At 38.0% G+C, this 144,179-nt stretch overlaps 1 protein-coding gene across 1 annotated transcript; it reads right to left on the reverse strand.

The window, feature by feature from the left end:
* Window positions 1-30,711: 30,711 nt before the first annotated feature.
* LOC136317472 (uncharacterized) lies at window positions 30,712-104,225 on the reverse strand. Its single transcript, XM_066250206.1, has 7 exons — window positions 104,081-104,225; window positions 101,664-101,769; window positions 87,481-87,672; window positions 83,875-83,965; window positions 39,061-39,140; window positions 37,930-38,068; window positions 30,712-32,141 (listed from the first exon to the last, which is right to left on the reverse strand). Exons 1-7 carry the CDS (start codon window positions 104,154-104,156, stop codon window positions 32,010-32,012), a joined length of 816 nt encoding a protein of 271 aa, XP_066106303.1. The 5' UTR covers window positions 104,157-104,225; the 3' UTR covers window positions 30,712-32,009.
* Window positions 104,226-144,179: the final 39,954 nt, after the last annotated feature.

Raw genomic sequence — 144,179 nt, forward strand, 5'->3', positions numbered from 1 at the left:
TACTCTTGTTTGTGTTTAAAAAATATTATAATAAAACTATTTAAATTAACATTGAGGGTACAGTTTTTCCCCTTTACATTAGCCTGTAATAAACAATACAGAATGATCCACAAAAAGTCTCTAGCCATGGCCAAATAGCTCAGTTGGTTAGAGCATTGTCCTGAAGCACAGAGGTTACCCGTTTGATCCCCAGTCAAGGAACATACAGGGAAACATCTATGTTCCCGTTTTTCTCTCTTGCTCATTCTCCCTTCCACTCTCTCTAAAAAAAAAAAAAGAAAAAATCAATTAATATATTTTTTTTTTTAAAAAAAAGATCTCAATACTATCCTGCATAAAAAGTATCAGCGCTTGATGGAAGGAATAGTTAATTCCAGATTTGAGATAGGAAATAAATCAGATGAGATTGTGTTGTGTTTTTATGTTATTGAGCAAGAAAACAATCAGACTAATGGGATCCTGTCAAAATATACAGAGCATCGAAACATAATACGAACTGCAAGTGATTGAAATACACTGAATATATTAAAAAAACAAAACCCCGAGTTTAAGAATATTGAAAGAAGGAAATAGTGAAAAAGCCACTCCACCAATCCCAAAGAAAACACTATTTGAAGCAAATAAGACCAACTCTTTATTCTGACAATTAACAATTAAAGGAACTCAGTATTTTATTCTGCTTTTCTTATCCAAACTATTTCAGGACTGCCAAATAGCTCTTATTTGATGAGAGCAAGTTCTTCTTTGCACAAGGGATGCAATTAATAACTGTAGAAAATATAGATAGAAACATAGAAAATCACAATTTTATAGCCTCTAAAGAAGCAAAAGATCTAGTAGTGATCATCAGCGGGTGAAATCGTAGATGTAAACTTTACGAAGGTTCTCAACCTGTCAACACCTGAACCTTCTACCAGTTTCTCGGCATCCTGACCAGTATTTGTTATTATCGCTATTTTTTACTTAAGCTCGTCTAATAGATGTGTAGTGCTATCTGAAGGTGGTGTTAATTTACATGTGTCTGATAGCTAATTATGTTGCATGTCTTTTCACATGTTTATTTGCCATAACCTCTCTTGCTAAGTGCTTGTTCAAGTTCTTCCCCCATCTTTTAATGTGATTGTCTCCTTACTGTTGAGTTTCAGAGTTTTAAAAATACATATTATAGATACAAGTCATTTATCAGATGTGTAACTAATAGATATGTTTGTACCCATCATCACCTGGTCTTTTTCTTTATGGTAGCCTCGGCAGAGCAAAAGTTTTCTATTTTTTTTTTTGTATTTTTCTGAAGCTGGAAACGGGGAGAGACAGTCAGACAGACTCCTGCATGCGCCCGACCGGGATCCACCAGGCACGCCCACCAGGGGCGACGTTCTTCCCACCAGGGGGCGATGCTAAGTTTTCTATTTTGATGCAATCCAATTTATCATTTTTTTTTCTTATATGGATTGTGCTTTGGTGTGGATTCTAATAATTATTTGCCTATGTTTAGCTCACAAACACGTTCTCCTATGTTTTCTTTCTAACAGGTTTATTATTTTAGACTTTATATTTACATCTTTGCACTACAGTATTTTGAGTTATTCTCTTTATAAAATGTGAGATTTAGGTTTGGTTCTTTTTTATACTTCTGGATGACGAGAGGTTCTAGCATTTGTTAAAAAAAATAAAAACTATCCTTTCTCTAATGAGATTTTGCACCTTTGTAAAAAGTCAAATGGTCATATTTATGATGTTTATGTGGGTCTATATCTGTGCTATTTATTAGGTTCCATAGGTCTGCGCGTATCTATCCCTTCAACAAAACCACACTGACTTGATTTCTTTAGCTTTTTAGCAAGTTCTGAAACTGGGTAGTGTGATTCTTTCAACATTTTTTTTTCCAGAATGGTGTTAGCTATTTTCATTTCTTTTAGTAGCACCTTGCCTATATTCATAAAAAATTCTACTGAAATTTTTATTGACATTGTATGAATTTATAGATCTCTGAAGAAAATGGATATATTTACTTATATGAATTATTTTGATTCATATACCACAGTATGTCTATTTATCTATGTGTTCTTAGATTATTTCATCAACATTTTGTAGTTTTTAACATTCAGAGTCTATACATATTTTGTTAAATTTATACCCAAGTATTTCATTTTTGAGGGGGACTATAGCAAATGTTTTTTTGGGGTTTTTTTTGTGTGGTTTTTTTTTTGTATTTTTCTGAAGCTGGAAACGGGGAGGCAGTCAGACAGACTCCCACATGCGCCCGACCGGGATCCACCCGGCACACCCACCAGGGGGCGATGCTCTGCCCATCCGAGGCGTCGCTCTGCTGCAACCAGAGCCATTCTAGCGCCTGAGGCAGAGGCCACAAAGCCATCCTCAGTGCCCGGGCCAACTTTGCTCCAATGGAGCCTTGGCTGCGGGAGGGCAAGAGAGAGACAGAGAGGAAGGAGAGGGGGAGGGGTGGAGAAGCAGATGGGTGCTTCTCCTGTGTGCCCTGGTCGGGAATTGAACCGGGGACTCCCACACGCCAGGCCAACGCTCTACCACTGAGCCAACCGGCCAGGGCCCAAATGTTTTGTTTATTAAATTTCTGTTTCTATTTGTTCTTTGTGTTTACTTTTAAAGAGTTTGATTCTAATATGTCTGGGCTTGGATTTTTTGGGGTTTATAGTGTTTGGGATCTACTCAGTTTCTATTTTTAATTATTATTAAGTTAGAGGTGGGGAAACAGAGACAGACTCCACATGCACCCCAACTGGGATCCACCCAGCAAGCCACCTACCAGACTATCCTCTGCCCATCAGCTGCTCCCTTACTTAGCAACTGAGCTGTTTTAGAGCCTGAGGCAAGGCCATGCAGCCATCCTCAGCGCCCAGGGCTAACTTTGCTGGAACCAATCAAGCCATGGCTGCGGGAGGGGAAGAGAGAGACAGAGAGAGACAGAGGGAGACAGAGGACGGGGGAGGGGTGGAGAAGCAGATGGTCACCTATCCTGTGTGCCCTGTTCAAGAATCGAACCTGGGCCTTCCACATGCTGGGCCGATACTCTACTGCTGAACCAATTGGCCAGGGCCTCAGCTTCTTTTCATTTGTGTATTTATATCAGATTATTTGCCAAATTTGTGGCATTTTCAGCCATTATTTCTTTGAACACTCTTTCAGCACCATTACCTTTCTCCAGTTCTTCTGAGACTTTGATTATATGAAGGTAAGATTTTTTTTTGGTATTTTTTCGAAGTGAGAAGCAGGGAGGCAGAGAAACAGACTCCCGCATGCGCCCGACTGGGATCCACCCTGCAAGCCCACAGGGGGTGATGCTCTGTCCATCTGATCATTGCTCTGATGTGATTGGAGCCATTCTAGTGCCTAAGGCAGAGGCCATGGAGCCCTCCTCAGCACCCGGGCCAACTTTGCTCCAGTGGAGCCTTGGCTGTGGGAAGGGAAGAGATAGAGAGAAAGGAGGGGGAATGTGTGGAGAAGCAGATGGGCACTTCTCCTGTGTGCCCTGGGCAGGAGGGATTTCCACATGCCAGGCGGACACTCTACCACTGAGCCAACTGCCCAGGGCCTTGAAGGTAAGACATTTTGATATTGTCTCACATGTCTCTAAGATTTTGTTTTTCCAATCTTTTTTATTTTTCTGGCTGCTAAGAGTTAATCATTTCTATTGGTCTAACTTCAAAGGTCACTGACTCCTTCCTTTGTCATTTCTATTCTTCTCTTGAAGCCAGAAAGGTTTAAAAGAGGTTTAAAAGATTGTTCATTTCTAAGATTTGCATTTGGTTCTTCCTGTATAGTCTGTTATTTTACTGATACTTTGTTTTACTTTTTATACAGAGACATAGTTTACATACTGTTTTTCTTGTGTACTCCTATTACAAAAGAAATTAATTTACTTTAAGATTAATAAATACACCATTGTTTTATAAAATGGAACATTAATTTCACTGGTAATTTATTTTAATATTTGATTCAGGAATGTTCTTGATTACATTTTTCCCATAGCTGGTTTAAAGTCCTCATCAGAAAATTCCAACACATTTGTCATCTCTCCATTAGCATCTGCTGGTTATTTCCCATGTTAAATGAAATTTTCATGCTTCTTCACGTGCTGAATAATTTGGATTGTGTCCTGTCCATGTTGAATAGTACAGTGAATCTCTAAGTCTTTTATTTTAATTTTTTAAAAATTATTTTTACAGGGACAGAGAGAGAGTCAGAGAGAGGGACAGATAGGGACAGACAGACAGGAACGGAGAGAGATGAGAAGCACCAATCATTAGGTTTTCGTTGCGACACTTTAGCTGCTCATCGATTTCCCTCTCACATGTGCCCCAACCGCGGGCCTTCAGCAGACCGAATAACCCCCCGCCCGAGCCAGCGACCCTGGGTCCAAGCTGGCGAGCCTTTGCTTAAACCAGATGAGCCCGCGCCCAAGCTGGCAACCCCAGGGCCCCAAACCTGGGTCCTCCGCATCCCAGTCTGAAGCTCCATCCACTGCGCCACTGGCCAGCCAGGCTAAGTCTTATTGATTTTTATTTTAACAGGTACTGAATTTGGTTAGGTCAAATGGATGGGGGGAAATGAGAGAGAGAGAAAATGTGCTTTTCTTTACTCCCTTTGAGCTTCAAGAATTCTGTTTTCCTCACCTCCAGCCAGAACTAGTGGAGTCTGTAGGGCTATCTCTGCCTCTCAGTGCTCACTTTTGGGTTTCAAGTTACATGGAGTTCAGGTCAGGGAATCCTGGAGAGGGAAGGAAACAAAGGTGAAAGTACCGCTACTTCAGTGGTACTTTGAGTTCTGGTTTTCTCTCCTGAGCCTCCTGCTGATGTTTACTTTTCAGAGTTCTCAAACAGCTTTCCATGCAGTCTGTTCAGATTTTGTACTTGAATTCAGTAGGAGGTAAAGAGAAGCGTATGTTTACTCAATCTTACCTGGAAGCAGAAGTTGCAAAGGAAACATATTAAATTGTTTGTAATTTATTTAAAAAATCATATTTAAAAAGCTTTTGAAACCAGAAGTGCAAAGAATGATCACCTATATCAAAAGCTCTTGACAAACAGTTTGAGTATGATAAGAGCAAATAATTGATCATTAGGGAAGACAATCTTGACCAAACAACATTTTGGAGAGTAGTAGGGACAAAAGCTTGGTTGGAATAAGTTCAAGACAGAATTGGCTGAGAAATGTAAATATAACGACTAGAAACAACTTGAATTAATTAGTTAAGGCTTTAGAGACCTGAGTCCCAAAGGCCTATCATTATTCATTCAGTCAAGCAGTCATTCACTCATTCATCCTCATATTCATTCCATAAAGATTTTTTTTTTTGTATTTTTCTGAAGCTGGAAACGGGGAGAGACAGTCAGACTCCTGCATGCGCCCGACCGGGGATCCACCCGGCACGCCCACCAGGGGCAACGCTCTGCCCACCAGGGGGCGATGCTCTGCCGCAACCAGAGCCACTCTAGCGCCTGGGGCAGAGGCCAAGGAGCCATCCCCAGCCCCCGGGCCATCTTTGCTCCAATGGAGCCTTGGCTGCGGGAGGGGAAGAGAGAGACAGAGAGGAAGGAGGGGGGGGGGATGGAGAAGCAGATGGGCGCTTCTCCTATGTGCCCTGGTCAGGAATCGAACCCGGGTCCCCTGCACGCCAGGCCGATGCTCTACCGCTGAGCCAACCGGCCAGGGCCAATAAAGATTTTTAACGAGATGTTTGTAGACACTGACAATAGAGATGTGAACAAGACAGTTTCTGCCCCCATGGAACTTGCATGCTTAGAAAGATCTATTTAAGCTACAGAAAGTGTGAACTCACATGAACCACTTACCACGTTAGGGACCATGGACAAATATTTTAAACTTTGTAAAATGGGAATTTAAAGGATTCTTTACGCAAAGCGTTGTGCACATTGGTGTGAGAATTAAAGTGATTGACCTTATAAACATAGTCCAATGCTTAGTACCTAGTAAAAACTCAATAAATATTAGCTATTTTTTTTAATTTTTTTTTATTTATTCATTTTAGAGAGGAGAGGGAGAGACAGAGAGGAGAGACAGAGAGAGAGAAGTGGGGGAGGAGCTGGAAGCATCAACTCCCATATGTGCCTTGACCAGGCAAGCCCAGGGTTTCGAACCGGCGACCTCAGCATTTCCAGGTCGACGCTTTATCCACTGCGCCACCACAGGTCAGGCCTAATATTAGCTATTTTTATTAACCTTATTATCATCTTACTAACAGAACAACTTGAATATGTCCCTTTCCTATAGTCTCTGCTGGAAATCTGAAATGCTTTACCCATGGCTGAATATTTGTGAGTAGCTGTACACTAACTTAACTTTTTTCTGTGTGCTTTAGAATTATTCAGTGGCATGCTGCTAAACAGTCTTAGTGAAGACTGAAACCTTGATGAATGGTGTTTTCTGATTTCTATGGCGTAAATACTCCCATCACGGGCAATTTTTAGCTACCAAATTTACATCATTGAATGTGGACTTGAAAAGAGATGTACCTGGTTGGCTCTCATATACCACTGAAATACCCTCCCTATTTCCTGAGCTTCTATAATGGGAATCCAACTCACTTCAAACCAAGTAAAATTTAAGCAACTTGTGACCATCAAAGTACTACTTGCTGTTATGTTACAACTACTTTGGAAAACACTTTGGTAGTGTCTACAAAAGCTGTACATGTACATATCCTGATACCTTTCAATTCCTCTCGTAAGTGTATACCCCTCAATAATTTATGCATAAGCACAACCAAAAAAAAACCCATGTACACATTTGTAGAAACATTAATTTGAAATACCCCAAACTGTAAACAAATGTTATGAAGTCATTCATTCATTCATCCATCCATCCATTCATTCATTCATTCATATTCTTTGAGGGCCTACTATGTGCCAGACACATTTCTACTGTATCTCTGCCTTCTTGGAACTTACATTCCTGTTGAGGAATACAGATAATAAACAAAACAACTTAAGTAATAAAAATTTTTACTTTGGGTGATGGGTATACAACACAATCAACAGTTCAAATACTATAAAATGTTTACCTGAAACCTACGTACTCTTATTGATCAATGTCATCCTGTTAAATTTAATTTTTTAAATTAAATTTAGCATGCAAATGTAGAAAGTGCTGTGAAGGAAAAGGAGTGAGTGCTCAGGTACAGCCCCTCTGAGGAAGTGACATTTAGGTTGAGACCTACCTAAAATTTGAGAAAATTTTAGTCAGAAAACTCGGGGTAGAAGCAACACTGGGGGTCAGGGGAAGCACACACAAAGTCCCTGAGTCCAGAAGAAAAATCCTTGTGTATTTAAAAAATTAAAAGAAGGCCAGTGTGATTGAGTCGTGGTAGGTGAATGGAAGAACAACGGAAGATGGAGTTAAAGGCAGGCAGAGCCCAGGTCATTCCGAGCCTTGTAATGAGTTTGGATTTTATTTCTCAACATAAGAAGTTGTTGAAAGATCCTATTGATTCTACCTTCTAAATATTATTTGTGTTCTCCATCCCTAGAGCTCAAACCATTTCTCATTATTTCAAAAGTTCCCTAACAGGTTTGTTAACTGGTTCTGTACCTTTCTTTCCATATAAGAGATCTTTTAAAAACACAAATAGACTCACTCTGCTCTCTATTTATTTATTTATTTTTCTCACAATTCCAGGCATTTTTCAGGCCCAGCCCCCAGATAGCTAGGCAAACCTGGCCTGCTCTTCTGCTGGGCCTTCTCTGAGTTTTTAAAAAATTTTAAACTTTACTCAATAGTTCCCTTTTATTCCACAAAATAAAGTTCAACTCCTTAATTAGTCCTGTAAAACGTAGTGTGCATCATGACTTTCGTGAGCTTTACACACTTTTGCCTTCTTCCATGAGAATATGCTAAAAATTATATTTTGCGACTGTGTGGGTAGAAAACTGATATAATTCAGACTGCATGCATTATTATGTATTTATTATTTCTTTTTCCTTCTGATTTTATTTTATTTTTGATATTTTAACAGCATTGTTTATTATTTCTGAATTCTATGAAACAAATAATTTTTACTTCATTATAGATTTTGTAAATGAAATTCACTGATTTAACTTTGACTAAATTGAAGGAATATGGATCAGTATCAAAATGAAATATGATGAAACAATGAAATATTTTAAAATATAACAAAAAGCCAACTGTTGCCAAATATTGTTAAGTATCTGACCAGTCTTAGCTTATCCAAAGGAAGTTATGTATTTTTTAAATTGAGGTATAGCTGACATACAATATCCTCTTAGTTTTAGGTGTTCATCATAGTGATTCAATATTTATGTACATTATGAAATGATGTCCATAAGTCTAGTTACTGTCACCATACAAAGTTATTACAATATTAGTGACAATACTACATATGCTGTACTTTACACCCTCATGACTTATTTACTTTACAACTGGAATTTTGTACCTCTCGGACTCCTTCACCTGTTTCGCCTGTGCACCAACTGCTACCCCTTCCGGTTTCCTGTATCTATGAGACTGTTTTCATTTTGTTTCTTCATCTCTTTTGTTCTATAGATTTCATGCATAAACTGAAGTCATACCGTACTTGTCTTTCTATGTCTGACATTTCACTTAGCATAATGCCTTCAAAGTTCATCTCTGTTGTTGCAAATGGCAAGATTTCAATTTTTTAATGGTATGTATATATACAGACATTTTATTTATTATCTATTATTTATTATGGACACTTTGATTGCTTCCATATCTTGGTTATTTTATATAATGCTGCAATGACCATAGGGCTGCTTATATCTGTTAAAATTAATGTTTTTGGTTTCATTGGGTAAATACCCAGGAGTAGAATTACTGTGTCATGTGGTAGTTTTACTTTAATTTTTTATTTCTATGTTTTAATTTTGAATTGTTTTCCATAGTGGCTGCACCATTTTACATTCCCACAAACAGTGTGCAAGGATTTTCTTTTCTTTACATCCTTGCCAACACTTGTTATTTTTTTGTCTTTCTGATAATAGCCATTTTGACAGGTGTGAGGTGATGTCTCATTGGGGCTTTTATTTGCTTTTCCCGATGATTTGCCATGTTGAACATCTTTTATTGTGCCTGATGACCATCTGTATGCCTTATTAGGAAAAATGTCTATTCAAGTTCTTCACCCATTTTTTAATTGGCATGTTAGTATTCTTGCTATTGAGTTTTGAATGTTTTTAAAAAATATATCTTGTATATTAACCCCTTATCAAACTATGATTTGCAAATATTATTTCCTATTTAGTAGGTTGCCTTTCATTTTGGCAATGGTTTCCCTAACTGTGCAAAAGCTTTTTAATTTGATGTGATCTCTTTTGTTTATTTTGGCTTTATTGCCCTTGACAGAAGAGACTAGTCAGAAAAATATTGCTCACAAGTATGTCAAAGAATTTATGGACTATGTTTTCTTATAGGAGTTTTATCATTTTAAGTCTTACATTTAACTCCTTAATTGATTTTGAATTTATTTTTGTATATGGTGTAACACAGCATTTACTTTTATTCTTTTGCATGTAGCTATTCAGTTTTCTCAACACCAATTATTGAAGAAGCTCTCTTTTCCCATATATATATATATATATATATATATATATATATATTCCTTTTTCATTGAATTCATTGGAATGACACTGGTTAACAAAATTATATAGGTTTCAGATGCACAATCACACAATATATCATCTGTATATTGTATTGTGTGTTCACCACCCCAAGTCAAGTCTCTGTCCATCACCATTTATCCCCCTTTACTATCCTCCACCTTCTCTCACTCACCCCCTGGAAGTTAATACATTGTTGTCGGTGTCCGTGAGTATATACTTTATTTTTTTTTTGATCAATGCCTCCATCTCCCTCATCATCCCCCTGACAAATATCAAGCTGCTTTCTATCTACAAATCTATCTCTATTTTGCTTGTTAGTTCATTTTGTTCATTAGATTACATATATGAGTAAAATCATATGATACTTGTCTTTCTCTGACTGGCTTATTCATTTAGAATAATACTTTTCAGATCCATCAATGCTGCCACAAAGGGTAAGATTTCCTTCCTTTTAATGGCTGAATAGTACTCCACTGTGTAAATGTACCACAGCTTTTTTATTCACTCATCTACCAATGGGCACATGGACTGTTTCTAGATCTTTGCTATTGTATATAATGCTGCAATGAACTTAGTTGTGCATACATTCTTTGGAATTAGTGTTTTAGGATTCTTCAGATAAATTCCCTGAATTGAATTTGTTGGTTAATAGGGCAGTTTCATTTTTAACGTTTTTGAGGGAACTCCATACTGTTTTCTACAGTGGCTGCACCATTCTTTATTCCCTCCAACAGTACAGAAGGGTTCCCTTTTCTCTGCATCCTCAACAACCCTTGTTTGTTGATTTATAATGATAGCAATTCTGACTGGTGTGAGGTGATATCTCATTGTAGCTTTACTTTGCATTTCTCTGATGATGAGTGACTTTGAGCATCTTTTCATATGTCTATTGGCCATCTGTATGGCCTCCTTGGAGAAGTGTCTATTCAGGTTCTTAGCCTATCTTTTAAATGAATTGTTTGTTTCTTTTTATGTTGTTATTATTGAGTTGTATAAGGTCTTTATAAATTTTGGATATTAATCCCTTATCAGATGTATTATTGGCAAACACATTCTCTGCTTTACTGAGTTGTCTTTTCATTTTACAGATACTTTCCTTTGAATGTTTATTTTGATGTATTCCTATTATTTTATTTTATTTTTTCCTTTTCTGAACACTACTCTCCATGTCTCAACAAACCAGGGAACCAGACACAGAGCACCTTGTTCTTCAGGAGATGTATCAACATTTTTATGGTTTTGAGATGACATTTAAGTCATTAATCCATTTTTTAAAGGTTTTATTTATTCATTTTAGAGAAGGGGGAGAGGGGAGGAGCAGGAAGCATCAACTCCCATATGTGCCTTGACTGGACAAGCCCAGGGTTTCAAACCGGCGACCTCAGCATTCCAGGTCGACGCTTTATCCACTGTGCCACCACAGGTCAGGCTCATTAATCCATTTTGAGTTTATTCTTGTGCATGGTGTTTCTAAGAAGTTGGGCTAGTTTCATTTTTTTTTTTTTTGCACACATCTGCCCAATTTTACTAACACCATTTATTGAATAAGCTATCTTTATTCCATTGTATTTTCTTACAACTTTTGTCAAATATTAATTGACTATATAGGCAGGTTTCTTTCTGAGTTCTCTATTTTGTTCCATTGATCTATATGCCAAGCTGTTCCTGTGTGTGCCCTGACTGGGGATCGAACTGGCAATCCCTGTGCTTTGCTACAATGCTCTAACCAACTGAGCTATGCAACCAGGGTGATACTTCGAATTTAGGGTTTTGTATTTCATATCTGTGAAAAAATAAATACCTTATCGTTATGTCTCCCAATTTCTGGTAATTTGTTATGGCAGTCGTAGGAAACTAACACAATTGTTAAGAGTATTGATATTAGAGTCAGATCTAGATTCAAGGCCTTTCTCAACTATTTAGGACTATGATCTTGGAGAAGTGACTGAAATTTTCGATATTTAAATTTCCTCATCTTTGAAATGTCAGCACAACCTTAAAAAAAACATTTAGCACAGTGCCTGACACATAGTAATCACTTACTAGCTTTTAGCCATTAGTGTTATTAAGAGAGGCGAAACTACAAAGGAAAGCAAGAAAAGCACTGGCATTAGTATATAATCTCTCTCTCTCTCTATCTCTTTCACAGTGTTATCATTTCCATAAAGAACAGCTCACTTTTGTTTTTTTGATCTGAAAGCAGTAGGCAGTATACTCCCATACTTCCCACTGTGATTTGTGCCTGCGTTTGTCTTCTACTTCCAGGGACATAAAAGTATATAATGCCTCCCCTCCTTCATTCCTACATTTAAGGATACATTATTTTCCTCTATATCTTGAATACATGGTCTTTCAATATTGACAGGGAAAATATCATAATGTTAACGTAGTGACAGATATATTATATCTTTTAAGCGAAGACTCTAGGCATTAAAATACCAGCCTATTACAGCTCCCAAAGCTATCCCATAATATTGGTAATGAGTTCACCAGTGGGTGGTAGTATTGCTGCAAGGAAGTCTGGGTAAAAAATTAATTTAATATATAGTATAATACTTTATTTTAATTATATGATTCAAAAATAGGTAATGTACCGGTAACTGTATTATAGCTGACTCTAAATCGATCTACCTAAACAGATATTCAACACTTAAAATTTGAGGTTCCCATCAAATATCATAATATATACACTAGTCCTGCGTTTGAAAAGTGAGCATGCTATTGCCAACTGTCAGCTTTCTTATTGTAAAAGGAAAATTCTGTGAATTGCAGGCTTCTGACAAACAGAGATTTTTTTCCCTCTCTCATTCAGGAACCATAACTGGACCTTTGTCTGACTTAACACAAAATGGAAAGACTGGTAAGCTTATCAAGACTTCAGATTTTCAAGAAATTTTGAAAAGGACAAAACGTTCTTGGATTTTTTTATATGTTAAGAGCTCCAGATTTTTCAAATCCATTTATAATGGCCTACTACGAAATTGAATGCATGACAATGTAAAGAGCGTGACAATGTAAAATATCTTGTAATGTATCTCAATAGAAAGTTATTGTTAAAGAAAATAGTTTTCATTCCAGAAATAAGATCTGGTGAGTTTTCAGGCTTTGCAGAACTCACTCAGGGCACAATGTTTAGGGAAGAATTTTCATTTGAATTTATCCCCAAGCTCTGACAAAGGTCATCTGCTCTGATGGTCATTGCCTAGAATGTCCCTTTCCTCTGCTGCTTTAGTCCATTACTTCAAATGGTCTGCTCCCACTTTTCTGTCTATACACTCAAGCCTACACGTATGTTGAAAACTATTCTGGGTGACCCTGAGCAAGAGGAATGTAGGAACTTCCTGCCTAGAAAGGTGTTTGCTTCTGTATCAATAGGCTCTTTGTTGCTGCTACCCTGTGCCTATCACTCAGATCCCATAATTAGATAGCAACGTTTTGTGGCCCTTGTTCTTGTTTGACCCAGAGAATTTATTCCCCCATCAGTAAGCCAGGGTTTCTGATCTGCTGCTTGTCCTCCTAACTCTGACCCACTGTCTGAACCTAGGCTCCTTATCTCAGCTCACCCTGCAGCATTTGTATGATGCAACATAAGCATAGCTACAGGAAAGCTGAGAGGTCCTCACCTTTAACCTCTTCATTTTACAGAAGAAGAAACAAAAAACTTGACCTCTCTTTTCTCTCTGGACCTGTCATATCTGTCTGTTTCTCTTTGTCTTAGCTGCCTTCCCTGAAATTCTCTTTTGTGCCTCAAAGTATTATCCCTCTTCCAGTTGAATAGAAATCTTAGCACAGCACACACCTAATCTTTCCAAGTCTCTAAATTACAAGTGTTACCAAACGTTGTGGACAAGGACATGGGATAATGCCCAAGATAAAATTTCTCTACTGTGACAGTATCTCAAACATGGTATGAAGGCACAGACCTTGAACATGTACTACCTAGAGCAAGAATAACTAAATATACAATGTAATTAAACATCTGTTAAGATAAAAGTTTAATAGTAAAAGAAAAATAGAAATTTCTTCTGAAACTGATTAAAAAGACTCCCAAAAAGGATGAAACTTCTTTCCTAAGAACAGCATGAGCAACTTTGCATAGAAAACATTGAAGTTGTATTCATTTCAGTGATAGCTAAAACAAGAACTATTGTGTGTAAACTTAAAAGTAACCTTAGAGTCTTCTAGTTAGAAAAGTAACACAAAGTTGAATCTTTTTTTTTTACAAGTTCACTAACAAATTCTTCCCTGTTATCCTCTTAAACTGTTGTTATCTGTGTTATTTCCTGTCTCTTTTAGTCACATGGAGCCAAGGATTTAAGGACTTATGATGGTTGCTTGACAGTGTCAAGAAGGCAAAGCAAAATCATTCCTGTGCCTAACAGGAAGCAATTAAAAAACAAATTGCCTTTGTCACTGTGAGATAGATGTTAAGAGTCAACAAAACAGACCTGATCATAATTTTATAATTGAGCAGTTAAATCAGGCAATCCAATTGGCATACATAAAAGGAATAGACAGCATTGGAAGTAAACCATTTGTGTGTGTGTGTGTGTGTGTGTGTGTGTGTGTTTGGAAAAGTCAACTAAGGAATGTGTAATCAAACATATACTGTAAGTTCAAATGTGATATTTGTTCCTTGTAGTTTGAGAACATGAAGGGTAAGTAATGTGCCAATGTCCCACAGCTAGTAAGTGGAGAAGCTGGGATTTTAATGCAGCAGGCTGACTACAGAATTATCTAGGCTGTTACCCACTGTGCTGCGTTATCTCCCATACACAAAGTATGCTTTTGATCAACCTGATCTTTTGTTGCTCTGACTCGAGAACTTAGAGTAAAGTTAACTGCCAATTTGGGAATGCTTCAATGTATATAAACAAACTCTATAAGCATCCAGATGATGTTTTTATGCCAGCCTCATCATGAATAAACCAACACTCAATACAATGTATATTAATTTTCTTTTCTTTTTTTCCTTTTAAGTGAGAGGAAGGGAGACAGAGACAGACTCCTGCATGTGCCCTGACTGGGATCCATTGGCAATCCCTGTCTGGGATCAATGCTCTGCCCATTTGGGGTTATGCTTGCAACTGAACTATTTTTAGCACCTCAGGCAGAGGCTTGAGGGAGCTATCCTCAGCGCCTGGGCCTACATGCTCAAATCAATTGAACCATGGCTCTGGGAGATGAAGAAAGAGAGAGGGGAGGGGAAGGTAAAGAGAAGCAGATGGTTGCTTCTCCTGTGTGCCCTGACCAGGAATCAAATACAGGACACCCACACACTGGGTTGATGCTCTACCAATGAGCCAGCAGGCCAGGGCCCACAATATATATTTCTGTTTAGACCTATAGGAGCTAACTAGAGCTTGATCCTATGCTGTATTAAATACCTACAGAAATCAGACTACCTAGAGTCTGGTCTTACATGATTCAGGATGATTAAAGAGAGCTTTCTACAACCAGAAGTCTGTTCCTGTTTTGAACTATGTGGCATTTTGTATAAAACTTGCACACATCCAAGAAATCTTTCAGGGCCAGCCTAATTTAGAAGCTTATGTTTCTTTTTTTGATGGTCAATTAAAAAAATAAAATTTCAAATTATGTTGACAATCAATATGATATTAGTTTCAGGTGTATGTAGAGCATAGGGATGATCCATTTATATAACTTACTAAGTGATGCCCCAATAAGTCTAGTACCCCTGGCACCATACATAGTTATTATAATGTTATTGACTCAGTTCCGTATGCTGTACTTGACATTTCCATAGCTATTTTGCAGCTACCAATTTGTACTTCTTAATCCCTTTACCTTTTTCATCCAGCCTCCCAAACCCTCGCATCTGTTAATCATCAGTTTGTTCTCTGTATCTATGACTGTTTCTGTTTGTTCATTTATATTGCTTTTTATATTACACATAGAAGTGAAATCATATGGTATTTATCTTTCTTTATCTGACTTCACTTAGCATAACACCCTCTAGGTATATCTATGCTGTTACAAATGGTAGGATTTCATTATTTTTATGGTCAAGTAATAGTCCACTGCATATATGTAGCACATATTCTTTATCCAAAATCTATTGGTGGACACTTAGTTAGCTTCCAAATCTTGGCTATTGGAAATAATACTGCAGTGAAATAGGGATGCATATACCTTTTTGGATTAGTGTTTTGAATTTTTCTTGGCCAAATACCTAAGAATGGGGTTCCTGGGTCATATGGTAGTTCTATTTTTAATTTTTTGAGAAACTTTCATACACTTTTTCATAGTAGCGGCACTAATTTGTAATCTCACCAAAAGTGCACAGGGGTTCCCTTTCTCCACACCCTCACCAACATTTGTCTGTTGATATATTGATAGTCATTCTGACAAGTATGTAGTGACATTTCACTGTGGTTTTAATTTGCATTTCTGTGATGATTAGTAATGGTGAGCATCTTTTCATGTCTATTGGTTCTCTGCCATGTGTCTATTCAGGTCCTCTACTCATTTTTAAATCAGACTGTTTTGTGTTTTTTTTCTTGTTAAGTTGGGTGAGATATTTAAATATTTTGGATATTAACCCCTTGTTATTGGCAAATATCTTCTCCCATTTAGCAAATTGCCTGTTCATGTTGTTGATGGTTTCCTTTGCTGTGCAAAAACTTTTTAGTTTGATGTAGTCTCATTTGTTTATCTTTTCTTTTCTTTCCCTTGTCTAAGGAGACATAGTGAAGAAAAAATATTACCAAGAGCAACATCAAAGAGTTTAATGCCTGTTTTTTCTTCTAATAGTTTCACGGTTTTACATCTTATATTTAAATCCTTAATCCATTTAAGTTTTTTTGTTATTAAGTGAGAGGTGGGAGGCATGGAGGCAGAAACAGACTCCCGCATGTGCCCTGACTGGGATCCACCTGGCAAGCCCCCTACCAAGTGATACTCTGCCCACCTGGGGCCCTTGCTCTATTGCTCAGAAACTGAGCTATTTCATCGCCTGAGGCGAGGCCATGGAGTCATCCTCAGTGCCTGGGGCCAAATTGCTCAAACCATTTGAGCTATGGCTGTGGGAGAGGATGAGTGAGAGAGAGAGACAAGGGGAAGAGGTGGAGAAACAGATGGTCACTTCCCCTGTGTGCCCTGGCCAGGAATTGAACCTGGGATTTCAATACACAGGGCCAACACTCTGCACCTGAGCCAACCAGCCAGGGCCAAAGTTTATTTTTGTGTATGTTGTAAAAATTTCATTTTTTTGAGTATACCTGTCCAGCTTTCTCAACGCCATTTTAAAAGAGACTGTATTGACCTCATTGTATTTTCTTAGGGAGAGCCATATTTTCCACAGAAGAAGCATCTGAATACCAGAGGCTTACTGTGATTAGGTTATGCAGATAGAGGAAGAATAAGTGTGACAGGCCATAAAAGAGAAACTAAAAGTCCAGTATGATGAGAGCAGAGAACAAGAGAGAATGGTGTGTAAGGGAACTAGAAAGAATATACTGTAGCAGTTCCAGACTTTGGGGTTAGGCTGACTGTATTTGGATCCTGGCTCTGATATTAATGGTGTGGCCGTGGGAAAGTTACTAAACTACTCAAAACCACAATTTCCTTATTTGTAAAATGGGAAAAATAGTATCACCTCATAGAGACTTTGTGAGGACCGCATAAGATAATGCATGTAAAATATTTTTCATTTACATCTTAGTACTTTATAAATATTACACATTAACACACACAAGATATACATATTGATAGGTGATAGATACATGTTATAGATAGATAAAAGGATAAGTATAATAAAAAGATAGATACAGAGACACAAACAGAGACCCTAGTTCTTGGAATCTTGGAGGGCCTTGTACATTATATTAAAGGGTATTTTTTATTTTTTCATTTTTAAAATTAATTTTAATTTATTGTGTTAACATGGATTCAAGCATCCCACTGAATACAACACCCTCCCCCATCCCTATTTTACTCACTTTACTCCCCTCCCCCAACTTCTGCCCCCCTTCCTTCTGGGACATACGGTCTGCTGTCTGTATCTCTGTGTTATGTATATATAATTTCACTAATCCCTTCACTTTCTAAGGCCCCGTCCCCTTATCCCCCTTCCCTCTGACAGCTCTCCCTCTGGTCCCTGTGACCTCACTTCTGCCTCTATTTTGTTCGCCAGTTCACATTGTTCCTTAGATTTCACATATAAGTGAGATCATATGATATTTGTCTTTCTCTGCCTGGCTTATTTCACTTAGCATAATAGTCTCCAGGTCCATCCATACCATTACAAAAGATAAGATTTCCTTCTTTTTTATGGCTGTGTAGTATTCCATTATGTATATGTACCACTGCTTTTTAATCCACTCATCCACTGATGGACACTCAGACTGTTTTTAGGTCTTGGCTATTGTAAACAATGCTGCAATAAACATGGGGGTGTATATCTTCTTTTGAATCCATGATTTGGTATTCTTAGGGTATATTCCTAATAGTAGGATAGCTGGGTTAAAAGGCAGTTGCATTTTTAATTTTTTGAGAAAACGCCATACTGTTTTCTACAGTGGCTGCACAAGTTTGCATTCCCACCAGCAGTGCAGGAGGATTCCCTTTTCTCCACATCCTGCCAGCACTTATTGTGCGTTGATTTGTTAATGAACTCCATTCTGACAGGTGTGAGGTAGTATCTTATTGTGGTTTTAATTTGCATTTCTCTGATGATTAGTGATGGCTGAACATCTTTTCATATGCCTATTGGTCATCTGAATGTCCTCTCTGGAGAAGTGTCTATTCAGTTCTTTAGCTCATTTTTAAATCGGATTGTTTACCTTCTTGGTGTTAAGTTTTAGAAGTTCTTTATAAATATTTGGTTATTAACTCCTTATCAGACATGCTGGCGAATATATTCTCCCATTGTGTGGGTTGTCTTTTTATTTTGTTCATATTGTCTTTAGCTGTGCAAAAGCTTTTTATTTTGATATAGTTCCACTTGTTTATTCTGTCCTTTATTTTCCTTGCCTGTGGAGATAAATCGGAAAAAATATTGCTGTGAGAGATGTCGGAGAGCTTACTGCCTATGTTTTCTTGCAAGATGTTTATGGTTTCATGACTTCCATTTAAGTCTTCTATCCATTTTGAGTTGATTTTTGTGAATGGTGTAGGTTGGTGATCTAGTTTCATTTTTTTTTGCATATATCTATCCAATTTTCCCAACACCATTTATTAAAGAAACTGTCTTTACTCCATTGTATGCTCTTAACTCCTTTGTCAAATATCAATTGACCATAAAGGTGTGGGTTTATTTCTGGGTTCTCTGTTCTGTTCCATTGATCTGTATGCCTGTTCTTATACCAGTACCAAGCTGTTTTGAGTGCAATGGCCTTGTAGTATAACATTATATCAGGAAGTGTGATACCTCCCACTTTATTCTTCATTTTCAAGATTGCTGAGGCTTTTCGTGTTCATTTTTGGTTCCGAATAAATTTTTGGAATATCTGTTCTATGTTGTTGAAGTATGCCATTGGTATTTTAATAGGAATTGCATTGAATTTATAGATTGTTTTGGGTAATATAGACATATTAATGATGTTTATTTTTTCTATCCATGAACACAGTATATGCTTCCACTTGTTTGTATCTTCCTTGATTTCTTTTATCAATGTTTTATAATTTTCTGAGAAGTCTGTCACTTCCTTGGTTAAATTTACTCCTAGGTACCTTATTTATTTGTTGTAATAGTGAATGGGATTGTTTCCTTAATTTCTCTTTCAGACGGTTTATTGTTGGTGTATAAAAATGCTACTGATTTCCGAATATTAATTTCTTATCCCGCCACCTTACCAAATTGATTTATCAGGTTTAGTAGTTTTTTTACTGAGACTTTAGGGTTTTCTAGGTACAATATCATGTTTTCAGCAAATAATAACAGTTTTACTTCTTTTCCAATGTGGATGCCTTTTTTTTCTTATTTTTATTAATTTTAATGCAGTGACATTGATAAATCAGGGTATATATATTCCGAGAAAACATCTCCAGATTATTTTGACATTTGATTATGTTGCATACCTCTCACCCAAAGTCAAATTGTCTTCCGTCACCTTCTAACTGGTTTTCTTTGTGCTCCTCCCTTCTTGCCACCCCCCCTCCTTCCTCGCCCCCTCCCCACCCCCCATCCTACTCCCTGTTACCATCACATTCTTGTCCATGTCTCTGAGTCTCATTTTTATGTCCCATCTATGTATGGGCTCATATAGTTCTTAGTTTTTTCTGATTTATTTATTTCACTCCGTATAATGTTATCAAGGTCCATCCATGTTATTGTAAATGATCCGATGTCATCATTTCTTATGGCTGAGTAGTATTTTATTTCTTCTTCTTGTCTGATTGTTGTGGCTAGGACTTCCTGAACTATGTTGAATAAGAGTGGTGAAAGGAGGCACCCCTGCCTTGTTCCTGATTTTAAGGGGATTGCTTTAAAATTTTGCACATTGAGTATGATGTTGGCTGTGGGTTTTTCATAGATAGCCTTTATCATGTTGAGGTATGTTCCCTGTATTCCCACTCTGCTGAGAGTTTTTATCATAAATGGGTACTGGATTTTATCAAATGCTTTTTCTGCATCTATTGATATGATCATGTGATTTTTGTCCTTCCTTTAGTTTATGTGATGAATCACATTGCTTGATTTGCAAATATTATACCAGCCTTGCCTCCCCAGAATAAATCACATTTTATCATGATGTATGATTTTTTTTTATGTATTGCTGGATCTGGTTTGCTAATATTTTGTTGAGAATTTTAGCATCTAAATTCATCAGGGATATTGGCCTATAATTTTCTTTCTTTGTAGTGTCTTTACTTGGTTTTGTTTTTGTTTTATTTTGTTTTTGTGACAGAGACAGACAGAGAGAGTGACAGATAGGAATAGACAGACTAGAAGGGAGAGAGATAAGAAGCAACAATTCTTTGTTGTGGCACCTTAGTTGTTCATTAATCAGTTTCTCAGATATGCCTTGACCAGGGGACTAAAGCGGACAGAGTGGCCCCTTGCTCAAGCCAACAACCTTGTGCTCAAGCACATGAGCCTTGCTCAAACCAGGTGAGTCTGTACTCATGCTGGCACCTTGGGGTTTCAAACCTGGGTCCTCCACATCCCAGTCTGAAGCTCTCTATACAGTGTGCCACTGCCTGATCAGGCTTTACCTGGTTTTGGAATGAGGATTATGCTTGCATCATAAAAGGAGTCTCGAAGTCTTCCTTCCTCTTGAATTTTTTGAAATATCTTGAGAAAGATAGGTGTTAGCTTTTTGAATATTTGGTAAAATTAACCTGTGAAGCCATCCAGACCAGGACTTTTGTTTGCTGGGAGTTTTTTTTTTTTTTTTTTGATAACTGTTTCAGTTTCATTTGTTGTAATTGGTCTGTTTAGGATATCTGATTCTTCCAGATTGAATTTTGGAAGATTATATGTTTCTAGAAATTTATCTTTTTTGCCTAGGTTGGCCAATTTTTTGGCATACAAATCTTCATTGGATTTTCTTATAATCTTTTGTATTTATGCAGTGTCAGTTGTTACTTCTCCACTTTCATTTCTAATTTTATTTATTTGAGTCCTCTTTTTAAGTTTTTTATAAACTTTTATTAATTTTAATGGGGTGACATCAATAAATCAGGGTACATATGTTCAAAGAAAACATCTCCAGGTTATCTTGTCATTCAATTATGTTGCATACCCATCACCCAAGTCAGATTGTCCTCCGTCACCTTCTATCTGGTTTTTATTGTGCCCCTCCCCTCCCCCTTTTCCTCTTCCTCCCTCACCTCCCCCCTAATGACCACACTCTTGTCCATGTCACTTAGTCTCCTTTTATGTCCCACCTATGTATGGAATCATGCAGTTCTTATTTTTTTCTGATTTACTTATGATATTTTCAAACAACAGCTCAGATTAAGGGCTTAATATCCAAAATATACAAAGAACTCATAAAACTCAACAACAAACAAACAAACATCCAATAAAAAAATGAGAAGAGGACATGAACAGACACTTCTCCCAGGAAGAAGTACAAATGGCCAACAGATATATGAAAAGATGCTCATCTTCATTAGTTATTAGAGAAATGCAAATCATATCTACAATGAGATACTGCCTCACACTTGTTAATTAGTTATTATCAACAAGACAGGTAATAGCAAGTGTTGGAGAGGCTGTGGAGAAAAAGGAACCCTCATTCACTGTTGGTGGGAATGTAAAGTAGTACAACCATTATGGAAGAAAGTATGGTGGTTCCTCAAAAAACTGAAAATAGAACTACCTTATGACCCAGCAATCCCTCTACTGGGTATATACCCTCTTTTTTTCTTGATGAGTCTGGATAAAGGTTCATCAATCTTGTTTACCTTTTCAAAGAACCAGTTCTTGTTTTCATTGATCTTCTGTATATTTTTTAGCCTCTATGCCATTTATTTTCACTCTGATCTTTATTATTTCCTTCCTTCTACTTCCTCTGGGCTTTATTTGTTGTTCTTTTTCTAGCTCTTTTAGATGCAGGGTTAACTTGTTATTTGAATTTTTCTTGCTTCTTAAGGTATGCCTGTAATGCTATGAACTTCCCTCTCAGGACTGCTTTTGCTGTGTTCCATAAAATTTGAATTATTATATGTTCATTTTCATTTGTTTCAAGGAAATTATTGATTTCTTTCTTGATCTCATTATTAATCCATTCATTATTTAATAACATGCTATTTAGCCTCCAAGTGTTTGAATATTTTTCAGTTTTTCTATTGTAGTTGATTTCTGGTTTCATGCCATTCTGATCAGAGAAGATGCTTGATATGATTTCAATCTTTTTAAATTTATTGAGATTTGTTTTATGTCCTAACATGTGGTCTATCCTAGAGAAAGAACCATGAGCACTTGAAAAAATGTGTATTCTGCTGCTTAGGGGGAAAGGTTCTGAAAATATCTATTAAATCTTGTTGATCTAGTGTGTCATTTAAAACCCACTTTTTCTATGTTAATTTTCTATCTGGAGGGTCTATCTATTGATATTAGTAGGGTATTAAATATCCTACTATTATAGTACTGCTGTTGATCTCACCCTTTATGTCCATCAAAATCTGCTTTATATATTTAGGTGCTCCTATATTAGGTGTGTAGATATTTATAACGGTTATGTCTTCCTGTTGCATTGCTCCTTTTATTATTATGTAGTGACCTTCTTTATCCCTTACTATAGCCTTTGTTTTAAATTCTATTCTGTCAGATAAAAGTATTGCTAACACAGCTTTTTTTTTTTTTTTCATTTCCATTTGCCTGAAATACTTTTTTCCATCCCTTTACTTTCAGTCTATGTGTACCTTTTGTTCTGAGGTGTGTCTCTTGTAGACAGCATATGTACAGGTCTTGTTTTCTTTTTTTTTTTTTTTTCTTTTTCTTTTTTTTTTTCATTTTTCTGAAGCTGGAAACAGGGAGAGACAGTCAGACAGACTCCCGCATGCGCCCGACCGGGATCCACCCGGCACGCCCACCATGGGGCGACGCTCTGCCCACCAGGGGGCGATGCTCTGCCCATCCTGGGCGTCGCCATGTTGCGACCAGAGCCACTCTAGCACCTGGGGCAGTGGCCAAGGAGCCATCCCCAGTGCCCGGGCCATCTTTGCTCCAATGGAGCCTTGGCTGCGGGAGGGGAAGAGAGAGACAGAGAGGAAAGCGCGGCGGAGGGGTGGAGAAGCAAATGGGCGCTTCTCCTGTGTGCCCTGGCCGGGAATCGAACCCGGGTCCTCCGCACGCTAGGCCGACGCTCTACCGCTGAGCCAACCGGCCAGGGCAGGTCTTGTTTTCTTACCCATGCAGCTACCCTATGTCTTTTGATTGGAGCATTTAATCCATTTACATTTAAGGTTATTATTGATATGTATTTGTTTATTGCCATTTTATTCTTTAACTCTACAATCCTCATTTTCTAGATTTGTTTTCTTTGCTCTTTTCACAGCAGGGCCCTTAACATTTCTTGCAGTACTGGTTTGGTTGTAATAAATATCTTGAGGGTATTTTTTGTTTGTTTGTTTCTTTGCTTGGGAAGATTTTTATTTCTCCTTCAGTTTTAAACGATAGCCTTGCCAGATAAAGAAATCTTGGTTGTAGGTTCTTCCTTTGCATCACTTTGAATATTTCTTGCCAATCCCTTCTGGCTTCAAGTGTTTCTGTTGGGAATTCAAATGTCATCCTTACTGGGGCTACTCTGTAGATAATTAACTGCTTTTCTCTTGTAGTTTTTAGTATTCTTTCTTTGTCTCTTAACTTTGGCACTTTAATTATGATGTGTCTTGTTGTAGGCCTCCTTGGGTTCCTCTCTAATGGGACTCTCTGTGTTTCTTGAACTTGTGTGACTTTTCTCTTAATCAATTTTGGGTAGTTTTCAGCTATGATTTCTACAAACAAGTTCTCTATCTCTTGTTCATTCTCTTCTCCTTCAGGAAATCCTATGATGTGGATGTTGTTTCTCTTCATGTTGTCACTGAGCTCTCTTAGAGTTTCCTCAGACATTTTGAGCCTCTTTTCTTTTTGCTGCTCTGCTTTGTGCTTTTGTTTATCTTGTCCTCTAAATCTCTGCTTCGATCCTCTGCTTCATCCAGCCTGCTGTTTATTCCTTCTAGTGCAGTCTTTATTTCTGATATTGTATTTGTCATTTCTGACTGGTTCTTTCTTATGATTTCAATGTCCTTTCTGATGCTTGCTATCTCTTTATTTAGGTGCTCATTATGTCCATTCATTGTTGCTCTAAGATCTTTGAGCATCCTAAAAATTATTGTTTTAAACTGCATCTTTTAGTTTGGTTACTTCCATCTCATTCAGTTCTTTTTCTGAAGATTTCTGTTGCTGATTCATTTGGGTCTCATTTCTTTGTCTACGCATTTTGTCTGTGTATAGGCTTCTCCTTTGGGCGTGCTGCTTGTGCAGCTAATTGAGTCTATGATTGGTGCTCTCTGCCACCAGCTAGCAGTTGTGTTCATTCTATATCTTCTTAGGTTGGTGTCAGCTATTGTTTGTAACCTGCTATGGGATACTTGTCTGCAGCTACTGCTATTTTTACTGTCTGTGTCTGCATTTTCTGTGCCTGGGTAGTGGGGAGGGGACAACCAATGTATAATGATCAGCTTCCTCCTGCTTAGAGCTGACAGCAGCTCTATAAAAGCTTCAATCTCCATAAGATTTGCCTCTACTTTTCAGCTGCTCCACTTCCTCTTGCAGCTCTTCCCAGAGTCTTATGTAGAAAGACTTTATTGTGGGCCCAGACTTGCTTCAGTCAACCAATCCCTCTACAGGTTGCAAGCTTGTTGGTTTAGGGCAGCTGAGGTTGGGAATACAATGTTAGTGGGACCCCCTACTTCAGGGGTCTCTTGGGCAGTAGTTCTGTACAGGGATTGTGGGCCTTATTTCAGAGCCTAATCCCTTAGCCATTGCTGGTTACTCAAATTTTATTTCTTCCCAAGGTGAACAGCAGGTTCAGATTGAGTGGGACTGACAGTTCCCTTTGCAGAAATTCTTACAACTGATGAGACCCTAGTCACAGGGAGGAAGACTGAGAAAGTCTCCCCCTGAGGCTGACTCTGCCCCCAGAAAGTGGCTCTGCACCTCAACCAGATCCAACAATAGACTCATTGGGACCCACATTTTAAATGTCCATGCTCAAATCCTCTCTCCTTTCCCCCTGTGGAGTCTATCCCAGCAGGGTAGGATATCTAGCACCCAGGCCAGCTGATTTTGTAGCTCCACCCTATCCAATGCTTTTGTAGCTCCACCCTATCCAGCTGCTGTGCAGGTGCTGAACACAGAGAGCAGAACTCACCTCTGCTGGTCCAGATGCAAGGAGCCCTTTATTAGGATACCCCTCTAGCAAAGGTTGTTAGGTCCTGAACCAATGCTCTCTGCATCTGGCCACGGGATGTGCCAGCTTTGTTTCTCTGTGGCAGAAAACTGGCACAGATCAGTGGGAGACACTACCTGTGACTGGCCATCAGCAACCTTCTTGGAGCTACAAGCAATCCTGAGTTTGTGGCTGCCACTGCTGGGCCCAGGTGCCTATGGAAATACTAGCTTCACACCTAAGCTGGCTTTTACCCATTCTGGCCCTGGGGAAAGTCTGCTCTAATGGCTAAGTTTCTCTGAGTCCTTCCTTCCACAGCCTCTGTCTGCTGTTTGCTTGTTGGTCTCTAGAGTTTAGAGCCTGCAGCAATGCAGGGATTAGGAATGGTGATGGGTGTGGCTGTGCCCCTCAACCCCAGGTTTCAGTCTGTCCAGAATTTTTTCACAGATCTCAATAGGATGTGGCCTCTAAGACTCAGAGGTGTGGTCTGTCTGCCCACAGTTTCAACTGAGTCCCTGTGAGGTGCAAACACTTGTTACACTTGTGCGGGTGTAGCTCTTTGGCTTCAGGACCAGAAAACTGAGTCACTGATGTGCCCCTGCTTCCTGGCCTCTCAGAACAACCCTTTGCCCTGACTGGAGCAGGAGAGACTCCCAAAGGCAGAGCAATTGCTTTCCCCAGGCTGATGCCACACAGAGGGGATGCTCTGCCCAAGAAAGATGGCAACTGCAGTATTGGAGAATGACTCAGCACAGGGGTTCCAGTGGCCGTCCCCCACCCTGTCTCCTCTTGGGCCTCCAACTTCTATACTCTCCTCATGTAACTCCAGTCCTATCAGCTCTTCCTCCCCCAGATCTTCGGTTAAGTGGCTGTGAAAAAGATTTTCTGCATGGGCCCTTTAATACAGTCTGATTCTCAGAATGCTGTCTCTTTTTTGCAAACAGAGACCCAGCTCTTTTCACCACCAAATTCTGTCTGGGCGCCTCTTCTATGCTCCTAGCTCTAGGATGGGACCCTGGGCCTGGGGTTGAGCACCTATACCTCTTAGGGCGGCCCTCCCACAGTGAGAGTTCCTTTCCACATCTTCGCCCTTCCTACAAGTCTCGGTATGGCCTCTTCTGTGATCCTTGGCTATATAGTCCTCTGAGTTTAGTCCAAAGTTGGTTTTTCAAAATGATTGTTCTTAAATTAAGTTGTAATCCAATTTGGTCCTAGGAGGTGGCATTTGGAATATCTGCCAACTCAGTCACCATCTTGGAATCTATATGGAAGGTTTGAAGCTTTTTATTTTTAACAAAGAATGGAACATTATTTTTTTTAGTCTTTTGTGTTTTTTTGGTTTTTAAAATTTTATTTAGAAGATTAACTTTAACAGGGTTACATTGATCCATAAGTGTATGTAGGTTTCAAGCGAACATTTCCATAGCACTTGCATAATTGGAAGATATTGAACGGTTGTAAGGAGAGAACAAAGAGAGTTCTATTTACATTTTAAAATACTTTCTCAGTTGTACTGTTGGAAAAGAATTGGATGGAAGCAAGTGTAGATATAAGGAGTCCAATTAAGAATCCTTTGCAAACAGTACAGGAGAAAAAAATAGGTGGTGACTTAGATTAGGGTGGTGGCTGAGTGCATAGAGATAAAGGTTGAAAGGAGAATTTGAGAGATACTTAAGAATTGGGAGGAACAGGGATTGGTGGCTAATTACATTGCAAGTGAACTGAGATTTGTCCGCTTCTTTTTCTATTTTTCTCTTCCCTCCCCCACTCCAGAGGATTAAAGAGTGATGGCTAAAGAACAGGACACATAGTTCACAAGTTAGTGTAGGATACTTTGTGATGTCTCTTAGGTGCAGAAGGGTGCAGTCACTCTCTTACCATAATTTAGTTTTGGTGGAGAAAGTATGTTTGATTTTAGATACTCTAAAGAAGAACTAGCTTTATTGTAGCCCAAACAAGAAGGTCTCTCTACATTTTATTCCTCCCCACTCCATCCCTAGAGTCTGAAAAGATGCTCCATTCAATACTGTAGGCTATGGAATTTACAAAACCCCAAAGGGCTCTTAGGATTTTATCATTTGTGTAGGGCTCTTCCTAGGAGAAACTGACTCAGAAAGTTGGCTGAGGGATGGGGGGAGATGAGGGCTAAATAGGAAAGGGTTTCTGGCAGACTAGACACAGCAAGAGAAATAATTAAGTCAATTCCCCATTACCCATCCTTCTCTACCTTTCTGTAAGAAAGGAAGTGCTCTATGGGTTAGAATTGTATTGGGGCACATGTCAGACACTTCTGGATACCTTTACAATATTCCTACTCCCCTTTCCTCTTGCTAACAAAACCCTTGTTGTGATAAAAACAACTTACTCATTTAGAAATTAAGACTGGCTGTGTGACTAGTTCTGGCCAATGAGATGTAAGGGGAAATTGCTGAGCAGGACATCCTGGACAGTTTTGTAAATTAGACATACTGCTGAATGTTATCTTAAAAGGTAAAGAAGAGGCCCTGGACGGTTGGCTCAGTGGTAGAGCGTCGGCCTGGCGTGCAGAAGTCCCGAGTTCGATTCCCAGCCAGGGCACACAGGAGAAGTGCCCATCTGCTTCTCCACCACCTCCCCTCTCCTTCCTCTCTGTCTCTCTCTTCCCCTCCCGCAGCGAGGCTCCATTGGAGCAAAGATGGCCCGGGCGCTGGGGATGGCTCCTTGGCCTCTGCCCCAGGAGCTAGAGTGGCTTGGGTCGCAACAGAGCGAAGCCCCGGAGGGGCAGAGCATCGCCCCCTGGTGGGCGTGCCAGGTGGATCCCGGTTGGGTGCATGCAGGCATCTGTCTGACTGTCTCTCCCCATTTCCAGCTTCAAAAAAATACAAAAAAAAAAAAAAAAGGTAAAGGGGAATTAAGGTTTCAGATGTAATTAAGGTTGCTAATCAGCTGACCTAAAGATAGGAAGATTATCTTGGATTTATCTTGGTGGAGCCAATGTAATTCTTTAATTTTTTTTTAAAGTTACACTTTACTTCAGTATATTATTTTGTATTAGTTTTCTATGTACAGCATAGTGGTTAGACAATCATATACTTTAGAAAATGTGGCCCTAGCTTGCTGGTTCAGTGGTAGAGTGTTGGACCAGTGTATGAATGTCCTGGGTTCGCCTGACCTGTGGTGGCGCAGTGGATAAAGCGTCGACCTGGAAATGCTGAGGTTGCCGGTTCGAAACCCTGGGCTTGCCTGGTCAAGGCACATATGGGAGTTGATGCTTCCAGCTCCTCCCCCCCTTCTCTCTCTCTCTGTCTCTCCTCTCACTCTGTCTCTCCCTCTCCTCTTTAAAAAAATGAATAAATAAATTAAAAAAAAAAGAATGTCCTGGGTTCAATTTCCTATCAGGGCACACAGCATCTGCTTCTCCAACCCTACCCCCTCCTTTTCTCTCTCTCTCTTCCACTCCTGCAGCCATGGCTCAATTTGAGTGAATTGGTCCCTGGCACTGAGGATGGCTCCCTGAAGCCTTGGTTGAGGTGCTAAAAAATAACTTAGTTGCCTAGAAACAGCCCCTATGGGCAAAGCATCCCCAGTAGGGGACTTGCCAGGTGGATCCTGGTCAGGGCACATGTGAGAGTCTGTCTCTGTCTCTTCTCTTCATATATACATAAAATAAAGAATGTTCTTCTAAATGGGGGTGGAAAGAGATTTTGCATTGGGCATTGGGAGGCACAATGTGGTATATAGAGGGTGTTATATTGAGTGGAACACTTGAAACAATATCAACATAACAAATTAAAAATAATAATTAAGCCCTGGCTGGATAGCTCAGTTGGTTAGGATATTGTCCCATAGCACAGAGGTTGCTGGTTCGATCCCCAGTCAGGGCACATACAGGAACAGATCAATGTGCCTGTCTCTCCCCCCAAAATAAAATTAACAATTTTAAAATTAAAAAATGTTCCCCCTAAAATTTCCAGTACTTAACTGGCACCGTACATAGTTATGACAATATTATTGACTATATATTCTATGTTGTACTTCACATCCCCATGACTGTTGTGTAACTACAAATTTGTAATCTTCAATTCCTTCAGCTTTTCCACCCAGTTCCTCAACCCCCCTCTCCTCTGGCAACCCTTAGTCTGTTCTCTCTATCTATGACTCTGTTTCTGTTTTGCTTGTTCATTTATAATACTTTTTATATTCCACATATAAGTGAAATCATATGGTACTTGTCTTTCCCAATGTAATTCTTGAAAGTGAACTAGGGAGAGAGTTTGGATGGTGCAGGATAAGAAGGATGCAATCCACCATTGCTGGCAATGATGGGGTCCATGAGCCAAGCAATAGGGGCAGTCTCTTCATGCTGGAAAAGACAAGAATACTGATTCCCCCCTAGAACAGAAGGAATGCACCCATATCCATACATTGTTTTTAGCCCATTTAAACTCATGTCAGAGTCATCCTTCCGATCTACAGAATTGTAAGAGAATAAAATTGTGTTTTAAACCAACTAAATTCCTGATTAACTGTTACAGTAGCCAAAGGAAACCAATACAAGCAACTAGATAGATAAACTAACTCTTAGAAATATTAAGGTTTTAGTGCTTTTGAGAAATACAAGTGAAGATGTTCAATAGCCAAATGCAGGACCAGTTATAGGTTTGGGAGTTCCCATTTGATGGGCTCCATTTACTCTTTAAATTACAAGGTGAGGTAATATTCATAGAACGGGAGTATGAGACTGGGCATGGGTCAGATGTCAAGTAAAAATGTCAGATAATTACTGTGGGGAGTTAGAAAGTGACCTATCTGGTGGTCACATGGCTGGGCAGTATTAATGGCCCAATTGAGTCTAGCTGCCATGGCTGTACATTGACGTTAATCTACCCCTATTCTAGTTCTTTTATTCCATTACCTTACCCAACCTGCTCACTGACCTGTTGATCTGTTAGAGATGGACCTCCGTGAATAGTGCCTTCTTCTTCCCATTTGTGGTATCTCATGAGCCTCCAGATCTTGTCAATGTACTCGCTAGAGGTTGCTTAGATCAGCCTCTCCCCCACCCCATTTTTCTTCTCACTGCTCCAGTTGGGACTTATCATTTATGCCTTCTAACTGGTTGTCCTTCCTCTCATATTATTCAAATCCATCCTCTACAAAGCCATCAGAGGGATCAGCCTAATTAAATCTGAATTACAATTACTTATAACCCTTCAGTGTATTCCCATAACCAATAAGAATCAGTCAAAACAAGGAATTCTTTTTTTTTATTGAAGCAAGAGGGAGGGGGCAGATAGAGGCAGACAGGAGGAGAGATGAGAGGCATCAACTCATAGTTGCAGCACCTTAGTTGTTCATTGATTGCTTTTTCATATGTGCCTGGACTGAGGGCCTCCAGCCAAGCCAGTGACCCTTTATTCAAGCCAGCTACCTTGGTCTCAATCAAGCCAGTGACCATGGGGTCATGTCTATGATCCCACACTGAAACTGGTGATACCACACTCAAGCCAGATGAGCCTGCGCTCAAACCGGCAACCTTGGGGTTTTGAACCTGGGTCCTCAGCCTCCCAGGCCTACGCTCTATCCACCATGACACTTCCTGGTCAGGTCAAGCTAAACAAGGAATTTGAGACCCTTCATGACATAGCCTTTGACTATCTCTTCAGCCTCATTTTGTACACTATTGTCTTTCTCACTTTTACCTCCTTGAAGTTATATGCATACTCCATGTTGTTTTTTACTTCTTTTTGCTTTCTCTCTGTCTCAAACACTCTCTCCCATCTTTTCTTCAGTTCAGAAAGCTAACTCCCACTTACTTTTTATGACAGCTTAGGCATCACTTTTTTTTTTAGGCCTTCTCTCTCCACCATTATCATCACCCTTCTCCCTGGGTTTGGTCAATTGCTCTTTGAAATTTCCTACTTGTTTATATAACACTTTTATCATTGTATTGATAACATTGGATAACAATAAGTGATTTTTGTCTCTGTCTCTTCTACCAGCCTGAGCTCCAGGGACTATCTCAGATTCATCCTTAATAACCAGTTACTTGGCACTTAGTTGGTGTGAAATCAGTACTTTTTAAAGGAAGGAGGAAAAAAGGAAGAGAAGAAGGAAAGAAAGGAAGAGGAAGCCAGATTTCAGGACCACTCCACTGCACCACTGAGTTTACAGAAATCATTTAGCAATTCTTAGTTGATTGTAAGGAATTAATTTGTAATCAAACTGCACATATCAAATAAAACTGATTGTTTATATGCTGATGCTCTGGTGCAATCTCTTAGATTTATCCAGTAACTCAAAAGTACTCAATATTCTCTCTAAGCAATTTGCAATCACCCTTCTCTGCATTTCACTGAGAACTTTATAAAGATTCATGTCATAAATCGGGAGCCAAGTATTATGTCGAATTTTAGCGACAACAAGAATTTACCTCCCCTGTTGAGTTAATGAAGTGAGATATTGGAAATGAAAGTTTTGCTTTGTGGTAACAGGGGAGGGGAAAGAAGCTAAAGGTATAAAAGAGATAATAATTGGTTGCAGGTAAGTTTTAATAGTTGTGTTTCATTTGAACATGTCCTATTCTATAAGGGAAATCTTGCTCTGCGGAATTTGAGTATCCAAATTGTTGTCTTTCTCTTTGAATGTAGTTGGACTTTGGCACTCCTGGTGTGGAAAAATTCTGCAAGAAGTTAAAAATATCAAATGTTATTTAATGGCATTCAATAAAATTTTTATTATTAAATTTATTGGGGTGACATTGATAATAAAATTTCAGTTCTTGTTTAGATATGCTTATATATTAGAAAAATGAGCCTATAATATCTGAATCATTTTATAAATCTGTATAAATTTTAATGATTTACAATAACACAAAATATTTTCTTTTAGTAAATGAATTGTTGGCTGCTTTTAAATAACCATTAAATACTCTATTTGTGATATAATTCCCCAAGACAAGTTTAGATAATGTGCAATACAGAATCTCTGTACTAAAGTAAGAAACAAAGATTACAGAAACAAATGTATGTGAGAGAAACACATATTAAAGAGGACATACAATGTTTGTTTTTCTGATTTATTTTACTTAGCATTATACCTTCATGGTCCATTCATGTTGTTTTAAATGGTAGGATTTTCTTTTTTTTTTTAAGATTGAATAACACCCTATTGTATATTTATAACATGACTTCTTTATCCATTTATCCATCGAGGGACACTTAGGTTGTATCTATTCCTTGGCTATTGTAAATAATGCTGCTATGAACATAGGGGTGCATGTTTATTTTCAAATAAGTATTTTTGGGTTTTTTGGTTATATTCCCAGAAGCGAAAATGGATCATATGGCAGATCTAATTTTAATTTTTTGAGAAACCTAGGTATTTTCCATATGTGGGTTGCACTAATTTACTATCATGACAACAGTGCACAAGAATTTCTTTTTCTCTGCATTCACTCCTGCATTTGTTATTTCTTGTTATAACAGTTTTTTGGTTGAGTCTAGGATTATCTACTTAGAAAATCATGTCATCTGCAAATAGAGACAGTTTTACTTCTTTTTTAATTCCGATGACTTTTATTTCTTTTTCTTGCCTGATTGTTCTAGTCAGGATTTCCAGTATTATCATGAATCAGAGTGGTAGGAGTGTACACACTTGTCTTGTTCCTGATCTTAGAGGAAATATTTTCAGACTTTTACCATGGAGTATGATGTAAGCTGTGGAATTTTTATGGGTCCTTATTATGTTGAGATATGTCCCTTCTTTCCCTAACTTGTTAAGTGATTTTATCATGAATGAATGTTGAATTATGTCAAATGTTATTCTGCATCTATTGAGATTATTATATGAGTCGTGTCTTCCATTCTATTAATGGAGTGTATCGCATTGATTGATTTGTGTATATTTAACCATTCTTGTGTCCTAGGGATAAATCCTGCTCAATCATGGAGAATGATCTTTTTAATGTGCTGCTGAATTCAGTTTGCAAATATTTTATTGAGAATGTTTACATCTATATTCATCAGGAATATTAGCCTATAGTTTTCGTTTCTAGTAGTGTCCTTTTCTAGCTTTAGTATTAAGAAAATGCTGGCCTCATAAAATGAATTTGGGAGTGTGCTTTCCTCTTTGATATTTTGGAAGACTTTATATTTCTTTCTGATTTAGTCTTGATAGGTCATATGTTTCCAAGAATTTTTCCACTTTTTTCAGGTTATCCAGTTCATTGGCATATAGTTATTCACAGCAGCTTTTTGTGATCCTTTGTATTTTTGTGGTATTAGTTATATTGACTTTTTTCATTAATGAATTTGTGAATTTGGGTCTTCTCTCTTTTTTTCCTTGATTAATCCAGCAAAGGGTTTTCCAATTTTGTTTATAGTTTCAAAAAGATCAATTCTTAGCCTGACTAGGCAGTGGCACAGTAGATAGAGCATCAGCCTGGGATTCTGAGGACCCAGGTTCAAAACGCTGAGGTCCCTGGCTTGAGTGCAGGCTCACCAGCTTGAGCATGGGATCACTGGCTTGAGCATGGAATCATAGATATGACCTCATGGTCGCTGGCTTGAGCCCAATGGTCACTGGCTTGAAGCCCAAGGTTGTTGGCTTAAGCAAAGGGTCACTGGCTCAGCTGGAGCCCCCCAGTCAAGGCACATATGAGAAGCAATCAATGAACAACTAAGGTGCTTCAACTATAAGTTGATGCTTCTTATCTCTCTTCCTGTGTGTCCCTATCTGTCTCTTTCTCTCTCGCTCGCTAAAAACAAAAACAAAAAAAAACAATTCTTAGATTGGATATTTTTTTCTATTTTTATGTTATCTGTTTTATTTATTTCTGCTCTAGAGTTTATTCTTTCCTTCTGCTAAATTTGAGCTCAATTTGTTCTTTTTATTCTAGTACCTTAAGGTGTAGATTTAGATTGTTTATTTGGGACTTTTCTTGCTTCTTAATGTAGGCATTTATTGCTATGGACTTCTTTCTTAGAATTTTTTTCGCTGTATCCCGTAAGTTCTGGGTTGTTGTGTTTCCATTATTATTTGAATCAAATACTTTTATTTCCCATTTATCTCTTCTTCGATTCATTGGTTGTTTGGGAGAATGGTATTTAATTTTCATATTTTCATGAATTTTTCAGTTTAATCCTTGTTGTTGATTTCTATTTCAGGCCACTGTGATCAGAAGATACTTTGTATGATTTCAATCATGCTGAGTTTTCTATGAGTTGTTTTGTACCATAACATATGGTGAATCCTAGAAAATGTTCATTATGTAATTAAGAAGAATGTGTATTCTTCAGTAGTTGGATAGCATGCTCTGTATAAGTTTGGTGGCTCCATTTGGTCTATAGTGTTGTTTGAATTCACTATTTCTGTATAGATTCTTTGTCTGGATGATCTATCCATTGTTGAGAGAATGGTATTTAAGTTTCCAATTATTACTATATCATTGTTTATTTCTTCTTTTAGCTAAGTTTTTTGCTATATATTTAGGTGCTCCAATATTGGGTGAATAAATGTTTACAATTGTATAATTCCCATAATGAGAATATTGTTTCTTTTCCTTGTGTCCAATAAGTCCCACAGGCTTCTTCCACTTTTTTTCACTTTTTTTTTCTTTTTGCTCCTCTTCCAGGAAATTTTCAAATGTTCTATCTTCTAGGTGGTTGATTCTTTGTTCTGCATAGTTAAGTCTGCTTTTGAAATTCTTTGTTGAATTTTTCAGTTTAAGTATACCTTTCAACTCTCAATTTTGATTTGTTTAATGGTGTTTATTTCTTTTTCAAATTTTTCCTTTTCTTCATGCATTGTTTTTCTAATTCTGTTTGTCTGTTTGTTCTCGTAGTTTATTAAACTTTCATAATAAGATTATTTTGAATTCTTTGTCTTATAATTCATAGATCTTCATTTCTTTAGGTTCAGTTATTGTAGTATCATTAGTTTCTTTGATGGTGTCATATTTACCTGCTGTTTCATTATTCTTGATTTCTTATTTTGTTATATGGACACTTGAATATTCAGGCTCCTCTTCCAGACTATACAGGTTTGCTTTGGCAGTGGTCCAGTGTGGAGACAGGCAAGCAGAGCTTATGGCCTGCAGAGCAAGTTAGTGGCCCTCCTCAGCTCAGTTTGGATTTCTGTGTGTGTCTGCTAGCAAAGTCCTTTGGCAGGTGGTGCCTGCTGTTATGGTCTATTTTAAGGCAAGTCTACTGCTCAAGCTCTGAGGTCAGGGATAAGGTGTGTTCCACTGGCTGAAAACATTTGGATATGACTGTTGGCTTTGTTCCCAACCCAAATGAGGCTATAGCATGAGTTCTGTGGTTGCCTAGATCCTCAGGTTAGGCTTATTAGATAGGACTAGGTAGTATACTCAGTATTAGGTAGGGCTATGAATTAACTGCCTTTCCCAGGCAGGGCAGCAGAATGGGAGCCAGTGCCCATGCAGGTAATTGTTTGATGACCTGAATCAGATGAGTGTACAATGAATTTCTCAGGCAGGTGAAGCCACCAGTTTTGTTCTCCAGATGGGGAAAGCCACAGGCTCTGCTCTTGGGTTAGGTACCACTGTATCCAAGGCTGTTGAGTGGACCACACAGCTTCCCATGTGCTCTGTTTAAATCACCTTGTCAGGCAGGCTGGAAACTGTATTTATTAATGAGAAGATCTAGGAGTTCGTTTCTCTGCCTAGGCAGAGCATCAGAAGCAGCTTCTTAAGCCAGTCATGCTCTTTGTTGTTTTAATTAAAGCCAACTCATACTCAGGTTCTGACTGAACAGGGCCACTGACAGCTCTGCCTGTCTGGCTCTAGGCTGGACCATTGCTGGGTTATGCAACTTACCAGTACTTTTGGTCATATGGGACTTGGAGATGCTCTCCACGGTGGGTAAGGCTCTCCTTCAGTTTCCTTGCCTGGACAGGACTGGGAGGGGTCACTCCAGGCCTCTCTTAATATTTTCCCAAACAAGTTTTCTAGTCAGAAGGTGTTGGGAACTACCCTCAGCCTTGGTATGAATTAATCCTTCTGCCTGGGTATAGCAGGGAAGCCTTCCATGTCAGGCACTTGCTATTTAGGGAAAATCATCTCTGCCCATTTCCCAGCTGAAACACTATGGGTTACAGGTGCTCTCTTCTGCTCATCTGACTAGAAGGGCTCAGGAGACACACTCTTCAGCAGGTGGGTCTATGACTCAGCCCTTTGACTGAGTGTGCGCAAACCATACTCTAAATTCAGTGGAATTCCTTCTTTGAGGACCCAAATCAGGCAAATATGTATCCCAGTAAATTCCCTGGTCAGAGTGCTGGGCTTTTTCCCATTGGAGGAACCAGAGACTCAAGAGACTCAGGGAAGACCTTTCTGTATGGTGCCCCACGGGCTTGGGGGTGGAGTAAAGCAGTCATGTGTAGCCACTTGTCTTAACTATCTAATGCAGTCTCTCTTGGTTTCTGTGGTAGAGGGGATGCTCAGCCTCCCTCCTGTGTCCTAGTATTTTCTCAGTGATGTCTTATTTATGAATGATTGTTAGTTTTTCTTGTGAAGGGAGGTGAAGGTAAGAATGACCTATATTGCCCTCCTGGTTATATCAGTCTCCCAAAGTGGAGTTTTTTGGAGAAAGTTATTTTTCATGTGGTCAACTCGACTAAAAATGTCCTCCACCTTAAAAAGAAACCCTCAAAATATAAACAAACACCAGGTATTCATTCTATTTTTCTGTAATTCATTGCATTTGCTAACAAAATTCATAAAGATAACTTTTAAGTGATAATCCATTTCACTGTTTTCCTGATTGCTCTTTTTAAGCACTTGTACAAAGAAACACAGGTTGAACTTTGTGTTAATTGTTAATGTCTTGTAACTAGAGATCAGCAATTAACTACTGTTCAGCATTAACTTGAGCAATGGACTTTTTAATGTATATTTAACTATACCAAAACACAAAATAGCATGTGCCTTGTGAAATTATGACAATGTAATAAGTATATTATCAAGGCCAGTCTGATCTTTAAGTTAGTCTAAAGGCATTTAACCAGTCTTACTGTGGTCTCTAATTTCCTTTCTAAAGATTGCAAATTTAGGTAAAATATAAATACACATATGTGTATATATGTATGTGTGTATATATATGCATATATAGTACATTAATACATCTGAAGTATTATATACTATTCCATTGACTAATAATCTTATATGATTCATATTTACATTATATATAACATTTTATATATAGTAAAATTTTATATAAAATATATTAATACCTATGAACTATTACATATACTATACTTTTGACTCATATTTTAAATCTCATTTTGCACAATGAAATAGTGGTGTTGAGTCATAAACTTACATTTCCATATCTGTATCAAACAGATTCTGTCATATAATTTTGTTATGGCAAGGTCTTATCCTTGTGTTATCATTACTTAAATTATAGTGATGATAACCACATAAAGAAATTAAAATGCATGATACATACGAAGAGTGGCTTCATGTGCATGTTGGAAGAATACTTGTTCCCATAATTTGCTTCTGGTTTTGCTGGCTCCTGGGAGCCATTCCAGTTATAAGATGGGTAAATGTAAGAACTTTCTTCATCAGGCTTGTGAAACACAGTGCTGTTTTAAATGAAAAAATAAAATAAACATGCAATATTTTAGGATACTTAATAAGTTCAAATACTGACATAGTGTTGCATATGATGAAATATCACTATATTCTAATAAAATAAAATGAATGAAATCATGCAAATATCAAAAGTCACATTGGAGTGATAGAATAGATAAAATAATGAAACCCTCATGATGCAAAGAAAACCTTTCACCTTTTATTCTATTTTTCAGTAAAATTAAGGGGTTTATTAGGGAATACTTCCTATGCTCTTTTGCAGAATATCTGAGAAATTACTGTGCTAGACAAATGAAGCAAGCATCATTTTAAAAACCTGAAAGACCAGCCTGACCAAGTGGTGGTGCAGTGGATAGAGCATCAGACTGGGATGTGGAGGACCCAGGTTCGAGACTTCGAGGTCGCCAGTTTGAGCGCAGGCTCATCTGGTTTGAGCAAAGCTCACCAGCTTGGACCCAAGGTTGCTGGCTTAAGCAAGGGGTTACTCGGTCTGCTGTAGCCCCTCAGTCAAGGCACAGATGAGAAAGTAATAAATGAACAACTAAGATGTCACAACGAAAAACTAATTATTGATGCTTCTCATCTCTCTCCATTCCTGTCTCTCTGTCCCTATGTATCCCTCTCTCCGACTCTCTCTCTCTCTCTCTGTCTCTGTAAAAAAACCAAAAACCAAAAAACAAAACAAAAACCTGACAGATTAATTTTGATTAGTGATGACTTTTTCTCGGAAAATGTGTTTGCTGTTTTCTACTCTGGCTACTTTTTTCTACTTTTTTTTCTACTACTTTTTGAACACAAGTAGATATTCATACTTAGAAGCACTGCTATCTCTTACTGCGCCCCTTCTTCTCCACAACCCCACTTCCTACTGAAAAATAAATACATAAAACTCTCCACTGAAATTCTTCCTAAATAAGATCCCATTTTCTTTCTCTTTTAGTATTTACAAACTTTTACCTTCATTTTTTAAGACATAGCTTACTTGTTTCTTCCAGATAATTGTGGTAGCTGGGAGACAGGACTTCTGGTGGGGCCATTCCAAAAAGGCAAGCTCCAGGAAATCTGTACATAATTTTTTTAAACAAAAGAGAAAAAGGTTAGCCATGATTTAAAGGAAATTTGAAATGCAATAGCCCACACTGATTTTGCATGATAAGTATCTAAATGTCAAGGTATCCCCAGGCCTAATCCTTAAAAATGGCAAAGGTATTGCTAAAATGCAAATGTTTTTGTATTGCCAATGACACTTTAGCAAGTCTCTCTCTCTCTCTCTCCGCCTAGCAACAGAACAGTTACCTCCTAGTTGGGTTGCCGGGTGGATCCTGAACAATCGCCCCCTAGTGGGGTTGCCAGGTGGATCCTGGTTGGGGCACATGCAGGAGTCTGTCTCTCTGCCTCCCCGCCTCTCCCTTAATAAAATTAAAAAATAATAAAAAAAGGAAATTGTCATTTCAACACAGACAGGAAGAATATAACAGTGGATCCACACCAGACCTACCGAGAGCCTATTCTTATAGCCACACTGGTTATGGATGGGTACATAACATTGGGACATGGCCATTTTGATAAAGCCACATTGAAATCAAGGATATATATTTTATATTAAGTCAGAGGTGGGGAGGCAGAGAAACAAACTCCTGTATGGGCCCTAACCCAACCGGGATTCACCTGGCAATGGTAACACCCTTACCTGGCGATGCTCTGTCCATCTGGGACCATTGTTCTGTTACTAGGTAACTGAGCTATTGTAGTGCCTGAGGAAAGGCCGTAGAGCCATCCTCAGCACCTGGGGGCAAACTTTGCTTGAACCAATCGAGCCATGGCTTCAGGAGGGGAAGAGAGACAGAGAAAGAGAGAGAGAAAGATAAGGTAGAGGGGTGGAAAAGCAGATGATCCCTTCTCCTATGTGCCCTGACTGGGAATCAAACCTGGGACTTCCACTCCCTGCACCAACACTCTACCATTGAACCAGTTGGCCAGGGCTAAGGATATTTTTACATAGCTACTTTGATAGAGATATTCTGACATGGGGAAATTTGACACAGACTGCAAAATTATCCTTTGTACTTTGATTTTAAAAATTAAGTAACATATACACCATCACTCATCCTAAAGTTTTAATTTATGTCTACAACTATCCCTGGTTAATTTTGGATTAATTAGTAATAATGTTAAAGATCAGCTAAAGATTATGTATCATCTAACAAGAAAAACTAATACAAACAAAAAGAGTGAGACAGACTTAAAAGTTACTTCTCTTCTCTTTAGATGTATTTGCTCTGTCTCCAGCCCTCTTCTTCTTCCTATCTCTCAGCTTCTTCACAATAAAAAAAATAACCAGAATAAGACACAACAGGAGAGCCATTATTCTTGGAAATGAGACTCAATTGTTTGGCAAGCCAACCTCTCTCTTGTCTCTAGCCAAGAGCTCTGATATTTGCTCCCTGATGTCATAGTAGACAGAACCAAGGGTGCCTGAGCATTCTTACCTCATCTTAAAGGGGCTACCTTTCCTTAGCTTCATTGCTCTATATCTTTTTCTCTAGAAGGGAAGAGAAAGTGGTATATCTGATATGATGAAAAGAGGCCTATCTAAAATTTGACTTTGGGGTCCATAAAACAGATTCTCTAGCTTCAGCAGTATGGCTATAGTAAGGAGAAGGATCTCATAGGAAGAATTGGGGGTTCTCAGCACATAGAAGATCTGTTATTTACCTTTAATTTTCCCAGTTTTAGCCTAACTTAAACTCATCAATCGAGGCTTAGGCCTTGATTTCAACTAGGTAGATGCAGAAAAGTGTTTCAGGCAGAGCCTAAGAGTAGAAAATTATAAAGTAGAAGGCAGGGCCAGACTAACATGATGAAATTTTTTTAAGTCAGGCTCTAGAAGTGGTGATAGTAGTATATAGGGATCCTTAAAACATCTCACCTAGCTACTGAAGACAGTTTTCTCCAGAATTAGTGGTATTTCAGATCCTTGAAATATAATGAGGATATAATTTATTGTTTAAACAAGAACACTTATGAGTATAACAAGGGAAACTGTTAATGATTGCGCTGGAACAACTGACAGAAAGGGAGACTATTCTGGTCACCCTACCTTGAAATCACCATTATTGGATTCAAAGCTGAGCCTCCCTATATTTTTCAGAAATACAGTCAATGTGGCTTCCAATTTCTGTATCAAAAGAAATTTCTCTTTTATATATTATTTCAGAAAATGTTGAAACACTGTATTTTGGTTTTGCAAAGGCACAAACATTGATTCCATTTCTCATCACCCACAGTGAGATTGACATCATGAGTGTGAGGGACAGATGTGTTCAGTATAGCATTAAACCATGATCCAGTTTGACAGTTTCAAAGGATAAAGAAAAATCTTGGCAAAGTCATCAGATTCCCACTTCAATGCATGATCAAAAAGCAAAAGATCATCTGAGTGTTGGAAAAGTAAAGAAATCAAGATAAGTTCCTGGAACTCAAAGAGTAAAACATTGTGTTTAGGAAGACACACAGCTCTATCTAATCTATCCGGGATAGTCAGACTATGTGTTGTATATATTGAAAGTCACAGACAAAGTGGTTGTCCTATTCATTCTCCTTGCCAATGCCAATAAAGTTTTACCAGTTGTTACAGATTAAGGTTTTATCTATGACAGGAATACCTAGAATGAGGAGTAGGCTGCACAATGGAAAGCATGATCTGAGCTTCTCAGATGAATTTCAGGTTTTAAAATGTATGATACAAACTCTCCAAAGCAGACTGACCCGTGGAAGACTGCAAGTTGGCAAAGCCCTTGCAATTCAAGGCTTAGCCAAAGGCTAAGTTCTTCCCCCCCACACCTCCATATTTGCTATGAAGCTGAGTATTTGCACTCATCCCATCCCCCCACTTCACTTGCTTGCTTAAGTTGCTAGAAGCAATTTACATGCCCTTCCTCTCACCTTTTGTTTGTTCTGATGTTGGTTGATTTCAGTTATGCACGGTGGAGGCCTTTCTGCACTTGGGAGAATTTTTGGGTGTTCTTGGAGCTGTGTGACTTTGTATTGGAGATTTATTTATTTGCATATGGCTCTACCCTATAAATAAAGTGGTTTGGGGATGTGTGAGGCCAGGCACCACCACCATCATTATGGCCATTCACATGCAGGTTCTCATTGAATTTGGGCAGACAGTAAAGAAATGGTGGAGTCAGAGAATGGTGGACCATTTTGTTACTGGTGTCTCACCAAGACAGGCAAGCTACTAGGAAAGCCAAGGGAAAAGCAGAAAACCTGCTTTTCCCATGGACAGCAAAGGATCAGGGAGGAGAAAAAAAAGAAATCGTCCTGCACCTCTCAGTGGTGGGGCAGAATCTCTCTTCCAGTCAACATTAGCAAGACAATGGCCCCTCCCAAGCAGGAAGGCGGCCTGCAACCTCACAGACCACTATATCTGGCATGGCCCAGCCCCCAATGCAAACCACAAGTGAGCAAACATATACATCATATTTACAAACTTATTTGAACAACAGGGTGGAGACTTGCTTTATGCAAGCTATTTTTTGCATTGCAAAGAGACCTCCTGCTTCCATCTTTTTTCTCTCTTAATTTTATTTCTTCATTCTATGCAGTTCCCACTCAGGACCTGGAATAACTAGCCATGCTGGTTCGATGCAAGAAGTGCCCAAACAGGGATGTGAGGTAGGGAAAACGAAACTAAAGACAGGTGACAGAACTCCCCAAGTGTACACAGTGAGTAAAATTTTCAGGGAAAGTAGTGTTGGGGTTAATAAATTATGGGACAATTAGGGTAAAAAGTAAGGGATGTTTCTGTAAGAATAGTTAAGCAGCTAAAATGCTTTTTGTGATATGTTCAAGATGTGTGCCCCTGGTTCCCAGAGGAGGGAATGGTTATTTCTGCTACAGGGGAGCAAGTAGGTAAAGTTCTGAAAAGAAAGTGGTGTGAGGAGACCATGGTGGGAAGAATGAATGTGGCAGTCTCTCTGGAAGTTGGTGCTGTACTTTACTGTTTGGGGGCCAAGGAACATGAGACAGTGAGGCTTCTCCTAGTTCTCTCTGGCTGCTTGGTCTGCTGCTCGGCTAAAATTGAGATAGTGGGGAAATCTCAGCATAGTCAACATGACCTGCCAGTTACAGCAACTATGGAATTAGAGAAGGGATAGGAGACTCAGGTATTAGGAAAGTTTCAGCTTTTCCTGATATTGTCTGATTTTCTTTAATGTTTTAGCTACAATCCTCTGAACTAGCATTTTATTTCTTTCTTATTCTTTGCCTGGAAATTTAGGCAGCAGACCCATGGTGCATCTGACTACAAAATTTCCTAAGCAGTTGCTGAGCAAATTTTTCTTGAGGAGATTTTGTTTAGTCCCATTGCCAGTCCTTCTGTCAGAAAATGCCCTGCCTGAGATCAGGCAGGCATCTTTCTGGTCTGGTTGTGCTCTGAAATCCTGGGTCTCTTTCTGGTTTGTCTGATTTCTGTTTCTGTTTAGTTTTTGTCTGATGTTGTCTAAAATGTGTCTGCTTTTAAGCCCTGAATTAAGTGCTTGAATGCAAAAATTTGGATGTAGGCTCTCATACAGAAAAAATAAAATAAAAATAAAATGGTTTCATTTCTACACTTTTGCTTTAAAATTGGAACTTGTAAGAAGTGCTTATTTAAATTTAAATAGAATGTAAATCCTAAGGACTTGCTAATTTAGTTGGTGCTTTGTAAGTTGTGTTCTTTGTTTTCTGCATTGGGAGCCAAATAGCAACTCAGGTATTAGGATTAATCAGATTTATGTGTTATACTTGTATTTCTGTACTGTAAATTGTCTTGTTTGTGTGTAATACTATATTCAGGTCCATGAAACAAAAGAATTGAGCAAAATTAAGCAGGGCCCTGATAAGTCATTTCAGAAATCTGTTTCAAGGTGTTTCAGGCAGTTGGAAGAATAGTATAAGAATGCTAATTCTGCTTGTCAGACCACATCCTCCAAGAGGGGCTCTGAGGAAATTGAGAATTTGGCACTTCTGATGCCCTGAAATAAATTAACAATACAAGGGCATAAATTCTGAGGACTCTTAAATACAGGAGCTGATGTATCTGTTATTATTGAACAATATTGGCCTTCCTGACCCACTCATGAAATAGTCACAGAGCTGTGAGGCTTAGGGCAAAGGAAATTTCCCTAACAAAACTCTAAGGTTTTTTGTTTTTGTTTTGCTTTTTTTCCAATAGGAAAATAAAGAAGGTCATACTGGATATTTTAAGCCTTATGTGCTCTCTAGGTTGCTTATTAATCAATGGGATAGAAATGTTTTGAAAGGTACAGGAGTGTTACTTGTAAAAGCATTTACTACATTTTGTCAAACTTTGGGAATTGCCCTGAGGACAAGTATTCTTTGCAGTCCTTGGGGTCAAGGTATTGTAGAGCATGCCCATCAAATGCTTAAAGATCAATTATAAAATACTAAAAAGGGGGGAGTCATGCCCTGGAACTCCTGCAAATCTTCTTTTTTAAAAAATATTTACATGTTTTATTAAATCTTTACAATCAGTAATTATAATCAAATACATACAAATCTTCTTTATCATGCTTTTTACTTTAAAATTTTTTGAATACTGATGTACAGGGCCTTTCAGTGGCCTAGAGACTCTGGACTCCAACAAGGTAAGCCTTCCCTGAAGTACAATGGAAGGACTCGCTCACAGGAATCTGGCAAGGGTCAGATCTTGTACACTTGTGGGGCAGAGGATATGTGTGTTTTTCCTAGGTCTGCTAAGGCTCCTCGGTGGGTTCCTGAACATTTAGTAAAACACCATGAGTAAGTAGGAGAGACTCACCCATAAGAGCAATTATATAAGACTTATTTTACCTAAAATTTTTTTTGAACATTTCCTCCTCAAGACTTGCTGCATCTGAGAGGCATTTTATACCAGCCAAGCAATGGCCTAAGTCTCTCATGTTGTACTGGGATATATTAACTGGACCTAAGTGGCAAAATTCAATCAAATTACTAACTTGGGGGCGAGGGTATGTTCCAATTTTGTCATCAACAGGTCCTCTTTGAATGCCAGCAAGGAGTAAGGAACGTGAAACCTCATCATGGATTGGCATCAGCCCCTAGAAAGCAACCTGGTTCTAGAGATCCAGAATGCCCATTAAGCTTAAGGCAAAAGCTTAATGAGCTGGAAGCAGTGGTCATGGGACTTAGAAACCAGCTAGAGAGAGTGAGAATGTGACAACAGTTCCAGTGCCATGAGGACTTTTCCTGAGTGTGACTCCTACTCCTTATGACAGTTCTCAATGGGACTGAAGTGTGGTTGAGTTGCATCTTTAGGGAATGTGGAGTGGTGATGGTGTCAGCATGAACTTGGTAAAATTGTATTAACATATTAAGGACATTCAAAACATCAAAGACTCTATTGTAGATCCTACTGTATTGGCTAGGAATTTGCTTGATAATCTAAAAGGCTTGTAAATTTTGGATATTAGGCCCTTATCTGAGCTGTTGTTTGAAAATATCAGTTCCCATTTAGTTGGCTGTCTGTTTATTTTGATATCAGTTTCTCTTGCTGAGCAAAAACTTTTTATTCTGATGTAGTCCCATTCATTTATCTTTGCCTTTGCTTCTCTTGCCATTGGAGTCAAGTTCATAAAATGTTCTTTAAAACCCAGGTCCATGAGTTTAGTACCTATGTCTTCTTCTATGTACTTTATTGTTTCAGATCTTATATTTAGGTCTTTGATCCATTTTGAATTAATTTTAGTACATGGGGACAGGCTGTAATCAAGTTTCATTCTTCTGCATGTGGCTTTCCAGTTTTCCCAACACCATTTGTTGAAGAGGCTTTCTTTTCTCCATTTTGTGTTGTTGGCCCCTTTATCAAAGATTATTTGACCATATATATGTGGTTTTATTTCTGGGCTTTCTATTCTGTTCCATTGGTCTGAGTGTCTATTTTTCTGCCAATACCATGCAGTTTTGATTATTGTGGCCCTATAATATAGTTTAAAGTCAGGTATTGTAATGCCCCCAGCTTCATTCTTTTTCCTTAGGATTGCTTTGGCTATTCGGGGTTTTTTATAGTTCCATATAAATCTTATGATTTTTTGTTCCATTTCTTTAAAAAAGGTCATAGGAATTTTGATGGGAATTACATTAAATTTATATATTACTTTGGGTAATATGGCCATTTTAATTATATTTATTCTTCCTATCCAAGAACAAGGAATATTTTTCCATCCCATTGTGTCTTTTTCTATTTCTCTTAGCAATGCCTTGTAGTTTTCTTTATATAGGTCCTTTACATTCTTTGTTATGTTGATTCCTAGGTATTTTATTTTTTTTGTTGCAATCGTGAAGGGGATTATTTTTTTGAGTTCATTTTCTAATATTTCATTGTTGGCATATAGAAAGGCTATGGACTTTTGTATGTTAATTTTGTATCCTGCGACCTTACTGTATTGGTTTATTGTTTCTAGTAATCTTTTTGTGGAGTCCTTTGGGTTTTCAATGTATAGGATCATATCATCAGCAAAAAGTGATACCTTTACTTTTTCTTTTCCGATATGGATGCCTTTTATTTCTTTGTCTTGTATGATTGCTCTGGCCAGAACTTCTAGCACCACGTTAAATAAGAGTGGAGAAACTCATAAAACTCAACAACAAACAAACAAACAATCCAATAAAAAAATGGGAAGAGGACATGAACAGACACTTCTCCCAGGAAGAAATACAAATGGCCAACAGATATATGAAAAGATGCTCAGCTTCATTAGTTATTAGAGAAATGAAAATCAAAACTACAATGAGATACCACCTCACCCCTGTTAGATTAGCTATTATCAACAAGATGGGTAATAGCAAATGTTGGAGAGGCTGTGGAGAAAAAGGAACCCTCATACACTGTTGGTGGGAATGTAAAGTAGTACAACCATTATGGAGGAAAGTATGGTGGTTCCTCAAAAAACTGAAAATAGAACTACCTTATGACCCAGCAATCCCTCTACCAGGTATATACCCCAAAACCTCAGAATCATTGATACGTAAAGACACATGTAGCCCCATGTTCATTGCAGCACTGTTCACAGTGGCCAAGACATGGAAACAACCAAAAACCCCTTCAATGGAAGACTGGATAAAGAAGATGTGGCACATATACACTATGGAATACTACTCAGCCATAAGAAATGATGACATCGGATCATTTACAGCAAAATGGTGGGATCTTGATAACATTATACGGAGTGAAATAAGTAAATCAGAAAAAAACAAGAACTACATGATTCCATACATTGGTGGAACATAAAAACGAGACTAAGAGACATGGACAAGAGTGTGGTGGTTACCAGGGGTGGGGGGGAGGAAGGACACAGGAGGGAGGGAGGGAGAGAGTTAGGGGGAGGGGGAGGGGCACAGAGAAAACTAGATAGAGGGTGATGGAGGACAATCTGACTCTGGGCAAGGGGTATGCAACATAATTTAATGACAAGATAACCTAGACATGTTTTTTTTGAATATATGTACCCTGAATTATTAATGTCATCCCATTAACATTAATAAAAATTTATAAAAAAAGAATAATCAGTAAGTGACATTAGCAACATTTTCACATTCATCTATTTGAAAATTTAGATAAAATGGACAAATCCCTTAGAAAACACTTACCAAAACTGACATAAGAGAAAAACCAATCTTGTTTTTGTAAAATAACTGAATCTGTAGTTAAAAACCTTTCCACAAATTCCATCAAACATTGATCATTATTTGAAAAATGGAAATTTAGCTTCCACTGTGTAGAAAAAGTCTCTGTAATTCACTATATTAACAGAATACAGGAAATAAACTAGAATCATAAAAAATAAAAATAAAAAAAATAAAAGGCTTTAATTCCTTAATGTATTAAGACACTTGTTTGGATATTTGTTAGCATTAACTATACTAATTTTGTGTTTATTCTGTACTTTTTTCAGTCTGCCTCTGTATTAGAATCGGGGAAATCACACAAGTACAAATCATCACACAAATTAAAAATAAAAAAGGGGGATATGTGGGAGACTGCAAATTGGCAAAGCCCTTGCAATTCAAGGCTTAGCCAAAGGCTAAGTTCTTCCCGCACAACTCCGTATTGGCTATGAAGCTGAGTATTTGCACTCATCCTATCCCCCACTTCACTTGCTTGCTTAAGTTGCCAGAAGCAAATTACATGCCCTTCCTCTCACCCTTTGTTTGTTCTGATGTTGGTTGATTTCAGTTATGCAGGGTGGAGGGCTTTCTGTACTTGGCTTCATCCAACCTATTGTTTATTCCTCCCAGTGTATTCTTAATGTCAAATATTGTATTCTTCATTCCTGACTGGTTCCTTTAAATGGCTTCTATGTCATTTTTTTTTTATGCTTGCTATTTCTTTGTTGAAGTTTTTACTTTGTTCTTTGAGGATCTGTACAATATTACTTTAAATTCTATATCTGATAAATTCCTTATATCCATTGCAGTTAGCTCTTTTTCTGGAGATTTCTCCTGTTATTAGTTTGGGGCTTGTTTGTTTGTGTCCCCATTTTGGTACCTCTTTGTGTTTGTTTCTATATATTAGATATATCTGCTATGATTCCCAATCTTTGTGATATGGCCTTACATAGATGTTCTGTTGGGTTTAGTGGTGCTGTCTCCTTGATCACATGAAGTGAGTGCTCCAGATATGTCCCTTGTGTGGGTTTTGTGAGCTCTCTTTTTACAATTGAGTCTTGACTGCTATTGGCTTGTTGTGCATTGAACTGATCCTCAGGATGACTTACTGTGAGGCTCTATCTTGACCAAAGCATGTGAGCTGCTATGCAGGTGCTGACCACAGGATGTAGAATTTTCCTCAGTTGGCTTTGGTGCTTGATGAGATCTCACTTTATATATGCTGCCTAAACTAATTGTATCCATCTCTGATGATGTCTGATGCTGGCCACTGGGTGTGTTGGTTCTGTGCTTCTTTAGAGGGAAGCTGGTGCAGGCTATTATAAGATGCTGCCTGTGACTGTCCATCAGCAACCTATATGGAGCTACAAGTGACCCACAGTTTGTGGCTGCCTCTATTGAACTTAAGTATGTGCAGGAAGGACCAAGCTACACATGAAGGCTGGTACTTACTAGTACCAGGACTGGGGGGTGGGCCAGCAAAATCCCAAGGCACCCTGAGATCCACCTCTGGCTTGCTGTACCTGCTGGCTGCCTATTTGGCTCAATCACTGAAAAAGCCTCTGGTGGAATCAAGAGGGTGTGGCTAGTGGATTTTCCTTGAGGGGGAGGTGCCAGTCAGGCTTCAGGGAAGATGGTGGATATGGTCCCCAACCTAGAGCCACAGGTGTCAGTCTGTCCTGGATTTTGTCCTTACTTCAGCAGTTTAGAGCCACTAGGAGTTGGGTGGATGGGGCCTCTGGAGTCCAGAAGGTGGGTCTTCTGGCACCAGGGGGGTGGTTCTACTTAATCTTCTGTGAGACGAAGCAGCAGTTTCATGGGAAAGTGCGGGCAATGACCCTCACCTCAAAGCCAGACAAATGAATCACTGTCATCCCCTGAATTTGTCCATACTTCTACACCCTGGCCAAGGCTGCTAACTCCTCAGCAGGGCTTAATCTTCTCAGGGTGGGTAAATGGCAGTCTATAGGGTGGGATAGTTGCTTTCCCCCAGATGGACGTCATATGGAAAAAAGTACTGCACTCAGGGAAGATGGTGACTTCAGTATTGGGGAATGACTCAGCACAGGGATCCTGGTGGTTGTCCCCATGTCTCTCCTCAGAGTTACAAACTCCACTCTCTTCATGTGTGTCTTGTCTGCTCATTCCTTTCTCCTCCAGATCCCAGAGTAAGTGGCTGTGAATGAGATTTTCTGTGTTGGCCCTTTAAGAGAGTGCTTGTTTCTCTGAGGACTTCCATCTCTTTCTGGCAGACAGAAGCTTTGCTGCTTTTTATAGCTGAATGCTCTGTGGGTGCTTCTTTGCAGCTCTGGTTCTTTGGGATGGGGTGCCCATCTTGGAGTTTAGAGCCCACATTCTCAAGGGAAAACCCCTACAGCTGAGATATCCTTTTGGAACCTCAGCCATTGTTCATGGGAGCATGGCCAGTTCTTTTTCTCCTCTGCCCTTTCTACCAATCTCGATGTGGCTTCTTCTGTGAATACTTGGTTATATTGACTCTTCTTCATTTTATCTTGAGTTAGTTATTCAGGATGATTGTTCTTAAATATAGTTGTAACTCCAGTTTGTCCTGTAAGGAGGTGAGTGTAACATTCACCTACTCTGCCACCATCTTGGATCCTTTTTTCCTTACTTTTTGTATGGAAAGATTTTTCTCAGCTTTTCGTCTAAATTCAAATATTACCTCTTCAAAAAATCTTTCCTAACTTTCCCATATAGCATTGCCTACTCTAAAGTCACTATTTTTATTTTAGTTAGGGAATGTATCACCATCTGAAATTATCTTATTTTTCTATTTGTTCTGGTCAACCTCTTCTCCCTTTTCTAATGTAAGCTCCACGAAGACAAGTCATAATTTTGGATACCAGTGCATTCTCAGAGTATAAAACAGTTCTAAGCACAGAGTGGGCATTCAATAATTTTATGTTGAATGGATAAATGAAGAATCTTACCTAATGAACACTACTGTGTGCATTTTTATGCTAAAGACCAGAGGGAATAGCATTGATTCCTTCTCATCTGGAGTCTGAAATCCATTTATTGTGACCCTCCACTTTAGTTGGCCTCTCGATATAACTATCCTGAAAGAACATCAAGACTAGATGAAGAATACTGTGAACAATCAATAAAGCTTATGGGCTCTCAATCAGAACCAGTCTACTGGTTATCCAGGATTTTTTACTTCTATATCCTTCTGATTGCCTGCCTTTTGATTTCTTTGTGCCCTCATAAGGAGAATAAGAATGAGAAAAAAAATTGATCCTCAAACTCATTGATTAAGTGTCCATTATCATCAAAAGTTGGTAGGAGAAAAAAATAGTCTAGAACAGTGGTCCCCAACCCTGGGCCATGGACTGATACCAGTCCGTGGATAATTTGGTACTGGTCTGCAGAGAAAGAATAAATAACTTACATTATTTTCGTTTTATTTATATTTAAGTCTGAACAATGTTTTATTTTTTAAAAATGACCAGATTCCCTCTGTTACATCCGTCTAAGACTCACTCTTGACGCTTGTCTCAGTCACGTGATACATTTATCCGTCCCACCCTAAAGGCTGGTCCATGAAAATATTTTCTGACATTAAACCGGTCCGTGGTCCAAAAAAAGGTTGGGGACCACTGGTCTAGAAGAAAACTTGATTAATTTTTTGTTTAGAGATTTAATGTATCCACATTTCCTCTTGTCTCTCCTTTAATCAAGACTAAAGATAATTAAGCCTTGAATATTTAAGATATGGCAAATGGTGGTCACTAATCCAGGGAATAAATGAGTCAAAGAAATGGAAGAAAGTGAAATAGGTCAATAGCCTTCAACCCCCTAATCTAAGATAACTCCAATAATCAGGAAGGGACTGCTTTTTTTCCTGCTTCTGACCCAAATAATAACCTTGTTCACTAAAAATAGTTACTCTAGGCCCCCTTTGAGTGCATTAGTGGTGAAGTGAATTTTAACTTTCTCAGTGTTCTTTAATTCATGTCAGACTGACCTGAGAAACTCAGAGAAAATTTTAACATTTCCGTATAAAAAACAACAGTGCACACATAAATATATATAAACAAATTTAAAACAACTCATTGAGAATACAACTTTAAAAAGATCAAGTATGTATTAAAACACAATAACATATTTAAAGTGGCTTTTAAAACTAGCATAATAGAGTCTTAATTTCCTTTAAAAATTCATGTTATTACTTTCTAGCCTATGTTTAAATTCTCTCTAGCCAGAAACATAGGAGTCTAGTGAAATTAAGTATTTTTAAAATTTTTATTTAGAAAATAAAATTTAACAGGGTGACATTGATCAATAAGAGTACACAGGTTTTAGGTAAATATTTCTATAGCATTTGAACTGTTGATTATGTTGTATGCCCACCACCCAAAAGTCAAATAATTTTCCATCACCATATATTTGTCCCTTTTTACACCCTCCCCCCACTCTCTCCTCCACATTCCCACTTTTGTTTTAAGTCACACATACACATAAAATACACACATGCACCCATATTTATTTGAGTTTGTTGGAAGCTGAATTAAAATATTAAAATGCAGTCACATTCCTTGGGTTGTAGTGAGTACCACGAAACAGTACCCTGAGTTATGGGGTGGGGGATGGCAAACCAGAAAGGATTAATGCATCTGCCAAAGGTACACATTTTACAACTGCTGAGCAATTTAAATCCTGGGAGAATCTGACTCATGCTACTCAGTTTCCTCCATTGACACTAAACCCAATAGAGAGACCATATGTCTTAATTTTTTATAGGGACAACACTGAGTTCTTTTTATGCATTTTTGGAATCTAATGAACAAAATAAACCAACAATATAATAGAAACAGATTGATATATAGAGAACAGACTGACAGCTGTCAGAAGGGTGGGGGGTTGAGGAGATAGATGAAAAAAGTGAAGGGATTAAGCAAAGAAAAAGAAAACCTCACAGACAACAGATCACCAGAGGGAAAGTGGCATGCAGAGGTAGAGGAGGGTAAATGGGGGTAAATGGGGATGGAAGGAGACTTACTCGGGGTGGTAAACACACAATACACATGATAAATTATACACCTGAGACCTATATAATTTTATTAATCAATGTTTCCCCTCTAAATTCAATAAAAATAAAAATTTTCAATGAAAATTTGTTAACTATATTACTTAATCAAGATGCCATGCATATATAAGAAATATACAGATTTTAAAATAATAATAAAATGCACAGATTAAAAACAACTTTTTTAATCCACAGGTCCTCACTTTTAGATCAGAAAGTATAATCACTGTTCATGTATCACCTCTTATTTCTAAATAAATTCCTACACAAAGTAGTGATAAGCAAGAGACCCCAAAATCACATGGGATGAGCCTGAGAATCAATGGCAAGGTTCTATCATTGCTCCTTTTTATTAACCATGAGCTCTAACTGGGTGATAACATCTACTCCCAGCATTTGATTATCAGCTCTGTATCATTGAAGCCTCCCCTTCCTCATTTAAAAATGGGAATAACAGTAATAGTTGCTTTAGAGGTTTTTGTTATGAGCATTAAATGGGATAATGCATATGAAATGCTGAGCCCAATGCCTGGCAAGGCCTATTTTTTTCATTGGATCTATCTTAAAGAAAACCTTTAATATAAGGATATGACTTCTTCAATTATTTATGCCATTATTTTTTATTGAGCACTTTCTATGTGTTTAGCATTTAGACACAGAAGTAAGGCACAAAGTATGGGAGGAAAGGACAACAGCTGAGGAAACAGTTCAGACTCCATTGCCAAAGGACAATGAAAGGATTAAGTGGGGGTGCATGCATAAACAATTTTAAAATTGAAAAGAGTAAAAACTATAATCAAGGCATCCTGATCATTTACACTTACTCATTTTCTTTCTAAAATGTTTTATTGAGCCTGACCAGGCAGTGGCGCAGTGGATAGAGCATCGAATTGGGACGCAGAGGACCCAGGTTCGAGACCCCCAAGGTCGCCAGCTTGAGCGCGGGCTCATCTGGTTTGAGCAAAAGCTCGCCAGCTTGGACCCAAGTTTGCTGGCTCGAGCAAGGGGTTACTCGGTCTGCTGTAGCCCCATGGTCAAGACTCATATGAGATAGCAATCAATGAACAACTAAGGTGTTGCATCGAAAAACTAATGATTGATTCTTCTCATCTCTCTCCGTTCCTGTCTGTTCCTATCTATCTCTCTCTCTGACTCTCTCTGTCTCTGTAAAAAAAAAAAGTTTTATTGAGATATAATTGACATGCCATAAAATTCATCCACTTAAAGTGTAAAACTGAATGCTTTTTTAGTATATTCAGAGTTGTGCCACTATTGGTGTAAATTTAGAACATTTTCATCACCCTCAAAAGAAATCCTGTACCACTAACACTTACTCATCATGCCCCTCAAATGTTCTCCCTCCAACCCCTGCCTTAGGCCAACATCAATCTACTTTCTGACTGAATGGATTCGCCTATTCTAAATGTTTTATATAAATGCAATCATACAACATGTAACCATTTGTGGCTAGCTTTTACCACTTAGCACAATGTTTTCAAGGGCCATCCATGTTGTCACATATATCAGTATCTTCTCCTTAAAAAATTAACATTCTATTCTGTGGTTATACCACATTTTGTCTATCTATTTAGTAATTGATGGACATTTTGAGTTGATTCTACTTTTTGGCCATTATGAATAATGCTACTATAAACATTCTTGTACAAGATTTGATTGAACATATGTTTTCAACTCTCTTAGGTAGATAGCTAGAAGAAGAATTTCAGATAATATGGGAACTCTATGTTTAACTTTTTGAGAAGCTGCCAGACTGGTTTGCAACCTGCACCACTTAACATTCCTGCCAGCAGTGTAAGAGGGTTCCAATTCCTCCACATCCTCAGTAACACTTATTTCTGTCTGTCTTTCTAATATAGCAGTCCTAGTGGGTGTGAAACAGAAATTATTTTGTTTCTTATTTTGCATTTCCCTGATGGCTAATGATTTTGCATATTGTTTCATGTACTTATTGTCATTTGTACATTTTCATTAGAGAAAGCTATTTGACAAATTTTAATTAGGTTATTTATTTTTGTTATTTTTTAGTTATAGGAGCTTTTTATATATTCTAGATATAAGTCCTTTATCAGACATGTTATACCAAAAATTTTGGGATTGTCTTTTTACCTTCCTGATGGTGTCTTTTGAAGCACCAAGTTTATATTTTGGTGATTTGCAATTTACCAATTTTTTTTCTTTCATCATTTGAGCTTTTGATGTCATATCTAATAAACCATTTTTTAACCTGAAGTCATGAAGATTTATACATGTTTTCTTCTTCTAAGAATTGTATAGTTTTAGCTCTTATATTTAGGACTCTGATCCATTCTGAATTAATTACTGTATATTGTATGAAATAGGTGTCCAATTCCATTTTTTTGCATATGAACATACAGTGGTTCCAGGCCAACTTTTTAGAAGACTATATTCTTTTTTTTTAAAGGGGGGAGGGGCCAAATTATTATTTAAAAATTTGATTACAACCGATTTTGATGGCATTAAAATGAAAGGTATTTTAAATTTGAATACAGATATAAACCAAAAACCAGAAATTAAATTTAGTGAAAGTGGGAATAAGAGTTTTCCAGTAACTACAGATTAGAAGGCAGAAATCAATTTAGAGAAACAAAGACAAACCCGTGTTTACAATGATTGTGCCACAGATTTAAATTTCAGTAGTGCATTAGTAAACTGTTCACATTTAGATCTTCACCTTGAGATTCAACAGCTGTTTCTTGAAAATAATCTCTTGGTACATTGTGCAAATAAATTGGTCTTCCATGTGCCTTTGCACACACTTAAAATTTCTCCATTGTATATATACAAAACACCTACCATTTGGGCAGGGCAAAATACATAGTTTCATAACAAAACTATAAAGTATCTCTCAAGTATGAACAATATACACATAATACATGGTATACAGTACATATTTACAAAATATAAAATATGATACAAGCTGTTTACAATTTTTCAAACTCATCTTTTGCATGTGGAGGTTGCAGCAAGGCAAATTTCCATTTCTGTACTAATTTTCTTTTTAAGAGTCCAGGGGTTTTGGAAAAACTGTTTTACTTACATACTGTAATTCGAGATCTAAGTTTGAACTTTTAGGAGAGTTTTTAAGTGTACCACCATCAACTTCCTATTTTGGTTGGAATTTCCAATAGTGCTTCCCATCCAATGACTAGGTGGCTTTGGAAGAACACTAGGAGAAGGTGGATCACTAAACTTTGCCCCAGCATAATTTTCCTTTTGGCTCACTTCAGTTAGAAATGCTGATTTCTTCAAATGCTTTTTCTTAATGGTCTCAGAATTTTTCAAAGGCTTTTTTTCCTGCTTCTGAATTTTATCAGATGAAACAGAATCCTGCCAAAAGTTATTTTCTTTTTTTTTTTTTTTTTTTGCAGAGGTGATCTTGGTTAGTGGTAAGTTGTATTTGCTTTTCTGTCTGTTTATCTTTGGTTGTTCACACAAGTGCATACCATGAACAAGCTGCCCATAGGGAGTGGTAATTTTCTCCAATTTTTCCATGTTTGATTTTAATACCTTCCGAAAGCCAAAAGCGACCCCCACCCCCAACTTCTTCCCCTGCCATGCCGCGCCCCCTCGCCCCCTTCATCAGTGCCGGAGAGCTCCAGAAAACTATATTCTACTCGTTAGATTGTACTGGGGCTGTATTGAAAATCAGTTGACTATAATTGTGATGGTTTATTTCAAAATACTCAATTCTATTCCATTGATCTATATGTCTATCCTTAAGTCAATACTTCACCATCGTAATTATAGTAGTTTTATTGAGAACTGTGAGCACTCTTTTTTTCTTTTTCACTGAATCTATTGTGGTGATATTGGCCAGTAAACTTCTATAGGTTTCAGGTGCACAATTCTAAAATACACCCTCTGTATATTGTATTGTGTGTTTACTACCCCAAGTCAAATCTTCTTCCATCACCATTTGTTTTGGCTATTCTAGTTCCCTTGCATTTTCATATTTCATATATAATATTTTAGAATCAAAATGGCCTTTTCTGCCAGAAAGGCAGTTGGAAATTTGACAGATTTTAGATCAGTTTGGGGGGTATTGCCATAGTAACAATATTAAGTCTCTTAATCCATGAACATGAGATGTCTTTCCATGTATTAAGGTTTTCTTTACTATGTTTCAGCAATATTTTGCAACTTGTAGTTTTGTATTACTTTTATTAAATTTATTCTTAAGTATTATATTTATTTTGATGAAATTATAAGTAGAATAATTTTCATAATTTTATTTTAGGATTCTTTATTGCTAGTGTATAGAAATACAGTTTATTTGTATATATTATTCTTGTATCCCGCTCAGTTTGAACCACAGGCTCAGTATACCCTGATGTTAAATCCAATCTCTTGGCTAGTGTGAGCTTGCAAGAATGTGTCGAGTATACCATGCTTCTTACTTTAAGAGCTAAAACCCTGTTGTTGTTTTCTCCAGCTTTGAGGAATGCACATATTTATAAAATAATTTAATTCCAATCCAATCTTCACACGTGTTCACAGTAATATTTGTAAAGTGCATCTCTGAACATGCCCTTAACTTTCTGAGCCCCAACAGACAAAATTATTTTTATCTGGACCTCTTATTGCCTACTTGTCTCCAGTTTCTATGGGAAACATGCCCTTCCTTCTGAGTCCCACCTACTATCATTAACTCTTTGACCCTAAAGTTTTGAAGGAATAGCATTATTACTTGATATCTTCATATTCAGTCTTCTTGTAAGTGTGGACCATGCGACCTCCACTTCTTTACCACTCACTGTCTTCTCAATCTGCTACTAGCTGCCTTCTGTCTTCCACTAGTCTGCTGAAAATACTATATAAAGAGCTCAGAAGAATAGCTCAGCTTAAAATCAAAGATTTGGAAGTCATTTATTCCCATGGTTTTAACTAACATCTCCATGCTAATGTGTCCCAAATTGATATTTACAGCCAAGACCTTTCTCCTAAGCTGCAGTCCTATATAGTCAACTGTATACTATATGTTTCTACGCTTGTGAACCACACGTCCTTTAGAGTTAATAGGGGCAAACTTTTATCTCTAAATATGTTCAGGGAAGGTAGAAGAGAAAATACAATAACAAATTCTTGTATCATCACTTTTTCATTATATTCTTTAATATAACTTCAATAAGTGCCAGGGACTTGACCTCAGGGGCAAGAGCACTGACACTGACTATGCTTGATTCTCCCTTTGCCTCAGAAATCAAGCTGTGTATTTCTGAGGGGTTTTCCCCCACAAGATTATAGCCCTCAGTCATAGTTACACATGACCACCCAGTGACCACCCCCAACATTGTGCACATATCCTCAGCTATAGTATATCCTCAGCTATAGTCTAGAGAACATCATATTAGGATTATTTGAACCTCAAGTGATTGCATTCCCATTTTCAAAAGGAATAATTGACCTCAACTGAGGCTGAAAAATATGCATGCTAAAAAAGCAATAATAACATCACCCATCTATGCTTGTAATTCTGACCTTGGTTCTCACTTACTTCAATATTTTAGCAATTCTCTTATGACCAGATGTCAACATATGTCACATAATGTACAGCTGGGTTCAGTTTTTTCATGGTATGTATGCCACACGCTAGTTGATGTTTAAATGGTAGTGCATGCCTTATGCCAGTTGATCCATCATTTTTCTTTGAGATCTACATGCATAAATGTTCAAGGTTTTTTTTAGGCTTTTAGGCTGGGAGTAACTTTCTTTTTGATCTACTATGTTAGTCTATAAGATGAAAGCAGAGAAAGCCCAAACCAAGCATTCTATCCAGGCTGGGGCTGTAAGCTCTCTGCACTTAGGAAATTAAAAAAAAAATCACCACATACATGCGTTTAACATTTTACTTTTTATATATTAATCTGGACCTTTTGTCAAGTATATTACCACAATTGATTATTGGCACACCTGTCATAGGGTGATCCTTTAAGAACCAACCCAAGTCCTAACTTCACTATGATTAAACGAACTATTCTGCACTGATTTCTCTGTAAATGACTATTGCTTTTATCGTTGGTTTAGCTTTTTATTATATTTAAATGTCATATGTTGCTTTGATCTTTCCAACTTTATTATAAGCTTATAGAAGTGAAGAAATACATCTTGTACCTCTTGATTATTTCATAGAACATTTAGCAATGACATATGGGAGTGGTTGATTGCAATGCCACGTGTATAGAAGCACTGTCGTCTAGGAGACATGAAATTACTCAATTGACTACATAATTGACATTATTTGAATAGCCTCAGTTTTCACATTTGCATCAGCTCTTCTGTCAGAGTCAAAATAATTGTATGATAATAATTTAACAAGGGTGATTTTGGTTAGCTTATGAGAATAGGCCTCATTATTTTATGGTAGAATTGAGAGCATGCTTCTTTTTTGAATTAATGAAAATTAATGATAGGGTTTAGTGATAACACAATGGAGTAAAACTGTTAACTGAGTAAGTTCCATTTTTTTATTAATTTTATTAAATAGCAGAATTTTCACTCTAAATTCTGGTATATCTTTTAGTGGGCATTGCTTAAGATGTTTCATTATTCATGTTGATAGTTCATTTATTGCATGTTTGTTAGTGATTAATCCTGACACAGTTATTATTTGCATTTGTGGAGTAACACAAGCTGGACTGAGCTCCTTGAAAAATAGGACCATCGCCTTCATCCAGCTGGGTTAGATGCCAACATGTATGGATTAACCCTCTGTAAAAATTATGAGTTTTTAACATTATTACTACTGTTGTTATATTTTTATATCAGATAACTATGACTTTAACTTATCCAAATAAGACAGATACCATTGGACACAAACTTTGGTTATTAGAATAGAATATTTGGGGTGAGATAAAAAATTCTAGACACTACTTTTTATTTCTGTTAATTCTAATTTTATGCCTGTCTTATAAGCTAAATTCTTTGGTCCTTAGCTCACTGTAACAAACAGAGGCACTGTTGGCCAAAAGTAGCTGCATTGTAACCATAAATACAGAATAAATGTTTTAAAAATAATTTTATTAAGTACCAACCTGAAATAACTATAAAGGCCAAGACTGGAGATTAAATTTATTTATAATTCAATAAAAGAACATTTTAATAAGTAACTGAATGCTAAAATTTTAAAGTTTTTACATTTCTAAAAAGGAGCTTGACAATCATGTTATTCAACTTAGTCATATATCAGTTCAGCAGTAAATCAGAACTCATCAGCAAGGAAATGATTAAAGAAGAGATAAGAGGTTGATTTCTGGGTGCATTCACTTATCAACTGTTGTTATTAGTTATTCTGACCGTGCTGTATAATTAGCAGTTGCCTGGCTCCAACTGTGCCTTATCTATATTAGAACAATATATACCAACTGAGTATCAAATCCTGCCAAGTAATATTCACAGTCTTATATTACAGACATCTTGCTGTGCCTGATTTCTGAAAACTCCATATATGATTCAAGTGGATAGTAACATTAATTTCATAAAGAACTTTTATCTTGGAAAAGTTTTGCCACAATAGTTACACAAAGTGGCTCCCTTTTTGGGTGCCAAGCAGCTGTCAGGAAATCTTGTGTGATTACCTTTAAACCTGAACTATGGGGAAACCACAAACTGTCCCACATACATTCACAATTTACCAGGTTTCAATGCTGGAATCTGGATGAAAACTTTTTGATTAAAAAAAAATATTGTCGCTTGACTTGTAGTGGCACAATGGATAAAGCGTCAACCTGGAACACTGAGGTTGCTGGTTCGAAACCCTGGGCTTGCCTGGTCAAGGCACATATGGGAGTTGATGCTTCCTGCTCCTCTCCCTTTCTCCCCCCTTCTCTAAAATGAATTTTAAAAAAACTTTAAAAAATTGTCACTTTAAAAGTTTATCTGCCTCTAATAGGGATACCCTTTGCAGCAAGTTTTCTGGGATGTCACTCTCATAAAACCAGAGATAGAAACTTCCAAAGATAGATTATTCTAGAAAAGCTAACAAATGAAACTTCACAGTTTCTATGATTGGCATATATGACTAAAATAACAGGAGCCTGAAACAATTTGGTAATAGTTATTTTGGTCAGCCTAATCATTGAATTATATTGCTACTTGGTTGAATTAATTCACTGTGTGATCACCAATTCATTTTATACACTGAAATAAAAATCCAAAAATATTTTGACCAACTGGGTAGCTGCATATTGATACAGATTAGGCTTTGCCTTTCCTATGGCATGAGAGCCAGGAGGGAGAAGTGAAAGGAGCACTGTTTAAGAAATATCTGTTTTTTATTTTTATTGAATAATATTAATTGAGCATATACAAGGTCCATAGTACTCATATAAGCATAAAGGAAAATGAATGTCACATTCTGTTTAATAAGTAATTTGCAATTCAAGTGGAAATGTAATGAAGATATTTCCTCCTGATATTTTACAATATCTTCTTTTCGTAATATATGCTTTTTATGTTTATTTTATTGATTTTAGAGAGAGGAAGAGAGAGAGCAAGAGAGAGAGAGAGGAACATCACTCTATTCTTGTTTGTGCCCTGACTGGATATCGAACTGGCAGCTTTTGTGCTTTGAGACGATGCTCTAATCAACAGAACTGTCTGGCTACAGCTGTAACATATTCTTCTGCATGGACAAACATATTTGAGAAACCTATTTATCTTACGTAAAAAGGTCATGGCTAATTTATTTTAACCATTATTTTCATTTAGAGATTCCCTTTCATAATTCAACTATTTTTACTTCTTAAGCATAAAACACACACACACACACACACACATGTACACATACACATACCATTTCCCAAATTTCTCCTTATATCTCTCCACTTCCTCATAGCCCAACCAACTCATAAACATTTAAAATTATCTTAAACATAAACCAGGTTGAGAACTTTCATAACTATTCTATAGAAAGTAAGTAAAATCGTGCCATATCTCCACCTGATTTAAACATACTTTTTGCATTTTCATGTGTATGTTAAGGTCAGATATCTTTTTATACACTAGATTTTTGCATTCAAGGAAGGTAAAAATTTACTTCTGATGAGATAATGAATAGTAGAAGGTGCATATATATATATATATATATATATATATATATATATATATATATCTCAGAGACCTTTCACAGAATCGTGCTATATTTTAGATGAACAAATTAGAAGCTATTTGAATTGTATGTTAATATTTTTTTGCAATTATAATGGTTAAAAATTTCCAGGAGAATTTAAAAGGGTTAGAATTTTTAAAAAATAATGTCTTGCTTTATTTTGAGAGGTATATATTTAAGTGTGTATTTAAATGCAAAATATCCCAGAAAAATGTTCACATTATTTCAGTGCTTAATGCTAAAAGCCTTTTTGCTTCTTTCCCTGTAATAATATATTATTTTGTGTAATGATTTTGGGTGTTTGAAGCACTTTGCATTCATTTCCTGACTGAATATTCACATCAGCCTTGTGAGACAGGCAGGGATAGAACATATTCCAATCTCTTTTCCTATAAATGATGAAACTAATATAGAGAGCTGTGATTTGACTGTGTTCACACAGCCAAACCCATAGTTCTATGTTTTTTTTTCTGAGAGATCAGGATCTTTGAAATGACTTAAGGGCTTTTGTCTGACTTGCTGTGGTGCAGTGGATAAAGCATCAACATGAAATGCTGAGGCCACCGATTCAAAACCCTGGGGTTGCCTGGTCAAGGCACCTATGAGAGTTGATGCTTCTTGTTCTTCCCCCTTTCTCTCTCTCTCTCTCTCTCTCTCTCTCTCTCTCTCTCTCTTTCCCCTGTCTAAAGTGAGCAGATTTAAAGCTTTTAAAAAAAATTATATTTGGATTTTGCTTTCAGAGATAAAGGACAGAAATGGATATTTTAGACTCATAAAAATCTGAACCCTATTCCAAACAAGTCAGATGTGGGTCCGCTGTTAGGCAGGTCAGAATGCTTCCAGAGGTCTCGATCTATCCTGCATCCTCCCATTTCCCACAAAGTGAAATTGAAATGCTATTTTAATTGAGAAATGTCTAAAGTTTGTAAGAGTAGGCACCTTGACTCACTCTAGATTTCACACTGCCCTCTGGTTTCTTCCCCAGACTGAACCAGAAATGGACTACCAAAAAGATATAGAGAAAAGTAAATACTCAATGGGCATTTTTCTCAGTATTTGGATCCAGGAAGGAAATGGTGTGTGTATGAGCGTGTGTGTGTGTGTGTGTGTGTGTGTGTGAGTGTGCATGTGTATGCACACACATACATATCACACCCAGCTATTTTTCGTTTATTTTTTCTAGTTGAGTTATTTTATCAGATGACAGATTTTACTCTTGTTAAATGATTTTTATGAGCTTGGACAGCAAGAGCTCTTATCAGTCCACTTAGATTGTACTTAATATTTCTTAGATTGAAGAAAAAGAATTAAATAGGGAAATCACTATAAGCCTGAAAATGTCTACAAATACAAGTTTTAGTGTTATGATAAAATATAAAAGATCTGGAAGGAAACATTGAGAAGCATGAGACAAAGTAGAATATCTAAGTGATAAAACAAAATTGGAAAAACTGGATCATGGATTTATAAACAAAAAGTAGCTTCTTCACTAGTAATTTTGAGCTCAAACAACCCACAAAACCCCTTCTACCTTGGCCCTGCCTACCTTGATGTAATTAAAATATGTCTTGTATCAGGAAGCATATTTATAATAAATATAAAGTTATATCTCACTGACTTTTTTTTCAGACTGAATACCTTTTGAGAACTTTTACAGAATGTGAAGAAGGGAGGGAAGGGATACCAAAGAGAATGGAAGAGCAAAAGATTTATGAGGACACAAACCTCATTTTACTATGCTGTACACCTGAAACTAATATGAAATACTACTAAATGTAAATTGTAATTGAAAAATCACAAATACATTTAAAAAAAAGAAGAGGAAATTTGGACACGGACACACACAGAGGGTAGACTATCTGAAGACACAGGGAGAAGACCATCTATAAGCCAAGGAAAGAGGCCTCAGAAGAAACCAACCCTCTCTGCATTTTGCTATTGGACTTGTAATCTCCAAAATTTTGAGACAATACATTTCTATTGATAAAGCCAAAAATATCTGGTTGTATTTATCTTGCAACCTGTCAACTCTTCCTGAGCCTGGTATAGTGCTTTGTACATTATGGACACTCAAGATATATTTTGAAATTGAAGTGTGAAGAGAAACTCAAGTCAGTCACTTATCATGCTTAAAGAAAAATGAGGGTAGTGGGAAAGCTGACTTGTCAAGTCCTCCTTGACCTCTCTAAAATATTTGACCTTACCAACTTCAAGTTTTTTAACCTGTGTTTTATAGTTTCTTCCCTGTAAAATTCATAGCATTATTGTGAAGATTAAATAGTAATGTATGCAAAGTATTTAGCATACTTCCTTGAAAATAAGTTATTTTGTTAGTTATGTTAGAAATTATGTGGGTTATTATCACTGTTTTAAAAAATTATTCAGAAAGCAACTGTAGTTTTAGTGAAAAGACTGAACTGAGATCTCAAAGAACTGTTTCTGAATCTTAGTTCTCTTGCTGAGTTCCATGGCCGTATATGAGTCACTTAACCTAGCTTATCCTTGGTTTTCTCATTTTTAAAAATGAGGGTAATAAGCTATTCAAGGAAGTCATGAAAATTAAAATAGATATGTTATAAATATCTTATGATTAATAAAATTCTTGGTATATAGTAAGTGTTCAATATGTGTTAGTTCTCTTCTACTCCATTATTTTACTCATATCCCCCAGGATATGATTACAGCAAAAACTTAATGAATAATGAATGGATGATTGGGAAAAAAAGTCACTGAAACTACTTGATGACCATGATTCAACAGATTCAGATTTTATAAATTCAAATGTAAAAAAAAAAATCAAGGTTGTAGAACTATTTCTCGGACTTTGAAGACATGATTCCAACCTCAGAGGTTTTCACACTATAACTGAAAGAGGTAAATGAAAGAACATACACAAAAACTATTCTTAGAATTAAACTAAAAGGTTAGAAAAGAGACTACCCGAGTTCTTTTCATTGGCTTTTACTGTCAGAAAATAAGAATAGTGCTTGTCTGAAAGTGTTTAGTAAATCAAAGGTCAGCAGTAGCAAAGAAAATTATTTTAAATATGTAAGATGATCTATACTCGTTCTATCCAATATGGTAACCATTAGCCACTTTTGTCTACATATTTAAACTTAAATAAATAAAATACAAATAAATCCATTTCGTGGCCACATGTCAAGTCCATTATAGCCACATGTGTTAATGGCTGACTTACTGGACAACATAGGTTTATACATTTCTATTATCACAGAAAGTTTTATTTGCAATGACTTGTCAAGATTTAATTAATGTGTTAGGTAGAGGAGAAGAATTGTTAAGTGCTGGAGAGCATCTTCCGAACTGTTGGAAGGAATTCAGCACGAATTTGTGGAACAGATGAAACTGAAGTGCTACATTTTGTTATCAATGAACACAATCCTAACTTCAAGCCATAAGGATAGAATCCTGAGAACTATAGACTAAGTATTTTCCTCTACTGTGGGTGTGGTGTCTGATTAACAAAGGACAGTATCAACACATGCTTAAGGAAAAAATAATATAACTCACTAGGTAATAGCCCTCATAATTTCTGGAAAGGACAGTTATAACTGACAAAATCAAGTAGGGTTTTTGAACATTTTTGAGTTAGCAAGTTGAAATGGTTGTAACTTATTTAGACTTTCAAAAAATTTGACTAGTTTCCATACCAAAGGCCTTTTAAATTTCAGGTCACTGTGGGGTTAAGCAGAGTGTCTGTTACTGAACAGACAGAGATCTCTAAAATTTTTTCCAAAAGAACATTTGCTGCTGGCCTTTCTGAGAATGAACAGCCCATCTGACAAGGATAATCTGTAAGGAGATCTCCCAAGGCTGGGTGAGTTGGGCTGAACTCAGCAGATAAGCTTCAATGAGCTAAATGGTATTTGTTAGAAAACGAGCTTCAAAAAATAACCTTGGCATTTAACATTGAAAACACAGAGTTGAAAGACAGCAAGAAACAAGAGCCCCTTTGATTCTTCAACTATGAAGGAAGCTGAAGCAAATTTAAAGTATGATACACCAAAAAGGACACAGAATCTCACAGCTGACTATCCTGGAATCTTAGCTGTTAACTAGTCTGTTCTCCTGTGGGAAGATGTACTGCTGTCTCAACCTAGCTTCTTGTGCACAACACAATCAATAGTTCAAATGTTATAGAGATCTTGACCTAAAACTTATGTACTCTTATTGATCAATGTCACCTCATTAAACTTAATTTTCTAAATAAAAAATAATGAACTAAAAAAATGCTTTCAATCTTGAGGAGTGTATCCCCTAAATAGAACTATCTGATTATTTACTTCAACTGTTACAAAATAAATGGATGATACTGAGCTGAAATGTGCCTCCTGTAATCACCAACATCATTTTTGGTTCTTTCTTTTTGAACCATGTAAGATAAGCATAACCTTTCTTCCACTGAAATGGCCTAGACATTCTTTAAGACACCTATCACATACTATTTGTGCATGCATTTCCCTGCTTCTATTATACTTAGAATCTAACAGAGAAGAAGACTTTAAAAAAACAAAAACAAAAACGAAACCGTCCAGCCTGACCAGGTGATGGCACAGTGGATAGAGTGTTTGCTTGGGACACTGAGAACCCAGGTTTGAAATCCCGAGGTCAACAGCTTGAGCGCGGACTTACCATTTTGAGTGTGGGATAATAGACATGACCTCATGGTCACTGGCTTGAGCCCAAGGTAGCTGGTTTGAGCAAGGGGTCACTTGCTTTGTTGTAGCCCCCCAGTTAAGGCACATATTAGAAGCAGTCAATGAACAACTAAGGTGCTGCAACAAAGAATTGATGCTTCTCATCTCTCTCCCTTCCTGTGTGTCTGTCCCTGTCTATCGCTCTGTCTCTGTGTCTTTTGCAAAATAAATAAATAACCACTCAAATAAGAGTATAGTTGCAATGTTGTATGTGTTATAAAGGAAGAAACATCTCTCTAAAACAATGTATAGCAAAAGAACCTCACCTAGACTTGTACATTGTTTCATGAATATTAATATCCCTGAATATCATGCTATTCCACATGTCACAGCAGGATTAGGGACCAAAGTGGTTTTCAGCCAGTGCTTACTTATTTTATAACTACTTATTTTGAAGTAATTTTACCTTAGAGACAAGTTACGGAAATCATACAATGAGTTCCCACATTGCTTTGACTCGGCTTCTTCTAATGTTAGCATCTTACATAATTGTGGTACATTATCAAAATCAGGAAAATAACAAGGGATAGATATTACTAACTAAACTACAGACCTTAGGTGATTTTTAATAGTTTTGCCATTAATGACATTTTCCTAATTAGGATCCAATTCAGAATCTCACAATATAATTACTTGTCACCTCTCCTTAATGTCTCCTAATCTGTGACAGACCCTCAGTCTTCCTTTGGTTTTCATGACCTCGATGTTTATGAAGAATTCTGATTAGTTATTATGTAGAATGCCCCTTTAAATGAGTTTAATGTTTTCTCATGATTAGATTGAGGCTATTCATTTTTGGCAAGAAAACCACAGAAGTGCTATGCCCTTCTTAGTGTATTGTATTAGAGGATACATAATGTCAGTATGTCTTGTTACCAGTAACGTTACCACTGATCACATGGCTAAGATGGTGACTGCCAGATTGTTGTTTTTTAAACACGGTTTTATTTATTGCATTTAAAAACAAAGTACTCTAAGAATCTTTGAATGAGAAACACTTTAAACAGGAGTTCTTCCCATCTCTGTCCCCCAACCACTCAGTTCCCACCTCCTAACCCCCTAAGCAGTAATCAGTTTTATAGTTGCTTCTGTATTCATCCAGAATCTCTCTGTAAATATAAGCAAATATGAATACATATATATTTTCATTCTCTCCCTTTCTTACACAAAAGGAAGCATACTATACACGCTCTTCTGCACTTTCATTTTCACTGAACATATCTTGGAGAGCTTTTTATATCAATATAGAGATAACTTTCCTTTATTTTTGTTTTTGTCAAATTACATTGTATTCTATTGTATGGATGTACTATGGGTTATTTAACCAGCCTCTCTTATGGACATTGGTATTGTTTCCAATTCTGTCCTATTTTAATTGATGCTGTAATAAAAATCTTCTAACTATATCAGTTTGGCCCTGTGGGAATTTATCTGTAGGATATACTCCCCAAAGTGATATTATTGCATCAAATGATATATGCATTCATAACTGTCACACTGCCTTTCCACCAGCCATTTTCCTTACAGCCTTTCTAATACAACCCATTATCAAGCCTGTGGATCTTTCACTAAAATGATAAGCAAAAATGGTATTTCACTGCCATTACAGTCACATTTCCCACAAAATGAGGGAAGGTGAACATCTTTTCATGTGTTTAAGAGCCATTTCAATGTCTTTTTTTATTGAGTGTTAATTACTTCATGATTAATAAGTCTTTACATACTAAGGAAAATTAGCCCTTTGTTATAGTTGTGTTGAATATCTTTTGTTTGCTTTTGTAGATCTTCTCCGTGTCTTTATCCTTTTTTCTGCCCCCGGAATGCTTACCCAGACCATATCAATGAGCTTCCTCGGCCTATAAGGTGTTCAGTCCATTAGAAGACTCACTAGGGGATAAAATGTGGGAGGAAGGTGAGATAGAAGTATTAATTCCGCCAGCTCCTACATTGCCAGGTAGGCTTGGCATGACCACGTTCTTTGACCAATGTGGTTTTCTCCACAAAACACTTTCCTATTAGGCTGCAGTAATCATTCGTTCTCCCCACTCTTTCAAACCTAAGACTCTTATATCCTTGTAGTTCCCTTATTTACCCTGTCCACACCTTTCTGAGTACATGTAGTCCCTTTATTAAACTCTCCTTGAATTGACCATCTTTTTCTTCCTGGGAATCTGATTAGTGTAATATAAGTTGCAAATATTTTTACCTAGCTCTGTCATTTGTCTTTGCTCATAGTGATTTAACTATGAAGAAATTTTTGTTTCATTTTTTTTTTTTTTATTTTTTTTAAATTTTATTTATTCATTTTTAGAGAGGAGAGAGAGAGGGAGAGAGAGGAGAGAGAGACAGAGAGAGAGAAGGGGGGAGGAGCTGGAAGCATCAACTCCCATATGTGCCTTGACCAGGCAAGCCCAGGGTTTCGAACCGGCGACCTCAGCATTTCCAGGTCGACTCTTTATCCACTGCGCCACCACAGGTCAAGCATCATTTTTTTAATGTAGCAAAATTTTGTTAGTTATTTTTTATGACTCCTGTATTTTGAGTCATTGTTAGAAAGAACTTCCTTCAGCAGGATTTGTGTAAAGTTTTCTTCTAGAAGTTATTTGTTTTCAATTGTTTATATGTAAATATTTGATCCTTTTTATTGCTATTATAAATGGATTGGTTCCTTCTAGTCTTTTAAAAAAGGTTTTTAAAATTAAAAAATATATTTTATTGATTTTGGAGAGCAAGGAAGGGAGAGAGAGAGAGGAACATTGATCCATTCATACATGTGCTCTGACCAGGGATGGAACCAGCAACCTCTGCACTTCAGAACAATGCTCTAACCAACTAAGCCATATGGCCAGGGTTACTTTTAGTCTTGTTATTTGTACAAATGCAAGGTATCGATTTTCTGCAATTTTTTTTCTATGTACATGATTATATCATACATAAATAGTGACAGTTTTAACTTTTTTCTAATTTTTATAGCTCTATTATTTTTCATTGTCTAATTATGTTGGCTGGTACCTCAAATACTATTAAATAATAAAGGTGATAGTAGACATCCTTGTCTTGTTCCTTATTTCAGATTAATTCTTGGTTTCTTATGACTAATAGTGACTTTTGGTTTGGGAGAGATATATTGTATTATGTTAAGGAAGTATCCATCTATTTCTATTTTTACTGAATACTTTTACTTGTGAGATGATCACACTTTTCCTTAATGTATTAATATGATTAATTATATCATATACCCTTGCATTCCTGGAATAATTCCTATCACGATGGGTTAATTTTTAATGTACCATTAGATACTGTTGACTATCTTCTTCAGGATTGTAGCATATATATTCATAAAAACAAGTGGTTCAAGGTTGTCTATTTTTCTTTTTTAAATAAATAACTAATGTTTTAAAATTATATTTGAAATATAACAATATATGAGTTTCAGGTGTACAACATAGTTATTCAACATTTACAAACATTCGGAAGCAATTACAATGAGAAGTCTAGTAGTCATCTGTCATTGTACAAGGTTATTTTGGTGTTACTGACAATGCCCCATACTGTGGATGACATTCCATGACTTACTTATTTTATAACTGGAAGTTTGTACTTTTCATTCTCCTTCAGCTTTTGCCATCACTCCCTTATGGTATTCTTTTTAAATGCCATCTTTTTCCGATTTTGATTTCAATGTTATGCTCCATTAAAATTTTGGAAAATTTTCTCTTTTAACGTTCTTTTAAAAAATATTTTTTATTGATTGAGTTCAGAAAGAGAGGAAGGGACACACATACACACAGACGGACAAAAAAACCAATCCATTTCAGTATGTGCCTTGACTGGGAATCAAACCCGCAACCTTTACTTATGAGAATGGTGCTCCAACCAACAGAGCTATCCGGCCAGAGCAATTTTAATATTCTGAAATAGTTTCAACATAATTGGAATTCCTCAGTAAAACTGGTGGGCTTTGTGTGTACATATTATCTGGTGGAGGGTGGGGCTTTGTCTATTAGGTCCATGGATATCAGTCTGTTTAAAGTCACTATGTTTTCTGGAAGTAGTTATATTTTCCTGGAAAATAACCTAATTTATTGTTTAAAATATACAGGTTAAGCAAAGTTGCCTGATTCTTTTAATTTCTTCTGGTTATTTCTCACTTATCATTTATTTTGTATACTTAAAAAATCCTTAATTTGCAATTTTGAAAAACATGGAAAATTGAAATAAGAGAAAAAAAGCACCTATAAGTTTCCAACCTGATGAAAAGTATGATTATTATTTTGGAAAATGCATTTTCATTACTTATGTGTATTTTAGAAAATGGATAGTTGTGGTCCTTCAGCATCTGTAGTTTTCTGGTTTTTTGTTTTTTATGCAATTGATTCTTGCTTTACAATACAATTACTGTGACACAACTCGGTTAAATCAGAATGGTCAGAATTTTATATGGATGGTACAGTCTTCTGAAAAATTTGTCCCTGAGTCTTTAACGACAGGTGTTCTAATTTTTTTTCACATTTTCACAAATTTTATTACAATATGTCTTATTTTCTTTTTCTGTTTTTGAATTTCTCCAGAGGCTCTTCCCCTCAAACCAGGATCATTAAAAATATAATGGTTAATTACCGCCATCTACTGGTTAAAGTGGAAAATGTCATCCAGTGACTTCCTTCTGTCCTGTATATTTTATTTATGAAGACATATTTAAAATATAATCTCTCAAAACTTGGGGATATGATAATATTTAATGAAATGAAAAGAAAATAAGAATAAAATTATGAAAGCTTAGAAGTTTAGTCAAAATATCATGTTTTTTTTCTTGGCTTTTCTTTTCAATATCTCACAGATGTACAAAACTAATCTTACTGTTCCCAAACTAGCTAATAACTCTGTGAAACCAGGTTTTTATGTCTACCATTACATATAGTACCATACAGGCTGGGTAATATAATAGTAGTGGTTTAACATAAGGTAGAGATTGAAAGTTTAATTTTAACTAGTTTTTTATGGCTGCTTCACAAATTTATTTTGCTTAATATATGCCTGTAAAAGCCCTAAATAAAGGCAGCCCATCCAAGAGGGACAGGGAACAAACAGAGAGATGCAAGAATGGCAAGTTATTTGAGGCACAGAATAAGTGAGAGCACTTTCCTTTCTTTCCTTCCATTCTAGCACACATGCCATTTGAATTCAATTAGCATCGCCCTCCTTCTAAACAAGTATTGCAGTTAGAATTTCATATTTATTATTATAACTATTTGATGGATCTCTGTTTTTTCTTTAACTAGACTAGAAGCTCCATGAGAAGCAGAACTGTTTGTTGTGGCATTACATCCCCAGTACCTAGCAGAGTGTCTGCCATGTAATCTATACTCAATAGGTATTTTTGAATGCATATCTACGTAAATGAATGTATCGTTAAACACTTCACATATCCGGTGTATACATGCATATATCCATATATCCTCTTTTTATAAGTGTCTGTGTATAGACGTCTTTTTTTCTCCCAGTACAATTTCCAGGGGGTTGGAAGGAAAGGAGATATAAGATAATGGATTGATAATATACCTTCTTTTATTTTTTTTAAATGTAGAGGTGGAGAATTTGGTGCACTGTAGGCATACTGCTCTTTTAAAAAAGAATAGAAGTGGTATGATTTTAGGGGAAAATAATTGAAAATTGAATGATATCTCCTTTCAGCCTGTGATAATGCCACCCAGGAGTTTGACCATTAGAGCCATTTCTTTGACTTAGGCATTTTCTTTTAAGTTATTCTTGCAGTATAGAAATTAATGCTCACAAACACATGAGAGAGTACTTGTTTAACTAAAACCATCCTCTTTTGAACTTCATAACCAAGAGAATGCTAATTATAGCCCTCATTTAGATTTATTGCTGTACATAGTTATCCCAAGGTGTGTGATTTTTGTTCTCATGTTTTAGATGATAAAATTGACACTTGGTGAGGTTACGTGACTTGCTCAAGTTCACATGGATAGTAAATGTCTCAGTTCCTCATTCTTGACCCTCTCTTCTTATCCTATCCATCTCCCTAGATGATCTCATTCACTCTCAGTTATGTGCCAGTAACTTAAATCTCTTCAGTCTGGTCCACCTCTCAGCACGTATTCTCTGTAGACCAAAGCTCTCACAGTGGTTTGCAGAAAAAAAAAAAATTCTTCAAAAGTCAGGCCAGAACATACATCCTGATAATCTTGAAGATTAGGATCATGTGACGCTTCCCTAGTTTTATCATCTGCTACAATTTTTTAAGGCTAGAGACTTTCTCAAGGTAGGACAGCTGCTGTTGCCTTTTAAAAAATCTTCCTCATGAGATAGAGAGCCTGCCTGAATGGTTTTAGTTGCCCTGTATGAATATGACAAAAAGACCAACTAATTCAAGATGGTGGTTCTACTTGTTGACATGGGTTGCTCTAAGTGACAGTGTTCAGAAGCACCACTACATGGTCCCAAGCCCCTTCAAAGCAGACCTTGAAACTTCAATAAAATATTAATAGTGAACAGCTTAAACCCAGTGTAGAAAAAGTACCTCCTAAGGAAGTGAACGTGAAGATGGTGGGCTAGCACCTGAGTTCCCCTGTGACAGCCTGCCAGTTCCATGGTCTTTGAAGCATTGATTCCAGGACCACCAACCTCTTGTCTGGCATTATGGGAATTTCATATTGGAATTTTACTTCCAGGCATTCAAAGATATTTCTCAAGATTGGCCCCAAAGTGGACAATCTCGAAGTAACTGCTCAAAGGTTCTAGAGGTCAGGCATATTGATTATATCAATGTATCATTAGGTAGATAAAAGACCCTTTAGTCTAGAAGGGTCTTGACCACATCTCTTTACTCTCATTCAGCCATTATTATGAATGTTAAGCTTATGTTATAGGTTATGAAAAATCATGATGTACTCAAACTGAGATACATTTGGAAGGTTCTTTTACATATTACTGTTCTTGTCATTGTAAGTATCCTAAAGTTTCAGCTTCATTAAAAATTTTGCTCAAAAATGGGAAATGATGGGGTCACATTGCCAGTCAGGAGGGGTTAAAGACCAGTTAGATAATCAGTGGATATTATTAATTTCTCCATGTGTCCCTCTAAATTCAACTCAATTAATAACTATCCTTTCAGAAGCAGTTACCCATCAGCATCGATTATGAATCAGGTTTGGTGGGATAAGCTATGGAGCAGGCCGAACCAGTGATCTGTCCACGAGGCTACCTTCTATTCCAAGGTTAGTCATGTCTGGGACCTGAACATCGATATTGGCTACCTTCTTTTTCATTGAGAGGATGTAGGGTACCAATCCTCTGTCTTTAAAGCTGAGGGAGACTGTACTAGATGGAGCCCAGTTAGTTCTCCAACCCATCCCTCCAACATCAGAAAGTTATTTGTTTTGTCAGAAGCCAGTGTGAGATTTTATAGTCCAGATGCCAGTACTCAGTGAGCCACCTTGCTAGCATGCAGAGAGTTTCTTTGTCCTTATTAAGGGAACCAATAAGGACAGGTACAGAGGTATGAGTTCCTGATCACCCCAGAGGGATGAAGAAATCTGTTGGGACAGCAAGGAGATGCAAGTAGGATACAAACAACTTCTATGTTGGCACAGAGACTTGAGCCCTGAAAAGCCTAGAGTCTCAATGCCTCTTGCCTCATTATAGACCTCTCTTGAATTGGATCAGTAGCTCAGGTTCATTCTATGATAGTTGGTGAACAAGAGGTTGAAATTTAATGATAATTCAGGCTACTACCATGTACCCCCTCCACTACCCCTTTTGCTGACCATTGACATCGTTTCTTTGACTACATGTTGGTGGAAAGTACTATAGAAGTTTGCTTTTCAAGGTACTAAGATTATTCCATCTATACTGATAGACTTCTGGAATGCCACAGTGGTATAGCACCCTGCTTGTCTTCTCCTGATAGACACTTGACATAGTACATTCTACACTTACTCAATGACTGTAAATATCAATTAAGAGACATCATTCCGAGAGTGTTAACTATATTCAGGCATTGTTCCAAGCTGTTTGCATATATGATCTCATTAATCCTTTCAACAACCCGCTGTTGGGAATGTAAGCTGGCACAGCCATTATGGAAGACAGTATAGTGGTTCCTCAAAAAATCAAGAATAGAATTACCATATGACCCAGCAATCTTTTTAGTGGGTATTTTCTTAAAAGAATTGAAAATATTGATACACAAAGCCACATGTACCCTTATGTTCATTGCAACATGATTCACGGTGACAAGCACATGGAAACAACCAAAATTCCCCTAGATAGAGGATTGGATAAAGAAGATGTGGTCCATATACACAATGCAAGACTACTCAGCCATAAGAAAAGATGACAATATTGCCGTTTACAACAACACGGATGGACCTTGAGAACATTATACTAAATGAAATAAATAAAACATAAAAAGCTAGGAAGTATATGATTTCATACACTGAGACTCATGGACATAGATAAAAGTGAAGTGGTTACCAGGGGGAGGGTGTTGGGTGGGGGAAGGGTGGGGAAGGGAGAAAGAGGGACAAATATACAGTGACAGAAAATGATTTGAATTTGGGTGATTGGTCACAGAACACAATCAACAGTTCAAATGTTATAGAAATGTTTACCTGAAACCTATATACTTATTAATTAATTTCATCCATTAAATTTAATTTCCTAAATAAAAAAAATCCTACTTAGAAAAAATAATTAAAACATCAGACCCCAGACCCAGAATATTTAAGTAACCACTTAATATCTAATAAGTTCCAGGCGTCTGGCTCATGTATTATGTTCTTAAAACATTTTCATGTTGTCCCATGAAATTCAAACTCCGTTTTACCTGCACAATTACACCCTGACTTTAACCACATAATTTGGAGGTAGATGGTCTAGAGCAATTCATTGGGAATTTTTCAGGCGCGGGGAGCAGCAGAAGCTTGAAGAGAAAGTCAGGCAGTGGGCCAGTTACCAGTGCAGTGTCAATGGTTCACACCTTGCCCTGCAGCACAGGAGCCTTACATGTATATTGAGATGTTGATTTGGGGCATGGGCCAGCTGCATAAAGGGTGAGGGAGAGAGAGGATATTTGCCAGCAATGATACAAATGCTGGAGAGAATTCTAAACAGAGTTAATGTACACGAGTAAAGTGGGGAAAGAATGATATTGTTGGGCAGTGGAGAGAAGAGAACCTATGAAAGGTGAGACTTGTGGAGAGTCACCGCATCTGAGTGCATCGGCCCACGTGCAGCTGAGAGCAGAGGAAGGGTCTCGCTCGGCCTTGAGTGACCTGGCAGGGCAAGGTCACTAATACAATCTGAAGGCTGTTCGTGGCACTGACGCCAAAAGCAGGGCGGCAAGCACACAGCGCTACTGCTACTGCTACCAGAGGCTCAGGATGTCCTGATATGCTTGTAGGATAGAGTGCTACGTAGCTATCACCTCCACCCTCCAGCACAGTGCCCTCTTGTTTAAGGATATAAAATAAGTGGGTTTTCCAGGCTCAGGGTCATTGTGTCTCCATCAGAGCACAGTGTCCCACCTGCCCAAACTCTATCTATGTCTCTGTGTTTTCCTTCATCCTCCATCACCCCTACTCAGGTTTTTACTTCCCCATGCTGGTTGCAGCAGTGACTAGAACATAAAAATATAATTTATCCAATAAATTTATGGGCCATCAAGTAGATTCAGAAATAATCTACCAAAATGCTTAAGAAACAGATCAGATTTTTTTTTCCCTTCACTGATTTGGTTGAACATTTGTAAAGAACTGCCTTAGGAAATCAATTCTCAATGCCAAACTCAAGTGTTTAAATAGCAATGGAGGTAGAAAGTAGATCAATTTTGAAGACCAATTTTAAAAGGGGAAAATATCCAAATGGCACATTTTGTGTGGCATTAATAACGTGATTATTTTCTTTTTTTAAATTTATTTTTTAGATTTTCTTTATTCATTTTTAGAGAGAAAGAGTAGAGAGAAAGAGAGAGAGAGGAGAGAGGGAGGAGCAGGAAGCATCAACTCCCATCTGTGCCTTGACCAGGCAAGCCTAGGGTTTCAAACCAGCAACCTCAGTATTCCAGGTTGATGCTTTAGCCACTGTGCTACCACAGGCCAGGCCATGATTATTTTCTTTTTAAACTTCTCTTGTCATTGATTCATGCCTAACAATGCTTATGGTGGGTCTATTCAAAAGACAATGTCTTTTTCAATAACCTTCATGATTAAAGAAACTTTAATGATAAAGTTTCTGGGTCTGAAAGACATTTTGTCTCTTCTTTTTATAGGTGTGGGGTATTTACACTCTAAACATATAGACAAGAAAACACAGACTTTCTTATCATAGATTGAACACAAGAATTGGAAGGACAAGATTTTCTAAACATGAAAACATTTGTTCAAAACCACAATGACAGCTGCGGGGATGATTGCTAGGCTTGGGTGAAGGGATTAAGCAAAAAAAAAAAAAAAGGAAAATAGACAAGACTCGTAGACACTCACAGACAGAGACAGCAGTATGGTGACTGCCAGAGGGAAAGGGGTGGGGGAATTTAGATGGTATGAGGGGATAAATGGCGATGGACACCTGAGACGTATATAATTATATTGCTAATGTCACCCCAACAAATTCAATAAAAAACACAGTGAGATACCCCCTCACGCCTGTTAGAATGACTATTAAAAATAAGAGAAGAACTAGTAACTGTTGGAGAATTTGTGGAGATGAAGGAACTTCCATTCACTGCTGGTGGGAATGGAAACTGGTACAGCCACTTTGGAAAATAGTGTGGAGGTTCCTAAAAATTAAGAATTGAGTTACCATATAACCCAGTGATCCCTCTTCTGGGTATCTACCTGAAAAAAATTAGAAGCATTTATTCATAAAGCTATATGTATTCTTATGTTCATTGAAGCATTATTCACACTAGCTGAGACATGAAGATAACCTAAATGTCCTTCAACAGATGACTGGAAAATAAGTGGCACATATATACAATGAACTACTTCTCAGTCACAAAAAAAATGATGAAATACTGCCATTTGTGATAACATGAATGGATCTCAAGAGTATCATGCTGTGTGAAATAAGTCACATGAAAAAAGACAAGTACTATATGATTTCAGTCATATGTGGGATATAAGAGAGAAAGCATCAAATGAACAAAACAACCTCATAGACACAGACAATAGAATGATTACCAGAGGAGAGGTAGGTAAGAAGTAGGATGAAATGCTGAGGTCGCCGGTTCAAAACCCTGGGCTTGCCTGGTCAAGGCACATATGGGAGTTGATGCTTCCAGCTCCCCCCCCTTTTCTCTCTCTGTATCTCCTCTCTCTCTCTCTGTCTCTCCCTCTCCTCTCTAAAAAAATGAATAAATAAAAAAAAGAAGTAGGATGAAGAGGGCAAAGGGGGTTAAATGTATAGTGACAGAAGGAATATGAACTATGGGTGTGAGCACACAATGCAATATACAGATGATGTGTTACAGAATTATATACTTGAGTTATGTAATATTACTAACCAATGTCACCCCAATTAATTTAACTTAAAAAACAAAAACAGCTAAAAACTGGTCAGGCAAGAAAAAGATAACATTAGAATGATGCTGCACATTACAAGCATATATTCATTAACTATACTTCAATAACCTCCTTGAATAAGATACCAAGAAAGTACAGGAGTAAAATAATGTTGTGATGCTAGTACATAAACCAATATTCACAGTTAAGCTTTAATGTCTATGGATTTGATTTTCTCAGATTAAACTGTAAATAACAAATAATAAATCTTTAGTTCTAATTAGATTACTAATTTACATTTAAATAATGCCCTGTCTTTTGTCTTGTGATCCCAACAGAGGATTGGGAATAGGCTTACGCAGATTTATGCTAAATCTCAGGTTTGGTCCCCTTGTAACCAGTGGCTTGCATTGATGATTTGTAACCAGGAGAAGCTATTTATTATTCTATCAGTATTGTGCAGTTTCAAATAATCATACTAAATATTCTTGACTCTAAAGGTCCCATTTTAGTAACCAGATCATCAACATAAGACACACATGATGATATGACTCTTTACAAAAGGAGTAGACTAAAACTCATGGAGGGGTGTTTGTTCATTCATTCATGCTTTAATAAATGTATTTCAGCACTTGGTTTCTATCCGATGCCATGTTTTCAATAGGCAATGTTGACATAGGATGAAAAATAACAAATGATCCCCTGCCTAGACCTCTAACAAAAGAGACAACTTCTTTCCTTTATATAGTGTTCATATATATATATATATATATATATGGTTGCTTGATTAAAGACTACAACTATTCTAGCTGCACTTGCATTCACAAATGTTTGACCTTTGTGGGTTTTACATTGTACGTTAGAATACCAACTCGGTTAACACTTTTATATAGAAATTCCTGATTTTCTCAAGTTACGACACCTGGCTTCATACCAACTAAAATAAAAGCTTTGAAATGAAAGGGAGAAACATAAGGATAATTCATGACTTTTCTAATTGTAATTTCCTGCTGTGAATATTAACCTACAATAAGAAGATGTACTATTTGCTTTTCATCAGTGCATAAGGTTGCTGTTAATTATCTTTTGAACCAATTAAACTAATATTTAGTGGAAACTAAATATTTGCACCATTGATTTTTTTTAAAAAAATGCTGCAGAATAATATTTAGTTTTCAATTACTAAGATTCCTTTGCTGTTGCTGGCCAAGTTAATCATTCTTGTCCTAGAAAAAACATGGAGCTTTAAAAAAAAAATCATCAAAGTAAAACACATTTTTTCAACCTTGCTGATTTCCAGTTCACTTTATATAACTGGTTGTCTTGAACAACTTAGTTTTATGAACTGGATGCACTGCATAACATAAGGCTTGAACTATGCAAATATTAAGGAAATTATGACCAATAATTTCCTGATAAGGTAGAGTTAACAATGTTCACATCAAGTGATAACGCATACTACAAACATAGCAATGGCCCAGAGAGTGTCACAGTTGGCACAGGGTCATCTGTAGCGGAATGCCTGAGAACGGTTAACTCTTGGAAGATGATATAAACAACTTCTAAAATGATAGTTAAATTATGATAGATTCTCAGGTAAAGAAAGACTGCATATTATTTTCATGTACTTTCTAGGAAGAACAATTTCTTGGATTTAGTAAATAGAAAATTTAAGGTTTATGATCTTCCACTCTCAATATATTCTGTTTGAAAATACAATAAATCTGGCAATTTGGTAGCTTTGTGATTGTTACTGTCAAATTTAGAAAACATTATTGTTAGAGTGCTCTTCCTTTTTAGTGGGCATTTCTCAGTATTTGTTTCCTGCATTGTATGGCATATTATACACTTTTGAAGGCATATCCGTATTTATTTCTATGCTCTTCAAATGATGCCCACTCCTGAGTCTCTATGTAACAAACATAGCCCTCCTGCAACCTGACAGATGATGCCCACTCCTGAGTCTCTATGTAACAAACATAGCCCTCCTGCAACCTGACAGATGATGCCCACTCCTGAGTCTCTATGTAACAAACATAGCCCTCCTGCAACCTGACATAGTTGCTGTATATTTTAACCAGGTGAAAGTAATTCAAATATGATATAGCCTGAGGAAATTGCTGAACCATGCCATGTAAGCTTGGTGTGTGTGTGTGTGTGTGTGTGTGTGTGTGTGTGTGTGTGTATATATATATATATATATATATATATATATATATATATATATATATAATGATTGACTTTAGTGAGAAAGGAAGGAAGAGAGAGAGAGAGAGAGAAACACCGATAACAGCGATTTGTTCCTGTGTGTGCCCTTACCGGGGATTGAATGCACAACATCTGTGCTTCAAAACGATGCTCTAACTAACCAAGCTATCTGGCCAGAGCCATGTAAGCTTGGTTTAACCCTTTGAGTAGTGAGCTTTTTCTTTTTCTTTTTCTTTTTTTTTTCATGCTCACTGACCCCTGGGAGTGAGTTGTGTTTTTTTTGTTGTTTTTTTTTCAAAAAATGAAATTAGTTCCAATTACTCTGGATGGTCAGGAGGCACGAAAACATACATGAACTTTTGTACTACTCAAAGGGTTAAAGGCAGATAAACTTCAAAAACATATTTATTATCAAAACAACAACCAGCCTGACCAGGCGGTGGCACAGTGTTTAGAGCGTCAGACTGGGATGCGGAGGACCCAGGTTAGAAACCCTAAGGTCGTTGGCTTGAAAGCGGGTTCATCTGGTTTGAGCACAGCTCACCAGCTTGAGCCCAAGGTTGCTGGCTTGAGGAAGGGGTCACACAGTCTGCTGTAGCCTCCCGGTCACGGCACATATGAGAAAGTGATCAGTGAACTACTAAGGTGTCACAACGAAAAATTGATGTTTCTCATCTCTCTCCCTTCCGTGTGTCTGTTCCTATCTGTCCCTCTCTCTTACTCTCTCTCTGTCTCTGTCAAAAAATAACAAAGGTCGTGGTCCACGGTGAATTCTTCTCACAGGACCAAACTGGGCAGTACACCTTCCTGCCTGCGATTCACAAAGTATATAGATTGTGATTTGTAATTGTATGTTCGCACTAGAATTGTAACAGTTTGAAAGTTACAGGCTACTTTGGGCTAAATGTAAGAGTAAGGGGTGGGACAGGGTAAAGAAAAGGTAGCAAATATGTAGTATTATCTCCACTCACTCAAATCTAATGGCTAAGTCAATTAGAGAAGATTAACGTTGACAATTCACTGGAGTGACACTGGCTAATGAAATTACAGAGGTTTCAGGTGCACCATTCTATAACACATCTGTACACTGCACTGTGTGTGTTCACCACTCTGAGCCAAGTCTGCGCCCCCCACCCTTTTCTCCCCTGTACCCTCTTCTCCCTCCCCCACACCCCTTGGAATGAACTCAGACTAAACCTATTCATTCTGGGTTCTGTGTGTGTGAGCCAGCTGAATAAAGAAAATGGTGATGAATTTGCATGAAAAAGCATTATTCAATGCTTTGAAAACTTGAACTGGGCCTTAGGTTCTGAGAAGTCATCACATGCCAAAGTCAATATTTTAAATGTACTTTTAGAGCACAGTGTGCCTGGACCCCTTTCTAAACAGTTTAACTCAACCGAAACTTTCCTAGTCTGTTATTAAATTGTGAAACCTCTAGTGCATTTCTGCTTTCTAATTCCCCAGACTCTGGGAGACAATTAGGAAGGGAAGAATATGGTAGATTGAGAAAAGGCATGGTGGTTCACTCGTGGTATCCTCAGGTAAGGGAAGTTTAGGAAATGGTCACAGCACTGAAGAGAGAAGAGTCACAGCGGAAGTGTTCAGAGAGACTTAACAGGGCTAAAGCACACATTTAGCCATAGAAGGATCAGGCCTGTGGAATGGAAGAGCAACAGTTACTGAGCATACCCTAAATGATAGGCATTATAGTTGGTTTACTTCTGAATTTTATCCACAATTAGAGCTTGTATAGCATTAAGTAATAAAAAGGATATGAGAGAAGATGAGGTCAACTACAGCTGAAATGTAGGTGGGTGGCAGGGGTAATCAGGGAAGCAAAGAGTAAGTTACCATATTTCCCCATGTATAAGACACACCCTTTTTCAAAAAATTTGGGGTCTAAAATCTGGGTGCATCTTATACAGTGGTTGTAGATATTTTACTTCCATTTCTTGCTTTTTTGCACTTGTTTTTGCACTCATTGTTGAAAACAGTGATTTGTCATCAGACACAGATGAGGGCAAGGTAATGGATGGCAGTTTTGACCGTGATGAGTTGTATAAATTTTATGATGAATAAAACTTGTGTTCAATAACTTTATGTAATACACTTTTTCTTCAAATTTCAGATCCACCTACCAAACAATTGGTCACTTCAAGAAAAAATCTGACAACTAAAGCCATTTGGCAACTTTCAAGTAAACCTTTTGTAGATATCAACATTATTTACCAGTCCTAGAGGATCTTAACCATCTTTTTAAAAATATGGTATATAATATACACACATGACTTTTCCTAACAGAGTGTAATTTAAGTCCTAATATTTAACTGTTCTGACTTATAAGTAGAAAATATCATCTGACCATTATTAGCCTTCATTCATCAACTCTTTTTTTGTGTGTGTGACAAAGACAGAGAGAGAGACAGGGAGAGGGACAGATAGGGACAGGCAGATAGGAAGGAAGAGAAATGAGAAGCAGCAATTCATAGTTGTGGCACCTTAGTTGTTCACTGACTGCTTTGTCATATGTGCCTTGATGGGGGGGCACAGCATAGTGAGTGACCCCCCTGCTTGGGCTCAAGCTGGCGAGCCTTGCTCAAACCAGATGAGCCCACGTTCAAGCCGGTGACCTTAGGGTTTCAAACCTGGGTCCTCTGCATCCCAGTCCGACACTCTATCCACTGTGCCACCACCTGGTCAGGCCATCAACTCTTTTATCAACTTTTTAACTGGCCTCGATGTTCCATGTCAGGAACACTGAGGCTCAAATTATTTCATCTCACTGTATATCTTCCTTAAAATATAGAGATAACTGGTATATTCTAGGACTTAAACTCTCACAACAAACAATGATTTCTGTGGTATATTTAGTGATTTGTTTGATTTTAAAACTATAAAAATTTTACTGCTGCTTCTGATCCTTGTGGTCGAGTATGCCATCCAGACCTCTCTTGTATTTAGAGTCATCCCTGAAGTAAAATGAATGGAAAAGGTCCCCATCAGTCTTCCATTTCAGAGGATCTGCGTTACTGATAACACATTGGATACAAAGGAGATTTTCAGCTAAGTAGAAAAAGAAGCGTCATGGTTCAAACTCTTGTCTTCTCCAGATCTTTCTGGCCTGTGGCTCTCTTTTAATCCCTTCCTTTCTCTTTTGTTATATGTCTTAACATTCCCTGAGCCTGCCTTTGGCATATATTTTAGCTAGATTTTACCTGGAAACTATGAAGGAGAGAAGTAGACATCACTCCAGTTGTAATTTGCTCTGGGCCTGTCTGTACCCTGCTGATAAACTGTCATCAACTGTCTCTTATTGCTGTAACTTGATCTTCTGATAACACCTCATTTTGTTGTTTCTGGCTATTTCTTTTAATCTCCCAATTTTCTTTTTATTTCTATAAAGCCTTTCTCTCTTTGGTGTGTTTTGTAAACTTACTTTATCTGAAAAATGAATTTTGGTATTTACCTGGCCTGGATCAGGATTTGAAGGTCTCAGAGCAGGGTCCACTGCATACGCAGGATTATGCTGAGGCTGGAGTCCTGATGAACTCTGTTCTCTGGCAAGTTCAAGCAATAAAAACACATAGTTAAGGTAGAGCATTTGCTTAATTAGTTATAAATCACTTTTTAAAGACTTCGTTTATTCATTTTAGAGAGTGGAGAGGGGAGAAAGGGAGAGATAGAGAGAGAGACAAAGAGAGAGAGAGAGAAGGGGGAGGAACAGGAAGCATCAACTCCCATATGTGCCTTGACCAGGCAAGGTCAGGGTTTAGAACTGGTGACCTCAGCATTCCAGGTTGATGCATTATCCACTATGCCACCACAGGTCAGGCAGTTACAAATAATTTTTATAAACTAATTTTTGACCACACAAAATGAGTCCTCTCATCTTAAGATTCTATTATTATGTGTACCTGACATAAGATCATAATAAAGGCTATCATTTGTTGAATGATTGCCATGTTCAAAGTGTTTTAACTGTCTGATTTATCCCCAACAATTTATTATGAAGATTTTCAAACATATAGAAAAATTAAATTTTACAGTGAAGGCTCATACATTTACCTCCTCAATTTTATCACTAACATTTTACTATACTTTCTATCCCTCCATTAATACATATTAGTGTTGATGCACCTGAAGGTAAATTTCAAATAACACTTTATTTCACCAAATTATATTATGTTATTTAAATATACTTTTAAAAATTTTTATTTATTGATTTTAGGAATAAGAAGGGAGAGGAAGAGAGAGAGAGAAAGAGAGAGAAACATCTACCTGTTGTTCCACTTATTTATGCATTCATTGGTTGATTCTTGTATATACCCTGAGTGGGAATCAAACCAGCAACTTTGCAGAATCAGGATGACACTCTAACCAATGAGCAACCTGGCTAGGACCTTATTTGAATATATAGAAGAAGCCTGGCCCTGGATGGTTGGCTCAGTAGGAGAGTGTTGGCCCAGCGTGTGGAAGTCCTGGGCTTGATTCCTGGTCAGGGCACACAGGAGAAACGACCATCTGCTACTCCAACCCTCCCCATCTCTCTCTCTCTCTCTCTCTCTCTCTCTCTCTCTCTCTCTCTCTCTCCCTTTGCCTCTCCTGCAGCCATGGCTTGATTTGAGCATGTTGGCCCCAGGCACTGAGGATGGCTCCATGGAGCCTGCACCTCAGGCGCTAAAAACAGCTTGGTTGGGAGCATGGTCCATCTCTGCACCTCAGGCGCTAAAAACAGCTTGGTTGGGAGCATGGTCCCAGATGGACAGAGCATCAGCCCCAGATGGGGGTTACTGGGTGGATTCTGGTTGGGGCACATGCAGGAGTCTCCTTATTTCTCCCCTCCTCTCATTAAAAAAGAAAGAAGGAAGGAAGGAAGGGAGGGAGGGAAGGAGAGAGGGAGGGAGGGAGGGAGAGAGGGAAGGGAAAGAAAGAAAGAAAGAAAGAAAGAAAGAAAGAAAGAAAGAAAGAAAGAAAGAAAGAAAGAAAGAAAGAAAGAAAGAAAGAAAGAAAGAAAGAAAGAAAGAAAGAAAATTTTACAGGATGATTATTGTTAATTCCATTTTTGCAGATGAGAAAACTTGAGGCTGAAAAAATTTTAAGGAAATTCCCTGAAGCCATACAGTCAGTGTCTTTTGGGGCAGGGATTTGAGTCCCAGTCACTCCAGTTCCAGTACCATACTTCTCCACTGTATTAAGGAATCTCCCACAGTATCTACAGAATCACTTTGTCAATTCACAATGGACAGAAGGGAAAACAAGGACTTTGAACTAAATTATATTTTAACTAGAGAAAAATAAGGCAGTTTAATTCTTTATGCAGAAAGCAAATAAAGAAGCCCAAATGCTGTGAACACTACTACTCTCCTGATTTATAATCAAGCCTTTTGTTTTGCCTTTGCTTCTCAGTGTGGTTTTCCATTAATGACTTTATTTGCTTCTCGCAGCAATGGAGAAGTAGGAATTATGTTACCCAACTCATTTATAAAAGAGGAAATAGGGGCTAAGCAATTAATTCAAAGTCATAGCCATTTAGTAGAAGACAGATGACTGGAAAACAAATCTAGTGTTCTAGAAAGCGTGGAGCAGAAAAGATGGGGAAAATCCTTTAAAGATGACTTGTCTACAGGTATGATTTCTAATGATAATAATTATTTTAAATCTCAGGAGGTTTCTAATCATGTCAAGGGGTAATATGAAATTCTCCATATTAATTTATTTTTAAATTTCATATTGACTTTATTGGGGTGACATCGGTTAACAAAATTCTATAGGTTTTAGGAGTACAATTCTATAATACATCAGCTGTATACTGTATTATGTGTTCACCATCCCAAGTCTCCCTCCATCATCATACTGATTAATGTTGATTTTATGCATATACACATGTGCACCACACGGTACTTTAAAGAGTATGGAATGATAGTTTAAACAAAGATTAGGATTTTGAAATAACAGAAACATTGGAGAGTTTATCCCACCCCTCCCAGAAGCAAATATCTAAGACTGTTCAAACTGTCGATTTTATTGCAATTTGAAAGCTTATTTTTAGAAATGTGAGGCTCACATTACCAGCTACTTCCAATTTTAAAGTAATATTTCAAACTAACTTCATATTGGATACAGGGTAACATTATTTTGCTACTAGAGAATGATACTTCAAAGTAGATGCTATTTGGAATTAACTGGTATAAAATTGAGGAAATTTTACCCTACTTGTACTTATCCTTCATATCTCTATGGTTCAGAGGCAGTACAAAGCATAAAGGGCATTGTTTGCTTTTAAGCAAAGAAAGAAAGGGTATGCAAAAGGGCTTTGCAGCTTTCAAAGCAATGTTTTATCTTATGAGATTCCATTCCTATAGCACGGGGGTTAAGAGTTTAGGCCCGGGAGCCAGATTGTCTGGGTACATACTTAGCCCTGTAACCTCAGCCAAGTTATTTGATCTGTGTTTTGGTAATTTCATTTGTACTTTATAGGATGCTGGTGCGGATTAAATGAATTGATAGGTATGGAACATTTATAATTCAAGCTGACATATGTAATAAACCCTCTGTAAAGGATTGTTGCTTTCGGTATTATTCTCACCATCTCTGTAAGGTACATGGGCCAGATTATAACAATCTCTATTTTATAAATGAGAAAATGGAAGCCCTATGAAATGAAGAGATTTACCCAAGGCCACCGGATTCTTCTTTGCATTTCTGTGACATTGTTGTGGGGGGTGGTTGGGGTGAGCAGGAGGTACAGCAGCACCCCCCCACACACACACACTCAAGACAATATGCATGCTGCACAGAAATGAAAGGAAAACACTAAAGTAGGATCATTCTTTAGTGAATGACATTTGGCTTTTATCTGGGGAAGAAACTTCCTAGATTTTGCTCTATCTGTATTCTGACCAAAATGTATTTGGTTATTTGGACTTTTATTTAAATATAATTAAGTGTTGATGAATATGAAAGAAAATATATGAGTGTAGGCGTGATAAATGATCTACATTATTTCTTGATTCATTAACTGATCTGACAAGAGATTTCCCATCATTCTAGGAGGCATTTAGGAATGTCTTACCTATGATCATTTACGCTCTTCTTTGACTTCTTTTTACAGTAGTGGGCAGTCTGGATCACTACACCAACTATTAAAGCCAGTCCTATTCCAGGGAGCACTGCTACTAAAATCAGGTCCAGTGTACTCCAGAGTTGGTCACATTTGTCTCCCATGTACCAATAATTTCCCCACCGACCTATGTAATTTGGACACCTAGAAAGAGATAATAAAAATAGAAAAAGCTCACAAATTAGAAAAAGAATGTCCCTCCCTGAATGAATCAAACCTTTCATTATTACTAAGCCATGACTTCTCCTTTTAAGGTCCTTAAGAGATTTCTGTTGTCCCATTTTCCACTAGAGCAAACACTCTAAAACCTACAGGTTAGAACACATTGAGTCAGCATGCAGAAGGCTATCAGGATTTCCCAACCATTAGCTAACAAATATGTGGCTCTTAGTTAGAAATGGAGGTGGGTGGAGGCTCATCCAAAATGGCTGTCTCAAATTGCTTTGAAACTGGCTGCATTTTGCCCAGCACTCATACTTTCTTCAGCTGCTTTAGTTCTGTGAGCGCTATGGAAAAAAGTCTGAAACCGCTTAGCCTCCCAGGTCTATAACTGCAGGCGAGGTGGTCCCCACCAAGCGCTGTCACAGTGATGGAAACCCGTTAGCCGCCTGACTCTGCCGCTCTGGCTCTGCCACAAACACAAAATGAAACACGAGAAGGTGCGAATAGACCTTTTGCCAGCAGTATCTGCCCCCATGTTGTTCCCAGGACTTCAGGTCTCCCTTCTCTACTTTATAGAAATAAATGACTTATAGAGGAGCTGCTAGTGCTTTTATAAAGCCTTGACTCTGTCAAATAACCTGAATGTGGTTCTGCAGCACACGGACTGAACCAGCATGGCATGGCATATTCCTCCACTGAAATGTGTCAGGGTTTGCCCAGAGGAGTGATGTCACTGCTCACCCTCCTCCGTGGGAGTAACTAACAGCAAGGCTAGTTTCTGTAGCAGCTTTAGAGACTGCTTCATTGTCTTCCATCAAACTGATAATGGCATACCCAGTTGAACAATGAATGCTGGGTCCTCAGTAAGCTTTTCTTGGTTTATATCTTTTCAGTATATTTAGGAGTACTCTCATGGATGACATGAAGGGCCCGATTAGATTATTTTAGCATGATATTTTATAGATCTCATAGTCTAGAAAATGGACTTCACAGCTTCAAATACCTAGTAGTCTACTCAGTATGACATGGCTTCTAATATGTAACACAATACCATTCAGGAGGTCAAACATATTTTTTTAAATGTGTTATTAATCCCCAAGGGTATGTTCTTGGAAAAAAGTCTTTATAAGAATATATTTCATGTTTAGCTTAAGAATGAATGATAAAGGCATTATCTATTAAACGATAACATTTCATTCATTTATTCAACAACATTTATTGGGTGCTTACTATGGGCCAATCATGGTGCCAGGCACATGAGATAGGCCAGTGAATAAAGCAGAGACCCATGTCCTCAGGTAGCTGAAAATGCAGCAGAGAAAGACAATGGAAAGAGGCATGGTTACTAAATTATCTAGAATGTTTAAAGATCATAAATGCTAAGGAAAAAAGAAAAACCAAGGTACGGGAGACTGACAGGACAGCTGGGCAGGTCGCAGGGATACACTAGGTCAGTGGAGGGCAGGTCTCACTGAGAAGTAATGTCTGAAGGAAGTCTGAGGAGATGAGGGCATTAGCCACAGGATACCTGGGGAGAACAGAGCACTCCAGCCAATGGGAACAGCAAGCGCAGAAGGCTCTAAAGCAAGAGGCCTGTGTGTCTGGGGAACACAAGGAAAGGGGTGCTCTGGAGCACAGTGAGTGAAGGCAGTATGCTAGAAGATAAGGCCAAGAAGGAAAGATACCAGATTGTAAAACACCTTACAAGTCATTAGAAAGACTCTGAGTTTTACAATGAGTGGAATGAGGAACAATTACAGGCTGTCAAGAAGAAGAGTGACATGATCTAGGTGGTTTTGAAAGGATCACACTGTTTCCTCCTGTACTGAAAACAGGTTATACAAGGAAGAAAGCAGGGAGAAATGTCACAAAGCTGTTCAGTAATATAGACAAGAAGTCACCAGAATTGCTTAGACCAGAGTGATAACAGGGGTGGTGAGATAAAAAGTGGTTGATTTCTACTTTTCTTTTTCAAGACTGAACCAGTAGGATTTGTTGTGTACTATAAATGGCAAATAGCCATTGTAGATTCAAGGCTTAGCAAAAGGCTAAATTCTCCCCCTTCCATCTCAATATTTGGCTTTGATGTTGACTATTTGCACCCACTCCACTTGCTTCCTTGGGTTGCTGGAAGCAATATACATGCCCTTCCTCTGACTTTTTGTTTTCGGATGTTGGTAGATTTCACTAATGCATCCTGTTTTATGCCTTGGGAGAGTTCCTGTCTTAGCCTTGGATGGGCAATTTTGTATCAAGGTCCTTGATTTGCATAGGTCTATATAATAAAGTGAACTGGGGCTATGAGGCACTCAGATACTGCCAGGCATTTTGAAGAGTCCTCCAGGGCCCATCGTTTTTGTTTTGACAAGTGTGTTTCTTTAATTCCGCACCGTTATTAGGAGCTGCGCTGGTCCGCGGCAAGTGGCACCCGAACAGACAACTTGAGTATGAGTACAAGGAAACTAAAACTGAAGGAAGGTGACGGAACTCCCCAAAGTGAAGTGCGCACAGTGAGTAAAGAAAGTTTTGGGGGAAAGTGTAGTCGGGAGTAAAAGAATATGGGACAGATAGGGTAAAAAATAAGAGACCTTTTTGTAGAAATGTTTCCATATGAAGACAACTCATTGTCTGAAGAGTATCAGGGTGAGCTGGAAACAGAGGGTTGTGAAAACAAGGATAACTTGGAGTCTGAGGATGACAAGGGGGATGAAAAGTCCGTGGCTATGGCTGCCTTAGCCACGGGGCCTCCACTGCCCTCAGCTCCTTCCTACATTTAACCCTCTGCTCCTCCGTTCCCTTATCGGGCTGATTGCAGAGTCTATAGCTCAAAATCTGGGAAATCCCCTCTCCAACAATCTATAGACCAGGCTCAAAATGTAGGGGAAACAATAAACGATGGCTTTACCAGCTTTCCTGTTGTGGAAAGAGAGGATGATATGGGGAGACTAGTGCGAGAACATGAACCTGTACCTTTTAAAACTATGAAAGAGATTAAACTTGCTTGTGCTCAGTATGGGCCTACTGCCCTTTTTACATTTGGTTTATTAGATACTGTTAGTGCAAATGCTCTTCCCCCAAATGACTGGAAGGCAATTGCTCGTGCTTGTCTCTCCGGGGGTGATTATTTGTTGTGGAAGTCAGACTTTCACGAAAAGGCTGTAGAGCAGGATGAGAAAAATCAGCAAGAGGAGGTTGCTATTACTGTAGATATGTTAACTGGAGAAGGACAATATGCTCATATGGCAACTCAATTAGAGCATCGACCAGCTACTTATGATATAATTAATCAGATAGCCATGCTGGCATGGAAATGCCTGCCTATTCCAGGGACCAAAATGGAAGAATTTGGTAAAATTAGGCAGGGTGCAGACGAGCGATTTCAAGACTTTGTCTCACGGCTAATTCAAGCAGTTGAAAAAATAGTAGGGGATAAAAATGTGGGAAAGATTTAAATAAAACAATTAGCCTATGAAAATGCTAAATCTGCTTGTCAGGCTGCATTTTGGCCTCACCGCAAGAAGGGAGATATAGAGGACTATATCAGAATATGCACCGATGTTGGGCCTTCATACATGCAAAGTTTTGCTTTTACCACAGGCAATAAGGCAAGATTTCCAGGACAATACTTTGATAAAGGACAGAACAAGTGAAGGAAGGAAGGTCAGGGAAGTACTTCTGCCCGTGGAAACTGTTTTCAATGTGGGGGTTCTGGGCATTTTGCTAGAAACTGCCCTGCTCCCCCTGGATATTGGTCTAGGCCTCTCCCTCAGGGACAGCCAGCCCTTAAGGCTCCGGACCTCTGCCCACTTTGTAGACAAGGGAAACATTGGGGGAATAAGGGGAGGTCTAAATATACTACTGAAGGGCAGGGAAATGAACAATGGGGCCCTCCCCGGCCCCATCAAACAATAGGGGCGATGTCAGTGTTTCCTCAGCAAATTCAGATTCCAGCAGGCCAAACACTGCCCAACTATCCCGGGCAACAACAGGCAGTGCAGGACTGGACCTTGGTCCCACCTCCCAATTCATATTAACTCCAGAGATGGGACCTCAAGCCATACCCACTGGAATTTTTGGGCCACTTCCTAGTAACACAGTAGGAATCTTGTTAGGCAGAAGTAGTTTAACTATGAGAGAATTCGTTGTTCTTCCTGGAGTAATAGATTTGGGTTATACAGGGGAAATTAAAGTAATGGCTCACACTTTGAAGAATATAGTCACTATCTCCCCTGACATGAAAATTGCTCAATTAATCTTTTTACCTCTTTTAAGACAAGGCCAAATCCTGCTAAAGGGACCCTGAGAGAATCAAAGATTTGGCTCCACTGATACTGCCTATTGGATTCAAAAAATAGGTCAGGAATGCCCTGAAATGGAACTAACAATACAAGGGCGTAAATTTAAAGGACTTTAGATACTGGGGCTGATGTATCTGTTATTGCAAAGCTACATTGGCCTCCTTCCTGGCCCACTCATGCAGCAGCCACAGAATTACAAGGTATAGGGCAGAGTAAATCCCCTCAACAAAGTTCTAGTTTTTTACAATGGGAAGATAAAGAAGGTCATTCTGGATTTTCTCAGCTTTATGTGCTCCCTGGATTGCTGGTTAATTTGTGGGGTAGAGATGTTTTGAAAAATATGGGGGCATTGCTTGTCAGTCCTAATAGTTTAGTCAGCACTCAAATGCTTGGTCAGGGATTTTTTTGTCCACTGAGGGACTAGGGAAAGAACAGCGAGGAATTCTCACCCCCATAGAAGTGGCACCCAATACCAGAAGACGTGGATTAGGATATCAAAATTTAGCATAGGGGCCTTGGTAGCCCCTGCTATCCCAATAATGCATTGTGCAGACCCAATTACTTGGAAATCAGATAATCTTGTATGGGTAGACCAATGGCCCCTTTCGCAGGAGAAACTCAGGGCAGCTGCTCAATTGGTACAAGAGCAGCTACAGCCTGGGCACATTGAACCATCTAATAGTCCATGGAATACGCCTATATTTTTCATTAAAAAGAAATCAGGAAACTGGAGGCTATTACAAGATTTGAGAGTAATAAATAAGACTATGGAAATTATGGGTCCTCTCTAGCTAGGATTTCCTTCTCCTACTGCCATTCCATGGAATTATCACCTTGTAGTTGTTGACTTGAAGGATTGCTTTTTTACTATTCCTTTAAGCCCTCATGATTGCAAGCATTTTGCATTCAGTGTTCCTTCACTTAATTTCCAGGCTCCAATGAAATGATATCAGTGGAGAGTTTTGCCTCAAGGTATGGCTAACAGTCCTACCTTGTGCCAAAAATATGTTGCTCAAGCCATTTCTCCAGTATGAAGGCAGCACCCTAAGGCATACATAATTCATTATATGGATGATATTCTTATTGCTCATCCAGATAAAGACACTGTGTTGACCATTTTGCAACAACTAGAATATTCTCTGAAAGAATCAGGACTTTATATAGCTCCTGAAAAGGTACAGCAATCTTTACCATTTTCTTATTTAGGACAAATTATTGAGGGACAACAAATTCGCCCACAGAAAATAGAAATCAGGACAGATCATTGGCGAACTTTAAACGATTTCCAGAAACTGTTAGGAGACATTAATTGGCTTAGACCTTCCTTGAAATTAACTACTGGAGAACTGAAGCCACTTTTTGATATTGTTAGAGGCTCAGCTGAACCAGTTTCTCCTCGGCAACTTACACCTGTGGGACAACAAGCTTTAAAGCTTGTAGAAAAGGCCTTGCAGCAAGCACAATTAAAACGCATAAATCTTGAGGAATCAATTGCCTTACTAATATGTCCCTCGAGTTACACTCCAATGGGACTATTGTGGCAAGCTTCAGGTCCTATTGAATGGATTCATTTAGCTGGTCCTCCTAAGAAAGTTTTATCTCCATATTTTGATCTTGTTGCTTCCTTGATTATCAAGGGGCGTAGGCAACTCTTACAGCTTATAGGTTTTGAGCCTCAAATTATTGTTGTTCCTTTTTCAAAGGATCAACAACAATGGCTCTGGGAAACTTCCACAAAATGGCAAATCACTTTTGCAAATTTTACAGGCCAAATTGATTCTCACTACCCAGCTGATAAAATAGTTCAATTTTCATTAATTACTACCTTTATATTTCCTAAGACAATTGTTAATGAGCCCATTCCTGAAGCACCTACAATCTTTACTGACAGATCCAGCTCAGGAATAGCAGACTTAATAATCAATGGACAACTTTATACTGAAACAGTCACCTTAAAATCAGCCCAAATAGTAGAATTACATGCCATTATCATGGCTTTTCAGCATTTGCCATACTCCTCCTTTAATTTATATACAGACAGCAGATATTTACTTATGGTTGTTTCCACTATAGAGACTGCTATCTTAGGGACAACTGCTGATGAGGAACTATTTCAGCAGTTCCTCCTTCTTCAAAGACTTGTACGTCAACATACAGCTCCGTGTTTTATAGGACATATTCAAGCTCACTCCGTGCTCCCTGGAGCTTTAGCGCAAGGGAATGCCCTTGTTGATCAAGCTACCCAAAAGAAAATTATTGGAGCAACCATGACAGATCAAGCGATTCAGTCTCATACTATCCATCACCAGAACGCTGCAGCCCTGCGTAAACAGTTTCAACTTTCTCGGGAAGCAGCATGGCAGATTGTTAAATCTTGTCCAAGGTGTCCTATACTACAATTTGTCCCTTCGTTTGGAATTAACCCTTGAAGACTCCTACCGGGACAACTTTGGCAAATGGATGTTACTCATATACCTTCATTTGGCAAACAGTCCTTTGTCCACGTTACAGTGGATACCTATTCTGGATTTATAGTAACCTCTGTCAGAACAGAAGAGGCTGCTAAGCATGTTATAGCTCATTGCTTGTATGCATTTTCTATTATTGAACTTCCTAAACTGATTAAAACTGACAATGCTTCTGCATATGTAGGAAAAGCATTTACTACATTTTGTCAGACTTTTGGACTTGACCTAAGGACAGGAATTCCTTACAATCCCCAGGGTCAAGGCATTGTAGAACGTGCACATCAAACACTTAAAAATCAATTGGAAAAAATAAAAAAAGGGGAATTATACCCTCAAACTCCTGCAAATATTCTTTGTCATGCTCCTTTCACTTAAAATTTTTTTTTGTACTTTTCTGAAGCTGGAAATGGGGAGAGACAGTCAGACAGACTCCCGCATGCGCCCGACCAGGATCCACCCAGCACGCCCACCAGGGGCCACGCTCTGCCCACCAGGGGGTGATGCTCTGCCCCTCCGGGCGTCACTCTGCTGTGACTAGAGCCACTCTAGCGCCTGGGGCAGAGGCCAAGGAGCCATCCCCAGCGCCCGGGCCATCTTTGCTCCAATGGAGCCTTGGCTGCGGGAGGGGAAGAGAGAGACAGAGAGGAAGGAGGAGGAGGTGGAGAAGCAAATGGGCGCTTCTCCTATGTGCCCTGGCCGGGAATCGAACCCAGGTCCCCCGCACGCCAGGCCGACGCTCTACCGCTGAGCCAACTGGCCAGGGCCTACTTTAAATTTTTTGAATACTGATGTACAGGGTCATTCAACACCAGAGAGACTCTGGAACCCTGCAAGGAAAGCCTTCCCTGAAGTGCAATGGAGGGACCCACTCACAGGAATCTGGCAAGGGCCAGATCCTATTCTCTTATGGGGTTGAGAATATGTGTGTGTTTTTCCTAGGTCTGCTGAAGCACCTCGGTGGATCCCTGAATGACTGGTGAGACACCATGATTCTGGATGAGAGACTCACTTCACAAGAGCAATTGCATAAGACTTATTTTACTATATTCTCTTCCCTTTCTCTATTATTATCTATTTTTCTTTAATGTTTTAGATCATTTTATTTCCTTCCTGCTCCATTGCCTGAAAAGAGGGCAAAAGGGGGGCCTGATTTGGGTGTTCCTGAACAGAAATCTCATACAGTCATCTTGAGATTTTTCGAGAAAGATCTCTGTTTAGTATATATCCTTATTTCGTTCCTATTAAGGTAGCCCTACTTAAGATCAAGCAGGCCACAGTTTAATCTCTAAAACCCCGGGTTTCACTCTTGATTTGTGTGATTGTATGTGAAGTCTTTGTTTAATGTCTAAGTGTGTTTGTTTATAAGGCCTGAATTAAGTCCTTACATGAAAAGTAATAATAATAATAATTTTGGAAATGCTGGCTCTAATATTGAAAACAAAATAATTTCATTTCCCTACATAAATATAATTTTATTTGGAATAAGTAAAGCGCGGTCATTTTGGGTCCAAAAGACTTGCTAATTTAGCCAGGCTGCTCCAGGCTGCAAGCTGGAAGGCTTGAAGCAGCATATATTTACATAATAAAAATGTAAAGATTTTTTTTTACTATAGGTGAATAATGAAAATCACACTGGGATTTTTCAGTTTTGATATGTACTCTTTAAAGTGCCTGTTAATTAATCTTGAGGGGGTGTTTTGATAAGTGTGGGAATGTTGCTTGAAGGTGCATATACTCTATTTTTATTGGAAGTTAACAAAGTCAAGAATTTCTTGCAATCTTTGAAGTCAAAATATTGTAAAGTATGCCTAACATTTGCTTGAAGATCAATTGTAAATAATATAAAAAGAAAGGGAGGAGTCATATCCTGGAACTCCTGCAAGTCTACTTTATCATGCTTTTTACTTCAAACAATTTATTTTGAATACTGATGTACAAGAGATGCCAATTTTTTTTGTCCTGCAAACTACTACCCCTTTTTTATTTTTATTTTTTTATTTTATTCCAGCTAATAACACTGTTTTGTCTTTTTCCAAATAACTCCAGGTATATAGGCAGATAGGGACCCTCAAGCCCCTCAGCGAGATCTTCTGAGCATGGCTTTTAAGGTACCAAGAGGCAGAAAAAGCCCAATAGAGATCAGGTGAACTACCAGCTTTTGGGATATGCCCTTAAAGGCTCCAATGCCCCAAAGGGGTCTCATAGGGTTCCATCTGGGTCCTGCTTCAATAGTAAATAGGGAGGTCATTGAGCAAAAGCCTGGCAGGTTTACATGCCTTTGCTGTGAGGAAAAAGGGATACTGGAAGGTAGGCTTCCCCCTCGCTCCTCCAAGGGAGGGTTCAGTCTCTTCCAGCCCTGCTCCAGCCACCTGTGACCTAACCTTGCCCAGAATGCTGGGGTTTGCCACTGAAGGCTGAAGGTGCCCAGGACCATCAGCCCCATCTATGACACTGTGGATGAGCCTAGGGTATTTCTTCCAAGAAGCAGGTAAAGTGATCTCACTTACACAAGGGCCACTTAACTATGTCTTGCCTGAATATTCAGGTTTTTTATTCTTCCCTCAAAGATCTCTGTTGTGGGTATTGATAGTCCTGTTTTATGCTGCTTTGTTTAATATATAGTCTTTCCTTTATTCCTCCTGCCTCAATGCCCCACTCATATTTTAGACTAGGACCTACTCCTAATTCAGAGCTCCTTTTTTCCTTTTTTGCCAATTTACAAATTTACCTCTGCCGCCCAGCTTGATGTATCCCAAAGTTCTCCTCACCACCCCATGGCTGTAAAGCTCTAGTATAAGGCCCCCTGGGTTCATCTTTCCAGTTTAAAGAAAATGGAAGCTCCATCTTTATGTGTGCTGCGGATGGCTTTTCCAGTCTACCTGGGTCATTGCCAGCTGGGAGCAGCGGTCCTTGGGACTTTGATGCTAGCTGCAGAGTGTGGAAGTGTGACAGCAATTCCAGTGCCATGTGGACTTTTCCTGAATGTGGACTTTTCCTGGACTCCTGCTCCCGTGACAGTTTTTGATGGACTGAACTGGGGTTGGGTTGCATTTGCAGAGATTTGGAACAGTGTTGGTGCCAACTTGGACTTGGTGAACACATTAACGACATTACTCTTTTATGGATTCTTGTTGTATTAGCCAAGAGTTTGCTTAAAGGCTTTAATCACTGTGATGTGATTAATATACTTTTTTGGGGTATCTGTTAGCATTAGCTATACTAATTTTGTGTTTGTTCTGTATTTTTTCATTCTGCCTCCAAATTAGTATCTGGAAAACTAGGAAATCAGATAAGTGCAAATCTCAGCACACAAATTAAAAAGAAAAAAGAAAAGGGGGATATGTTGTGGACCGTAAATGGCAAAAAGCCATTGTAGATTCGAGGCCTAGCAAAAGGCTAAGTTCTCCCCCCTCCATCTCCATATTTGGCTTTGATGCTGAGTATTTGCACCCACTCCACTTGCTTCCTTGGGTTGCTGGAAGCAATATACATGCCCTTCCTCTGACCCTTTGTTTGTTTATGGATGTTGGTAGATTTCACTAATGCATCCTGTTTTATGCCTTGGGAGAGTTCCTGTCTTAGCCTTGGATGGGCAACTTTGTATCAAGGTCCTTGATTTGCATATGGCTATATAATAAAGTGAACTGGGGCTATCGGGCACTCGGATACTGCCAGGCATTTTGAAGAGTCCTCCAGGGCCCATCGTTTTTGTTTTGACAAGTGAGTTTCCTTAATTCCGCACCGTTATTAGGAGCCATGCTGGTCCGCGGCAAGGATTTCCTGATGGACAGGAAGTAGAGTGTGCAGGGAAAAAGAGAACTGATGGATGACTTTAAAGATTTTTGGCCTAAGAAATAAAAGGATGAAGTTGCCGTCGACGGAGATGGGAAAGACTATAGAAAGGGCATGTTTGGGGTGGTGGTGATGGAGTTGTGGAGTTCAGTTTTGTACTTGCTGATTTTGAAATAGTTACTAGCTATCTATCCAGGTGGAGATGTTGAATAGGCAGTTGAATCTCTGAGTCTGGAGTTAAGAATTTTCCCAGCTTGAATGGTATTTAAAGACGTGAGATTGGATGAGATCACCAATGAAGGAAGAATAAAGAGAAAGAGGACCTAACTCCCGGGACACACTGACATTAAATCCAAAACCAAGTCAGTAGGACTAGAGAAGAGACGAGCAAAGGTAATTGAAGGGTGGATAGTGAGGCAGAAGAAGAAAAGTAAAAACTGGAGAGATATCCTGGAAGCCAAGGGGAAATTGAAAAAAGACAGTATGAACAACTGTGTCAAATGTTGCTGATGGATTAACTTATAAGAAAATTGAGAAGTGACCATTGAACTGGACATCCTAGAGGCACGGGAGAAGAAATGAACTAACTTTTTTGAGCATTTCTCTAAGCCAGTTACTATGTGAGGAATTTTAAATAGTTTACCTTATTTTATTCCCTTAGTATTCCTGGACAGTATGTAAATGTTTTTCTTCCTATCATCACTAGGAAATGAAACCTTTAAATAAGAATACATTTGAAATGTAATGTATATTTTTTCTCAATAACTGGGAAGTATGTGAAAAATGTGAACATTGGATGAGAGGTACATCAACTGTTCCAAATACAAATAGTCATGGTCCAAGAAGCAAAGAATAGAAGGAGGTTGTTGGAAGATGGGGGGAGGGGTAAATGAAGACTTGTATTTCAAAGTTATGAAATTGTCTGTTACATACTATGACTAAGTCCAAAAGATCAGTTGTACAACATAGTACCTACAGTTAACAATACAGAGTTGTACACTTCAAAATATGTTGAGACAATATATCACATGTTAAGTGTATCCTATTTGTAGCAATGTAAATTTAAATCTTAAAACTATGGAAGTAATAAATACAAAATATTTTAAGAGAAAAAATACATAAAAATAAACAACTGTTTTTTTATTTTTTTATTTACTTATTTAGTGAGTTGGGGAGGGGATAGAGAGAGAGAAGAGGAGGAGCAAGAATCATCATCTCCCATATGTGCCTTGATCAGGTAAGCCCGGGATTTTGAACCAGTGACCTCAGCATTGTAGGTTGACACTTTATCCACTGCACCACCACACATCAGGTAGGCATGTGCTTTTGGTTTGGCCAGTTTCATTAAGTTTTCTGTCTTTAAACATTTAAATTTCATTTTGATTTTTCTCATTTTTTAAATGAATGGAACATCTCTGTGTGTGTATGTGTGTACAAAATCTGCCTGTAAGGCTGTGGATAAAGAATTAAAAAATTATTATTATATCATTTAGTTTCATATGTTCGATTCTGATTGGTTAGTGCTTAACTCTGATTTACAGTGTCAAAATAACTGATTTAAATCATGTATGCTAAATATGTTTAGTAATAAAAATGACCCTTTGCCATCAAGTAGATATTCAAAGAATGTGGCAGATATATCTATATGTCTACCTACATCTGCATCTATATCTATATATCTATATCTATATACATATATATAATCTATAGATACACTAAACCAGAGCAATTATGTCCCACATTGAAATTAAGATCCATCAGTAAAAGAAGTTGAAGTAACTTGTTTGAATCAACTTGGCAGAGAAAATTTTCAAAATAGGCATAATGTTAATGTGACATAGCAATTAACACTTGTAAAGACTTGTAAAACAAATGAGGCAAATAATTATAATAAAGATTAGGAAAATAAATCAAGGGTAATTCACTTTTAGCCAAATGTTGATTAGACATCTTCAGAACTCAAACTGAGTTTACAAATAATATTAAAATTGTCAAGTCACAATTTCCTCATTGCTGTATTACATTTGCCCTCTACTCCTTGGAAATAATTTTGCAAACTGGCTTGTCTTTTAAGCTCAATCTTGGATTAATAGTCTTAAAGGTTATCAATAACAACTTCTAAATGCTAATTTCAATGCTAATTGTTCACTTTTAAATTTCTTCAATATTCTTCCAATATTTTGCACTGTTGAGCAAGCACTCCCATTAATGACTGATTCATTCAGCAAACCACTGCAGAGTACCTCCTGTAGGACAGGTGCTGTGCTCAGTACTGGATAGAAATAAGATTAATGGCTTTACAAACGGTCCGTATATAGTGTGATAACCAAAAGGAAATCTGCTATTTGAAATAAAGTTCTTTTGGACAAAATGTGCTGGTTTTTGCAGTGCTCTCCAAAAAGAAACATATACCCCACTCAACAACATTGCAGTAGAATGGTTTATGTGCTATTTTGGCAGTATAATGGACCTTAGTGTTGATGGCTAAGTAAGAATGTATCAGGGGCAGGGAGAGGAGGAAAGGAGAAGGAAGAGTAACAGAGGGAAGTATATGTGCACAGCTGAAGGTAAGGGAGGGAATGGTGCTCTTAAGGAACTGAAAATGCTATATTCAGGATGCCAAGAGCATGACGTGAAAACTATTCGCATTTCTGGAAACACGAAATTCTCTCCAACCTCATTGTCTTTGCCCATTTTGGTCCCTTTGCCTACACTTGATTTTCTTACTAACAGTCTTCAAAGTCCAAAAAGCATGGACACTGGGAAATCTTTTTCTCATATACACTTTTTTATTTTTATATTATCTTTTTCTTAGGTTTTTTATATTTTTTTTCACCTAAATACTTTAATTTTTATATGTTGAAGAAAGTAGAAAATCTACCTTTTAAAAGAAACTTTATGCCTCAAAAAGCACACTCTTCCATAAAAAGCAAACTTGGAAACAAATAGGTCAGTCACAGTGCATTGTAAATATTTCTTGAATTACAAAAAACTTTATTCATACATAACAATTCAGGATTGTTGTCATTGCATAACATGAAACATACCTTAATTTTTCTTCTTAGGAACAGTGAAACAGTTTAGTTATGAATGTATAATTTATCTGGAAGAAGTCTGAGGGAAGCAGTCCTATAGTTAATATATATTCTCTCAGTTAATCTTTTACATTACATATATAATATATATATATATATAGTCACAATGCATTATATATATTGCTTTTAAAACAGGTGATTAGAATATGTTAGGGAATCAATAACACCTAGGTTATATATGTAGGAGCCATTTCAAATAAAAAATACAAACATTACTTTAAAACAAGTATTGCATCTGTTGAATATAGCAAATACAAAGTAAATTGTTACTCATAATATATTGTGCTTACTCTGTTTGTACAGCATATATATCCACTTACTTGCAAATGGGTTCTCCAGCTTTGCATGCACAAGCAATATTCTTTGGACAGAAATCTGTTGTATTCCCTGGACAATCGGCAAAGTCAGTCACAGATGTACAATTTGCTGTAAATAAAAACATTTAAACATCCCTCAACAATATAGAACAAATATTTCACACTTGGCTAACACACATGTTAAAAGTTCTGCATGTTAGAAACCTGTTTTTTGGCAACGGATTTTTTTATTAATAAATTTTTATTAATTTTAATGGGATGAGATTAATAAATCAGGGTACATATGTTCAAAGAAAACATCTCCACATTATCTTGTCATTCAATTATGTTGCATACCCGTCAGTCAAAAGAAACCAAATAGAAGGTGACAGAGGATCTTAAACTATAAAAATGAAAATAAATTTATGTTACTTTGAGAATGTTCAGGGCCTGGATGGTTGGCTCAGTGGTAGAGCGTTGACCCGGCATGTGGATGTCCTGGGTTTGATTCCCAGTCAGGGCACACAGGAAAAGTGACCATCTGCTTCTTTGCCCCTCCCCATTCTCTCTGTCTCTCTCTCTCTCTCCTCTCTCTCTCTCTCTCTTTTCCTTCTGCAGCCAAGGCTCAATTGGTTCGAGTGAGTTGGCCTTGGGTGCTGAGGATGGCTCCATGGCTTTTGTCATGCACTAAAAAAAATGTATCCTTTGCTGACCAATGAAGCAATGGCCCCAGATGGGCTGAGCATCCCCTCTAGTGAACTTGCCAGGTGGATCCCAGTTGGGGGGCATGCGGGAATCTGTTTCTGTGCCTCCCCTCCTCTCACAAAAAAAATTTTAAACAAGAGAGAATGTTCAAATATCATATTTTTATATAACAGTCTCCCAAAATCAAGATGCGGAACAAATATGATTTTATTCTATTATTTTGAACGGATGGCTTTCACAGCATGACTTTTAAAAAAGGCAGTATACAATGTTTTAGCCCAAAGGACATCTAACATTTGAAATAAAGTTCTTTAAGACAAAATGTCCATTATCGTCTTTGGCTAAGGGAAGATAAGATATTATCTATCCAAAGACAGGGTCCACATAATCCTAGTTTTCTAGGACAGTTCCAGTTTATTCCTGTTCTTCGGGATTAATTAGTAATACTTCTTTCTTTACTCAAAAAAGGTATTGTTTGACACAAAGAGATTAGTCACATTACTAGTAGGCCGTTAAGGGTAGTAGGGATCTCAGCCCCAACTCTTAATGATTTTTTTTATATTTCTAAGGCTACCCTGGAGAGTCATTCTACCAATGACATTGCTAAGGTATCTCTTTCAGCATTCTGGAATAAGCAAAGGTTTTCTAGAGCCTGAAACTTAGTGGGTATGAAATTTTATTGAGTCACAGGACCTGTTAACATGCAGAGAAACTGTAATTTCAAGAGAGGGACAACTATTTTGACCCTCTGGCAACTTAAACACAAAGAAGAGATTCTAGAGGATGAGATTTCAGATTTCCTGAGTCCCAGGCCTCTGACTAGCTGGAGAAAGGCCACTGATAAAATCAGGCCTACAGAGTCCAAAGGAAAACTGTTTGTGCTTAGAGAGCATATTTTTCTCCTAATGTAAAACATGACACACTGATTTTGCCACATACACATATTTGAAAAAAAAAGATGACATTAGAAAGCATAATAGCATTTTTAAGTGAAAACACAATCCAGTATTTTAAAACAGTTTCAATCATTCTATTCTTTGAATATGAAAACAACTTCAGTTGACCAAAAATGGTCAACAGGCAGTGTTTTGGTTTTGTTTTGTTCTTTTTAAATGTTTACTTTATTGATTTTAGATAGAGAAGAAGGAAGAGAGAGAGAGGGACATTGGCTTCTTCCTGTGTGTGGCCTGACTAGGGATTGAACTTGCAACCTCTGAGCTTCAGAATAATGCTCTAACCAGCCAAGCTATCCAGTCAGGGCAACAGGCAGTATTTTGTAAAATAATTATACTTCTTGGCTTGGCAAATATTTTAGGCTGTGTTTTATAGACAAATGTGATTTGAACTATATTTCAGAATGAAAATTTTCTGAAAAATAAAGTACAGCTTTTATATATATAAACCAGAGTGCTTTTAAATATAAGTAGTCTAAAACAATCAGTAATATCTATTTAAGTAAAAATTTTAGTTGGAGGTTCATAGAACTTTTTATGTTTATCTCAGAGATCAGAAACAAACATGATAGCTTCAAGAGAAAACAATTATTTTTCCCTCCTAAAAACAAGCACCTGTAAAAAATTAGATACTTTCAGGTTTATGAATTTTTAACAATAGAAACTTAGCTTGGAATACTTTCTAGTCCCTTAAGTTACCTCCCATGGTTACCTCTAATTAAAATCTAATTAATTATTTACATATCCAACCTATAAAAATAAAGCAATTTAAAATTTTCTTACGTTGTGCACCATGTACAGCCAGAAAACAGCAGGAGATGAACAGAATTTGAGCTTGTATAAACATGTAATCCACCATGGTGAGAGGGAGACAGAAATGCAAGCAATACTAACAACTGCAATTATGAGAGGTGATCATCCAACCGAGATTGTGAGTGCTTTATGAAGGAGATAAGTGACCGTGGATTTTGAACTTTTTCCTCCAGCTTACACAAATTACTCATTAATTTTTTGATTGTACACTTTTTGGTCCCCATATCTGAGGTTTCTATATATAGAACATGCAATAACTTGTCTTTGAGTTGTATACTGCTTAAGTATACAACTTACAAGAACTACTTGCTCATCATTGTACTAGGTTTTATAATGTATTATTTGTCAAAAAACCATATCTTATACTTTGAATGCAGTTTTCAACCCTATTCAGAATCAGAGCTCTCCATACTATCACAAAGGGTAAGATTTCCTTCTTTTTTATTTTTATTTATTTATTTAGATTTTACTTATTTATTTTAGAGAGAGGAGACAGAGAGAGAGAGAGAGAGAGAGAGAGAGGAGGAGGAGGAGCAGAAAGCATCAACTCCCATATGTGCCTTAACGAGGCAGGTCCAGGGTTTTGAACCAGCTACCTCAGCATTCCAGGTCAACGCTTTACCCATTGTGCCACCACAGGTCAGGCTCCTTCTTTTTTTCTAGTTGAGTAGTATTCCATTGTGTAAATGTACCACAGGTTTTTTTTTTTTTTTATCCATTCGTCTACTGATGGGCACTTGGGCTGCTTCCAAATCTTGGTTATTGTAAAGAACGCTGCAATGAACATAGGGGTGCATATATTCTTTCTTTAAAAAACAATTTTCTAAGACTTTATTCATTTTAGAGAGGAGAGAGTGAGAGAGAGAAGGGAGGAGGAGTAGGAAGCATCAACTCCCATATGTACCTTGACCAGGCAAGGCCAGAGTTTCGTACCTCAGTGTTCCAGGTCAATACTTTATCCACTGGGCCACCATAGGACAAATCAGTTTTTCTAGGTTTCTTTGGATATATCCCCAGAAGTGGAATTGCTGTGTCTTAAGGCAGTTTCATTTTTAAATTTTTAAAGGAAATCTATACTGCTTTCCACAGTGGCTGCACCAGTCTGTATTACCACCAGCAGTGCAAGAGGGTTCCCTTTTCTGTACCTGGAGATTATCATACTAAGTGAAATAAGCCAGTCAGAGAAAGACAAGTCCCATAGGATTTCAGACGTATGTGGAATCTAAAGAACAAAATAAACTAACAAGCATAATAGAGACAGATTCGTAGATAGAGTGCAGACTGAGACCTGTTGGTAGAGGGGTTGGGGAGCTGGGTTGGGGGTAGAGAGATTGAGCAAAAAACGGATAAAGGGAGTGAAAAACTCATGGACACAAGCAACAGAGTGGTGATTGCCGGCAGGAGGGGTAAGGAGAAGTGGAAGAGTGAGTAAGGGAATAAATGGTGATGGAAGGAGACATGACTTGGGGGGAGGGGGTGAACACAATACAGTGCACAGATGACGTGTTGTAGAACTGTGCACCTGAAACCTGTATAACTTTGCTAACCAGTGTCACAATAGTACCTTCATTCAAAAAAAACTGTGGCAAAAATCTAATGTGCTGACACAAACCAAACAAATTACTTTTATATGCAAATAAAAAAATTAGAGATCTCTGACCTTACAGCCATCAGGCTTGCTAAGCAATAAACTGAAGATATTATTGGGTATCACCTGTAAAGAGAAAAGATAAAGAAAGAGGGAAGATTTTAATGTACTAAGAAATGTAATAAAAAATGTGAGGAGAAAAGCAGAAGGCAGAAAGATAAACAGAAGCAAGGAGAGGTTCCAGGAAGAAAATGAAAGCACAGACCAGAAGAAAGTATCAGATAGTGCAGCATGCACAGATGAAGTGCAGCTGGGACTAAGGCTTTCATTAAGATTCTCCCTTTACACTGTTTGTATTTTCTCTCCCCCACCTCCTCAGGTCTGCATTTGTCAGGATGTCAGGTCATATACTGTTAGCATTACCTACCTTATATATTTCTATCTAGGTCGTTTTTATTATTTGTTAAGTTTGCACCCCTTGTGTAACTTGGAACCTACTATTTCCCCTACCTACTGATAATTGTATTTTATATACTATTTCCTGCTTGTAGCCTCTCCATTACTGTACTTTATTGTCCATTCATTCTTTCTGGAAACCAATAAAATGGCAGTTTGTAAGAGTTCCAAGTTGAACCTTCATGCCAACTGTTAATACAGATCATTTTTAATCTACTCTGCTCACCTTGACCCAGTATAACTTATTTGTTTCCAATAATTTTGTCTCATTGAAAAATAATATTCTTGTTTCACAATTCTTTGAGCAGTAGATATTTTGGACCTGAAGATGGCAGCGGAGTAGGCAGTCACACAGACTCCCAGTTCACACCACTGAACTGGATTATAAACTAATTTATAAACAATCAGAATGAAAAACCAAATCTGGGCTACAAGAAAAGCTTACAAAAACCAAGGAGCAAAGAAGAAGCCACAACAAACCTGGTAGAAAGCGCCTGAATCTCCACTGCTTACAGGAACAGAGGGGGGGGGGTGAGGCTGGGCTCTCAATCCAAGGAAAAGAGCAGTAAATACTGCTCACAGCCACTTGCCTGGTGTAGAGCCAGGAGCCAAGGCCAGGGTCACCATCAGAGCAGCCCAGCCCTTGCAGGTTCGCATTGGATTTGGACAGTTGCTAAAGAAACAACGGAGCCACAAACTGGTGGGCCATAGTCTTTAATTCTAGCTTGCACCAGGTGGGCAAGTAAAAACACACACTGGGCTCCAAAACCCACTCACATTCAGTGTTCACAAAGCCACTGACTTATCCGAGTTTCCTAGAATCAAAGGTTTCTAGCTCACCAGCCTTATTCTCCTCAGTTCCCCATCTCCTTCCTTATCCCAGATACAAACTCTGCAAAAACTGGCATCTCACTCAGCACTCTGCCATCTTGGCTGCTTCTCCTGGCCACATGGCCTCTTTCTGCTCTCTGCTCTGCTCCCTCTGCTCTCTCATGCTAATCACCCCAGAGACCAAGAGAGCCAGCTCCTATTCTGCCCCTATTTTATAGTGTAGCTTCACAACCTCTAATCCAATATACAAAGAAGGGAAGTCCCTAATACAAAGTCACTTCTCTGAGGCATGATTGGATTGTACCACCCCACATCAAAAAGGGTGGGAAAGGCTTAATCCCAAAACCAAGCCCCAGGCTACAAGGATTCTGCCTGCCCAAAGAGACAAACATTAATATCACCTGGGCAACGGCCTCCACGTGGGCAGCACCACTTTAACAAAGTGAGCATAATACATTTTATCTGCCCAATACCTGGCGACCAGGGAATGAGGTGTGTTGAAAGGGCCCGCTTGTCTTCCAAAAAGAAAGGAGAGAGAGAGAGACAAATGATGAAGGTGAGAGGAATATAGGTGATGACATAAAAAGCTGACTCATTCAGTGCTGGAGGTGGCCATAACTGGGGGAGGGGCTGATCCTTCCACAAAGCAAAATACAAAAGTACTTCCAGGTCACAGAGATACAGACATCTCTTCAGCTCCAATCAGCTCAACAAGACACAGCTGAAAACAAGAAGTGAGGAGGAGGGGCAGTAACTCAGGTCTCCATGGAGATCTGAGATACACCTCCCCCTACTGAAGCTGAGAAAGCAACCTGCCCCCAGAGAGATTAACTGGCAGAAGAGGACTTCAGAGCCTCAGGTCACACCCACTGCATTCCTGGATACAGTTTCAAATAAGCCCCCTGCTGAGATCAGCAAACAAGACAATCACCTGTTAAGAAAACAAACAAATCAAGACTTCAAAGGGGCCAAAATCCTAAAGTGGATTACAAATAATAGCTGATGCCAACCCAAGAAGACCGAGAAACAACACAAGTAAAAACTGGAGGCAGACAACACCAAGCGTAGACTCAACCAGCTCTACAAAGAAAACACCCAGGCACAATGAGAAGACAAAGAAGTGCAATTCAAATGAAACCACAAGAGAGACCTTCAGAAGATGAACTGAGTGATATGGAAATAATCAAACTTCTGGATGCAGAGTTTAAAATAATGATTGTAAGGATGCTTAGGGATCTTAGAACAACAATGGATGGTTATCACGAACACCTAAATAAAGAAATAGCAAGTATAAAAAAGTATATTGAAATATTAAAAAAGAATCAGTTGGAAATGACAAATACAGTATCAGAAATGAAGACCACAATGGAAGGAATTAAAAACAGGGTGGATAGAGCTGAAGATTAAATTAGCGAGTTGGAGGACAACTGGAATGAAGGCATGAAAGCAGAGAAGAAGAAAGAAAAGAGACTCAAAAAGTCAGAGGAAACTCTTAGAGAGCTCTGTGACAACATAAAGAGAAATAACATCCAATTCATAGGGGTTCCTGAAGAAGAAGAGAAAGAACAAGGGATAGAGGCTTTGAAAACTTCCCTAAATTAATGCAGGAGAAACTCTCACAAATTCAAGAAGCACAGAGAACTCCACTAAAAAGAAACCTACACCAAGACACATCATAATTAAAATACCAAAGCTAAGTGATAAAGAGAAAATATTAAAAGGTGTGAGAAAAAAAAAGGCCATTACCTACAAAGAAGCCCCCATAAGGATGACATCAGACTTCTCAACAGAAACACTTGAAGCCAGAAGAGAATGGCAAGAAGTAGTCAAAATAATACAGAACAAGAACCTACAACCAAGACTACTTTATCCAGCAAGGCTATCATTTAAAATTGAAGGAGAAATAAAAAGTTTCCCAGACAAAAAAAAAAAACTCAAAGAATTCATTACAACCAAACCAATGCTGCAGGAAATGTTAAGGGCATGGTGAAAACAGATCAAAGTGGGAAAAGAATATAGCAAAAGAGGAATACAGCTTTAAAGAAAAAAATGGCAATAAACAACTACATATCAATAATAACCTTAAATGTAAATGGATTAAATAATCCAATCAAAAGACATAGAGTAGCTGCATGGATAAGAAAACAGGACCCGTACATATGCTGTCTACAAGAGACACACCTTAAAAGAAAATATGCACATAGGTTGAAGGTAAAAGAATGAAAAAAAAATTTCATGCAAATGGAAATGAAAAAAAAGCTGGGGTAGCAATACCTATATCAGACAAAATGGACTTTAAAACAAAGAATATAGTAAGAGATAAAGACGGCCACTACATAATGATAAAGGGAGCAATCCAACAGGAAGATATAACTATCATAAATATCTATACACCTAATATAGGCACACCTAAATATATAAAGCAGACTTTGATGGATATAAAGAGCGAGATCAACAGCAACACTATAATAGTAGGGGGTTTTAATACCCCACTAACATCACTAGATAGATCCTCAAGAAAGAAAATTAACAAAGAAAGAGCAGACTTAAAGGACACACTAGATCAACTTGATTTAATAGATATCTACAGAACCTTTCATCCTAAAGCAGCAGAATATACATTCATTTCAAGAGCTCAGGGTACATTCTCTGGGATAGACCACATGTTAGGGCACAAAAGTGGTCTCAACAAATTTAAGAAGATTGAATTCATATCAAACACTTTCTCTGATCACAATGGCATGAAACTAAAAATCAACCACAACAGAAAAGCTCAAAAATTCTCAAACACATGGAAACTAAATAGCAGGCTGTTAAATAACGAATAGATTAAGAATGAGATCAAAGAAGAAATAAAAAAATTCCTAGAAACGAATGATAATGAGCATACAACAACTCAAAATTTATGGGACACAGCAAAAGCCGTACTGAGAGGGAAGTTCATAGCACTACAGGCACACTTTAAGAAGCTAGAAAAAGCTCAAATAAACAACTTAACCCTGCATCTAAAAGAACCAGAAAAAGAACAGCAAGTAAAGTCTGAATGTAGTAGAAGGAAGGAAATAATAAAGATCAGAGCAGAAATAAATGAAATAGAGACTAAAGAAACAATACAGAAGATCAATGAACCTAGTAGCTGGTTTTTTGAAAAGGTAAACAAGATTGATGAACCTTTAACTAGACTTACCAAGAAAAAGAGAAAGAGGACTCAAATAAATAAAATTAGAAATGAGAGGGGAGAAATAACAAACTGACAAAATGGAAATACAAAGAATTGTAATAAAATACTATGAAGAACTGTATGCCAAAAAACTAGACAACCTAGATGAAATGGACAAATTCCTTGAAACATACTATCTTCAAAAAATCAATCTGGAAGAATCAGAAAACCTAAACAGACTGGTTACACCAAATGAGATTGAAACAATTATCAAAAAACTCCCAACAAAGAAAAGTCCTGGGCCAGATGGCTTCACAAGTGAATTCTACCAAATATTCAAAGAAGAACTAACTCGTATCCTTCTCAACCTATTTCAAAAAATTCAAGAGGAAGGAAGACTTCCAAGCTCCTTTTATAAGGCGAGCATAATTCTAATTCCAAAACCAGGCAAAGACAACACAAAGAAAGAAAATTATAGGCCAATATCCCTGATGAATATAGATGCTAAAATCGTCAACAAAATATTAGCAAACCGGATTTAACCATATATGAAAAAAATCATACACCATGAGCAAGTGGGATTTATTCTGGGGCGGTAAGGCTGGTACAACATTTGCAAATCTATCAATGTTATTCATCACATAAACAAAAGGAAGGAGAAAAACCACATGATAACTTCAATAGATGCAGAAAAATCATTTGATAAAATCCAGCACCCATTCATGATCAAAACTCTCAGCAAAGTGGGAATACAGGAAACATACCTCAACATGGTAAAAGCCATCTATGACAAACCCACAGCCAACATCATACTCAATGGGCAAAAATTAAAAGCATTCCCCTTAAGATCAGGAACAAGGCAGGGGTGCCCTCTATCACCAGTCTTATTCAACATAGTCCTGGAAGTCCTAGCCACAGCAATCAGACAAGAAGAAGAAATAAAAAGCATTCAAGTTGGAAAAGAAGAAGTGAAGCTATCATTATTTGCAGATGATACGATATTGTATATAGGAAATCCTAAAGTCTCAGTCAAAAAACTACTGGACCTGATAAATGAATTCAGCAAGATGGCAGGATATAAAATTAATATTCAGAAATCAGAGGCATTTTTATACAGCAACAATGAACAATCAGAAAGAGAAATTAAGGAAATAATCCCCTTCACCATTGCAACCAAAAAAATAAAGTACCTAGGAGTACATTTAACCAAGGAGACTAACCAGAGACTTGTACTCGGAAAATTATAAAACATTGATAAAAGAAATCAAGGAAGATACAAACAAGTGGAAGCATATACCATGCTCATAGTTAGAAAGAATAAACATAATTAAAATGTCCATATTACCCAAAGTAATTTATAAATTCAATGCAATACCAATTAAAATACCAATGACATACTTTAAAGATATAGATCACATATTCCAAAAATTTATATGGAACCAAAAAGAACACGAATAGCCTCAGCAATCTTAAAAAAGAAGAATAAAGGGGGAGGTATCACACTTCCTGATATCAAGCTATACTACAAGGCCATTGTACTCAAAACAGCCTGGTACTGGCATAAAAACGGGCACATAGATCAATGGAACAGAACGGAGAACCCAGAAATAAACCCACAGTTCTATGGACAACTGATATTTGACAAAAGAGGTACGGAAATACAGTGGAGTAAAGACAGCCTCTTCAACAAATGGTGTTGGGAAAATTGGACAGCAACCTGCAAAAAAATGAAACTAGACCACCAACTTACACCATTCACAAAAATAAACTCAAAATGGATAAAAGACTTAAATGTAAGGCGTGAAACCATAGGCATCTTAGAAGAAAACATAGACAGTAAGCTCTCCGACATCTCTCGCAGCGATATATTTGCTGATTTATCTCCACGGGCAAGTGAAATAAAAGACAGGATAAACAAATGGGACTATATCAAACTAAAAAGATTTTGCACAGCCAAAGACAATAAGAATAGAATAAAAAGAGAAACTACACAATGGAAGAACATATTTGGCAGTATGTCTGATAAGGGGTTAATAACCAAAATTTATAAAGAACTTGTAAATCTCAACACCAGAAAGACAAACAATCCAATCAAAAAATGGGAAAAAGAAATGAATAGACACTTCTCCAAAGAGGATATACAGATGGCCAATAGACATATGAAAAAATGGGCAACATAACTAATCATTAGAGAAATGCAAATTAAAACCACAATGAGATATCACCTCACACCAGTCAGAATGGCGCTCATCAACAAAACAACACAGAATAAGTGCTGGCGAGGATGTGGAGAAAAGGGAACCCTCCTACACTGCTGGTGGGAATGCAGACTGGTGCAGCCTCTGTGGAAAACAGTATGGAGATTCCTCAAAAAATTGAAAATCGAACTGCCTTTTGACCCAGCTATCCCACTTTTAGGAATATACCCCCAAGAACACCATAGAACGGTTCCAGAAGGAGAAACGCACCCCCATGTTTATAGCAGCATTTTCCACAATAGCGAAGATCTGGAAACAGCCCAAGTGTCTGTCAGAGGACGAGTGGATTAAAAAGTTTTGGTACATATATACTATGGAATACTACTCACCCATAAGAAATGATTACATTGGGTCATTTTAAATTGTAAATTTTACAATAACATGGATCGACCTTGATAACATTATACGGAGTGAAATAAGGAAATCAGAAAAAACTAAGAACTATACGAACCCATGCATAGATGGGACATAAAAATGAGACTCAGAGACATGGACAAGAATGTGATGGTAGCAGGGAGTGGGGTGGAGGTTTGGGGAGGGGGCCAGGAAGGAGAGGGAGGGGGTGGGGGGAAGGGTAGGGGCACAAAGAAAACCAGATAGAAGGTGACAGAGGATGATTTGACTTTGAGTGAGGGGTATGCAGCATAATCAAAGGTCAAAAGAATCTGGAGATGTTTTCTCGGAACATATGTACCCTGATTTATAAATGTCACTGCATTAAAATTAATAAAAATAAGATAAAAAAACAATTCTTTTAGCAGTAAAATAGGTACTTAATTGTATTAGTACAATATTATGAGAATATACATAGCTATTTTTTAAAAATGGGAATATTTTGTTTATTTCTATTACTATGAGAACCAAGTTTTTATTTGAGTGTTTAGTAAGAAATTAGACATAAAGGGTTACTCTCTACTTTTGAGATGAATCTGTTTCTCTTGGCTTAGATTTTATAGATTGCTATTTTCACTAAAGCATTTGGCTTAAACGTGCTGGTGACAGGTAACTCAGACCCTCTGGACGCAGCTCCCTCTGTCAGAAATATTTCCTTTTGTGAACCCAAAATCTACTCCCTTGAAATTTCCAGCCAATATGAAGTAAATTCACTGTGATCCACTTAGAAAGTCCTGCCATATGGTAAGGTGTTAGCAGCACAGTGAGTGACAAGTGATGGGAAGGCAACATTGCAGCTCACATATCTGATTTACTATGAGTGTAATTAATGTCTCCCTTCTTCATCTCTGTCGTTTTAAGACATTAGGGTTAGCTATCAATTATTTATGTGAGACACACAATGGTGGTTGCAAATACAACAATAAATTGCTCTGTCCCCATCCCAACAGACATCTTCTATGTAGGTAACTCCATCGTACAGAAGCAGAGAATGCCAGTAATTGATACCTCAGCCGATGCTGCAGCTAGATGTGTCCATGTGGCACAATTAAACCAAACAGTCATAAGGAGGAGTCTGCTAGGGCTTCTAACAAAAATGTCCTCCCTGATAAAAGGAAAAAAGGTTCCCCTCCATTGCCGCCCCCTTGCCTCCTTCTTTGCATACAGCTGTATCAGAACGTGATGTTCAAAATGAAATCAGTAATCTTGCAGCCAGAAGTAGAGCAACTCTAACATACTGGAGGCTACAGAATGGGAAGATGGAAGGGGAAAAATCTAGATTCTTGATGATTTCATTGAATTGCTCCATCAAACCTGGGGTTGACTAACATCAGACTCTTTGTTATATGTGATTTATTAATGAACCTTTACTGTTTAGACTATGTTTATTTGGGTGTTCTATTACTTGAGGCCAAAAATATTCTAATGGATATACTACGTTAATGACAAGGGACAATAATATGCATCAATAAAAGTGTTTTTTTAAGAATTCTAGGGATAGGCCTGACCAGTGGTGGCACAGGGGATAAAGCATCAGTCTAAAATGCTGAGGACCCAGGTTGAAAGCCTCGATCGAGGTTGCTGGCTAGAGCACAGGCTCATCCGGCTTGAATGCCGGGTCACTGGTTTGAGTGTGGAATTATAGACATGACCTCATGGTCACTGGCTTGAGCCCAAATGTCACTGGCTTGAAGCCTAAGGTCACTGGCTTGAGCCCAAGGTCACTGGCATGGCTGGTCAAGGCACATATGAGAAAGCAATCAATGAACAACTAAGGTGCCACAATGAAGAATTGATGCTTCTCATCTCTCTCCCTTCCTGTTTGTCTGTCCCTGTCTGTCCCTTTCTCTGTCTCTCTTGCTAAAAAAAAATTGAAGTGATATTTACAAACAACAGCTCTGGTAAGGGATAACTATTCAAAATATATAAAGAACTCATAAAGCTCAACAAAAAATAAGCAAACAATCCAATTTAAAAATGGGGAAAGGACCTGAACAGGCACTTCTTCTAAGAAGACATACAAATGGCCAACAGATATATGCAAAGATGCTCGTCTTTGCTAGCTAGTAGAGAAATGCAAATCAAAACTACAATGAGATACCACCTCACACCTGTTAGATTAGCTATTATCAATAAGATAAGTAATAAAAAGTGTTGGAGAGGTTGTGGAGAAAAGGGAACCCTCATTCACAGCTGGTAGGAATGTAAACTTATACAGCCATTATGAAAGAAAGTATGATGGTTCCTCAAAAAATTAAGAATTAGAACTACCATATGACCCAGCAATCCCTCTACTGGGTATCTACCCCAAAACTAGAAAACATTAATATGTAAAGACACATGGACCCCATGTTCCTCATAGAATTATCCACACTGGCCAAGACATGGAAACAACCAAAGTGTCCCTCAATACAGAACAGGATAAAGAAGATGTGGTACATATATACAATGGAATACTACTCAGCCATAAGAAATGATGACATTGTGACATTTATGACAACATGCATGAAGCCTGAGAACATGATACTGAGTGAAATAAGTAAATCAGAAGAAGCTTAGAAATATATGATTTCACACATAGGTGGGATATAAAAATGAAACTTATAGACATAGATAAAAGTGAAGTGGTTACCAGAGGAAAGCAGAAAGGAGAAGGACTGGGGAGAGGGAAGAAAAAAGGGACAAATATAAAGTGACAGAAAAATATTTGACTTTGGGTGATGGGCACACAACACAATAAACAGTTCAAATGCTATAGAGATGTTTACCTGAAATCTATGTAGTCATATTGATCAATGTCATCCCACTAAAATTAATTTTCTAAATAAATTTTTAAAAAAAATCATAATAAAAACTTGGTCATTTAGATAGGTGGGACATGATATAATTATAGCTTTCATCCTTCAATCAGTTGTAAAGAAAGTCAAAATCAAGCAAGAAATATATGGATTTTTAATGGAAATAACTTGATTTTTAAAAGTGCTTCCAGGGCAGCAAGATGGAGATGGAGTAGGTGGAGGTACCAACTTCCACCTCCCAGAACCAAAGTGGATTACTACTTAATTTTAAGAACCATCATCTGGAAAAACCAACTTTGGAATAAACTAAGAGGACTCTTCAACCACGGAACACTGAAGAAGCCACTGGTAGGAAAAGCAAAAACACTAAGAGGGCTGCCCAGCTCTGGAAGCGAACAGCAGCCTGGAGAGACTCGAGTGTGGGAAGTGAGTTTAGCAGAGAGAAGAGGGTCCTGGGCCCCAGAACAAAGCCACAGCTTGCAGCCCCAGAGACTAGAAATGTATGGACAGTATTTAGCTGTGAAACAAGCCAGGATAGTGTTTGTGAAAAAGAGACAGATTTCTCAAACCCAGGATTTTTCTTTTTCTTTTTTTTTAAAATAATTTTATCTTTTTAATGGGGTGACATCAATAAATCAGGATACATAAATTCAAAGATAACAAGTCCAGGTTATCTTGTCATTCAATTATGTTGCATACCCATCACCCAAAGTCAGACTGTCCTCTGTCACCTTCTATCTTGCTTTCTTTGTGCCCCTTCCCCTCCCCCTTTCCCTCTCCCATTCCCCCCTCCCCCCGTAACCACCACACTCTTATCAATGTCTCTTAGTTTCACTTTTATGTCCCACCTACGTATGGAATAATGCAGTTCCTGGTTTTTTCTGATTTACTTATTTCGCTTCGTATCATGTTATCAAGATCCCACCATTTTGCTGTAAATGTTCCGATGTCGTCATTTCTTATGGCTGAGTAGTATTCCATAGTGTATATGTGCCACATCTTCTTTATTCAGTCATCTATTGACGGGCTTTTTGGTTGTTTCCATGTCCTGGCCACTGTGAACAATGCTGCAATAAACATGGGGCTGCATGTGTCTTTACGTATCAATGTTTCTGAGTTTTGGGGGTATATACCCAGTAGAGGGATTGCTGGGTCATAAGGTAGTTCTATTTTCAGTTTTTTGAGCAACCACCATACTTTCTTCCATAATGGTTGTACTACTTTACATTCCCACCAACAGTGTATGAGGGTTCCTTTTTCTCCACAGCCTCTCCAACATTTGTTATAACTTGTCTTGCTAATAATAGCTAATCGAACAGGTGTGAGGTGGTATCTCATTGCAGTTTTGATTTGCATTTCTTTAATAGCTAAAGACAATGAGCATCTTTTCATATATCTGTTGGCCATTTGTATTTCTTCCTGGGAGAAGTGTCTGTTCATATCCTCTTCCCATTTTTTTATTGGATTGTTTGTTTGTTGTGGAGTTTTATGAGTTCTTTGTATATTTTGGATATTAGGCCCTTATCTGAGCTGTTGTTTGAAAATATCATTTCCCATTTAGTTGGCTTCCTGTTTATTTTGTTATCAGTTTCTCTTGCTGAGCAAAAACTTCTTAGTCTGATGTAGTCCCATTCATTAATTTTTGCCTTCATTTCTCTTGCCTGTGGAGTCAAAGTCATAAAATGCTCTTTAAAACCCAGGTCCATGAGTTGAGTATCTATGTCTTCTTCTATGTACTTTATTGTTTCAGGTCTTATGTTTAGATCTTTGAACCAAGATTTTTCTTAAAGGGACCGCACAGAAAACCTCTTTCACAAACACTCATCCGGGACTCTGAGGGACAGGGGGAGAGAGGAGAAGACTGGAGTAGCAGAAAGAGAAAGTAATCTCGGAGGCACAAGAGAAACACTTTGAGGAACAGCCACCCTAACCCCTGGGTTGAGTCACTCCCCAAATCTAAAGTGAATATTTCCCATGAAATCTGCAATACCAACAAAGGGAATCAGGATACCAGGCAAACAAACTCTCCTGATGCACTCAAAGCAGAGTTGATTAGAAGGAGGGAGCCATCAGGAATACAGTATTGAGTGCTAAGGTGTGATCTTCATCTCCCCCACCCACACTGCTGAGGGCTTGTTGGAGGGCGGGCGGCGGCAGGATGCAGAAATGCAGTCCTGTCCATGGGGGCAAAAGCTGGGCTGGCCAGGACTGAGGCCTGGCATGAGCTCAGTCCCACCTGGTGGTGGGGGCAGAAGGCATGCACAAGAGCAGTCTGACCCGGCTGTGGGCTGGGTGAGAAAGAGTGGTTCTGCCTGCAATCCTACCCATAAGGGCAAGGCAAAAACCAGGCAAAAGCTAGAGAACTGATGGAGAGCTGTGGCTAAGCAGTGATGCACAGCCCTGCCCTGGAGGTAGGCCGGCTCACAAGCACAGCCCCATCATTGGGGGTGAGGTGAAAGCCAGGGAACAGGTGGAGAGTGAAGGTGCACAGCCCCACCCCTGGAGCTGGGTCTTATGGCCATGGGGAGTATAGCCCTGCCTGCAGGGCTAGGGCCAAAGCCGGGAACAGATGAAGACCCATAGCTGAGTATAAGTGCATAATCCTGCCTGTGGTGCCAAGGCTTGTGACCCCAGCGTGGAGCACAGCCCCACCCAAGGGGGCAAGGTGAAGGCCGAGGCCCACCAGGGCTTGTAGCCCGAGCACATGAACACAGCCTCACTTGTGGAAGAGGTGGAAACCTTGGTGACTGCCACAGAGGGCCAGAGATGGCAACACCCATACCCAAAAGCCTGAGTCAGTGGCAGAGGGGGTGGCAGGCCTGCAGACAGACCATACTTAGGGAACACAGAAGCCACATCCATTGGACTCCTGTGGCCGCTCCTTTGTTATACACAGACAGAATGGAAAGGCAGAGAAATGCAATGCAAATGAATCAAGAAAAATCCCTAGAAAAGAACCTGAATGAGTCAAATATATACAAATTACTGGACACTGAGTTTAAAATAATGATTGTTAAAATGCTCAAAGATCTTAGAATAGCAATAGATTGACATAATGAGACCCTAAATAAAGAGATAGCAAATATAAAAAAGGACATTGAAATAAGAAAAAAGAATCAGTCAGAAATGACAAATACAATATCAGAAATGAAGACCACAGTGGAAGAAATTAAAAGCAGGATGGATGAAGTTGAGGATCAAAACAGTGAGGTAGAGGACAAGATAAACAAAGGCATGGAAGCAGAGCAGCAAAAAAAAAGACTAAAAAAGTCTGAGGAAACTCAAAGAGGGCTCTGTGACAACATGAAGAGAAAAAACATCCACATCATAGGAGTTTCTGAAGAAGAAGAGAAAGAACAATGGATAGAAACCTTGCATAATCAAATCATAGCTGAAAACTTCGTTAAATTGATGTAGGAAATAGTCACACAAGTTCAAGAAGCATAGAGAACTCCATTAAAGAGAAACCCAAAGAAATCCACACCAAAACACATCATAATTAAATAATAAAGCTAAAAGATAAAGAGAAAATATTAAAAGCTGTTAGAGAAAAAAAGGCTATCACTTATAAAGGAGCTGTCATAAGAGTGACATCGACTTCTCAACAGAAACACTTCAGGTCAGAAAGGAATGGCAAGAAATATTCAAAGCACTGCAGAACAAGAGCCTACAACCAAGACTTCTTTATCCAGCAAGGCTACCATTTAAAATTGAAGGAGAAATAAAAAGCTTCCCAGAAAGAAAAAAAACTCAAGGAATTCATTGCAAACAAACCAATGCTGCAAGAAATGTTAAGGGGCCTGTTGTAAACAGAACAAAGGGGGGAAATAATATAGTAAAAGAAGAAGATAGCTATAAAGAATAAAATGGCAATAAACAACTACATATCAGTAATAACCTTAAATATAAATGGATTAAATGCTAGAATCAAAAGACATAGGGTAGCTGCATGAATAAGAAAACAGGAACCACCTGACCAGGCAGTGGTGCAGTAGATTGAATGTTGGACTGGGATGTGGAAGACCTAGGTTCAAAACCCTGAGGTCGCCAGCTAGAGCACAGATCATCTCGTTTGAGCAAGGCTCACCAGCCTGAGTCCAAGGTCACTGGCTTGAGCAAGGGGTTACTCAGTCTGTTGTAGCCCCCCAGTCAAGGCACATATGAGAAAGCAATCAATGAACAATTAAGGTGCTGCAATGAAGAATCAATGCTTCTCATATCTCTCTCTGTTCATGTCTGTCTGTCCCTCTCTGTCTCTGTCAAAAAAAAAATAAAAGAAAAAAGAAAACAGGACCCATACATATGCTGTCTACAAGAGAAACATCTCAAAACAAAACGTACATATAGACTAATGGTAAAAGGATGAAAAAAAATATTTCATGCAAGTGGAAGTGAAAAAAAAGCTGGGGTAGCAATACTTATATCAGACAAAGTGGACATTAAAAGAAAGGCTATAGTAAGAGATAAAGAAGGTCACTACATAATGATAAAGGAAGCAATTCAACAGGAAGATAGAACCATTATAAATATCTACGCACCTAATATAGGAGCAACTAAATATATAAAGCATACTTTGATGGATATAAAGGGTGAGATCAACAGCAATACTATAATGTAGGGGATTTCAATACCCCACTAACATCACTAGATAGATCCTCAAGAAAGAAAATAAACAAAGAAATAACAGACTTAAAGACACTAGATCAACTGGATTTAATAGATATCTTCAGAACTTTTCACCCTAAATCAGCAGAATATACATTCTTTTCAAGTGCTCATGGTACATTCTTTAGGATAGACCACATGTTAGGGCACAAAACAGGTCTCAACAAATTTAAAAACATTGAAATTATATCAAGCATTTTCTCTGATCACAATGGCATGAAACTAGAAATCAACCACAACAGAAAAACGGAAAAATACACAAACACATGAAAACTAAATAGCATGATATTAAATAATGAATGGGTTAACAATGAGGTCAAAGAAGAAATTTAAAAATTCCTGGAAAGCAATGATAATGAGCATACAATAACTCAAAATTTATGGGACACAGCAAAAGCAGCACTGAGAGGGAAGTTCATAGCACTCCAAGCATACCTTACAAAGCTAGAAAAAGCTCAAATGAACAACCTAACCCTGCATCTAAAAGATCTAGAAAAAGAACAGCAAGTAAAGCCCAGAGGTAGTAGAAGGAAGGAAATAATAAAGATCAGAGTGGAAATAAATGTAATAGAAGCTAAAGAAACCATACAGAGGATCAATGAAACCAAGAGCTGGTTCTTTGAAAGGGTAAACAAGATCGATGAACCTTTAACCAGACTCACCAAGAAAGAAAGTGAGATGACTCAAATAAATAAAATTAGAAATGAGAGTGGAGAAATAACAACTGTCACAACAGAAACACAAAATATTGTAAGAAAATACTATGAAGAACTGTATGCTAAAAAATTAAACAACTAAGTGAAATGGACAAATTCCTTGAAACATATCATCTTTCAAGAATCAATCTGGAGGAATCAGAAAACCTAAACAGACTGATTACAACAAATGAGATCGAAATAGTTATCAAAAAACTCCCAAAATACAAAAGCCCTGGGCCAGATTGCTTAACTGATGAATTCTACCAAAGATTCAAAGAACTAACTTCTAGCCTTCTCAAACTATTTCAAAAATTCAAGAGGAAGGAAGACTTCCAAGCTTCTTTTATGAAGCGAGCATAATTCTGATTCCAAAACTAGGCAAAGATAAGAAAAACAAAGAAAATTATAAGCCAATTTCCCTGATGAATTTAGATGCTAAAATCCTCAACAAAATATTAGCAAACCAGATTCAGCAATATGTGAAAAAAATCATACATCATGATCAAGTGAAATTTATTCTGGGAAGGCAAAGATGGTACAATATTTGTAAATCAATCAATGTGATTCATCACATAAACAAAAAGAAGGAGAAAAACCACATGATAATTTCAACAGATGCAGAAAAAGCATTTGATAAAATCCAGCACTCATTTATGATCAAAACTAAGCAAAGTAGGAATGCAGGAAACATACCTCAACATGATAAAGGCCATCTATGACAAACCCACAGCCAATATCATAATTAATGGGAAAAAATGAAAAGCAATCCCTCTAAGATCAGGAACAGAACAGGGGTGCCCCTTTCAACACTCTTATTCAACATAGTACTGGAAGTCCTAGCTACAGCAATCAGACAATAGGAAGAAATAAAAGGCATCCAAATTGGAAAAGAAGAAGTAAAACTATCATTATTTGTAGATGATATGATACTGTTTATAGGAAACCATAAAGTTTCAATCAAAAAGCTACTGGACTTGAAAAATGAATTCAGCAAGGTGGCAGGGTATAAAATTAATATACAGAAATCAGAGGCATTTTTACACATCAACAATGAGCTGTCAGAAAGAGAAATGAAGGAAAAATCCCCTTCACTATTGCAACCAAAAAAGTAAAGTACCTAGCAGTAAATTTAACCAAGGAGATTGAAGATTGTACTTGGAAAATTACAAAACATTGATAAAAGAAATCAAGAAAAATACAAACAAGTCCAAGCATATACTGTCTTCATGGATAGAAAGAATAAACATCATTAAAATGTCTATATTACCCAAAGCAATTTATAAGTTCAGGGCAATACCAATTAAAATACCAATGACATACTTCAAAGATATAGAACACATATTCCAAAAATTTTTATGGAACCAAAAAAGAACACAAATAGCCTCAGCAATCTTGAAAAAGAAGAATGAAGTGGGAGGTATCACACTTTCTGATATCAAGTTATACTACAAGTCCATTGTACTCAAAACATTCTGGTACTGGCATAAGAACAGGAATAAAGATCAATGGAACAGAACAGAGAACCCAGAAGTAAACCCACACCTTTATGGACAATTGATATTTGACAAAGTAGGTAAGAGCATACAATGGAGTAAAGACAGTCTCTTTAACAAACGGTGATGGGAAAATTGGACAGCTACCTGCAGAAAAATAAAACTAGACCACCAACTTACACCATTCACAAAAATAAACTCAAAATAGATAAAAGACTTAAATGTAAGTCGTGAAACCATACGCATCTTAGAAGAAAACATAGGCAGTAAGCTCTTCAACATCTCTCACAGCGATATATTTGTTGATTTATCTCCACAGGCAAGTGAAATAAAAGACAGGATAAACAAATGGGACTATATCAAACTGAAAAGCTTTTGTATAGCTAAAGACAATATGAAAAGAATAAAAAGACAAACCACACAATGGAAGAACATATTCGACAGTACGTCTGATAAGGGGTTAATAACCAAAATTTATAAAGAACTTGTAAAACTGAACACCAGGAAAACAAACAATCCAATCAAAAACTGGGCAAAAGAAATGAATAAACACTTCTCCAAAGAGGACATACAGATGGCCAATAGACAGATGAAAGAATGTTCAACATCAGTAATCATTAAAAAAATGCAAATTAAAACCACAATGAGATACCACCTTACGCCAGTTAGAATGGCGCTCATCAACAAAACAACACAGAATAAGTGCTGGCAAGGATGTGGAGAAAAGGGAACCGTCCTGCACTGCTGGTGGAAATGCAGACTGGTGCAGCCACTGTGGAAAACAGTATGGGGATTCCTCAAAAAATTGAAAATCGAACTGCCTTTTGACCCAGCCACTCCACTTTTAGGAATATATCCCAAGAACACCATAGCACTAATTAAAAAAAAGAAATGCACCCCCATGTTTTTGGCAACATTGTTCACAATAACCAAGATCTGGAAACAGCCCAAGTGTCCGCCAGTGGACGAGTGGATTAAAAAGCAGTGGTACATATACACAATGGAATACTATAGGACCATGAAAAAGAAGGAAATATTACCTTTTGCAACAACAAGGATGGACCTGGAAACTATTATGTTGAGTGAAATAAGCCAGGCAGAGAAAGAAAAATATCATATGACCTCACTCATTTGAGGAATCCAAGGAACAATGTGAACTGAGGAATGGAATTAAACCTGAAGGGAAGGGGGGAGGGAGCTATTGGGAGGTGGGCAAGGGATATATTGAGGGGAGTGCAGGGGAGGGGTAATGCAATCGGGGAGACACTAGAATCTATGTAAACACAATAATTTTTTAAAAAAATGAATGGAGGCCCTGGCCGGTTGGCTCAGTGGTAGAACGTCGGCCTGGCGTGCAGGGGTCCCGGGTTCGATTCCCGGCCAGGGCACACAGGAGAGGCGCCCATCTGCTTCTCCACCCGTCCCCCTCTCCTTCCTCTCTGTCTCTCTCTTCCCCTCCCGCAGCCAAGGCTCCATTGGAGCAAAGATGGCCCAGGCGCTGGGGATGGCTCCTTGGCCTCTGCCCCAGGCGGTAGAGTGGCTCTGGTCGCGACAGAGAGACGCCCTGGAGGGGCAGAGCATCGCCCCCTGGTGGGCAGACCGTCGCCTCCTGGTGGGCGTGCCAGGTGGATCCCGGTCGGGCGCATGCGGGAGTCTGTCTAACTGTCTCTCCCCGTTTCTAGCTTCAGAGAAATGCAAAAAAAAAAAAAAAAAAAAAAATGAATGGAGGTTGGTTCAGCAGTAGAGCATTGGCCTGGCGTGCAGGAGTCCCAGGTTCGATTCCCGGCCAGGGCACACAGGAGAGGCGCCCATCTGCTTCTCCATCCCTCCCTCTCTCCTTCTTCTCTGTCTCTCTCTTCCCCTCCCACAGCCGAGGCTCCATTGGAGCAAAGATGGCCCGGGTGCTGGGGATGGCTCTGTGGCCTCTGCCTCAGGTGATAGAATGGCTCTGGATGCAACGGAGTAATGCCCCAGAGGGGCAGAGAATCGCCCCTGGTGGGTATGCCGGGTGGATCCCGGTAGTGCGCATGCGGGAGTCTGTCTGACTGTCTCCCCGTTTCCAGCTTCAGAAAAATGAAAAAAAAAAAAAAAAGAATGGAAAGTTCTACTATAAACTTATCTTTTTGGTTTTTTAATTAAAAAAGTGAGTTCCATTTAAGTTAAAAAGCATATTAGACAAAGTGTTACTTTTAGAAAAGTAGTGACTGAGAGGGTGAACGGGGGATACTGAAAATGTTCTGGCTCTTGATCTAGGTACTAGTTATACTAGTTACATGGGTGTGCTTACTTTGTGAAAATTTATCTAACTATGCACTTATGATTTATGTATTTTTATTAATTTAATGTTCAATAAAAGTGTTATTTTAAAAAGGAGCTGGAGTTCCTCATAAAATGATGTCGCAAGTGTAATGTACGTTAAAGTCATGTCCTGTACTTTCAGAAAAGCTTCTTTTTACTTTTCTTTGCATGTTTATGGGCAATGTTAATCCATAAGTAATGAGCCATAAGAAAGTGAGGTTAATCTGAAAGGTCTTTCTGAGATTTATGAGGATAGGCCAGGAAACTGTCATAAGAAAATTAACTTGCTTTCTTTTCTTTGGAAACTAACTTAAACTCATAAACTTTTAGATCATCCTCAGGACCTTGAATCAATTCTTATTCAGAAGAATGGAAGAATATTGTGGTGGGGTTAAGTGTATAGATTTCAAAGCTCAAAAGTCGGTGTTCATAAACTGGCTCCCAGTTTACTCACTGTGTATCTCAGTTTCCCCAATCAGTAAAATGTGAATAACAGTAGTGTTGACCTCATTGGCTTATTGTGATAATGAAATGAGTCGATATATGCAAGGTGTATAGAACAATGCTTGGCATGTGGTAGAAGCTATTGGAGTAATAGCTTTTATTGTAAATTCTAGGCTGCCATTCTTTAAAAAACATCATCCCATACAGTGTGGGACTCTTATTCTTTCTTTTTTTCTTTTTATTCCAAGTGAGAGAAAGGAAGATAGAGAGACAGACTCCCACATGCATTCTGACCAGGATCTACCAAGAAACCCCCATCTGGGACTGATGCTCTGCCCATCTTGGGCCAATGCCTGAAATCCGAGCTATTTTTAGCACCTGAGGTGGGGGCTCCAGGGAGCCATCCTCAGTGCCCAGACTCAATGAGCTCAAACCAATCAAGCCATGGCTGCGGGAGGGGAAGTCCCATGACTTCCAAGAGAAGGGGAGGGAGAAGGATGGAGAAGCAAAGGGTCGTTTCTCCTGTGTGTCCTGACCAAGAATCAAACCTGGAATATCCACACACCAGGCTGACAGTCTACCACTGAGCCAAGTGGCCAGGGTTAGACTCTTGTTCTTTGGCATGATTAAGACTCCATTCTATTTTCCAAGCTATGATTTATCAAACGGAAAGACTAGTTACAATGGTGTTAGAAAAGGGTTAGAAAATTCCACATGGGACATTAGACAAAGATCATGTGAGTCAGGCAAGTCAAAGGGCATTTGAACATCTGCACTGTAAGGAATGAACATGATAATAATAAGAGTAACAATAACTATTTTAATTGTGATAATAATTCATACACTAGTTCTTATCTCCCCTTGGGTACTTAAGGACTTTAGTCGGCAGTACTGCTCTCTCTCCTCTGCATTAGAAATTTTTGCTTTTCATTAAATCATTCCCATCAGTGAACATGCTCTCATGTCATGCATCTCAATAACAAACAAATATTCCTTGACTCCACATTTTCCTCCAAGTTTTTCCTTTACTGCCACTAACAACAAAACTCCTCAAAGGAGATGTCTAGACATGATACCTCCAATTCTTCTTCCACATTCTGTCTTAAATTCACCTCAAGTCAAATTTTCTTCTCATCATTCTACTAAAAGTGCTCCTTTCATGTTCACCAATGATTGTCATGATACTAAATCTAATGGCCAATTATCAGTCCTCATCTTATGTGACCTGTATCAGTGACCACCTGTCCCAGTTTGTCCAAGACAGTCTTAGATTTGCCCATTCCCCCCGCAGAGTTATTAGTAGCATTCTCTTCCATCTCAAAACTGTCCCATTTTGCACAAGTAATGTGATCACCCACCATTACTTATCTGACGGTTGCTCCCTCTGTATTTCTTGAAACATTTTCTTCACTTGAGTTCTAGGATATCCCTCTCTTTTGCTCTTGCTCCTACTTTACTAGCCATTCCTTCAGAGTCGTCTCTGCTAGCTTGCTAGATTCCAAACCTCTTCTCTTTACTGTGTCATTTCATAGATGATAATATCTCATCCCAGGCAAATGATTCTAACATTTATATCTTCAGACTGAAGCACCCTAAACTCCAGAATATATCCAACAATCTATCTGACTGACTTGACTACTCGGTTGTGTAATAGTTATCTCAAATTTATTTTCAAAGCCACCTTATGATCTTTTCCCTTAAATCAGCTCATCTCAGTCTTACTATAGACTAAATAAAGGTCCAGCATAATTGAACCATATCTCCTTCTGATTGCTTCCTTGCTCACTGGGTTTCAAACCAGGACACTTAATTCCTTACTGTGATTCCAGAATGTTAGGCACTCTTGTTCTCTAGGGTTATGTACTTGTTCCGTGTCGGGCAGATAAAATATATTGTGCTCACTTTGTTAAAGATGGTGCTGCCCACGTGGAAGCCGTCACCCAGGTGATATTAACGTGTGTTGGGGGCGGGCTGTGGGCAGGAAGGATCTTTGTAGCCTGGGGCTTGTTTTAGGACTAAGCCTTTCCAACCCTTTTTGATGTGTGGTGGTGCAATAACATCATGCCGCAGATAAGTGACTTTGTATTAGAGACTTCCCTATTTTGTATATTGGATTAAAAGTTTTGATTTCTGCACTATAAAGTGGGACAGACCAGGAGCTTGCTCTCTCTGTTCCTGAGATTAGCATTAGAGAGCAGAGCAGAGAAAGGCCATGTGAAGGAGGCCAGGAGAAGCAGCCAAGATGGTGAAGTGCTGAGGGAGAAGCCAGTTTGTGCAGAGTTTGTGCAGGGACAAGGAAGGAGATGGGGAACAGATGTGAATAAGTCTGGTGAGCTAGAAACCTTTGATTCTAGGAAACTCGGATAAGTCAGTAGCTTTGTGAGCACTGAATGTGAGTGGGTTTTGGAGCCCAGTGTGTGTTTTTACTTGCCTGCCGGGTGCAAGCTAGGATTAAAGATGATGACCCACCAATTTTTGGCTCCGTTGTTTCTTTACCTACTCTCTGAATCCAATGTGAACCTGCATGGGCCAGGAGGCTGTGATGGTGGCCGTGGCAACTGGCTTTACATTCTGTCATCCTATTATGCTCCAAGTTCAGATAGCCAATTGTTTCCTTCTCTCACTCTTTCAGGTTTCTGTTTAAATGTCAACTTTTAAGTGAGGCCTTCACTAACCACTCTATTTAAATTTGTATCACCTCTACAACTGCAGCTTTCATAAATTTTCTTCCCTGCTTTATTTTTCTGTATAACACTTATAGCCATCTGATGTTTTTTTTAACATTTTAAGATTTTATTTTTATTTATTGATTATTTCTGTCTCCCTTAACTAGATGGTAAGCTTAAAGAAGGCAGATGAAATTTGAGTAGGAATTTGAAGGAACTGAGGAAGAGAGCCTTGAGAATTTTTTTCTGAAAGGATCTCTGAACAAGGGGAGTAGGGTGACACTATATTAAAGGTATTTAAAGGATCACAATGGTCACAGTGTGTGGACAAGTCCTGCCGGGGGTGAGGACGACGGAGACGCAAAGACCTGACTCCAGAGGACCACGGAGACACAAAGACCCGACTCCGGGGACCAGGTTCAGTGACGCAGATCCACTTTATTCAGGAAGTAAGCTAGCTTATATACACAGGTTCAGCCAGAAGGGTGTTACAGCGTGTCCTTCATAGCCAATGTCTGAAAAGATCAGGGAGCTGTGTGGTTGGCGCTAAGTCACTTCCTTATAGCAGGCGAGCTTCCTTCCTGGGTATACCCCATTATTCTCCTGACAGCAAGGGAAAGAGTTGAGCAAACTAAGAAGAGTGACTGTTCTTAGATTCATCAGAGAATTGAGGTCACAGAACAAGCCACTGCCCTCCAAACTGGAGAGACAGGTGAACATAGAGAATAACAGTCCAGATTGCTTTATCTGGAACAGAAAATCTGCTGAAGCCAGTAACTTGTAGGAACACTTAAATGGTCATTAATGCTGGAAGCTAAACATGAACCAGATTGATAATTAAAAAAGCAAAACAAACAAACCAAAAAACAAACACACACAAAAACCTGGGGTCCAGTCTTGGAGAGTTATACTTCAATTTTACTTTCAAGAGCTCCACCAGGTTCTAATGGTGAAGATTAATGGAAAAGTCCTCCTGCTTTGAGCAGCGAAGAGAAAAGTAACCATATTGAAATGTGACCACAGGAAAAGAACCAGTCTGAATTTCTCCTGGTGTTCTGTTCTCAGTAACAAAGGCCTGACCTCAAGGGAAACTACTCACTTTACCAGCCTTCTCTGACATGGAGAAGGCAATTAAACAACTCCAGGCCCACCTAGTCTTCCTTTTATTTCAGATACAAGGGGTGAAAAAAGCTAAAAAATGTTTCTAAAGGTCACATACTATAATAATAAGATTATAGAACACTATCTTGCTGCCACAACAGGGCTGTAGAGTACTAACAGTGAACTGAAACTGAGAGGCTCTATTTAGGAAGCCTCTAAGAAAATTCAAAGACAATGGGGGCAGGACAGAAACAAGGATACTTAAGTACATTTAAGCTACTGACACCAAAACCCTATCCAGCAGTAAATATAACCTAACTCAGATAAACATAATGATAGGGGAGCCCAAAAGAGAGAAATTTGGATTCAGGAATAGTAGCTGTTTTAGTTGTAATGAATAGGAGATACGTAAGGGTTAAGCAGAGGTGGATCTAATGGCGGGCGCACCGGGCATGCTCCCTGGGCCCCGACTTCTGAAGGGCCCCACAAAACCCCAACTTCATACTTTTTTCTAATGACACCAAGTTTAGTTTCATATGTGCAATTATAATATGAATAGTACATAATATTTTTTATTTATTTAAAAATATGGTTAACATGTATTTTTGTTTCCCTGTCTCTTTTTTAATCTTATTTTTATTAATTTTAATGCAGTGATATTGATAAATCAGGGTACATACGTTCCGAGAAAACATCTCCAGATTATTTTGACATTTGATTATGCTGCATACCCCTCTCCCAAAGTCAAATTGTCTTCCGTCACCTTCTATCTAGATTTCTTTGTGCCCCTCCCCTCTCCCACCCCCTCTCTCTTTCCTCGCCCCTTCCCCACACCCTGTTACCATCACATTCTTGTCCATGTCTCTGAGTCTCATTTTTATGTCCCATCTACATATGGGTTCATATAGTTCTTATTTTTTTCTGATTTACTTATTTCACTCCGTATAATGTTATCAAGGTCCATCCATGTTATTGTAAATGATGTGATGTCATCATTTCTCATTCCATAGTATACATGTACCTCTGACAGACACTTGGGCTGTTTCCAGATCTTCGCTATTGTGAACAATGTGGCCATAAACATGGGGATGCATTTCTCCTTTTGGAACAGTGCTATGGTGTTCTTGAGGTATATTCCTAAAAGTGGGATAGCTGGGTCAAAAGGCAGTTCAATTTTCAATTTTTGATGAATCTCCATACTTAAATGTAAATGGATTAAATGATCCAAACAGAAGATATAGGGTAGCTGCATGGATAAGAAAACAGGACCCGTACATATGCTGTCTACAAAAGACACACTTTAAAACAAAAGATGCATATAGACTGAAGGTAAAAAAATGAAAAAAAATATTTTATGCAAATGGAAATGAAAAAAAAAGCTGGGGTAGCAATACTTATATCAGACAAAATGGACTTTAAAACAAAGAATATAGTAAGAGATGAAGAAGGCCACTACATAATGATAAAGGGAGCAATCCAACAGGAAGATATAACTAATATAAATATCTATGCACCGAATATAGCAGCACCTAAATATATAAAACATACTTTGATGTATATAAAGGGTGAAATCAACAGCAATAATATAATAGTAGGGGATTTTAATACCCCACTAACATCATTAGATAGATCCTCAAGAAAGAAAATTAACAAAGAAACAGCAGACTTAAAGGACACACTAGATCAACTCGATTTAACAGATATCTTTAGAACCTTTTACCCTAAAACAGCAGAATATACATTCTTTTCAAGTTTTCATGGTACATTCTCTAGGATAGACCACATGTTAGGGCATAAAAGTGGTCTCAACAAGTTTAAGAAGATGGAAATCATATCAAGCACTTTCTCTGATCACAATGGCATGAAATTAGAAATCAACCACAACAGAGAATCTCAAAAATTCTCAAACATATGGAAACTAAATATAGCAGGTTGTTAAATAATGAATGGATTAAGAATGAGCTCAAAGAAGAAATAAAAAAAATTCCTAGAAACGAATGATAATGAGCATATAACAACTCAAAATTTATGGGAAACAGCGAAAGCAGTATTGAGAGGGAGGTTCATAGCACTACATGCACACTTAAAGAAGCTAGAAAAGGTTATTTGTTGCCATTTTATTCTTTAAAGCTGTATTCCTCTTTTGCTATGTTCTTTTCTGACTTTAATCTGTTTACACCATGCCCCTTAACATTTCCTGCAGCATTGGTTTGGTTGTAATGAATTCCTTGAGTTATTTTTTTGTCTGGGAAGCATTTTATTTCTCCTTCAATTTTAAATGATAGCCTTGCTGGATAAAGTAGTCTTGGTTGTAGGTTCTTGTTCTGCATTACTTTGAATACTTCTTGCCATTCCCTTCTGGTTTCAAGTGTTTCTGTTGAGAAGTCTGATGTCATCCTTATGGGGGCTTCTTTATAGGTGATAGCCTTTTTTTCTCTAGCAGATTTTTTTTTTTGCCTTTTTCTGAAGCTGGAAACAGGGAGAGACAGTCAGACAGACTCCCGCATGCGCCCGACCGGGATCCACCCGGCATGCCCACCATGGGGTGACGCTCTGCCCACCAGGGGGCGATGCTCTGCCCATCCTGGGTGTCGCCATGTTGCGACCAGAGCCACTCTAGCGCCTGGGGCAGAGGCCAAGGAGCCATCCCCAGTGCCCGAGCCATCTTTGCTCCAATGGAGCCTTGGCTGCGGGAGGGGAAGAGAGAGACAGAGAGGAAGGCACGGCGGAGGGGTGGAGAAGCAAATGGGTGCTTCTCCTGTGTGCCCTGGCCGGGAATCGAACCCAGGTCCTCCGCACGCTAGGCCAACGCTCTACCGCTGAGCCAACCGGCCAGGGCTCTCTAGCAGATTTTAATATTTTCTCTTTATCATTTAGCTTTGGTATTTCAATTATGATGTGTCTTGGTGTAGGTTTCTTTGAGTTTCTCTTTAATGAAGTTCTCTGTGCTTCTTGAACTTGTGAGAGTTTCTCCTGCATTAATTTAGGGAAGTTTTCAGGTATGATATGCTTGAACAAAGTCTCTATCCCTTGTTCTTTCTCTTCTTCTTCAGGAACCCCTATAATGCAGATGTTATTTCTCTTTATGTTGTCACAGAGCTCTCTAAGAATTTCCTCAGACTTTTTGATTCTTTTTCTTTTTTTTTCTCTGCTTTCTTGCCTTCATTCCACTTGTGCCCCAATGAGCTGATTCAATCCTGAGCTCTATCCATCCTGTTTGTAATTCCATCCATTGTGGTCTTCATTTCTGATATTGTATTTGTCATCTACGACTGATTCTTTTTTTAATATTTCAATATCCTTTTTTATACTTGCTATTTCTTAATTTAGGTGTTTTTAATGACCATCCATTGTTGTTCTAAGATCCCTAAGCATCCTTACAATCATTATTTTGAACTCCACATCCATAAGTTTGTTTATTTCCATATCACTCAGTTCATTTTCTGGATGTTTCTCCTGTGGTTTCATTTGGATTGCACTTCTCTGTCTTCTCATATCTATGTATTTGGGTGTTTTGTTTGTAGAGCTGGATGAGACTAGGCTTGGTGTTGTCTGCCTCCAGTTTTCAATTTTGTTATTTCTAGGTCTTCTTGGGTTGGCATCAGCTATTATTTGTAATCCACTTTCGGATTTGGGCCCCTTTGAAGTCTTAATTTGTTTGTTTTCTTAACAGGTGATTGTCTTGTTTGCTGATCTCAACAGGGGGCTTATTTGAAACTGTATCCAGGAATACAGTGGGTGTAACCTAGTCTCTGAAGTCCTCTTCTGCCAGTTAATCTCTCAGGGGGCGGGTTGCTTTCTCAGCTTCAGTAGGGGGAGGTGTATCTCAGATCTCCATGGAGACCTGAGTTACTGCCCCTCCTCCCCACTTCTTGTTTTCAGCTGTGTCTTGTTGCGCTACCTGGAGCTGGAGAGATGTCTGGAGATCTGTGACCTGGAAACACTTTGTATTTTGCTTTGTGGATGGATCAGTCCCTCCCCCAGCTATGGCCACCTCCAGCACTGAATGAGTCAGTTTTTCAGGTCATCCCCTGCATTCCTCTGCCCCTCACCATTTGTCTCTCTCTCTCCCCTTTCTTTTGGAAGACATGCTGGCCCTTTCAACACACCTCATTCCCTGGTTGCCAGGCAAGTGGCTGTGAGCAGTATTTACTGCTCTTTTCCTTGGAGTGAGATCCCTTCTGGGCTCTCAGCCTCACCGCCCTCTGTTCCTGTAAGCAGGGGAGATTCAGGCGCTCTCTACCAGGTTTGTTGTGGCTTCTTCTTTGCTTCTTGGTTTTTGAGAGGTGTTCTTCTTGTCCAGATTTGGTTTTTCACACCGATTATTCATAAATTATTTTATAATCCAGTTCGGTGGTGTGAGCTGGGAGTCTGTTCATCTGCCTACTCCACTGCCATCTTCAGGTCTCTCCCTGTCTCTTTTTTTAAGGGGCCCAATGTTTTCTTCTGCACTCCTGGCCTCAACCAACCTTAATCCGCCTCTGGGATTAGGAATAGTTACTGTGCTTGCTATTATCTCTTAATGGCTCCCTGGCCTTTATTTGAAATGCAGTGAAAAGTTTACCTTTGCAGAAATGTCAGGGAAAGCTTACATGGGAAAGGACACGACAATTAGGAAAATTAAATCACAATAGTTATTTGCAAAAGTCTAGCCACAGGATTTACTGTGAAAAGTAGAGGCCTATAAATTAATTAGAAAGTTAGTTCCCAATCTCTAATTTTTACTTTATATCCTGAAAAAACAGGTTGCCTTTTCACAGACAGTATAGAAGTACCAGGTGCCAAATTTTCCTGGGAAACACCTGCTCCCCACTGCCTTGAAGATTACCAAGGACACCAGATAGGAGCATGCTGACTGGGCCTGGATTACATCAGAAGAACTTTCCGAGGAGATGATCCCGCAACTGAACTCCCACCTCCTGAATATTGTTACATGACTAACCACATGGACTTTTTTTTTGCCCCTTACACCATTACTAACAGCTCCTGAACCCCATAAAAACCACAGCACCAAAAGAGTGTTAGGGCAATTCTTTTGGACAGGAGTTCTTTGCCTTCTCAAGTTGCTGCAATTTTGAATTAAAGATGCTCTGATACCTATGTGATCGCTGTCTCTCATGAAATTGCTCCAAAAGTGTGACAGACAACATGAATCCCCACCTGTTCTGGTGACAATAATAGCTCATGTGAAAGATCTATCTACTTTATTCCTTCTGCCTGATAAATCACTTTTAAAATGTACCTGGTAAAATGTACTTGAGTACATTTAAGCTACTGACACTGAAACCCTAACAAACAGTAAATATATCTTAACTCAGATAAACAGTACCTCAAAGGAAAGGTCTATCTACTTCAGTTTCTTCTTCCTTATAAATCATGTCCAGTTTTCAACAAAAAATTACAAGTCATGCTAGAAGGCAAGAAAAATAATTGTGAAAGACAAACAAAGCATCAGAACCAGGCTCAGATATAGCAGATATTTTGGAGTTATCAGATGGACATTTTTAAAAATTGTGATTAATGTGCTAAAGATTCAAGTGGAAAAAGTGGACAAAATGCAAGAATAGATGAGATGGGTAATGGAACCAGAGATGGTGTCAAAATGAAATTCTAGAAACCAAAACACTAACAAAAATGAATAACACCTTTACTGAGCTTATTAGAAGACCGGACAAGGCTGAGGAGAGAATCTGAACTGAAAAATATGTCAACAGAAATTTCCCAAATTGAAATGCAAAGAGAAAAAACAACCACAAAACAAACCCAGACCAGAATACCAGAGAACTATGGGATAATTACAAAAGGTCTAACACATTTGTAATGGGAATACTAGACAGAGAAGAAATACTTTTATAATGGCTAAATATTTTCCAAAATTAATGATAGAAACTAAAACTGAATGTCCTTATGACTTTGATTAAATTAAGCTTTAAATTCTAGCTCTAGAAACTATCCCTCCAGTCCTCTACCCCTTCCTCAGAGACATTCCATGGGGCAATTACAACCCTTGAGGCAGCATAACACAGTAGCCTGGATCTGAGTAATGGTCACATTGTCCAGACCTCTGGCAGGCTAAAGATAACATCTTTTAAAAAAAACTTTAAAAATAGCTTTAATGATGTATAATTAACATATAATAAACTACACATATATTTTAAATACATATTAATAATTTTAAGTAGTGCTAAGTCTATTCACACTATTATGCAACAGATCTCTAGAACTTTTTCATCATGCCAAACTGAAACTTGTGAGCTAGGTTATGTTTCAGTTCCTGAGCCCTGAGATAGAACAACCCCTATGCCTACTTTCCCAGGAAACCAAGACGGAGGAACACTGGGACAGACCTCAGAACTGTTCTTTAAAGCCTGAAAAAAAATGATTTACTACCTTTACCTTACCTCCTACCAACCAGCTCCCGGCACAGCCCTGAAGCCCTAACCCTGGTGTCTTGTGATTCTGACCTACATGATCTGTAACCTGCACATCACTGGGGAGTTCAGGCTTTGGAGCATTAGCTTCCCATTCTCCGGGATGGCGCCATTCATCAAGACAATAGCCACCATCTCTCCACTGCAGTTCACAGTGTTTGGCTCTGCTAGTGTCAAGTAGAACTCTTCCTGTTCATAACAAACTGGTGACTCGGATGGGATAGCCATGAGGGGCTGTCTTTCCATGGTTTTGTGACCCCTGGCCAGTGGTGGTCTCCCCAGGTTCTGATTGATTCACGTCCAGACCTGCAGTGCTCACCACTAACTGGGTGTGGCAGCCTCCCTGACTTTCACTTCTCAGGGAGAGAAATCGGGTACTTGCTTCAGAAGGCATCTCTTAGTGACCAGGTTTACATGTGACAACACCAAAGAAACTTTCCCTTTTGGTGGCTTGAGAATTTCTCATTGGTTATGTAAGAGAATAGGTTTTAAGAAGTTACTTTGGTAATCTGGATTAAAATCTTTTTGTTTTCAACTAAACTGTGGAATTTTGTTTTCAGTTTTAAATTAGCTTTTAATTTGACTTAGAGCTGACATATTGAATCTGAAAGTATTGTATATGGGGGTTGTATGAATGTGAGTGAGTGAGATATGTTGTTTTTTAATGTTATTTTTTTTACAACATACAAAGCTTTGGTCATCTGAGCAAAAATCTTTTTTTTTTTTTTTTTAGTGACAAGAGGGGAGGCAGAGACAGACTCTCACATGTGCCCTGAATGGGGTCCACCTGGCATGCCCACCAGGGGGCAATGCTCTGCCCATCTGGGGTGTCGCTCTGTTGCAGTTGGAGCCATTCTACCACTTGAGGCGGAGGCCATGGAGCCATTCTCAGTGCCTGGGCACACTTTGCTCCAGTGGAGCCTTGGCTGCAGGAGGGGAAGAGAGAGATAGAAAGGAAGGAGAGGGAGAAGGGTGGAGAAGCAGATGGGTGCTTATCCTGTGTGCCCTGACCGGGAATCAAACCCAGGACTTCCACACGCTGGCCGACGCTCTACCAGCAAAAATCTTAAATTAGTCTGCCAGAAACATAATTTGGATCCAGTTTTTCTTCTGGGTTTGCATTGTATCTGGGACAGAAAAGCTGGCCTTTTAAAATGAAAGCTCAGAGCTCTGTTTATGTTTATCTACATTCATGTATGATCTATATATAGCATATTTCTACTGCTGAATGGTATTGCTAATTTGTAATATTAAATTGGTTTAAAAATTGGCTTATATAAGAATTCTCAAAAATATAACATACTGACCTAAATGTTTTCTAGAATCACGTGATTTGGAAAAATATTTAATGTTAAATTTGGTTTTGACTTTGGATTGGTTAGGTAGGCATAATTTTAAAATTATCAGCATTAAATAATATTTTTATTCTACCTGAGTTTTTTATTTTAATAAATTTTTTATCTCCTGCAAAATTTGTCAGCAAAGAAAATATAACTTAGCTTGATTATTTTTTTAATTTAAAAAAATAGGCTTTATTTTTTAGAGTAGTTTTAGGTTCACAAGAAAATTTAGCAAAAGGTATATAGAGTTCCCCTATAAAATTTTTACAAGTAATCTAAACTTGTTAGAAGCAAGTAAATTAAATACATGAAAATTGAATGAAATTTTTGTTTTAGGTTAACTCTAGCAATAATTATGCTGTGTGTGTAATTAAATGGTTTTCTAAATCTCTTTAGTAACTTGAGACTTTAGAAATTTACTAAGTTAAATTAAAGGATAAAATTATTGAATATTTATATATTTCCAAATAACGTGAAATATTCCAAATAAAATGAAACATTAATTAGTGATAAATCTGTTTATCTACTTTTGACATCTTATTACAGAGAAACTAAAAGATACATTTAGATTTGTTAATGAAATGTTTTGTGCTTTACCAAAGAGTGTATGTTTCTAAAAGTTATGAAATAGATTAACAATTTTGCCAATCTGATTACTTACATTTTAGTTGTCAGTAAAAATTAAGGATCTGAAAGTTATAAATTCAATCAATATGAAGGGAAATGATGTGTGTTTTCAATGAGGAAAGCTATAAAGTAAAAAAAATACAGTTTTGAAGGAATTAAAAGTGGTTTATCATAAAATAAGGTTGGTTATTTCTTAATGAGTAAAGACACTAAGAGAGGCTAGGAAAGTTGTAAAAGGTTTATGGAAAAGGGATCCTGAAAAAGAAAATTTTATGCATGGTAAAGCTGAATAAGATTAAAATAAATTTAATAGACTAAGTTAATTTAAGTATTTAAAGTAAACTAATACAAAATTAGAGTTGTTTTTTTTCTATTGTCAAAGGGACAAAGTTTTCCTGTATTATTCTGCTTTAGATAAAATATGAGAAACTTTCTATCTAGAAAGAAAGGATTCTATATTTTTATTAAAATAGTTTTTTTGTGTTTTATATTGTCTTAATCAGGTACTTTACTACTCAGCAAATCAATCTTTTCTATTCTAAATCCAAGGCTTAGAAAATAATAGACAACCTGTATTTGTTAGACATATTTACTCTGACTTTGAGTAATTGAATAATTCAATACTGCTTCATAATGATCTATAATCCTTCTGGTCAAATATGTTTGACAAACTTCCCAGGGTTCAGGATGTAAAAGGAGACTTTTCTTAACCTGGAAATGACTTTATGTTGTTCTAGTGGGCCCCTCAAATGCCTCAAAGATTTGTTCTCTTTTTCTTTAGAAAAGAGAACATTTAAACTAATTGGGTTCACTTGATATATTAAATTACATGGGAAGCTTTGTCAAATAAAAAAATAATGCATTTGTATGCATGTATTCTTGGAACTAGAAATTAATTTTCAGGGTACAATAATCTCAGCATTTGCAATGTCCTAATATATTTTCATTTGTAACTATTGTTGGTTTCATAAAATGTTATGTTGCAGAGAAAAACAAATTTCTTTGCCCGTTGCATTATAATCAGCTCTATCACCATGACATTTAAAGTTTTTGTCATTTTTAGCAATTATTTTACTGATACTTATACAAATAAATATGTTTTAATCTTCAGAAAGATAGAGAAAACTCTGACTTATTCCAAAATCAGTTCTTAATAAACTTTTGGATCAGACCTTTAAAATGGATAAAGCTTTATAAAACTCTAAAAAATAACTGTTCATGGAGTGCTGGCAAGTGATCAAGATAAACAAGAGTTGGTTTTATGACAGTGAGTGAACTGAGGATGACCATAACTTTTTCTAAGTTTTTGTCTAAATTATTACTGTTTCTTTAATATTTTATTTTCCAAATAAAAGGAAACTTTTGTTTTTTAAGTTATCCATTACCTACCAATATGGTAAATTATACCTTTGTAAACAGGATTGAAACACTTTTTTTTTTCTCTCTCTACTTGATCCTTCCACAATTTAAAACCTCTTAATGAATATTTTTATTCTCATGACACTGTGATTATTTGCCTAAGTTCACTAAGAATTTGTTCTCATTATAACAGTACATAATTGGAAACTGGTTTTTATTTTCAAACTTTGACTGGAATATCAGGTTTGAGAGAGAAATGTGTAGACTCAGATATTACCAGACAGCTTTAAGGAATTAAGATTGCCTTTTGGAAGCCAACAAATACCCTTGGAAATGTTGGCCTGGCACCTTGCTTACCTTGGTTGCATGTGAGTAAAGAATGTCACTTCTTAGCCTGTGCAGGAACTGAGATAATTTGAAGACCTCAAGAAGAAAGGAACTTGAAACAGCAAATAGAGTTATAATGCAGGAAGATATATTAATGACAGCAACATGATATAACATAGATACCAGATACTATAGCTCCCCAAATACATGGGATGAGTTCTTCCTAAGAAGTTTCCTTATTAATTTATTAACCCTAGCCAACTACCATGGTGCAGAAGACAGACCAGGGGTCCCCAAACTATGGCCTGCGGGCCGCATTCGGTCCCCTGAGGCCATTTATCAGGCCTCCGCCACACTTCTGGAAGGGTCACCTCTTTCATTGGTGGTCAGTGAGTACTGTAAGTGGCGGTGCCCCAAAGTGCGGCGTCACTTGCGGTGTCACTCACATACAGTACTACTTCCGGTGACGCGGGACACATGCATCACGACACTGGAAGTGCGTCATATCACTTGTTACGCTAGCAGTGACAAATATGGAACCGGACATTGACCATCTCATTAGCCAAAAGCAGGCCCATAGTTCTCATTGAAATACTGGTCAGTTTGTTGATTTAAATTTACTTGTTCTTTATTTTAAATATTTTATTTGTTCTCTTTTTGTTTTTTTACTTTAAAATAAGATATATGCAGTGTACACAGGGATTTGTTCATTGTTTTTTTATAGTCCAGCTCTCCAACGGTCTGAGGGACAAGTGAACTGGCCCCCTGTGTAAAAAGTTTGAGGACCCCTGGGACAGACTATCTTTCTTTTCTTTCTTTTTTTTCTGTAAGTAACTTCCAACCAGTTTCTTCTGTTTGAATCCAAATTATCTTTATTATGAGATTCTCAGAAAGAATAAAAATCTACATTCTCTATATGTAGACTATAGACTTCTGAGATTCAGATCTGTCCATAATGATGTCGATATTTAAACTTAGTATGGAAGCAACTGAGTTTCTTACTGCCTCCAATATTTCCATCACAGAGTAAGAATTTTTTCTTTGTATAAAGATAACAGCCTCAGCAAAGGGGCTACTCCCACAGTTAAAATACAGGCAGCCCTAGAGGCAAATTTTTGCTTCCCATCTTGAAAAAATAAAACTATTCATAATTTAAAAATTATAGTTTCTTAAAAGATGGATTTTGACCATTCCAACTACCCTTAACATCTTTTTTTTAAGTGAAAAAAAAGGGAGATAGGGAGACAGACTCTTACCTGTGCTCCGATCCAGATCTGCCATCCCCAACCCCAACCTGGAGCCAATGTTCAAATCAACCAAGCTATTTTTAGCACCTAAGGCTAGTGCTAGGACCAACAGAGCTATCCTTAGTGCCACGGCCATGCTAGAACCAATCAAGCCACTGGCTGCAGGAAGGGAAGAGGGAGAGAAGGGGGAGAATGAGGGGGAAAGAAGCAGATGGTTGCTTCTCATGTGTGCCCTGACCAGGGATGGAACTCAGGATATTCTCACACTGAACTAATGCTCTATCCACTAAGCCAGCTGGCTAGGGTCGTTAAATATTTTCATAGGCCTCTGAAAATTAATGTAACTATACAATATTTTTGTTGAATTTTAGTTTAGAGTCAGGTTACACCTCATCCTACAAGCAGTGATGCAGCCATATTATGTTTGAAAACTTTGTTGTTTTTTTAATATTATTTTAAACAATAATAACAAAAAGATGGGAGGGACTTAATTAAAACCTATTGGTACTGCACTAAAGGCAACATCTCATGGCAAGTCCTTGCTTTAGCCTTTTCTGGACTTTTGAGGCCTTTTTATTGTAATTTGAAGATTTCTTATTGAAAGATTCTAAATAAAGAGTTACAAAAGTGTCCATATGGTGCCCTGACCAGGTAATTCAGTTGGTTAAAACATTGTGCCCATACGCCAGGGTTGGGGGTTCAATCTCTAGTCAGGGCACATACAAGAGTTACCAAATGAATGCATAAATGCATGGAACAATAAGTCAGTGTTTCTTTCTTTCTCTCTCTAAAATGAATAAAACAGTGCCTAAATGGTCAATTAATATTCTTATGGGACTTACACAAATAATCAGGCTAGTTTATTGAAACTAGAGACTTATTTCCAAATAAATTGGTCTTAATTTGGTTATCTTTGGTAAAAATAAGAGTGATTAGAGAAAGAAAAATTATATCTCAATAGAAACTATAATATACCTTTCTGGATATTACATTCTTGAGCTGTTACTGTCTTTTGGGTTTTGTTTTATTTTTTTACTTATAAACTGGACTGGATCTGTACTTCTTTTCCTAAAAAATTTGCCTATGGCTCTCCAAACACATTTTCAATTTTTCTACCTTCCTCTAGGAATCATTGGGAACCAAAATTGCCTTTTTGCAAAGGCATGCAAGCTAAAGATGATCAACTTGATACAAAATTTAGAAAATCATTGCATCAGCTCACACTTAAACAATCCCAGTGACCAATGTGGTACAAGCCACACCTACAGTTTGCCTGAGCACCTGATGACATCAATATAGACATTTCAAACTACAAAAGATGCTTCTAGCCTTACATCTTGACACTTAGACTGACAGCCTTTCAAAATCAGAAGTGGATTTATGTTTTGCTCTAATTATTAACCTGTGTTTTTATTTTGTTTTCATATACATATGTCTTATTGAATCCTTGATATTACAGAATTTGACCTGTACCATCAGCCATTTGGTCCATTCTACTGCTCAAGCTGTAAGACTCCAACAGACCACCTTAGAGTACTAGGCATGTGGGTCCTTAGGCATTAGGATGGTTTTAGATGATAGATGACTTGCTGGTAAAACAAGGAGGAGTCTGTACAGTGGCTAATACAACATGCCCTACCTACATTAACACTTCTGGGGGAGTTGAGACTCAGATAAGTAGAATCATGCAGAAGGCTACTTAGCTGCAAGAGGTGAGAAAAAAAAACATGTTAGATTATCTATTTTCCTGACTACCTTCTGAAAGGGGAGACCTTTTTCGTGGGTTATCACAAGGACACATTATACTGATAATCCTTATCATAATATGTTTTCTAACTTTTGGAGAAGGAATGTCTTTGACTAAATATTATCTTTAGGACTAAAATCAGGGCTTCCAGGGGAAAAAACAACAAACATCATGGTAGTAGAGGCTTCATGGTAAACCAGGAACTAAAGAATATTGTCAATTGAATGTAAGATGGTTTCTTTCCTCCAATCTTGAACTCTGCCCCTTTTTAGCAGTTAGCAGATAGAGAAGTCTTCAGTCTTCACCCCTTCTCCCTCAAGACTGACAAATGATCAAAGGAAAGGGAGGAATTGAAACAGAGGGTTCTTGTCCTTATGATTTTGATTACCACCCTCCTCTCTGTCTCTCCAACCCCCTGTGGCAGAGGCTTACAATTTTTCCTGAATAATCATCAACCCTTGAGGCAGCAGAAGAGAGTGGCCTAGACATGACTGATAGTTAAAGGGGTCAGGCCTCTAGCAGGCTGAAGATAACATCGTATAAGCTAGGTTGCTAGGTTATGTTTCAGTCCCTGAGCTCTAAAGTAGAACAATCCCTATGACTACTTTCCCAGGAAACCAGATAGAAAGACACTGGGACTGTCCTTATGACATGAAGAAATGATTCATTGCCTTTACCTCACCTCCTACCAAAGAGCTCCCGGCACAGCCCTGAAGCCCTAACCCTGGTGTCTTGTGATTCTGACCTACATGATCTGTAACCTGCACGTCACTGGGAAGTTCAGGCTTTGGAGCATTAGCTTCCCATTCTCCGGGATGGCGCCATTCATCAATACAATAGCCAACATCTCTCCACTGCAATTCTTGGTGTCTAATGCTTGCTTCTCCTAGATCTGGGTGGATAAACTCTTTCTGTTTTGTAACAACACCAAAGCACTGATCAGGAAATCTTTGAGAGCACTAAACAGGTTGAATACGGAAAGCTCTATGACATTCAAATTGCAGAGAATTAAAGACAAAGAGAACTCCTTGAAAGAAACTTGTGGAGTTGGGGGAGAAATCTATTTACAGTAATTAAATGTAAATGTTTGTTTCTAAGACTAGAGTGGTGGTAGTAGAATTATAGAAAAGTGGATGAATTTGGGATATATTTTGAAGATAAAGTTGACATAATTTGCTGATGGATCAGAAATGGGATGTAAGAATAGTAGAGGTGGCCCTGGATGAATAACTCAGTTGGTTAGAGCATTATCTCAAAGCACAGAGTAGTTGGTTCAAACACCTATCAGGACACATACAGGAACAGATGTTCCTGTTTCTCTCTCTTTCTCTAAAATCAATAAAATAAATATTAAAAACATAGTAGAGGTGAAGAGTAAGACACATTTATAGCCTCTAGCATCAGACAAATCAAGAATTCCTAAGCTTAGTCATTTCCTTCAACTATTAGCTTCACATACTACACACTGAATAACAATCTTCATAAGGCAAAATGGAGATCATTATGTGATAAATCCTCAACTTCTATCCTTTTTAAGTCTTATTTTTGTGAAACTATGGATGAATCTGGAGATTATTATGTTAAATGAAATAAGCCTGTCAGAGAAAGAAAAGTATCATGTGATGGCACTTATATGTGGAATCTAATGAACAAAGTGAACTGAGGAACAAAACAGAAACAGATTCATAGGTATGAAGAACAGACTGCCAGCTGTCAGAGGGAATGGAAAAGAAGGGATGAAACCAAAGAAGGTGAAGGAATTAGCCAGTAAAGTTATATACGTAACTCATAGACACACACAAAAGGGTGGCAATAGCCAGAGGGAAGGTGAAAGCGCAGGTAGGGAGAGGGGGTAAAGGGGAGAAATGGAAATGGAAGAGACTTTGCATGGGGCATGGGAAACATGATGCAGGGGGTACACTGTGTAGTATTGAGCTGTACGCTTGAAACCTGTATGGTTTGGTGAACCAAGTCAACCCAATAAATTAGAAAAACAGAACCTGGGTCCTGCCTACCTCTTCACCTTCCTTGATTGTCACTCCTTCCTTCACACTGTAAGCATTTAACAAGCTGCGGATCTCTGAAATCCTCCTTGCTTTTTCTTACCTCCAGAATCTCATAAAAGTTTCTTCTACTACTTAG

The sequence above is a fragment of the Saccopteryx bilineata genome, chromosome X (genome assembly GCF_036850765.1).
Source record: "Saccopteryx bilineata isolate mSacBil1 chromosome X, mSacBil1_pri_phased_curated, whole genome shotgun sequence".
Lineage (NCBI taxonomy): Eukaryota > Metazoa > Chordata > Mammalia > Chiroptera > Emballonuridae > Saccopteryx > Saccopteryx bilineata.

Bases quoted from the DNA above. Each gene is read 5' to 3' on its own strand.
- LOC136317472 (XM_066250206.1), bottom strand. From the start codon at position 104,156: ATGGTGGATTACATGTTTATACAAGCTCAAATTCTGTTCATCTCCTGC. The intron at 39,141-83,874 runs GTAAATACCAAA...AATTATGTACAG, and splicing joins CAAATCCTGATCCAGGCCAG to ATTTCCTGGAGCTTGCCTTT. The intron at 38,069-39,060 runs GTAAGCTATGTC...CATTTAAAACAG, and splicing joins CAATTATCTGGAAGAAACAA to CACTGTGTTTCACAAGCCTG.